Source organism: Dendrobates tinctorius, unplaced genomic scaffold, assembly GCF_039654945.1.
Source record: "Dendrobates tinctorius isolate UK_male_01 unplaced genomic scaffold, ASM3965494v1 ptg000070l, whole genome shotgun sequence".
In the NCBI taxonomy this organism is placed as follows: domain Eukaryota; kingdom Metazoa; phylum Chordata; class Amphibia; order Anura; family Dendrobatidae; genus Dendrobates; species Dendrobates tinctorius.
The window spans coordinates 72978139-73122317 of record NW_027361738.1 but is presented as its reverse complement, the minus strand read 5'-3'; the positions used below and the strand labels follow the sequence as shown (position 1 = coordinate 73122317).

The 144179-nt window shown below is 44.6% G+C and overlaps 2 protein-coding genes across 3 annotated transcripts; one reads left to right on the top strand and one right to left on the bottom strand.

The window, feature by feature from the left end:
• The first annotated feature begins 32573 nt into the window (after window positions 1–32573).
• On the top strand, window positions 32574–62712 carry PTER (phosphotriesterase related). Of its 2 annotated transcripts, XM_073581887.1 has the most exons (6): window positions 32574–32655; window positions 35863–35993; window positions 45692–46143; window positions 52010–52275; window positions 54664–54804; window positions 60241–62712. In XM_073581887.1, the coding sequence occupies exons 3-6, from the start codon at window positions 45712–45714 to the stop codon at window positions 60449–60451; spliced, it is 1050 nt and encodes a 349-aa protein (XP_073437988.1). In that variant the 5' UTR covers window positions 32574–32655; window positions 35863–35993; window positions 45692–45711; the 3' UTR covers window positions 60452–62712. The 2 variants fall into 2 exon arrangements, with proteins under 2 accessions (XP_073437988.1, XP_073437989.1); XM_073581888.1 differs by lacking the exon at window positions 35863–35993 and having other exon boundaries at window positions 32576–32655.
• Window positions 62713–75636: 12924 nt separating this feature from the next.
• Window positions 75637–143123, bottom strand: C1QL3 (complement C1q like 3). The gene is made up of 2 exons (XM_073581885.1): window positions 141595–143123; window positions 75637–76448 (listed from the first exon to the last, which is right to left on the bottom strand). The coding sequence occupies exons 1-2, from the start codon at window positions 142186–142188 to the stop codon at window positions 76269–76271; spliced, it is 774 nt and encodes a 257-aa protein (XP_073437986.1). The 5' UTR covers window positions 142189–143123; the 3' UTR covers window positions 75637–76268.
• Between the last annotated feature and the right edge of the window lie 1056 nt (window positions 143124–144179).

Genomic DNA, 144179 nt, shown 5'->3' with positions numbered 1-144179 from the left:
CGCGTGCTCCGGCGCTCTGATGACACTGAAACCTCACAGGCCCCGGCGGAGTCCTTGGATGGAAGGGCCGCAGCCCCCGGACTGGGGCAAGCGGCAGCGATGTGGGGTGGCAAAGGATAGGCCACCTGCGCAGCTAACGGCTGCGACGGGGAATCCACTGCAAGCAGAGGCTCGGCCCCTGCTGCAGACCGGAGCGGGACAGTGGTGGCCGCCGACGGCACTGGGCTTGCCGTGACCACGGGTGAGGCCAGAGCGGCTGCGGGCAGCGGGAGACAGGCTGCAGCCGCAGGTTGGAGTGAGGCGGCAGCGGCCTCTGGTGTCCGCGGGCAGGCCGCAGCCACAGGCAGAAGCGAGGCGGCAACGGCCACTGGTGGCCATGGGCAGGCCGCAGCTGCGGGCAGGAGCGAGGCGACAACGGCTGCGAATGACCGCGGGCAGGCCGCAGCCGCGGGCTGGAAGAAGGCGGTGGCGGCCGCTGGTTGACGCGGAGCAGCGGTTCTCAGACGGTCGTCTCGGCGCCGTCCCACTGATGCCCAGGGGAAGTGTCTCTCCTGTCTCTGGCCTCCTTCCTGGCTCTGATGAGTCGCTCTGGCTCTCAGTTGCTCCCACGATCTCCTGCTCCTTCTGTTTCGTTCTGCTGACTCATCGTTCCGGGATTTCCCCACCTCCTTTATACTGGTCCCTCCCCCAGCCCATCTGTCTGTCACAACGGTCCGTCCCAGAACTCTGCCCCCCGGAAACAGTTTCCCCCGAACCCAGGTCACGATCCCCTTGGTTCCTACCCGGACACTCGACGGGGACCCTCTCTCCCACACATTCAACACTACAGATTTGCAACACAAATTAACGAAACGATTACCCAAGTATTGATATTCAACTCACTCAAGAGCCTTTTGATAAACAACATGCTTGGTTTTTCCTTTCGTTGCAAAGATGAACAGATTTTTGGCAGTTCCAACTCTTGAACAGATCACATAAAGTTGACCATGAGAAAAGCATGGAGATTGCAAATCGATCCCTACTACTTAAATCGATCCCTACTACTTTCAAGGACTGTCTCTGAGCATTGTTAATGGACATTGCAAATAGCAGTTGAACTGGAAACTGGAGGTGTTTAAAATCAAAAAACAAATCAGATGGAATGAGTGGAATTCTTGGAATGAAAATGTCCTCTCCTTTGGCACATCCTGTTTCTGAGCTGTGTATCTAACCCTATCCTGTGTGATAACGTCTGCAGAGCTGTGTACCTAATCCTCTCCTGTGTGATACTTTCTGCTGCGCTGTGTATCTAATCCTATCGTGTGTTACTGACTGCTCAGCCGTGGATCTAATCCTATACTGTGTGATACAGACTGCTGAGCCGTGTATCTAATCCTATCCTGTGTGATACTGTCTGCTGAGCCGTGTATCTATTCCTATCCTGTGTGATACTGACTGCTGAGCTGTGCATCTAATCCTATCCTGTGTGATACTAACTGCTGAGCTGTGTATCTAGTCCTATCCTGTGTGATACTGACTGATGAGCTTTGTATCTAATCCTATCCTGTGTGATACTGACTGCTGAGCCCTGTATCTAATCCTATCCTGTGTGATACTGACTGCTGAACTGTGTATCTAATCCTATCCTGTGTGATACTGACTGCTGAGCCCTGTATCTAATACTATCCTGTGTGATACTGACTAATGAGCTGTGTATCTAATCCTATCCTGTGTGATACTGCCTGCTGAGCCTTGTATCTAATCTTATCCTGTGTGATACTGGGCTCCCCCTGCAGTCTGTGTCAGAGGGTGGTCTGTGTTGGCACGGTAATAAATTGTGTTATTTCCAGCTTTACAGAAGGATTGATAACACCATAGAAATGATAAGAATAATAGGCCTCAGTTACCACAACTGTATACAAAGAAAACTGTTGCTGATAGCAACCAATCACAGCTCATTTTTCATCTTTTAAACAGCTCTGGGACAGCGTGGCGAGTTTTGAGTGGCGACTTCTGTGTTTCGACTTTTATGTGGCGAGGTTGGTGTATGTGTGGTGAAATGTGTGCTGAGGGTGGTTTATGTGTTGAAGCACGTGGTAGTGTGTGGCGCATTTTGTGTGTGTGTTCATATCCCCGTCTGTGGTGAGTATCCCATGTCAGGGCTCCACCTTAGCAACTGTACGGTATATATTTGGCGCCATCGCTCTCATTCTTTATGTCCCCCTTGTTCACATCTGGCAGCTGTCAATTTGCCTCCAACACTTTTCCTTTCACTTTTTCCCCATTATGTAGATAGGGGCAAAATTGTTTGGTGAATTGGAACACGCGGGGTTAAAATTTCACCTCACAACATAGCCTATGACGCTCTCGGGGTCCAGACGTGTGACTGTGCAAAATTTTGTGGCTGTAGCTGCAATGGTGCAGATGCCAATCCCGGACATACACACATACAGTGGGGAAAAAAAGTATTTAGTCAGTCAGCAATAGTGCAAGTTCCACCACTTAAAAAGATGAGAGGCGTCTGTAATTTACATCATAGGTAGACCTCAACTATGGGAGACAAACTGAGAAAAAAAAATCCAGAGAATCACATTGTCTGTTTTTTTTTTCATTTTATTTGCATATTATGGTGGAAAATAAGTATTTGGTCAGAAACAAAATTTCATCTCAATACTTTGTGATATATCCTTTGTTGGCAATGACAGAGGTCAAACGTTTTCTGTAAGTCTTCACAAGGTTGCCACACACTGTTGTTGGTATGTTGGCCCATTCCTCCATGCAGATCTCCTCTAGAGCAGTGATGTTTTTGGCTTTTCGCTTGGCAACACGGACTTTCAACTCCCTCCAAAGGTTTTCTATAGGGTTGAGATCTGGAGACTGGCTAGGCCACTCCAGGACCTTGAAATGCTTCTTACGAAGCCACTCCTTCGTTGCCCTGGCGGTGTGCTTTGGATCATTGTCATGTTGAAAGACCCAGCCACGTTTCATCTTCAATGCCCTTGCTGATGGAAGGAGGTTTGCACTCAAAATCTCACGATACATGGCCCCATTCATTCTTTCATGTACCCGGATCAGTCGTCCTGGCCCCTTTGCAGAGAAACAGCCCCAAAGCATGATGTTTCCACCACCATGCTTTACAGTAGGTATGGTGTTTGATGGATGCAACTCAGTATTCTTTTTCCTCCAAACACGACAAGTTGTGTTTCTACCAAACAGTTCCAGTTTGGTTTCATCAGACCATAGGACATTCTCCCAAAACTCCTCTGGATCATCCAAATTTCATGCAAACTTCAGACGGGCCCGGACATGTACAGGCTTAAGCAGTGGGACACGTCTGGCACTGCAGGATCTGAGTCCATGGTGGCGTAGTGTGTTACTTATGGTAGGCCTTGTTACATTGGTCCCAGCTCTCTGCAGTTCATTCACTAGGTCCCCCCGCGTGGTTCTGGGATTTTTGCTCACCGTTCTTGTGATCATTCTGACCCCACGGGGTGGGATTTTGCGTGGAGCACCAGATCGAGGGAGATTATCAGTGGTCTTGTATGTCTTCCATTTTCTAATTATTGCTCCCACAGTTGATTTCTTCACTCCAAGCTGGTTGGCTATTGCAGATTCAGTCTTCCCAGCCTGGTGCAGGGCTACAATTTTGTTTCTGGTGTCCTTTGACAGCTCTTTGGTCTTCACCATAGTGGAGTTTGGAGTCAGACTGTTTGAGGGTGTGCACAGGTGTCTTTTTATACTGATAACAAGTTTAAACAGATGCCATTACTACAGGTAATGAGTGGAGGAAAGAGGAGACTCTTAAAGAAGAAGTTACAGGTCTGTGAGAGCCAGAAATCTTGATTGCTTGTTTCTGACCAAATACTTATTTTCCACCATAATATGCAAATAAAATGAAAAAAAAACAGACAATGTGATTTTCTGGATTTTTTTTTCTCAGTTTGTCTCCCATAGTTGAGGTCTACCTATGATGTAAATTACAGACGCCTCTCATCTTTTTAAGTGGTGGAACTTGCACTATTGCTGACTGACTAAATACTTTTTTTCCCCACTGTACATACATACAAACATACACACATTCAGCTTTATATATTAGATACAGTCATATGTTAAAGTTTGGGCACCCCTATTAATGTTAACCTTTTTTCTTTATAACAATTTTGGTTTTTGCAACAGCTATTTCAGTTTCATATATCTAATAACTGATGGACTCAGTTATATTTCTGGATTCAAATGAGGTTTATTGTACTAACAGAAAATGTGCAATCTGCATTTAAACAAAATTTGACCGGTGCAAAAGTATGGGCACCTCAACATAAAAGTGACATTAATATTTCGTAGATCCTCCTTTTGCAAAAATAACAGCCTCTAGTCGCTTCCTGTAGCTATTAATGAGTTCCTGGATCCTGGATGAAGGTATTTGTGACCATTCCTGTTTGCAAAACAATTCCAGTTCAGTTAAGTTTGATGGTCGCCGAGCATGGACAGCCCGCTTCAAATCATCCCTCAGATGTTCAATGATATTCAGGTCTGGGGACTGGGATGGCCATTCCAGAACATTGTAATTGTTCCTCTGCATGAATGCCTGAGTAGATTTGGAGCGATGTTTTGGATCATTGTCTTGCTGAAATATCCATCCCCTGCGTAACTTCAACTTCGTCACTGATTCTTGCACATTATTGTCAATAATCTGCTGATACTGAGTTGAATCCATGCGACCCTCAACTTTAACAAGATTCCCGGTGCCAGCATTGGCCACACAGCCCCAAAGCATGATGGAACCTCCACCAAATTTTACTGTGGGTAGCAAGTGTTTTTCTTGGAATGCTGTGTTTTTTAGCCTCCATGCATAACGCCTTTTTGTATGACCAAACAACTCAATCGTTGTTTCATCAGTCCACAGGACCTTCTTCCAAAATGTAACTGGCTTGTCCAAATGTGCTTTTGCATACCTCAGGCGACTCTGTTTGTGGCGTGCTTGCAGAAACGGCTTCTTTCGCATCACTCTCCCATACAGCTTCTCCTTGTGCAAAGTGCACTGTATTGTTGACCGATGCACAGTGACACCATCTGCAGCAAGATGATGCTGCCGGTCTTTGGAGGTGGTCTGTGGATTGTCCTTGACTGTTCTCACCATTCTTCTTCTCTGCCTTTCTGATATTTTTCTTGGCCTGCCACTTCTGGGCTTAACAAGAACTGTACCTGTGTTCTTCCATTTCCTTACTATGTTCCTCACAGTGGAAACTGACAGGTTAAATCTCTGAGACAACTTTTTGTATCCTTCCCCTGAAAAGCTATGTTGAATAATCTTTGTTTTCAGATCATTTGAGAGTTGTTTTGAGGAGCCCATGATGCCATTCTTCATAGAAGAATCAAATAGGAGAACTACTTGCAAGTGGCCACCTTAAATAAATTTTCTCATGATTTGATACACCTGGCTATGAAGTTCAAAGCTCAATGAGGTTACAAAACCAATTTAGTGCTTCAGGAAGTCAGTAAAAAGTAGTTAGGAGTGTTCAAATCAAGAAAATGAAAAGGGTGCCCATACTTTTGCACCGGTCAAATTTTGTTTAAATGCAGATTGCACATTTTTTGTTAGTACAATAAACCTCATTTGAATCCAGAAATATAACTGAGTCCATCAGCTATTAGATATATGAAACTGAAATAGCTGTTGAAAAACCAAAATTGTTATAAAGAAAAAAGGGTAACATTAATAGGGGTGCCCAAACTTTAACATATGACTGTATATGATATGACTATAATGGAGTTAGACTATAATTTACAGTAATTGAGATACTGCTCAAAAGTCCTGAACCATGTAATGCATTCTCAATTTAACAAAACCCAGAAATGGATTCACAGATACACTCCTTAGTACTGCTGTATAATGTCCTCAATGCTTCTGCTGCTTCTAAACATGTGTTCCATATAGTTAGAAGAGTAGATATCTCTCTTGACTGTGTGTTCAATCTTCCTTATCTGTCCAAGTCATCAAAATGCCTTATCCCAGCCCGGCTATAGAATACGCTAAGGAGAATCACAGGAAAGGAATTAAACATAGATTCTGGAACAAATAAGCAGTATGTAATATTTTGTACTGTATATGCTGTGGCTGTAGTGGAGTTAGACTTGAATTATTATTTGTTAGATCTGTCAGTGGTATGGATGTGCAAATCCTTAATGACAACATTTGCACCAGTACAATCTGCTTGATCCTTGATACTAAGACTCTTGAGATGCTTCTCAGAAGTCCTGGAGCTTGTAATGCATTTTCAATAAGTCCACCCATCTTGGTCTGTTCTAAATCAGGAACCGGCGTCCCACTGAGGACAGCGGCGGCCACTATCCGCAGTAACAAAGAGCGAATGAGACAGACAGGACTGGATTGCATCTATTACTACTCGCCCTGTGATTTGATTTTAGAATCAGCCAGTGCGATACAATGCGGAGAGCACAAGTGCCTTTTGATGTATCATACATATCGGCTGCATCTCAGTAATAGATGACACGTCTCATCCCCGGTCTCCGCTATAAAGGAGCATTTGGTGCAGGAACAGACCAATAAAGTTGGAGGTGACAAGAGCATTCTTTTTATCAGATTACTCTGTAATAGGTCAATACAACAACTATTACACAAAGCTGCCGCCGGATAAATCAATAAAATTAGGACAGACAGGGACCAGCTTAAGCTACTTGGTGCAATTTACTTTGATTTAATAGGGTTTCTCAGAGGAAGTCTGCATGAGAAGCGGCACTCTTCACCATTCCACTCTCTGAAAATAAATTAAAGTTGTAAAGAAAAACACATAATTGCTCCAAAAAGTAAGAGAAAAAAAAATCAAAATGTTTTCCGCAAAATGACATTGCTCCTCGATGAAAGGGAGAGATAACAAAAAAATATCATTGTTTCTTGCTCAGCACAGAGAGAGGCTGTTTTATGGTCTCTAGATATTTGAGTGCCTTAAAGGAGTTGTCATTTTCTTTAAAAAATATGAGAGCATGAAAAGTAAAAACTATCAATATTCACCTCCACTGATCCTCCGCTGCTCTAGTTCCCATGCATTCTGCAAGTCTGCTTCAGGGTCCAGTCTGCACACACACAAAATGTAGCGGTGGGGGGCAGAGGTGTATCTTGGGGGGGCAGCTGGGGCATATGCCCCGGGTGCAGTCGTCAGGGGGGCGCAGTCAGGCCACCTAATGTGGCGGTCCACAGTGTCTCCCCCCGCAGCGGCATTCTGCTGTCCCCCGGACTGAGTAAGCTGTTCTCTGTGTCGACTGTCATGCTGACAGCCGGCACAGAGAATCTGTAGTGCGCCGGCTCCCAGGGATCAATTGTACTAGAGCGTTACAGATGCGAGTACAATTGAGGCTCTGACCACCAGGCGCAAAGAGCATCGGTGGTAAGTGCTACACTCTGGAGCAAAAGACACCGAAGATTAAGCGCACAGGGGAGGGGGTTATGTAAGGAGATTTGGAGTGGGGATGGGGGGATTTATTGTGTGTGGGGACAGGGGAGATTTGGAGTGAAGATGGGATTGTTTAATGTGTGTGGGGAGATTTGTAGTGGGGATGGGGTATTTAATGTTTGGGAGAGATTTGGAATGGCGATGGGAGATTTAAGGTGTGGGGGAGATTTGTATTGGGGATGGGCATTTAATGTATAGGGAGATTTGGAGTGGGGAAGGGGGATTAAATGTTTTGGAGAGATTTGGAGTGGGGATGGGGGATTTAGCGTGTGTGGGAGATTTGGAGTGGGGATGGGGGGATTTAATGTGTGGGGAGATTTGGAGTTGGGATGGGGGATTTAATGTGTGGGGGGATTTGGAGTGGGGATGGGGGGATTTAATGTGTGGGGGAGATTTGGAATGGGGATGGAGGATTTAATGTGTGGGGGGAGATTTGAGAACATAAAATGAGGAGTAAAGGGGAGATGCAGGCATGTATGAGGAAACAGAGTGGGGCATGTATGAGGAAAAAGTACAGGGGAATGGGGGGCATGTATGAGGAAACAGTACAAGGCAATGAGGGCATGTATGAGGAAACAGTACTGGGGAATGGGGGCATGTATGAGGAAACAGTATAGGGGGATAGGTGCAGACACAGTATGGTGAGGGGATGGGTGCAAACAGTATGGGGAGACAACGGGGGAACATATGCAGACAAAGTATGAGGAGCGATGTGAAAAATGTATGGACAAAGTACGGGGATTGAGGGTGATGGGATGTGTGCAGACACAGTATGTGGACTTGGGGTATGTATGAGCAGGCAGTATAGAAAGTGAGGGGGTAAATATATGAGGAGACAGTATGGTGAACAGGGGGGATGTGAGAGGAGACAGTATGAGGAGGGTGGAGAATAGTGTAAGGAGACAGTATGGGGGGAGAAAAGTGAGTGGGTATTGAATGGAAGCTGAGGAGTGGGGGTGTAGCATGGGGGGGAGAGTGTAAGTGTACAGTCAGGAGGGGACAGTATACCAAGGAGGTTGAGTGCGATGAAAGAGTACAGTATAAATACTGGGCCCTATAGGGGGGACACAGTGTGAGAGGACAGTGTGAAAAGGGGGGCCGGTATGGAAAGGAGAGATCCGTGTAAAGGGCATGTGCCATAAGAGGGACAGCGTGGGGTCATGTTTTGTGCAGACAACATAGTGAGGAGCAATTTTTTTTATTCAGGAGCATTATAATGACACTTCTATCTTTAAGGGCATCATGTGGAGATTTTCTGCAAAAGACCGGAGAAGATGGAAATCTGCAGAGACAAGCTGTGGATGAGAAAACTCATCATGGGGTCTGGACAAGATGAAGAAAAGAAGGAGAACAACTCCAGAGACGATGACATCTATAAGGTACCTGGATGTAAATATTATTTGTGATATTGACTAATTCTCATATTTTTATTTATGTTAGGAGCATTAAAGGGGTTGTCCAGGTTTGTGCTGAGTCTGCAGTGATTCTTTGTGACTGCAGACTTCTAAATTCTCAGAGTGCTCACTGAACGCTGTTAGGATTCTCTCGTGCCGGCGATTTATATACATGCAGTCACATGCTGACTAGACATGTGTGGACTCAAACAATGAAAATGAACTGAGCGAGGGTGGGCATGTCTAGTCGGAATGTGGCCAGAAGTTTACAAATCACATACTTGTGCTGACATGACCATCAAGGGAGAATCCTAAAAGTGTGCCAGTATTTTTCTATCTACTGGCTAACACGGTACAAAGATATACATCTTCCCTAGATAAAAGTGTGCCATGCATTCGTTGTGAGAATTCAGAAGCTGCAATGTCAGGATTCCAGTAGTCATCACATGGACTCTTCACTCAAATGCGATTTTCATACTTAGGCTATGTGCACACGTACCGGAACTCTCGCGGAAATTACCGCGAGAATTCCAGAATTCCATTCCGCGGGAAAATCGCATTTTAAATTCCCGCGATTTTCCCGTGGAAAAAATAGCATTTTGCAAGCATAATTAGTTTGCAAAATGCTAGCGTTTTCCAAGCAATCTGTAGCATTGCTTGGAGAACTGATTGACAGGTTGGTCACACTCGTCAAACATAGTGTTTGACAAGTGTGATTAACTTTTTACTACTGAGGCTGCCTATGCAGCATCAGTAGTAAAAGATAAAATGTAAAAAAAAATAAAAAATGGTGTTATTCTTAGGCCTCTTTCACACTTCAGTTTTTTGCATCAGTCAAAATCCGCCAAAAGGACGGATGCTGGATCCGTTTTAAAACTGATGACAACGGATGCAACCCATCCGTTTTTTTGACGGATCCGCAAAATGAAGAATTTTAAAGGAATCGTAGGAGAGAGAGAGAGAGAGAATTTTTTTTGTCCAGCACCCAAAAAGAATTTCGGGTTAAATGAGTGTCTGGAGGATCCGCCAGAGAAAAAAACGTTACAAGCTCCGTTTTGAAATCTTTGAGGATGGTGACGGACAGCAACTTTGGGCGGATCCTCAAAAAAAACGGATGCAACGGACAGCAATCCGTCACAATCCGCCATTAATGCAAGTCAATGGGGAAAAAAACGGATCCTCAAAAAAAATTGAGGATCCGTTTTTTTCAAAACCTGGCAGATTGTGACTGATTGTAAAAAACTGAAGTGTGACAGAGGCCTTACCTTCCGACGTCCCGCGCAGCCATTCCCAGTAATCCTTTGCGAAAATGCCCACGATGACGTCCGTTCTCGCGGGATCGCGATGTCTCGCGGTAATTTGCGATGACTTCGCGCGAATGACCGCGAGACTTCGCGATCCCGCGAGAACGGACGTCATCGAGGGCATTTTCGCAAAGGATTACTGGGAACAAGAGCGTGGAGAGAAGCGGGAAGGCTGCGCGGGACGCCGGAAGGTAAGAATAACAATATTTTTTATTTTAAATTCTATTTTTTACAGGGATATGGTACCCAAAGCCTGGAGGACAGTCTCCTCTCCTCCGGACCGTGGATACCATCCGCAAATGTTCTGCTTACTTTCCACATGGTGTGCACAGCCACATGCGGGAAGTAAGCGGAACAATGCATTCCTATGGGTGCGGGATCGCCGCGGTTCCACAAAATTAATGAGCATGCTGCGGTTTTTACCGCGAAGCGATTCCGCCGCGGTACAAAACCGCAGCATTAGCACAGCATTGCGGAATCCCATAGGAATGCATGGGATGCTTATTTTTCGCGGCAAAATCATGCGGTTAAAACCGCAGCGGAAACGCGAAAAAACGCCACGTGTGAACTCAGCCTTATAGTCCTGTGACAACGAGCTTCTCTTCTTGCTTCTCTCAGTTTTTCACTGAAAATTGAGAGCATTGCCCTGGGTGCCAGAAAACCTAGATACATCTCTGGGAGGGGGATCAGCAGAGTTGAGTATTGCCTTTTTTGTGTGCCAAGAGACTTTTTTTTTTTGTTAAGCCAGAAAACCCCTTTAAAATGATTTCTAAGGTTATTAAAAAAAAAAAAGATTGTTTCAAAAACAGCACCACCCCAACCACTGATTGTTTGCGGTAATACAGCTCAGCTCCAATCACTTCAATTGGAATGATTTGCAAAATCAGACACCAGCCATAGTCCAGGGTGGTTCTGTTTATAAAAAAAAAAGCAGCCATGTTTTTCAAATCCTGGACAACCTCATTAATTTTTAATTCAAATTTTTGTTAAAGCCTATAAACACCTTTGCAAAAATGTTTTCTTACTTTCTATTTGTTTTCTAAATGCAAAGACAAGAAATTTTCCATACAGTCTTCATTAGAAATGTTCTTCCATTTTGCTGCTGCAAAGTGTCTGCAAGTCTTTTATCTAGCTTAATGATCTGCAAAAAGGTTACAAATTCATCATAACTCTTGCTCTTTGGTTGCACAGAGATCTGAAGTGGATAGGGGAGAAAGTATATTGGAGGGCAGAGAAAACAGGCTAAAGACATGGAGGAAAGCACATTGAGACCAAGTTACAATACTGGAGCTGTGCAGATACATGAAATCAAGTATGTTGAAAGATATATTACAGCAAGTGCAGACAGCAGCACCCTGCATACACACAAAGCTCACATCCAGCCTGAATTGCAGGGAAGAACACTTGCTCACAGCCAGCCTGAATTGCAGGGAGAGACACTCCCACAAGAGAAAAATCTGAAACCTGGGTCTGAGAATGAAGATTGCAGCTTGAAACTTAATGCAATGTTATTAACTAAAGCTAACAATTACCATATAAAAATAATAATTTTCTTATCAAAGGTATTCAAAGTCTATCAGGCTCTTGCAGAGCAAAGCTATTTGACTCTGATTCGCCACACATCCATTCTTGCTGTGCATCATTTTGTATCTTCTTGAAAGGCCTACTATGCCGATCAAACAGTCATTTGACACATTGGTCATTCATTGGCAGCAAAAGGCACAAGCCAATCCCTCCCAAAAGATGAAGCTTGGTGTTACGCTCGCAATTGGCACATGTTGTTTCATGTGCCCACTGTGCCACAAGGCCAGGGTTAGCTAGGAGGGGCACAGCTAAGCAGCTACCAGATGTTCACTGGAGCTCCTAATGGTGGAGTCAGGCTTTGCTGCAGATAGCCCTAAGGTACCACCACAGGCAGTCACCGGTACTGCAGATGCTGACCCCAGGGGTCAGGTTCGCAGACACATGTTGGACTAGGGGTCCGTTCAGACTACTAAATTCTGGATCCTCTGTAGAATTGTTACGCACATGGCTTCAGGCTCCGTTCAGACTATTAGGTTAAGGATCCTCTGCCAAACGGGTTCTGGCATGGAGTCTCAGAACAGGCTCACATTCAGACACACAAGTCTCGGATACAGATTAAGCGACTGGCTGCACACAGACAGGGGGATGAGGTTCAGGAACTGGCCGCACTAGCACCAGGACCATTGGGTTCAGGACTGGTGAACCAGGACCAAGGACTTCGGGTTCAGGTCTGGCCACACAAGGATCAGGAATTTCCTGTCAGGTCTGGCCACACAAGAATCAGGGACTTTGGGTCAGGTCTGGCCACACAGGGGTCAGGGAATCTCACAACTCATTAGCAAACTACATACTACCTAATAATTAGCAAGGTTGCTTTGCACCTCCCTATTGGGGAGGGTGCCTTATATACAAGATGCCTCTCAGCTTTTGGCTGAGAGCCGTCCTGCAGGTGTACTCTGTTGCTAAATGCCTCCAAGCCATTGACTGGGGGCATTTTAATATGTGTGTGCTGCTGGGTCGCCCCTCACACCCAGGGCAGTGGGGTACTCGGTACCGGGCCAGTGCCAGGGGGAATGTGTGTCACAGCAGCGGTGACCCGGTCCGTGGCCTTGGGCGCCCAATATCAATGGCGGTGATGTTAATGGTGTAATAGTTTATTTGGATAGTTCGTGACACCACCCGTGGTGTTTGGCAAATGTGGTGTTAGGCCACCGCTGCATACAGATCCGCTGGGACTGATGGTATGTGCAGCTTAGATGGTAAAGCTCCCCACAGGTGGAGCTGTAGTCCCAGGGCAGTGTAGGTGCAATGGATGAGTAGAGGCACAGAATGGTGTAGAGGCTGGTACCCAGGTGTAGCGGTGCTGGAATAACTGGAGGACACCAGAGTATGCGGTTCCAAAGCTTTACTCACTGTTTGCAGTTCACACAACTGCCTGCCTCCGTACTGTGTTCTTCGGGTCAGGGCCCCAGCCAACCTCCAGGCAGGATAGGATTCTCCCCTCCACACTCCGCCAAAATGTACCTTACTGAACGACTCCTCCAATGCGCCTTTAGGTGCGAAGCACTCCAGTACTTAGATACCCTGGAATGCCTCTCTCTAGGTGTTCCTAGTCTCTACTTGTATGATAGACAGCTGTAGCCTGCTTCGGGGACTCCTCTCTGCGTCCCGGCTCACTATCCAGTTGCTGTTCTGTCCCAAGTCTATGATGGGAGCAAGGCGTTAGTGGCTCACTACTCCTCCGGTGTCTGTTGCCGGACATAAAGATCCAATCAACCTCGGGGACCAGGCCCCGGACTTTGCGCTCTGGACTGGAAGGGTTCTCTCTCTTTCTCAACCTGCTTCACACCGTCCTACTATTCTCCTTCGTTCCGATCTGTTCTATCTCTCTTATGGAATCTGTAGTCTCCAGTCTATGTCTCCTTCCTTCTGTTCCTTTCCCGTGCCAGCTGGCTCAGGTCACTGAGGCAGCTGCAGCACTCCTTCCGCCATCCCTCTTCCAGGGATCCTCACTCCTGTCTGAGTGACTTCCTTTCTCTCTCACCCTCTGTCAGACTGACCTGACCTGAAATCCTACACCTTCCCTCTCTTTTATATCTAAGGCTGGTTTCACATTAGCGTTAAAACAACGCTGCGCACTGCGTCGGTAAGCCCGGCCCCGATCCGGCTCCCTGTCCGCCCCACCTGGGATCACCGCCTACTATCGCATTTGCACGCATGCGATCGGCGCACCCTATCTTTAGCATAGGGTGCGCAGATCATGCGCTGCCAGTGTGAAAGTAGCGTGCTGTGCACTTTTGACGGTGCGCCGTGCGCGCCGAAATGCAACATGCTGCATTTCGGCACGCACGGCGCACCGTCAAAAGTGCGCAGCACGCTACTTTCACACTGGCAGCGCATGATCTGCGCACCCTATGCTAAAGATAGGGTGCGCCGATCGCATGCGTGCAAATGCAATAGTAGGCGGTGATCCTGGATGGGGCGGGCAGGGAGCCGGATCGGGGCGGAGCTTACCGACACAGTGCGCAGCGTTGTTTTAACGCTAATGTGAAACCAGCCTAACTCCACCCGCCTCCCCAGCACCTCCAGTGTTACAAAGTCAGGGACCACAAAAGGCATCCTATGACCTTTCCAGCATAAAGCATGGATGGGTCCCTGCTGAACTATCCTGTGTGTGGGGTGCAGGTGTTGGAATGTGAAAGGGAGTTCCCACCCTACCTGGATGGTGGGGTACCACACCTTAGGAGAAGGTGCAGTACCTCTCTGGCGACTGAAGCCTCAGGGGCGCCACACTGCACCTTTAAGATCAGGGGAGTACAGACTAGGCATGCCACCATGAAGGCAGGGAGCATGTCAGAGACCACACCATGCTGCCGGGGCGGTGAGTATGGTGGCATCCCTGCGTGGCATCTTCAGGGGAGATCGGAAGGACATCAAACTTATCAGATGTCAATTTTTCTCTTCCTTGACATCTTCACGGGAAATCTGGATGACCCCATACTTATCAGATGCCAAACCTTATCTTCCTCAACATAATCTTTGAGGGAGATCTGAAGGACGCAATACTTATCACATGCCAATCCTTCTCTTCCCCAACATTATGTATGGGAGAGATCTGAAGAACCCCGTACGTACCAGATTTCAATCCTTCTTTTCCCCGCCATCATCTTAAGGGAAGATCTGGGTGACCCCATATTTCTCAATGCCACTCCTTCTCTTCTCCAATATCATCTTCAGGGGAGATCGGGTGGATGCCACACTTATCTGATACCAATCATTCTCTTCCCTGACATCATCTTTAGGGGAGATCTGGAGGACCCCATATTTATCAGATACCAATCCTTCGCTTCCCCAACATCATCTACTGGAGAGATCTGGAGGACAACATACTTATTAGATGATTGGGGAAAGCAAAGCGTTTGGTCAACTTTCCATACTAATATCTTGTGATGGTCTTTACATTGTTTCTCTTTTATCTGTAAATAGGGGATTTTGGAATTTGAACTGCTAAATAAAATCCTTTTTTTGAGCCATTGTTTGGCCAATCTGGGGTTAAATTTGTACTTGATAATGAAATACTGCAGATACCTGGAATACAGCCGGCAATGTTTGGTCCCTGTGCAGTGTGGAAGATCACTGCTTGATGAATCCTGGTGATTGTCTCTTTTTCGGTACATTCTTCACAATTCCCAATCGCTCGACTGTCTGGTAAAACGTATTAACTAAATAAACAGCTGAATGATTCAATATAATCATTAGAGCAGGAGCGCTGGATGCCGGTAACCTATTCAATGCCGACGACATCATTAGGAAACTTCTCTAACTTGTCTCCTGTGACTTTTGGACCAACTTTGTTTAATATTAACCATGTACCGTAGTAAATGGGTCAGCTCATAGGGCAGGAGTCTTACTGCAGCCAGGGACATAAAAAAAAAACTGGTGAAGAAGGTAGTTATGATTTATCAATGCTTTCTACAACAAAATTCCTAAATATATTGGTCAGTTGTGTTCATTCACTAATGAGTCCCCCCATAATTTGCCTTCACCAACACCCAATAGGAGCTAAAGTCCAAAGCAATACTCACTCAAAACTCTGCAGCTCTAGAAGTCAAGAAATCAAGTGGCAGCCAAGACAAGAGTTTCTGAGGTCTGGGGCTTTCGATGGTGGTGTCCCAGAGTCTCAGCTTTGGTGAAGGAACCATGCTCATATCCACCTTAGATTTCTATGTCAGGTAGGATTAACCCACCAGATGATGGGTCAAGATGGACTCAATAATGGCTTAAGTCATCCAGAAGAAGAAGACAAGCCATTTTTGGAATCCATCACTTGTCCCCAGGTCTCTTTCCTATGGATTAAAAGGATGTGCCCACCATAAAAACTGGAATTATATTGACGATGTGTCCTGCGGGTGCCATGCAATGAAACCTACAAATAATATAATGCATAATATTATTAAACTAGATGTACTCATGTTAGATGCAGGGTAGTCCTTGAAATCATTTGTACGAGGCCACATCCAGTTTTGGGCTCCGCATTTTAAAAAGGATATTTGGAAGTTTGAGTAATTTCAAAGGCGACAACTAGATTATTACAAGGGATGGTGGCCGGTCATATGATGAGAGGTTGGAAAAGTTGCGCTTGTTTAGTGTGGTCAGTACAAAGGACTGACACATGACTTAATCCTTCCAAAGATCTTATAAAGGACTTGGGGGGCGGTGGAAGAAAGGTGATTCCGGCAGCTAAATAGGAAACGGTTCTTTACAGTCAGAGTAGTCAGACTGTGGGATGTCGAACTTTAAAAAAGTTCTAAATGCTTTTCTCAAAACAAATGGCATTGTGGGTTAAAAATCTAACAATAGAAAATGTGCAAGTAGTGGAGAAAGTTTGAACTTGATGTCACGACTGTCAGAGGTCACAGGCTCAAAAAAAGGCTGCCTTGTACAGATTTGGCACAAGCCACTCCGTCTGGCAGATTCCAGAGGAACCCTGACCTTCACCTTTTAAACCCTGTACAGGGATCTCGTCTTACAACAGGGTGTAGTGGATTGATTTCACAGAAGGACTGCCATCCAGAGGAACGAACCAGAGGCAGGAAGGGTCTTCAAACAGGGTGAAAGCCAAGAGATCACCTCAGGAACGGAAACGTAAGACAAGGGGATGGTCAAAATTCACGTCAAGATCAGAAAATAGGAGAAATCCTGAAAACACAATAAGCAAGAACAGGCACACAAATCAGATAGCAAAAGCTCAAAGACTGGCAGTGGAAGTCAGATACCCAGGGGTTTAAATAGCAGACAGCCCCACCCAGGGCTCTCCGAATGGAGCAATTGTGGTGCCCCTGAGGCTCGGTCGCCACAGAAGTACTGCACCTTCCTTTCTCTTTAAAGGTGTGGTACCCCACCTTCCAGGTAAGGTGGGAACTCCTTTCCACACTCCAACACTCGCACCCCACACAACAGGGTAGTTCTGCACAACCACATTGCGGCTCAGTGCTTAGAGAGTAGCAGAGCACCTTTGGTGGTTCCCGGCTTGGAACACTGGATGTGCTGGGAGGTGGGTGGAGTTTAGATACATAAAAGAGTGGGAAAGTGTAGGATGACAGGTCAGTCTGACAGAAGGTCAGTCGGGTAGGAAGTCACTCAGACAGGAGTGAGGATCCCTGGAAGAAGAGATGGAGGAAGGAGTGCTGCAGCTGCCTCAGTGATCTTAGCCAGCTGGCACGGGAAAGGAAAAGAAGGAGAAAGATGTAGAACTGAAACCTAAGCTTCCATAAGAGAGATAAATACAAGTACGGAACGAAGGAGTAGAGAGAACAGAGAGGACGTGGGTTGGAAGAGGAACCCTGCCTATAGGTTCTCAGCGCAAGGCCGGGGCCCGGTCCCCGAGATTGTATGGACACTTATGGTTCTGTAGAAGACATCGGTGGAGTAGTTGGCTGTAAATGCATTACTCCCATCTAAGACTTGGGGCACAACAGCAATCAGATAGAGAGCCGGGACTCAGGAGAAGAGAGTCCCCGAAGCAGGCTACAGCTGTCTGCCGTACAAGTAGAGTTCTTGGGGACATCTGACAGGAGGAACTCCAGAGTACCACGGTACTGGAGATCTTCACACTTAAAGGCGCTATAGAGGAGACGTTCAGGAAAGGCACATAAGTTGGCGGAGTGTTGGAGGGGAGCTTTCCATCTTGCCTGGGGGTTGACTGAGGACACGGCACAGAAGAGGGCATTACGGACTGTGAGTAAAGCGTTGGAACTACATGCCCTGGTGTCCTCCATTCCTTCCTGTGTCCGTCTGCCTGACACTGCTACATCTCCTGCGCCAGACACTGCACCACCTAGGTGTCCCTACATCTACACTGCCCTGGGACAACAGCCCTGCCTGTGGAGGGCTATACCATCCTCGCTGCACCACACCATCTGTCCCGGAGGATCTGTCTGCAGCGTCGGTTTAACACCTCCTTTGCCGAGCACCACAGGTGGCGTCACGAATTATTCCATTCCACATTAACTACATTACCCCATTCCTTGGGCGCCCAGGGCCACGGACCGGGTCACCGCTGCTGTGACACATTCCCCTGACGCCGGCCCGGTACCGAGTACCCCACAGCCCTGGGAGGGTGACCCACAATCAGAACCAGACAATTAACTCCATAGCTTCCTGATCTAGCAGCACCAAAAGTCTCTGGAATTTGAACAGGACTGATGATGTCACGCATCACCAGCAACAAAGTCGAGGTGTCACCTAGCAGCCGAAGCAGGAGCTCTTGGCGTGGACGGCACTGTAGGTTGCTAGCAGGTGTGTAGGACGCAGTGACGAGCAGGAGGCAGAGCAAGTTTTAACGGGTGTTTTTATATAACAAGAGAAAAAGATGACAATGCTTTCTCCATGCAGGGAGTTGATATATACAAGTTGCACAAAAGTATTGCGCGGGCAAGGATGTAGAAAAAAAACAGTATAATGCGGTGACAGCCTGACTTCTGTTGTCAGCAAAGGTAAAAAAAAGAAAATGGAGTTGCTACGGCAGGAGAGGAAAAACGTAAGGTTCAACTTATCAGACTCTGGCGTCCGGTGGGAGGTGGTTGGAAGATCCCACAATGACGTCTCAGACGGCGCGTCACATTGAGGAAGCGGTCCTGGATGTAACGGAGGCACTGTCTCTTAGCGGCGGTGAAGAGTCCGGGAGCTTTTGGTGGGCCGCTGTATGTCCGGGTACCAGTGGATGTTTCAGCGTATGAAGCGGAGGGATCTGGTATCAAGGCCGCAGACACAGCTGTAGAGTTGAAGTCTCTGATAGGGGCTGTGCACCCTACGCTGTCAGCGGTCAAGCGTTGCACAGTACGGTCAGCGTTTCCTGCCTGCGGTCGTGTAGGGTCAGTGTCGGCAGCAGTAAGCGGTCACTGGTGCTGTTGCTGGATGCTGGTAAGCATGCACTCAAGTGTAGTCTGCTGTCTGCAGGAGTATCGCAGGGAGGGAGCAAACCTTCACATGCCACACCTCCTGTCTTCTCGCCAAGAGCCCCGGGTTCCCGCATACAGCCCCTTTTATAACAGACCCGCCCTTGGCAACATGGGTCACAGGTCTGTCCCGGTCAGGTTCCCTGTCCCCCTGCAACACTATTGGCAGTCCCAATGGTTCCGGCCCAGAGACACCGCAGCCTCCATTGTTCCGGTCCTTCCTCCCACAGCACCAGAGTGTGCAGTGCGCACGATGTGAGGATACACAAGTCTGCAGTCACATAGACTGACGGTAAACTTGTATCCTGATGCTGGACAACCCCTTTAAAGCTCCCGAGTTCCAATACAAAATCTATGACAGGACCCTTCACTTACCATATGCTATTTATAATGAGGTCTGTTTATGAGCAGAAGGACCTAATGGCCACAAGGGTTTGTGTGCGACTTCTACCCTATAGCTGCAAAATGATATAAATTCTTTCCATAACAAAGATGGAAAATAAATGGGGAAAAAAAACTCAGCAAACGACCTCTCGGCCCTGATTGGGATAGAAAGAATAAGTCTTATCAACACGATCAATAATATCTAATGAAAGAGCTGGAGGATAAGTGAACATGATAGTGAGATTCTACGCAGTAATCTGATGGACGATGCGCGCCTAATAAACCAGAGAGAAGCAATTATGTCACGGCAGTCCCGCTATACGCTGAATTATCACTGTATACGAGCAGTAGGACCGCCGGCATTGTCATTATAATCTCACTGGAGGACAGAAGATAGACACAACAAGATCAGAGCTATTACAAAAACAGCAACATTTTGCAATAAACCATTACTGATTTGTGTCATGCAATTCCTGGCAGCACGGCAAAAAGTACTACAAGTACAGGCACCCTTAGAAAACCCATTTTGAAAAAAAAAACCTATTAGGTTGGGGTCATGGGTCGCCCTCCCAGGGCCGTGGGGTACTCGGTACCGGGCCGGTGTCAGCGGGATGTGTCACAGCAGCAGTGACCCGGTTCGTGGCCCTGGGCGCCCAAGTAATGGGGGAGTAGAAATGGTGGATTATAGTTCGTGATGCCACCTGTGGTGCTCGGCAAGGGAGTTGTTAAGCCGATGCTGCCTGCAGATCTGCTGGGACTGGTGGTATGGTGCAGCAAAGATGTAAAAGCTCCCCACAGGTGAAGCTGTAGTCCCAGGGCAGTGTAGATGCAGTTGGCACGGGGATGTAGCAGTGCCGGAAAGGTAGGAAGCAGACAAGACACAGCGGGGTGCAATTTCTGTACCTTTACTTGATAACTGCAGTCCAGGTCCTGATTACAGATGGTATTGGAGCAGACTAGCCTGGAAGCAATTTAGGGATTCTCTCTCAGCAGATGGGTTGTGCAGTCTCCTTACTAGCGCTTATTCGAATGAAGTACTCCCAGTACTGAGTTACACTGGAGTTCCTCCGGACAGATGTTCTCAAGAACCTCACTTGCACGGCAGACAGCTGTAGCCTATCTCGGGGACTCCTCTCTCCTGAGTCCTGGCTCACTATCCAAGCTGCTGTTGTGCCCTCAAGTCTTAGGTGGGAGTAGGGCATTTACAGCCTCCTACTCCTCTGGTGTCTGTTGCAGGACCGTTAGCATCTGTACAACCGTGGAGACCAAGCTCCAGTTCATGCGCTCTCCAGAGATGAGCTCGTCCTCCCAGCTCTATCTCAGCACTCCTTCCAGACGTCTGCACACTTCACCCTCCGCAGACTAACTCACTAACCACCCCTTCCTCTTGGCCCTCAGAGAGCACTCCTCCCCTTATTCCCAGTTCAGAGTTCCCCCTGCTGGCCTGGAGTGGAACTGTGTTGCATGCATAGATTGACTGTGAGAGAGACCCATCATTGCCTCCAAGCCTGGCATTACCCTCCCCTGGAGGAAGGCAAAGCCACTGTGGCGACCATACCCCTGGGGGCGCCACAGTCACACTTGCGAGAAACTCGCACGAGTCTCGCATCTCAATACCCGGCAGTAGAAATACATTCAGCAGCACACTCCAGTCCCGAGTGCCGGCGGCAGTGCCGGGTATTGAGATGTGAAACTCATGCGAGTTTCTCGCAAGTGTGACCCCGGCCTTAAGGTATGTTCGCACTGAGTTTTCCAACATGCATTTTGGAGCGGATTTCCATTCAAAATCCACATCAAAAACTCCTTCAAATATTCTGTAAATACTTTTTCTATTGATTCCAAAGGGAAATCCACATAGCTGTTCACACACCAAGTTTTTTGCAAGCTTTGAAAGTCTCTCCAGTCTCCACGAAAAAAAAGAAGCAACACATCGTTTCTTTGATGCAGCTTCCCTTGTTTCCAGCAGCACAACACACAGAGGTTGTGCAAAATAGTTTAACAGAAAAGGACTTTTTACCTGGTAAGGGTCACACGGGACGAGTTATTGTACTGCAACTTCAGACACTGGTAAATCGGGTCCCAGGATTTTTGCATGTGGCCAGGCCTATTTTAAAGAGAACCTAACTACTTCTATAGGCCCCCAAACCACTATATGTTTATTGGTACCGTTATATCCTTCCTATCAAGGCTATTTAGTAGTATTTCTGATTAATACACATGCCATGAAAATCGCTTCTATACCTACGGCGACGATATCCTAATTACTGGGTATGACTACTCGTGGGGACGTTGTTTTCCCAGATTAGACATCCCACTAATCACGTTATCACACCCCTGCAGGCATGAGTTATATGATTTGCAAGAGAGGAGTCACCATCGACTCTTTGTAAGGCCCGGGTCACACTTGCATCAATACCCGGCAAAGCCGCCGCCACTCGGACCGGAGTGTGTGGCTGCATGTATTTCTAAGCAGCCACACACTTCGGTCCGAGTGCCGGTGGTAGTGCCGGGTTTTGATGCGCGAGTTTCTCGCATTGCACACGCAAATGGAGCGCCCCCTAGGGCCGTGGGTTCCTCGGTACTGGGTCAGTGTCTTAAAGGGATGTGTCACAGTGGCAGCAGTGACCCGGTCCGTGGCCCTGGGCGTCCAATGGCAGGAGAAATATTTACAAGGGAGATAAGAGTTTGTAATAAAGTGTTCGTGACACCACCTGTGGTTTCTGGTCAGAGGTGACCAGCGCTGCAGTACAGATCCTCTGGGACCCACGGTGTGATGCAGTAGAGTTGGAATAGCTCTCCACAGGCAGAGCTTTTGTCCCAGGGTAGTGGTGATAGCAAAGATGTTGTGTTAGATGATGATAGATGTAGCAGAGTTAAGTAGGTGACACAGGAAGAATTAGAGGACACCCCTGGGTGCAGTTCCAAAGCTTTACTCACAGTTCTTGTGTACACGGATACCTGCTTGGCGCTGCGTCCTCCAGGTGAGGGGTCCAGCAAACTTCCAGGCACATGGAGAACACCTTTCCAGAACTCCTTTCAGTGTGTTCCTTTCCTGGCCGTCTCCTTGTACTGATTTCCTCCCTCCTGTCCAGCACCTTCACAAACAGTGTCCCAAGCCAGCAGACTCAGATCTTGGCAGAAATAACCTCTAGGTCCCTGTATCCGATGTCTCTGCCTTTTCAGCTATGTATTTGTGGATTTGGCTGCAGCACTTGCAACCCTCGGACTCTCTGGTTTATCTAACGGAGTCCGTTGTCCCATCCATTAGTTTTAGGACCAGTCCCTATACTGCAACCTGATTCCTCCACCCAACGTCAGCCGGCGTGGAATGAACCCCACAGACAGTATGGTCGCTGTACCATGCTTCAAGGATCCCTTCCCTCTTCAGCGAGCTTCCTTCAGTCTCTTTCCCTCCAAGCAGTTCCTCCTGACAGGGAGCTGCTTCAGCACACTTCTGTTACTTTCACTTTCTCCTCACATTCTCATCCTACTAGCTCCACCCACCCCCCAACACCCTTTACAACCCAGGCAGAGTTGAGATCATCCGCCTGTATGGTACATCCAGATGCCCTGCTGCTATAGGGTGTGTGTGTGTTGGGTGCAGGTGTGAAGATTCCTGTCGGGTGCCTCCACCTTACATGGGAAGTGGGATACCACTGTGGCGACTGAATCCTCAGGGGCACCACACAAGTATGACCCCGGCCTAAATGTGTCCCAGCGGCACTCCAGCTTCATCTGCGCCCTGTCCATGCCTAGAGAAGCAGTGGTTACCGCCAATTCTGTGAATTTCACAGCTGGCAGTGTCTTACATCACCACTGGCACTCGGGCATTCACAGTGCAACAATGAAGTCACGGTGCATGCTCCCAGCTTCAGTTTGCATTTTCAGGGAGGCAGAGATTTGAAAAGAGCTGACGATTACACTGCTTTTTGAAAATCATTTTACTTACACCCATAGAAGCTTGATATAATTAATGGGATGATCAGTCTGGGGAAAAGAGGAAAAGATCTCCCCCATGACTTGTCGCCCACTATTTAGCATAGCTATCTAAAAACTATTTTTAGCAATAAGCCAATAAAATGGGTATAATGGTACTGTCACGATTCCTTCACTTAGTGTGTCTTCAATGCAGTAACTGACAGCTCAGTCATCCAATCTAGTGCAGGGGCATGCTGTGGTGTCGGTATTTTGATTGACAGCTCATCCATCCAGTCTGAGACTGGGAGTTGCTGAGCTTCCGTCAACTGTTCCCTATTCCAAGTGATTACCCAGCTACTTAGGTAAGCTGTTAGTCCTAGATTTCTGCCAGATGTAGCATTTTCTCGATGCTTTGCCTTGTATTTCTGTGCTCTGTTTGTTTGCTGATCTATGGTTGCCGGACCTTGGACCTCGTTCTGACCATCCATTTGCCTTCTATGGTCTTCTTCCTTAGGCTATGTTCACATTATCAGTATTTGGTCAGAATTTTACATCAGTATTTGTAATCCAAAACCAGGAGCGGGTGATAAATACCGAAGTGGTGACATGTTTCTATTATACTTTTCCTCTGAATGTTCAATTTCTGGTTTTAGCTTACAAATACTGATGTAAATACTGAACGTGTGAATATGGCCTTACACACACATTATCTTTGGCCTCATCGGTCACACCTTTGCCTTTCTTCACTCCTCACTGAACTGAACTCTGTCTAGAACTTACTAGCCAACTCTTCTTTTCTCTCCTAAAACGATTTCCAGTTGTAAGGCTTGACTAAGTATTGAAAAGTTACAAAGAATGCATTGGAATAACACATTGCAGCAGAAGCCACATCTTCAAGGAGTTACACTCATTTTACAACCTATATATATATATATACTCTCTCTCTCTCTCTCTATATATATATATATATACAGGGTCGGACTGAGGCACCGGGACACCGGAGAATCCTCCGGTGGGCCCTGCCCCCAGCTCCTGCCTCCTACTTTAGTTCCTGCCCTGTGAAGTGTGCACCGAGAGGTGCACACTCTATTCTATAGCCGGCAGCAGTGAGAAAGCTATGCAAATGATGTGAACAGTGCAGCCACGCGGCAGCTCTTTCCCATCACCTGCTGCTACTGCCGGCTTCTAAGCGGTGAGCTGTGCACAGCGTGCCTGTTTGTGCACTGCAGTCTGCAGATGAGAGTGCCGTCCTCCACCTCACCTGCTTCCTGCCCGGTGCTTCCTGTCTGAGACAGCCCAGCTGGATGACCTCATCATCCAGCGCACTGTCTCAGACAGAAAGCTGCAGGCGAGGAAGAGGCTGCCGGGATGTGCTGCTGCTGCAGGAAGGTGAGCTGTGCTGTGTGTCTGTGTGCATGTGGTGCGGTGCTTTGTGTGTGAGTGTGAGAGAGTGATGCGATGCTGTGTGTGTGTGTGTGTGTGTGTGTGTGTGTGTGTGTGAGAGAGAGAGAGGGGTGGTGGGGAAGGACAATTATATTGGTGGGGGGAGGCAATGATAGAGGTGATGGGCAATGATGGTCGTGGAGGGAGGAAATGATGGAGGTGATGGGCAATGATGGTGGTGGGGGAGGCAATGATGGAGGTGATGAAATGGACAATGATGGTGGTGGGGGAGGAGGCAATGATTGAGGTGGTGGAATGGGCAGTGATGGGGTTGGTGGGGAGAATGATTAGGGGTGGTGGGGGAAAAGGCAATGATGGAGGTGGTGATGAGGACAATGATGGGGTGGAGAGGGGCTGCATTATACTTTATGAGGGGGTTACATTATATTCTGTGAGGGGACTACATTATTCTCAGGGGACTACATTATATTCTGGGGGGCTACATCATTCTTATGAGGTGGCTAAAGTATACTCTATGGGGGGTGAATTATATTCTATGGTGGGGCTGCATTATTTTCTCACGGGGCTACATTATAATCTGGGGGGGCTACATCATACTATATGAGGGGGGCAGCATTATGCCCTATGAGGGGGCTACAGTATACTCTATGGGGGGGCTGATTTATATTCTGTGGTGGGGCTGCATTATACTATATGAGGGGGGCAGTATTATACCCTAGGAGGGTGCTACATTATATTCTATGGTGGGGACTGTGTTATACCTTATGAGGGGGTTGCATTATATTCTGTGGGGTGTTGCATTATATTGTATGTGAGGGGCTACATTATATTCTATGAGGGGGCTTCATTATATTCTATGAGGGGGCTACCCATCTATGATTTTACCCCAACCCCTGCTACATAATTAAGACGTGTACTACCTTATGTTATACCCTGATATTAGCGTTTTTTTTACCACACAATTGGTGGTCTTGTATTTATTTCTATGTAGCTACATAGTGGGCCCCAAGAATGATTTTCTCTGGTGGGCCCAAGGTGCTCCAGTCCGACGCTGTGTATATATATATATATATATATATATATATATATATATTGACAGGGTATGAATAGGATCACATACACAGTGAATTTAAGAAAAGCCTGACACAAGTCTGGCCCACGCTGGGTACGGTGGCAGCATATATTTGGAGGAGAACTGTTATTTATAGCCATTAAGTCTCAGGCTGAGAGATTAGCATGGGTGAGGATCTTGCAGGCGGTGCACTCAGATGTTACATCTCTTTAATGCGGCTTCATGCTGTTCCTGATTTATTGTTAACTAATTTATCCACATAGGATCTTTTATCACTGTTGCTGCAAACTGTGTGATTGAGAAGATATACGTCTCCCTGTAAATGCACTGTGCCATTTCAACGTAATTTTAACTAAGTGAGAGTGAATTATAAAACGTGGACTTGGTTTTATTGGGACTGTGTAAACCGCAGAGGGTGAAAATCCGAGGCTATTTTATCAAGGAAGGACTAGAAGTACCGTACTTCTTAAATGATGGATTTAGGAAGAAACCCTACAAAGAGTCACGGGAGTTTCTCAAATGAAAGTTGGTATAACATTGGTGCCAAGTACGGTATTGTCAAGTTGCTCCCAGCAGGGGGAGACGGGACCCACCCACAACCCCGCACCCCCCACCCCGACACAAATTAACCCCATACGCCGCAACATAAAACCAAAGACCAAAGGTTTCTTTTTGGAATTTATATGGCCACAGCAGCCTTTTATTAAACAACAAACAACAATAATAATAAAGTATTATAAATAACATAGATACAGTAAACTTGAACCCGGAGGAGGAGTCCTTGAAGCCACAAGATCTAGGTGAATCGACCCCAAAATGCTGTGGACAGAACCCCACACCAACCACCGACATGTCTGTCCACTAGGCAACTAGGGGATCCGCACTCTTTACGGAACTCCCCATCCACCTTTCACCAGATCACCACCACCAACTTATAAACGGAGGAGACCCTATACAGTGAATCTCCAAAAACCAAATTTCCAAACGACTCCAAGGACTCCCCCCCCTTCCAAACCGCCACAGCGAGGGACCTTGAACACCTCAAGGGCCCGAGACCCCCCGAACATGCCATGCAATGGCCCGCTCAATGCCTTCCTGAAGACCAAGAGTCCAAATATCGGAGCCGACCCCGTTCAAATGGACCCCATCCGCCAACCAAAAATCTCCTTCAACCCTTTTGAGATCAAAATGACGCACAGCCACACCCCCGTTTCTTACCACAAAGGAAGACACCGCCCTGTTAACTTTAATCCTGGCCTTGTTGACCTTCACCAGGGACCTCATGGAACGCCACCGCCTGCGTGGAACTATTTCGGACCACACAATGGTGACCACCCGATATAACAACCACAACCGCAAACAATCCTGCTTGATGTCCTTTATAAGTTCCCGAAAAGGCCTAACCGCCAAATCATTACCCCCCACATGAAGAACAAGAATGTCCGGTGCGCGATCCAACTGGGCACACACATGAATTTCCTGTAAAACCCTCCGCCATTCCATCCCCCGGAAGCCGAGCCACCGTACCACCGCCGTGTTCCTGGGGAAGCCCAGTTGTCTGCCTTCATGTCGGACATCAGCTCTCAAAGCTCCCCAATGAACGAAGGAGTGCCCAAAAATCCAAACCAGCAAAGGTTCGACACCTGCAACAAAAAAGGATGAGTGCTAACAACACAAATGACGACTAAGGCCTAACATAACTCCGATATCGGTTAGACTTCCAACCACCAATGTGCCGTATAGAAGCCGGATCCAAACCCCCCACTGCCGCTTCCGTCGCCGCCCCTATCCTGAAAGAATGAGGAGCAAAGAGAGAGTCATCCAGGCCCAGCCACCGAACGGACTTCTTAAAAACGGCACCAAACTGATATCTGGACAAACTGCCGCCGTCAAGATGACACAACAGAGACCCAGTCAAGCTGGGATGCAAGTCCCAAAAATTCCTCAAGCACTGAGCAGGGCACATTGCAGAACCAGGCACCTTGCCCAACACCACCCGGCGACCTCTTCCCGACTGATCCGTCTTGGAACGTCGCAACCAAAATTCGACCCCGCCCAAAGTCAATACAACATCCCTGGCCAATAACCCCCCCGCCAATTTCTTACTGGAAGAAACAAGTTCACCAACACGTAAAGCCCCAAAAAATGCGAACGAAAAAGCCAAACGAAGCAACAAGACCTCGTAACGCGTAGAACACACAGACTCCAGTGTCAGACCCAATTGCTCCAATAAATTGAAGGATACCGGCCTCCTCAAATCCCCCTTGCTTCGGCCCCGACGAAAACCCTTCGCCGCCTGTTTGACTAGAAACGTCTTTGTCAAATCTCGACTGCCACGCAAGTGAAAGCCAAAGGACAAGCCGGCCAAAATGCGAGAAACTTTTGCACACGACCAACCCTCGACGGAGCCGCGCCCCAACCAGGCCAACAACATCCCTTCCTGATCTTGCCCGAAACCATCGACCAGTCCAGCTGCAACAACTTCCTCCCACATCCGCCACACTGCCCAGTAAGTCTCCCAAGTTTTAGGCGCCAAGGAAGCTTCGATCAGTGACTCTGCGGCCCGTAAGCCAGGTTCCACAATTCCTCGGGACAAGCTAAACCCTCGACCTCTGCTTCTGGCGCCAACGAGCGGAAACGATCCCACTGCGAACGAGAGAGAGAGTCAGCTATGTCATTCTTGGCTCCAGGAACATGAGACGCAGTCACATGTGCATTCAAGGACAAGCATAGCAAAACCAACTGTTGCAACACTCGAACGACTGGAGGGGACGACGCGGTAAGACCATTAATCGCACCCACAATGCCCATGTTGTCACAATTGAAACGAACTCAGACCCCCACAAATGAACGGCCACAAGGATCGGAAAAATCTCCAACAACGTAATGTTATGCACCAAACCGATCGCGAACCACTCATCGGGCCAACGAGACGCGCACCACTGTCCTCTGAAGTAAGCACCGAAGCCTATACCGCCAGCAGCATCCGTGAACAATTCCAAGACATCATTCCCAACGACGTCTGACATCACCAAAGAGCGGCCATTGTAGCCGACCAAAAAAGACTCCCATACCGCCAAAACAGCCCTGAGATCCGACGACAATCTGATGAAATGATGGGGGGCCTGAATACCTGCAGTAGCGCTGGCCAGCCTACGTGAGAAAACTCGCCCCATCGGCATCACCCGACACGCAAAATTCAACTTCCCCAACACTGACTGGAGGTCACGCAACGATATCTTCTTCAAACGACGCGCCCGTACCACTTCCGCCCGCAAATCCACCAACTTATCCTCAGGTAGCCTGAACTCCCACGCAACAGTATCAATTACAATCCCCAGAAAACGCAGACACGTACTGGGGCCCTTCGTTTTACCGGGCGCCAACGGCACGCCAAATCGCTCAGCAACCCATTCAATAGCCTGGAGAATTCTCTGACAACGCAACGAATCTGCGGGACCGACGCACAGAAAATCATCCAAATAATGGATAACTGAGTCCCAACCGGAAACCTCCCAAATGACCCACTCCAGAAAAGAACTAAATGCCTCAAAATATGCACAGGACAATGAGCAACCCATTGGTAAGCACCTGTCCATGAAAAACTTGCCGTCCCAAAAACAACCCAGCAGCCTCATGCTGTCTGGATGAACCGGTAATAACGCAGCTTCAATGTCGGTCTTAGCCAGAAGCGCCCCCCGACCACAGCTCCCCACCCACCGAGCAGCCTCATCAAACGACGAGTAGACCACTGAACAAATCTCCGGATCAATCCCATCGTTGACCGACCTCCCTCGAGGAAACGACAAGTGCTGAATAAGCCAAAATTTATTAGGCTCCTTCTTCGGAACCACGCCCAGAGGGGAAACCACCAGATCCGGAAACGGGGGAGCCTCGAAAGGGCCCGCCATGCGGCCCAAAGAAACCTCCTTTTCAATTTTTTCTGAAACAACTGAAGCATGAACCAGAGCAGAACGTAAATTTTTTAGAACTAGCGGAATAACGAAAGGGGGCTGAGGAATAACGAACCCATCCTTAAAACCTGCATGTAACAATGCAGCTTTCTCTCTGTCCGTGTATCTATTTAGATAAGGGACCATCCTTTCCAGATTCACCGGAGTCTCCCCCTTTTGAATTACCGCCCCCAGCTCCTGACTTTCCTTTCTTAAAACACTTAGATGCTCCGTGTGACGCCCCGTTGCAGGTGGAGCAGAGATGTTTGAATTTGCAGTTCGCCCCAAACTTGCACTGCCCGTCATTGAACTGCCAGCAAACCCCCACCTTGTGATTTCCGGACTGCCCCTGCCCGCTTCCACTCGTGGCACTGGCGTTTCCACTACTCTGGCTGGTGCTGCCAGCCCCCCCATGAAAGGAGCTCCCAAACTTGTTTTGCGCTATGACCCGCATCCACAACCCAATATCCTTCTGATCCCAATGAATTGCTGGCCGAACGGTCTTCCTCTGCCGGAATTGCTTGTCGTACCGAAGCCACGCCTGACCCCCATAAACTCTGTAAGCTTCCCCGATCGCATCCAGGTAGCAAAACAATGCCGAGCAATTGTCCGGGGCCTTTTCTCCAATGACGCTCGCAAAAATGGCAAACGCCTGCTGCCAATTCACGAACGTCTGAGGAATGAGTCGCCACCTACGCTTCTCCTCCTCCTCCTTCTTGCTGTCCTCTTTCTTACTCTTGTCCAAGTTAAATTTCTCGAGAGGCAATAATGAAAAAATTTCCACGTATTCGTCCTTCCAAATACGCTCCTTTACCTCCTTCTTTAAATGAGCCCCCAGAGGGCCTTCAAAACAAACGTATACTTCCCCATGAGCCCTGTCATCTAAGTGCACCCGACCCTCCGTCTCCTTTTTCGTTTGCACAGACACTGACACCGGGTCTCGTGCACGCCCAGTCGGCTTCAGCCCGCTCGGCCACACCTGCCCCCCGGCCTGTGACCCCACCCAAGCCGCCAACGGAGATGTCGCAAGAAAACCCCGTTCCAAGCGTGACAACAAATTCCGCACGTCCCCTAACATGTTAACTACACCCCCTCCAACCCCAGTACCATCCGCCGGGGAACCCACACCCGCCGAAGGGGAAGACAAAACAGTAGACACAGAGGCATACTCACCGGGCTGCAAGGGGGCTGTGGGCCCTCCAGCCGAACGACCAGGATCCACGGATGAATGTCCACCTGTTCTTGTAGCGAAGCTGGCACCGCTGGACTGGCGCTGACGCAGAGGACTCTCTCCCGGAGGATCCGGGGTGCAGGACCCGAAACCCGGGGTGGATCCCGATGGCCGATGTCCTGGCGACCATGCTACGTGGGTGGCAGCGTCGTGGGTCCTGGATCCCCCAAAATCTGACCCCGCTGAAACGGCCCCCGGTGATGATGCATGTGCCCCGGAGCGCGCCACCTGCCGCCGTCTGAGGGGGTGGAAGCCACAGGCCCTGCCGCTCTGCAGGCCGCTGGATCCCTGCTGCAGGACCTCCTGCCATGCCGCCCGGCGTGAGAGGCAGACCACGGTGCGGGCACCCCCCCGCCACAGTCCCCCGACCCCCCCGAAGTCCCCCTCCCGGTGAGAGGTGAAGTGCTGGGCTCTGCCGCCTGGCAGGCCGCTGTCCCGGGGCTGCCCGACCGCGAACCGGAGGAGAAAGCAGGCTGTGAAGCTGGAGCGCCGTCACCACAGCCCCCCGATGCCTGTGTGGAGCTGCGCCGCCTTGCGCGTGTCCGCCCCGCCCCCTGAAGAGAGTGAGCCGTCGGGCTGGACACCGCCGCAGGGCCTCGCCGGGCTTGCGGATTCCTCCCAAGCCGGGGCCCGCTATTACGGGGAGCGCGCGGCACCTGGCTTGGAGGGTCCCGGGAGGGGCTCCTGCACCGTCGGGAGGCCCGGGGAGCCGATTCAGGGGAGAGCCGCTCGGGAGGCCTCACCCTTCTGGTCCGTAGCTCTCTCCTCCCCGGCTGTGTCGCCTGCACGGTGGTCCCAGGCGTGATAGAGGCCAGCTGCGCCGCTAACCAGCCCAGCGGCTGCGACATGGACGCCTGCCGGAGGCATTCCAAGGCCCGATCCAAGGCCGACATGATGGCTGGTGACAAGCTGCGGGTAAGAGCGGGAACAGAGAGGGAGGAAGGCCCACTGCACCCCCTTTTAAATGTGCAACGCCCCTCATTCCCCAAAGACGCTCCCCCCACCCTCACCTTCCAACCCCCCGTCATGTTGGCCTCCGCCCACGCCTCTTCTTTGCTATCCCAAAAAAATGAGTCGTGCACATTACAGAAATCATCATCACATCAGTCTCGGTTCCTCACAATATCATTTTTCTATCCCATTCATCAAAGCCAATATAATTCGCTTCCAACTTTGAGATTTTCAAAAAAAATTTTCAAAATTGTTTTGGGTTTTTTTTTTGCAATCTAAAATATCAAATGCAACTTAGCGGTAAATGTGAAACATCGGGCAGCAATCTACCACGATCAGTGCTGTATTAATAAGTCTAATATGGAGCATTTTGCTTGCAGCTGGGTTAGTAGAAGAAAGTGTAGCAGGCTCCTTCCTACTGATTGTCACATGAGCCGTGCGCACATGTTAAACCATAATCCTATCAGGGTCCAAGTACAAGCTGCAGGGACAACACTGACCAATCCTCACTGACAGTATATCCACCAATCACTCTGGGATTTACATTATGGATCTCAGACTTTGCACAGAATAGAATCTTCTCTGATCCTTCACTTTCCAAGCAGCAAACATTCAGTAAGTGCAGAAACTTGTGGAGCAGCTGACAACTGTTGTTTGTCCTGTTCCTGGGGAAGGGGGGGTATAAGGAGCGACTGCGTAGATTGTTATCAGGGGAAAATTTCACACTCTGTATTTCCTTACTGAAATTTCTGCAGCTGAAAATCGGTTGGATTCATATGTATGAGGTTGTTTTAGAGGAACGGGAAAGTGGCAGCACTTTCTGCAATGTGTGAACATATCGGAAAAACGCATGCAGTTTTTTTGAGCCTCAGCCAGAAGTTCATCCTACAGGAAGGATTTAAAATTATATCTTATATTTCCCATTTTGATCATATTTCACTCCAGGCTTTTTCTCAGAAATCTGGAGAAAAAATGTCTAGGTCTATGTGCACACAGCAACTATTTTTCAGGAGAATTCCGTCAAGAATCTGCCTGAAAAAGCGCCGGGTAAAATGAGCAGCAATGTCAAACAAAATGTTCTGTCTTTAGTCGCTTCAGGGTTCGGAAACCTTACGAAAAGATGTGACATACTCATTCTTCGGGCGTCTTCCGAGCAGAAACCTGTCGGCTCTCTGTACTTCACAGGGTAGATGAAAGCTACGTGCGAAGCCTCCGCAAAAAAAAGAACCGCCGGCTTTTCCTGAAGTGGCTTCGCCTGGGAAAACTCATAGTAACATAGTTATTAAGGTTGAAGGGAGACTTTAAGTCCATCTAGTTCAACCCATATCCTATCCTAACTTGCCCTAACATGTTGATCCAGAGGAAGGCAAAAAAAAACCATGTGGCAAACAGTAAGCTTCACATTGGGGAAAAAAATTCCTTCCCGACTCCACATACGGCAATCAGACTAGCTCCCTGGATCAACGCAATATTAAGGAGACTAGTGTATATACCCTGTAATATTATACTTTTCAAGAAAGGCATCCATTCCCTTCTTAAATTTTAGTAGTGAATCACTCATTACAACTCAGATGGCGAGTGCACGTAGCCTAAGGGAATGTTCATATGGAGTCTTTTTTTTTTTTTAAGCGGATTCCACATGGAACGCACACCTTGAAAAAAAAGTCCCATTGATGTTCATTGTTTTATTACTACTTTAACGGCTTCAGGGCAAAACTTAACCGCTAGCGCTAAGAAAAACATTGGCAGTTTCGCCGTCCAAATTCAGACACTGTGTGCACAAAAGAAAAATTCATGAAAATTTTTTTGCCAGATTTCTGGAGAAAAAAAACTGAGAAATTACAATTTATTTTTTTTTGCACAACTCGAGGCTGTGCAAAAGAAAAATGCAACATCTGGTATTTTTGCTTTTTTTTTTTTTTAGTCCAGATTCAACAAAGTGGACATAATTGGGCACCGAAAACCCCAATCCTCAAATTCAGGTGCACACCACTACGCACCTCACCTGATTCGTCAAGAGGCATGCACGCAGCCAGTGGCGTATCTAGGGGGGGGCAGGCGGGGCAGTTGCCCCGGGCGCAGCCAGCAGGGGGGCGCAGTCGGGCCGCCTAATGCAGCGGTCCGCAGTGTCCTCCCTGGCGGCTGCGTTCTGCCGCCCCCCGCCTGAGAGTCGGCGGTTCTCTGTGTCAGCTGTCAAGCTGACAGCCGGCGCAGAGAAGGAGCGCGTGCCGGCTCCCAGGGAGCAATTGTACTGGCGTCTATACAGACGCCTGTACAATTGAAGCTCTGACCGCCGGGCCAGAGCGACGTCAGCAGCGTGATCATGTCATGTGATCACGCTGCTGACGTCACTCCCCGGCGCCCAAAGCAAACGCTGGTGGTAAGTGTGCTCCACTGTGGAGCTGAAGAACCACCGAAGATGGGATATGAGGGGGAGTTAATGAGTGGAGATGGGGGGGGATTTGTAGAGGGGATGGCGGTTAATGTGTGGGGATGCCATGGGGTTAATGTGTGGGGGTATTTAGAGTGGGGATGGGGGTTAATGAGTGGGGATGCCATGGGGGTTAATGTGTGGGGGTATTTAGAGTGGGGATGGGGGTTAATGAGTGGGGATGCCATGGGGTTAATGTGTGGGGGTATTTAGAGTGGGGATGGGGGTTAATGAGTGGGGATGCCATGGGGTTAATGTGTGGGGGTATTTAGAGTGGGGATGGGGGTTAATGAGTGGGGATGCCATGGGGTTAATGTGTGGGGGGATTTGGAGTGGAGATGGGGGTTATTTAATGTTATGGGGGTTAATGAGTGGGGATTGGGTTAATGTGTGCAGGGGTTAATGAGTGGGGATTGGGTTAATGTGTGCGGGGGTTAATGAGTGGGGATTGGGTTAATGTGTGCGGGGTTTAATGAGTGGGGATTGGGTTAATGTGTGCGGGGGTTAATGAATGGGGATGGGGATTAATGTGTGGGGGCGTTAATGAGTGGGGATGGGGGTTAATGTGTGTGGGGGTTAATGAATGGGGATGGGGGTTAATGTGTGGGGGTATTTGGAGTGCAGATTGTTATTTAATGTGTGGGGGGATTTGGAGTGGGGATTGGGTTAATGTGTGCGGGGGTTAATGAGTGGGGATGGGGGTTAATGTGTGCGGGGGTTAATGAATGGGGATGGGGATTAATGTGTGGGGGCGTTAATGAGTGGGGATGGGGGTTAATGTGTGTGGGGGTTAATGAATGGGGATGGGGGTTAATGTGTGGGGGTCTTTGGAGTGCAGATGGTTATTTAATGTGTGGGGGGATTTGGAGTGGGGATTGGGTTAATGTGTGCAGGGGTTAATGAGTGGGGATTGGGTTAATGTGTGCGGGGGTTAATGAGTGGGGATTGGGTTGTGTGCGGGGGTTAATGAATGGGGATGGGGTTAATGTATGGGGGCGTTAATGAGTGGAGTTGGGGTTAATGTGTGGGGGTATTTGGAATGGGGATGGGGGTACTTAATGTATGTGGGGGATTGGGGATGGGGGGATTTAATGTGTGGGGAGATTTGAGGACACAAAATAAAGAGTATGTATGAGGAAACAGTATGGGGGATTGGTGCAGACAGTATGGGGAGCGAATGGGTTAATGTAAGTGGACACAGTATGGGGAGTCGGGGATATGTGTGAGCAGACAGTATAGAGAGTGAGGGGGTAAATATATGAGGAGACAATATGGTGAACAGGTGGGATGTTAGAGGAGACAGTATGAGGAGGGAGGGGATAGTGTGAGGGGACAGTATATTGCAGACATTTTTTATTTAGGAGCATTATAATGACACTTCTATCTTTAAGGGCGTCGTGTGGACATTTGCTGCAGAAGACCGGAGAAGATGGAAGTCTACAGAGACAGCTGTGGATGAGAAAACTCATCATGGGGTCTAGAAGAAAAGGAGACTGACTGCAGAGACGACGTCATCTATAAGGTACTTGGATGTAAATGTTATTTGTGCTACTGACTAATTCTCATGTTTTTATTTGTTAGGAGCATTAAAGGGGTTGTCCAGGTTTGTGCGGAGTCTGCAGTCATTCTATGTGACTGCAGACTTCTGAATTCTCTCAGTGCTCACTGCACGCTGTTAGGATTCTCTCATGCCGGTAATTTACATCCATGCGGTCACATGCTGACTAGACATGTGTGGCCTCACTCAATGAAAGTGAACGGAGCGAGGCCGGGCACGTCTAGTCGGAATGTGGCCAGAAGTATATAAATCACATACTTGTGCTGACATGCCTGTACATCGGCAAGGGAGAATCCTAAATGTGTGCAGTGCATTCTTTGTGAGAATTCAGAAGCTGCAATGTCAGGATTCAGCGCTGCAGGTTCCAGTAGTCATCACATGGACACTTCACTCATGTGCGATTTTCATACTTGACAACGAGCTTCTCTTCCTGCTTCTCTCAGTTTTTTACTGAACATTGAGAGCATTAGGAGGAGCAGCTCGTGGGTACATGGCTAAGTGTGCAAGTCGCATATGTACTTGTGGGGGGGGGGGCGCCGAACCGAATTCTTGCCCCGGGTGCCAGAGAGCCTAGATACGCCTCTGCACGCAGCCCCAAAAATGCCCCCTCAACATGAGCGGCAAAAGGATCGCAGGTAAAGATGAATCCCTTGTAGTTTTTTGAGGATTTTTTTTTTATGAGTTTTTGAAGCTGAAACTGGTTGGAAATTCTCCAAATCCTTCTAAAAAAAACCCCTCAAATCTCCTCGAAATCTTGGAGCTCCAAAAACACTACAAGAAGACTCAATATACACATAGCCACATGGACCATTTCTATGAGGTTTTGGAGCAGAAACTGAGTGGAGACTGTCCAAACCTTATAACACCTCCTCCTCCCATTCTTACCCGGCGCGAAGAAAAACACACATTTACCCTTCGCCACGACAGCACCCACTGGAGGTATCGGATCAGCCCCATTTGGAACAGGAAACCCTACAGGAAAGATAAAAGGGGCGGTCCGCCTTTCCTCCTCAGTTTTGGTTTCCTGTTCCAAACGGAGCCACGATATCCTTCAGGAAAAGAATACCTGGGCCAGGCATGCCGCCTGTGCAGTCTCCTTGGGAACGGCAGGGGCTGCGGTCCAGAGGCAGCGTCGGGGGGGATTCCGTTAGACGGCTCCCCCCTCGTCTGGTGAGCGAAGGGTGATGACGGGGTCCGGGGATGGCCGCCCCGTCTCACCCAGGAGAGCGCCGGCAGGCACCGGGACGCACCGCTGCTGGGAGTGGTAAGAGCGCCAGTGGCGCAGAAGAAAAAAAAAAAAAAAGGGAGTATGGAGGTCTCCTTTTGAATGGAGGCGCCAGCGGCGGTGGCGGTGCATGGAGGAGGCCGCACGGTAAAGCGGCGCGGTAGCCGGCCGGCGCACAGTCTCCTGACCCCCCCGGAAGTAATGGTTGAACTTCCGGGGCGGGATGGCTGAGAGAGCGTCGGGCACGCGCGCGGTGATCCCTGGGAGGAGGAGCAACTTCCGGGGAGACGGCAAAGAAAAAAAAAAAAAAAAGAGAGGAGCAGGTTATATAAACAGCGGCGCAGCTGAGCGGCGATGCAGCAATGTTGTCCCCAACGGAAGCACACGCTCCAGCGGGGGATTCTGCAGGAGGTAGCTCCACCAGGGACCGCAACACCGGCCGCAGGAATGAAGCAGGAGAATCAAGTCCTAGGACGTCTCAGCCATCTGATCCGGTAATATAAGGCTTCACTGGGTGAGTGTGCAAAGTATATACTCTGCCTACTAAGCTGACCTCTCCTACCCCCCCCCCGCCTTGGTGTCCCCTTCTAGACCAAGAAAAAGGATAAATCCAAGCATAAAGAATGTGCGCTATGCTCGGAACCTCTCCCTGACTCCTACCCTAAGAAGCTCTGTAAACAGTGCACCAAAGAGACAAAGCAAGGGACCGCATTGTCGACAAAGGACATTAGAGCTATAATCAGGGAGGAGATACAGGCTATTAACCACGCCAAAACTCCCTCAGAGACTGGCAGCAAGAAGCAGTTAACCCTCAACTCAAAGTTAGAAGAAGAAGGGGGGTTAATCTCTGACTCCTCACTAACATCCTCGTCATCATCAGACATGGAGGGACAGTCATGTTTCCCCCTAGATAGTGTGGACAACCTAGTCAAGTCGGTGAGAAGCACTATGGGGTGTGAGGAACCAAGGGGTGCCCAAACCGCACAGGACATAATGTTTGCGGGATTGGCTGAAAAGAAAAGGAGAGCGTTCCCGGTAATACCGGCAATTAAGGCCCTAATAAAGAGGGAATGGGAAAAAAATGACCAAAGAAGTTTTCTCCCATCAGCCTCAAAAAGAAAGTATCCTTTCAGCGATGAGGAGCTATTAAAATGGACCAAAGTGCCAAAAGTGGATGCCGTTATATCCTCTACTTCGAGACAATCGGCTATTCCAGTAGAGGACGCAGGCTTGTTGGCAGACCCGTTAGACCGCAAGGCGGAATCATCATTGAAGAGGTCTTGGGAGTCTACCACGGGTATATTTAAGCCAGCGGTAGCCACCACATGCACCACTAGATCCATGCTCGTGTGGTTGGACCAGCTGGATCAACAAATCGAGCAAAAGGTGTCCAGAGAAAAATTAAGGGCCGCTATCCCATTGATAAGGGGGGCAGCTGCCTTTATGGCTGATGCGTCGGCAGACACTCTACGGCTGGCAGCAAGATCAGCAGCTCTAGTGAACAACGCCAGAAGGGCGTTGTGGATGAAGAGCTGGAAGGGGGACGCGCAATCAAAGGCTAAGATCTGTGCATCCCCGTGTGAGGGTGAGTTTCTCTTCGGGAAAGCCCTAGACGAGATACTCGCCAAAGCAAAGGAAAGGAAGAAGGCGTTCCCTGACTCTTCTATCCCTTTCTATAGGAGAACCTTTAAGAGGCGACCGTTTGGAAGAAGGAGGCAAACGGAAAGACCAAATAGATGGGCCACAAAAGAAGAGAAACAAAAGGGTACCATGTTCAGGGGTCCAACGTTCCGAAGGGAAAATAGAAATTAAAGAATCAGACCCACCTGTAGGGGGTAGATTACGGTTCTTTTATCCAAAATGGGAACAAATATCCTCAAACCCATGGATCTTGAGTATTATTAAAGAAGGAATGAAAATAGAATTCCTTCAAAATCCTTATGATTTCTTTGTCCTAACCCGCCTTAACTCTATGACCCAACAAAAGGCCCTCGAAGAAGAGATTCGGAGCCTACTATGCAAAGGGGTTTTAGTAGAGGTCCCAGAGGGACAGGAAGGTAGAGGCTTCTACTCTCCCTTATTTTTAATTTCCAAACCAGATGGTACATTTAGAACAATTATTAATTTAAGGAAGCTTAATACGTTTATTCAAAATTATAAGTTTAAGATGGAATCAATCAGATCCACCATAAAGCTTCTCTTTCCAAATTGTGTGATGGCGGGGATTGACTTAAAAGATGCTTATTATCATCTTCCTATCCATAATAGATACCAAAAATATCTAAGGGTCGCAGTGGTATTCGATGGCAAGGTCCGTCATTTTCAATACACAGCCATGCCTTTCGGCCTCTCAACAGCACCAAGAATCTTCACCAAGGTGATGGCAGAGGTGATGGCCTATGTTCGTCAAAAAGATACTTTAATTGTACCTTACTTAGACGACTTCCTAATAATCGGGAACTCAGATACCCAATGTACCGAAAGAGTGGCTGATGCAATCTCGTCTTTACAGGACCTAGGCTGGATCATCAATATACAGAAGTCCAGGCTCGTTCCGCAATCCCTCCAGATGTTTTTGGGGTTCCAATTGAACTCCATAACCCAGAAATGTCTACTTCCGCAGGTAAAGATTGCACTAACAAAAGAGAAAGTAGAGGCAGCCATAGATAGACCACGCATGTCTCTGAGAGGGGCAATGTCGCTATTGGGGTCGCTAGATTCCTGTGCCCCTTCAGTCCGGTGGGCCCATTATCATGTCCGCACACTCCAGCATCAGATCCTCCAGGAGGAGAGGCGACATGGTGGTCACCTCGAGAGCAAGATAACTCTAACGCAGGAGGTCTTGACTTCTCTGTAATGGTGGTTAGAGGATGACCATCTATCCTCGGGAGTCCCATGGGTCATAGTACCATCTAGTATCCTAACCACCGACGCTAGCCCCCAAGGCTGGGGAGCCCATATGGGGAATAGCTTTTGTCAAGGAAGATGGAATAGAGAGGAAAGAGAATACTCGTCTAATTTAAAATAACTGACAGCAGTATACTATGCTCTACATTATTTCCTTCCACAGCTCCAACAGAAACATGTCAGGATCCTGTCGGACAACACCACCACAGTGGCCTACATAAACAGACAAGGAGGTACTCGATCAGAGACTCTAATAATCTTTATTAATAATCTTTATTTTTATATAGCGCTAACATATTCCGCAGCGCTTTACAGTTTGCACACATTTTCATCACTGTCCCTGATGGGGCTCACAATCTAAATTCCCTATCAGTATGTCTTTGGAGTGTGGGAGGAAACCGGAGTGCCCGGAGGAAACCCACGCAAACACGGGGAGAACATACAAACTCCTTGCAGATGTTGTCCTTGGTGGGAATCGAACCCAGGACTCCAGCGCTGCAAGGCTGCAGCGCTAACCACTGTGCCACCGTGCTGCCCGATGACTCTGATGTCTTCTGCGGCAAGAATCTTAGACTTAGCCGAAAGCAATTTGTTGTCCCTCTCAGCTCTTCATATCAGAGGAGAGGACAATCAAGAAGCAGATTTCTTAAGCCGACACACACTTCGGCAAGGGGAGTGGTGCCTCAATCACCAGATCTTCCAGAACATAGTGGCTCTATGGGGGCATCCTCAAGTGGACCTCTTTGCCACAAGGGAAAACAGACAAACAAAGACCTTTGCTTCCCTGTCTCCAGCAGATCACCCAGACATACTGGATGCCCTCCAGGCCCCATGGAGATTCAAGCTGGCATACGCCTTCCCTCCATTGATTCTCCTGCCACAAGTGATTCAGAAAATCAGAGAGGAAAAGGTGAGAGTAATCCTGATAGCACCATTCTGGCCCAAGAGACCGTGGTTCTCGTGGCTACGAATTATGTCAGTGACAGATCCTTGGGTTCTCCCCTCAAACCCCAACCTACTCTCCCAAGGCCCTTTTTTCCACCCTCAAGTGGACAACTTACACTTGACGGCGTGGAACTTGAAAGGCACCTATTAAGATCAAGAGGGTTTTCGCAATCATTAATTACTACGCTCCTGCAGAGCAGGAAGCAGTCCACAACCCAAATTTATAAAAGAATATGGAAGAAATTCCTAGAGTTTCATACAGCATCTCATACAGCAGAAGTCCCGATAGTCCCTATCTTAGAGTTCCTACAAAAGGGAAAGGAATTGGGCTTGTCAGTAAACACACTGAAAGTACAGGTGTCTGCGTTGGGGGCGCTGTATGGCCATAATATAGCAGGGAATAAGTGGATATCACGATTCATTACGGCATGTGAAAGAATAACTCCGGTTCACATACCCATAATCCCTACATGGGACTTAAACTTGGTGTTAGACGCCCTTACAGAAGAACCTTTTGAACCGATAGATACGATATCCCTTAAATATTTATCATTTAAGACGGCCCTCTTGGTAGCACTGACATGCGCTAGGAGAGTGGGTGATATCCAGGCCCTGTCCATAGATCCACCCTTTTTGCAGGTATATCGGGATAGATTAATATTGAAGCCAGACCCCTCATACCTGCCTAAGGTATCAACAAGGTACCATAGGTCTCAGGAGATACTCCTCCCAACCTTCTTTGAAGATCCCTCCACTCCGGAAGAGCAGAAATTCCACACTTTGGACGTCAGAAGAACTGTCCTAAAGTATATTGAAAGGTCCGAGAGCTGGAGGCAGTGTAGGGCTCTCTTCATTTCTTTTCAGGGCCGTAAAAAAGCACCATTTCCCGATGGATCAGGGATGCCATTCCTTTAGCCTACTCTGCAAAAAATGAAGAACCTCCGGGAAACATCAGAGCACATTCCACCAGAGCAATGGCGGCTTCCTTGGCGGAGAGGGGAGACGTTCCAATTGAAACCATATGTAAGGCGGCAATTTGGTCATCCCCTTCTACCTTCTATAGACACTATAGACTTGATCTTTCGTCTACCTCTGACCTAAGCTTTGGCAGGACTGTCCTTGGCACGGTGGTCCCACCCAGGTGATGGTCTCTGGAATCTCTCTAGTGGGTGCTGTCGTGGCGAAGGGTAAAAAGCCAGATTACTTACCGGTAATGCTCTTTTAATGAGTCCACGACAGCACCTGCTCACTTCCCTCCCTGCTACAAATATCAATGTTAAAAGTATATCTGCTAAAGTTGGATAAGTAAAGATATAAGTACAAGACATTGCCTAATCCTTGGCGGTCCTCCTGGTACTCTGAAATGCAAAACTGAGGAGGAAAGGCGGACCGCCCCTTTTATCTTTCCTGTAGGGTTTCCTGTTCCAAATGGGGCGGATCCGATACCTCCAGTGGGTGCTGTCGTGGACTCATTAAAAGAGCATTACCGGTAAGTAATCCGGCTTTTCACAACAATCCACAAGAAAAACATCTTTTATTGGAGAGTAATCTTCATTTTCTCCAGAACTCTCATCTTTTAAATAACACCCATTGTTGGAGGGGTATGGTCGCAGCTCTCACATTAACCCTCGGAAGATTGTGGGGTTATGTGACCGGACTCCCGGCACATGTTACCCAGTCTTGCTCCTCCGCCAATGCTGCGACTTTCAACCTTTACTGAAACGGAAAAAAACACACAAAATATCCATCAAATAATTCAAACAATAGGGAGGGAGGGTGGGCTGCTCCTGAGTCCCGGGTCAAAGAGGCTGGAGTACATCCGGCTCCACAATTTATACCCCCACTGGGCCAGCCCACAAAACTGGACGCAGCATCCAGGACCAATGACGAACAACTTCTCTTTCAGGTAAGGGGAACTATTAACCCCTCATATACCCGCCAGGCAAAAATGAGGAGGAAAGAACCGCCAGCTCAACAAAGTTGCTCAGTCAGTGGCCCCCCGCAAATAATGCCGGGTTCCTTCAAACTCTTCAAATCCTCCTGAAAAATGCAAAATTCTTCAGCTCCAAAACCTCAGTAAAAAGACTCGGTATGAACACATTCTAAAGTTATGAACACAAGACCTCTTTGTTAATTAAGTCCCTGGTATTTCAAGGCCAAGACTCTTCAGGAAAATGCTGGCAGTGTTTTCCATGAAGGGTCTTCTCCAGCATCTTGTCTATCGTTGTCGCATCGGTTCCGCCGGCGGCTTCTTTTATTCTTACTTGAACATTGCTGCATATTATGATCATTCTCTGCAACTTTTTTTTATCGAGTAAAAGCATGTTCAAACTGTGCTTTTTAAGAATTAGAGCGATTTAAAAAAAAAAGTGACGAACGGTGCACAGTAAAGTCATTCTCATCTTGCTGTGCATTATGTAAATTATTTGCAGGGCATTTCAGGTGGATTTAAGGCACAATCTGCCTGAAAAAAAAGTCATGTCACATACCCCAACTCCCCAATCAAAATTTGTGGTTTTTGGAGTTCCTGCTCCAAAAACCATTCTTCTAAAAACTTAGTAAAGAAAAACCCTCAATGTGAACACACCAAAAAGATTTGTTGACATAGATTTTTTTTTTTTTATATATATGTGGATATTGGAGAAGATTCTGCTCCAAAATCCACATAAAAAAAAAACTTTAGCTGCTTCCCACAACAGCTAGTTTTGACCATTCTGACATTTCATAGCCCCAATAAGAATATTTTAGTGCATGATGTTTGATCCTTTTTATTATTCATTTTTTTGTGCATTAATATGATGAAAAAAAATCAACTTTTGGCATGTTTATATACATATACGATGTTATATTATATCGTACATTATTTCTTAGCCATTCAATGTGACCATTTTATAGTTTTTCCAGACACAGCGATACCAACCGTTTATTTTTATTTTTACAAAAGCTGCAGATATATTGTAGCAATCTATAAATTTTTTCATATTTTTATTTTTTTTTATACAATATTGGGACTTTGAACTGTTATGAATTTACTAGAAGCCCCATACAAAAAAAAACAGCATCAGAAAAGCATGAAAAGTTTCACGTTTTCTAGTCCGATTTTTATTGCAGAAAAATACTCATCAGAAAAACTTTCTGTTTTGAAATAATGGAGATTTTACATTCTAAATCTTAAAAAATCTACGAGAATCTACAGCATAACAGTTTTTTGAGTTGCTATGTTGCGTGCCTGTAAAGAAAGTTTCTTGAAACTTTGCAAAAATCTGAGATTGCAACTTTCCCATATAGTATAGCACAACAAGGGTTCCTGACTTTACTGCCCTAATGCAAACTCTAAAATGGGGCCAAATTACGACTCGGGTGAATCTTGAGTACATTTTTCTAAATTTACTGAAACGTAAAAGCAGTTTGTGGTTATTTTTCAGCTTCCTGGACATTTATCATCATCCCTGTTCTGTTGGTTCCTAATGGAAAATGTAAAGTTACGGTACCTGTATTAAAACTTGTCGAAAAAGTTTGGCTTCTTTCTTGCGGAGAGTTTCAGATACATTCCATCTATAGACCTGGTTATAAACACATTCATCTCAGGCTGTAAAATGTTCAGCTCCCAGAATGAAGTCCTCTGGCTCGGTTATAAAACCTTATTCGGCATCGTAAACATTGATGGCATGAAGGAGTAGTGCAATATTCTCCGGGAAAAAAAAATTCAACTTTTCCGTTTCTTTTTGACATTTACAGATTGCAGAATTCGCTAAATTTATCAAAACTGCAAGTGCGGCCCGGTGGATGTATTTTAGAGAGGATACAATAAATGGAATATTCTCTTTTAATCTAGTTTTTTTTTTTATTACCAGTAGCAAGCATCGTTTTGTTTTGTTTTTTGGAAGCTGGTGGTGAATTTTTCGGAAATCTCAAGGGCATGAAGAAATACTGTACATAGCCGGATTAAATGGAACCTCTATGTAGTTGGTGTCTAAGATTAACAGCATGATAGTGAATTTTCAACTTCGGGCAAAAGAATCGACTTGTGGTGCCGACGGGATGATGGCTTTACGACCGATCCATCTTTGAGAGTGGACAATTGGTAGTAGGCTCATAGTAGGTAGGCTTCCCGGAGCACCTTTTTGGTTTCCTGTCTGGTGTCAAGTCGTGTATGTAAAAGTCTCTACATTCTACTATATTTCCTCCTGTGTAATGAATGAACAATCTATATTTTTACATTTCTTGAAATATCTCTTTACTGAGAGAAAAAAACTCATTTTTTTTATAGATTTTTCTATCCATTGGTATTTATATTTCAAGCCTTTGTGGTGGTAATGGTATCCCGATATGCCAAATCCCCAATATATATTTTGTACTTCTTTCCCAAAATCTCTTGGCATTCCCATGGACTTATTTTAGTTCATTCACTTCTTGTCCTCCTGAAAAAATAATACCTAATAATTCTTCAAGGCAAATATGCTTAAAATGAGAAAAAGCTCTTCAAAATAAAAATAATAAATAAATCAGTCATTCAGCCTTAGTTATAGAGTTACGGTATTAGATACATGTCTCTTTTCTCATTAATTTTTTTGTTTTCTCATAGTATTTTTTGGGGCATAGAAAATGTCATCTCTAAGCGGCCAAATACAGACTGTTTTGGGGTCCATCCCCCCGGACCAGCTTGGATGCACCCTAACCCATGAGCACTTGACAATGACTTTTGAATGTTGTTATTGTCCACCACCCGCATTTCAAGCTAACTTGGCTGATGGACCCATCGTTATGAAGAACCTGTTCTGGCTAAAGCAAAATCCATACAGTCATAGAGAAAACCTTCTCCTGAATCAGGAGGTGGATGCAGTAAAAGAAGAACTCATTGCCTTTAAGGCAGCAGGTGGAGGCTGCATCGTGGAAAACACAACTACTGGAATCAGTAGAGACGTAAAGATGCTTAAATGGCTTTCACAGGAAGCTGGTGTCCATATTATTTCAGGTGCTGGTTTCTACGTGGATGCGACCCATAGTCCTGAAACTCGGGCGAAGTCTGTCGAGCAGGTAGCCAATAATTATAATTTTTCCGAATGGGCTTTTGGGATATTTAGTTGCATAGTTTAAAAATTGTAAAAAATATGACTTCTAGTGGCTATATCGTACTTTCACATATAATATAATCTCTGACCTGACCGTCTTCCAGTAGTGTTTACAGTTGACCATACAGTAGAGATTTTGGATGAGGCAAAGGGCAATTTAGACCATTATCTGACGACCATGGGTGCTTTTTCGTGACAATGTCCAATTGGTAGTCAATAAAATATTTGCCATTAATCTGCCGTATTGGAATATTTTTGTTCTGGAGTTCATGCCAAATAAAAATAATCTGTATCCCAATGGAAGTCCAGACCAGGTCATAGGCCATAGTAGACATTGATCTCTAATTTAGAACCAAAAACTTCACAGATTCCCAGAGACCTCTAATTTATGGAAAGCTAAATGGCTGATATACATACTATAACTGTCTTACAAATGTAGATTGTAAATCTTCATAATACAACATTTCTGTGCTCGTTCTTTCTGATTCTGTCCCTGGATTGCGTCGCACCTTCATAATGGGGCGACAGTGCAGCAGTTTGGGTTGATATTCCCAGACGAGTGATGCTATTCATACAGGGAGCTTGGGTGTTAATTTCAAACTTGGTCATCGAATTGACTTCCATCTATTAACCTTGGACTGGGTTCACATGATTTAGACCCCGAACTTCCTACCTTTTAGTTGCCAGTTATAAGTTCCCTTACTCTGGTTCACTCATGCTTCTTTGATTCTGCCACAGCCCTGCACCTTGATCCTGACATTGGCCCTTGTTTAGACTATTCTTTTGCCTGATCTTCCTATTCCTGACCTCCTTGTATTGATGCAGTTTTCTGACTATCCTCTGCAAACCCTCTTCATTGGCCAGCAGCGACTCCATGGACCCCACCCAGAGGCCCTTTTGTAAGTCCAGATCTCTGTATAGGGGTTAAAAGGTGAAGGCCATGGCACCCCCTGGGATCTGTAAGATGGAGTAACCCTCCGTAAGACTGTCTGTGGAAGTGCTATAAAAATTTGCAGGCTACCACGCACAGAACCCCCGTGGCAGGTTAATACTGTCCCTCCAAGTTCTCACATGTTTGTTTATTTTATAAGTACTACTCACCTCACCGATCACCTCCGCTGCTCAATGTCCCCTTTAGGTCGTCAGCACATCTTCTTGCTGCCGCATCATGCATCTTCATACGGGTATGCGCACTGTCGTCCTTGGCTTAGCTGCAGCCGAATGTTCGGGCCTAGAGTGCACATCGTAAGGCTGCAGCGTATATTGTGGCAACATCGCCACGACCTTGTAATACACATAGATGTCGCAGCAGGAGTCCCTGCCTAGAGTGTACGAATAGGCCTGAGACATCTCTGCACTTAAGTGTTGCAATGTTGTTGTGACAGCACGACCTTATTGCAGCACTCTAGGCCAGGACTTCCAATCACTTCTAGGCCCGAGACGGCCCTGTGTATGTGTAGGGTTGTCCTGGGCCTAGTTGCAGCTGGAAGTCCTAGTCTGAAGATGCAGTGCGTAAGTAGAAGCTCCGAGGACCATAAGGGGATAAGTGAGCAGCAGAAATGTCAGGAGACGTTAATAGTGAGGTTTTTTATTTTATTTTTCATCCTTTTCATCCTTTTGACAGCCCTGTATAATTCAGCAAAAAGAGAGCGAATTGCAAAAAAAATCCGCAATCTGGAGAAAACAGATTTTTATAGAATTCAATTCCACTCATTCTAAATTCTTCCATCTCTATTAGCATTAAGATGTGTATATGCTAAAGATCCATTCTAATCTAACACATTGACTAAAATATGGATTGTCTACTATATAAACTGAATTTTCTGGGCTGAGGATGACAGGATCCTCCTTGTTCTTCTTTTCAGTCTGTTAGACAATGAGTTTCCTATTAGTAGGTAACATAATGTCACTCGGAGAGGACATTTTCCAATCACTCCTCTCCCCGCCATTAAGATTTAAAGGGAATGTGTCTTTCAAGTGACCGAGGGAGGTAGCCGTGGACGAGCTGTTGGTCCATAACGCCCTGGCACTTCACAGGAAAATCGTGTCCCTGTCCCAATGGGCTACCAGTTATGGGATGAAGTACACTCACTTGTAGGCCACAGGCCTCTGCTTTCTCCAGGCCTTCATCTTCTGGAGCCATCGTACATAACTCAGGGGACACCAAGTTCATTGCAACAAGCAAAGCTTTACCGGACAGTTCAAGTTCATCAGATTGTAACACGCAGTATCGGACGCAACACTTCTTAGTTCTTGTTTTCTTAGTATAGTATGTCTTCAGCATTACTGTCTGTTCCTTCTGGACAATCCCTATATTTACTGGCTCTGTCAGCCCCAGGGATTTCCCGTCCAGTCCAGCAGTTTACCCAGGATTCGTTAACTTCCCTTCACGTAGCTCCACATCCATCGTCCCCTGTACGACAGAGGATAAGGCACTTTTCATAGTACGTGTACCAATTCTTGAGCCCAGGACAATGCAGGAATATCCACAATGGATCCAGTAAGACCTTCCACTGCCACGAACACTAGATGGTTGCCCACTGCAACATGACCTTGGTTACTGTGCGTCCCTATTTAATCCACTATCAGGAACCAGTCCCTTTTTACTGGAGCTTGCAGCCTCACAATAAGGACTAGTCCAAAACCTAAACTATTTCTATCACTATGTCTGTAGCAGACATATATACTTTTATCTACACTATGCACTGTATTTTCATACATTAAACATATAACATTTTATACTGCTTACCAAAGTCTATCACTACTTTATGTACTAAAATTTATCTAACCTATATATTATATCAGTTATCTTATACTTTACACTTCTTGTATTCCTACTGCACCCTATGGCTATTATACTAACAATGCTTGTTCCTCAGGATAAATTGTAGGGGTACCCTGGGGAATGCTTAACACATTCTATACATTACTGAATATATCTAAAACCGCATGACACTATTCACATTTCACAGCACGATCGGTGTCTTCAGGAGTAGGAGCAAAATGACCTAGTGTTAAAATCAGACATATATATATATATATATAAGTGCCTTGGGAAAGTATTCGGCCCCCTGGAACTTTTCAACCTTTTCCCTCATGTCATGCTTCAAACATAAAGATACCAAATGTAAATTTTTGGTGAAGAATCAGCAACAAGTGGGACACAATTGTGAAGTTGAATGAAATTTATTGGTTATTTGAAATTTTTGTGGAAATTCAAAAACTGAAAAGTGGGGCGTGCAATATTATTCGGCCCCTTTACTTTCAGTGCAGCAAACTCGCTCCAGAAGTTCATTGTGGATCTCTGAATGCTCCAATGTTGTCCTAAATGACCAATGATGATAAATATAATCCACCTGTGTGTAATCAAGTCTCCGTATAAATGCACCTGCTCTGTGATAGTCTCAGGGTTCTGTTTGATGCACAGAAAGCAAGGAGCACAACAGGCAGGTCCGTGATACTGTTGTGGAGAAATTTAAAGCCGGATTTGGATACAAAATGATTTCCAAAACATTAAACATCCCAAGGAGCACTGTGCAAGCGATCATATTGAAATGGAAGGAGTATCATACCAGTGCAAATCTACCAAGACCCTGCCATCCCTCTAAACTTTCATCTCAAACAAGGAGAACACTGATCAGAGATGCAGCCAAGAGGCCCATGATCACTCTGGATGAACTGCAGAGATCTACAGCTGAGGTGGGACAGTCTGTCCATAGGACAACAATCAGTCGTACACTGCACAAATCTGGCCTTTATGGAAGAGTGGCAGGAAGAAAGCCATTTCTCAAAGATATCCATAAAAAGTGTTGTTTAAAGTTTGCAAAAAGCCACCTGGGAGACCCACCAAACATGTGGAAGAAGGTGCGCTGGTCAGATGAAACCAAAATTGCACTTTTTGGCAACAATACCAAACGATATGTTTGTCGTAAAGGCAACACAGCTCATCACCCTGAACATACCATCCCCACTGTCAAACATGGTGGTGGCAGCATCATGGTTTGGGCCTGATTTTCTTCAGCAGGGACAGGGAAGATGGATAAAATTGATGAGAAGATGGATGGAGCCAAATACAGGACCATTCTTGAAGAAAACCTGTTGGAGTCTGCAAAAGACCTGAGACTGGGATGGAGATTTGTCTTCCAACAAGACAATGATCCCAAACATAAAGCAAAATCTACAATGGAATGGTTCACAAATAAACGTATCCAGGTGTTAGAATGGCCAAGTCAAAGTCCAGCCCTGAACCCAATTGAGAATCTGTGGAAAGATCTGAAAACTGCTGTTCACAAACGATCTCCATCCAACCTCACTGAGCTCGAGCTGTTTGCCAAGGAAGAATGGGCAAGAATTTCAGTCTCTCGATGTGCAAAACTGATAGAGACATACTCCAAGCGACTTGCAGCTGTAATCGCAGCAAAAGGTGGCGCAACAAAGTATTAAGTTAAAGGGGCCGAATAATATTGCACGCCCCACTTTTCAGTTTTTGAATCTCCAAAAAAATTTAAAATAACCAATACATTTCGTTCAACTTCACAGTTGTGTTCCACTTGTTGTTGTTTCCTCACCAAAAATTTACATTTGGTATCTTTATGTTTGAAGCATGATATGTTATATATATTATACTGTATATACGTACTGTAAATATAAAGAATTTTAATTTTTCACACTGGCCACTTGACGTGACTTAAGACTCACTCTTAGGCCTGATTCACACTTCAGTTTTTTTGTGTCAGTTAAAATCTGCCAAAATGGCGGAAAGCGGATCCGCTGCTAACTGATGTCAACGGATGCCACCGGACCGTTTTTTTTGACGGATCCACCGAATGAATAATTTTAAAGGAACCGCTGTCCGGGAAAAGGGGAGAGAGAGAGAAATTTTTTCTGTTGCCAGAAATGATTTCAGGGTTAAATTTCCGGCTGACTTCTTTCCTCCGGGCATGCGCACTATAAAAATGCGGATCCTTCAGCACAAAAAACATTCCATGGTCGGTCCAGGCATCTCGGCTGACGCAAAAAAATTGACGGATCCGCAAAAAAACGGATGCAACGGATGGCCATCCGTCAAGATCCGCCGGTAATACAAATCAATGGGGAAAAAAAGGATCCGACAAAAAAAATGGCGGATCCATTTTTTTGCAAAAACGGCGGATTTTGACTGATGGTCAAAAACAGAAGTGTGAAACAGACCTTACTTAGGGCGCAGTCAGGGATTGCTTCATAATGCTTTAACTGGTCTTACACTCCACAGAACAGCTATATAGAAATACATGCTGTCACGCTTGGCTCAAGAGAGCCGACCACCAGTCCGACCATTGTGATGCGATCCTCGGCCGAGTTATACTGCCGCCTGGCTGCGCTCTAAGAGGAGTTGTCAAGTTATTATCCCTTATCCACAGTATAGGTGATACATTGTTTTTTGGTGGGGTCCAGCTGCTCAGATCTGCACTGATCGACAGAACAGGGTACTTTACAGTACAGTGATCCCTGCACTACGTTCTTTTGCTATGGAGTTGCGGAACACTGTACTCGGCTTTTTCAGTGGGACACCCACTGATAACTTGTTTTTCCTGGACAATCCCTTGTTTCTAAAAAAAAAAAAAATGCATGTAACCCCCAAATGCAACACATGTTTATGCCACAACCTAGAATGTTTATTGCTAGAATCAAGGTAATCAATGAAAAAAAGATATGTACTATTGGAAGCATCATTAAAATTCTATAAATATTTTGTCGCTGTGATTACTTATTGCTGCAGTTTGGAACTTTGATTTTTGCTTTTTTTTTCTAAAATCCCTTTTCTCTATATTTATACGACGTTTTCTTATTAGCTGACCGAGGTTTTAGTTGAAGAAGTTCTCCGAGGAGCAGATGGAACAGATATAAAATGTGGAATAATCGGAGAGATTGGATGCTCATGGCCACTCACTGACAGTGAAAAGAAAATTCTCCGGGCGACTGCTGAGGCTCAGACACAGCTTGGATGTCCTGTGAATATTCATCCTGGCAGAAACAGCGAGGCTCCCTTCCAGATTGTGCGCATGCTGCAGGAGGCCGGGGCTGATGTCTCCAAGACTGTGATGTCTCATCTTGATAGGTACTGTAGTATAAGCTGTGTGGTCATTTTGTATTTATTTTTTTAATGCACTTCTTGTCTATGTACGGTACTTGTTTATGAGAAGAATAATCACTGTAACTGCTAAATTACCCAAATCGGATCCAGAACAAAATAGTACAAATTTAAATCATACATTTGCAATATTTATTCGCTTTTGAGCCATCTTCATCACCAAGAAATAATAAAGTTTAAAAACCTTTTAAACCAATTAAGTGCAAAGTGTTAAAAATGATGTACAAAAGGTATCAACATACAGACATAGAAATAAAATAGTGATAGAGCGACTGCAGGAACATCAGTAGTAAAAGATGATGCGCGTTTCACAAATGCTTCTTCAGGGGTGGTGTAAATTTTACGTTTCCTTCTCCTGAATTTCATTCACTGTGTTCTCCTATGAAAAATTCTGTGACCAAATAGTAAATCAAGAGTAAGAGACAGGAAAAGCACGATGTATAGGACAGTGATCACTTGATAAAAAGAAAATCATTTTGTTAACGATAAAAAAAAAAAACCACATTAAAAAACACTTAAAAAACATTGTACATAGCAACTGGGGACTTGAGTGTTGTGTCCAAAGTCACACCCTTATAAAAGGTCACTCAAACAATATATATCGATATGGTAGTTGAACACCACCTAGACACCAAATGAATTAAAGTAGGTATGGCCTCAGGTATGATAATGTGTTCAAAGAGATGCTAAAGATCAATGAGCGAATGAGCAAAGAAGTGCAAACTGCAAATATAAGCAAGCAACGGCAATGGAATGTACAGATGTGTATGCAATGGAATACAACACATATCCAGGATCAATATGCAAATCGGCAAAAAAAATGTGCAAATTGCAAACATAAGCAGAGAAGATGGTAAGATGCACAGGTTTATGTGCTATGAAGTATAACAGATGTGTAAATCGACCATAGGCGTAACACAGAGAGTATGATAATTACATATCTTGTCTATGCTGCTGGAGAGATGGAAGTATGATGTAAGAACCAACATAAAAGACTAAATATAAATATATATATATATATATATATCACCCATGCTTGTGACCAGTAGAAGGGAGGATAAGCCAAGAGCCCCTTGTGTATTGCCTCTTCAAAGTGGTGGTTTCATTAGGGGTGGTATACTTGTGTAGGGGCTTGTTGAAGCATTTATAAAGGCATGATGGACACCATATAAGTTACATCCCAAACTCCCGGAATTGTTTAGAAACAAATCAAATCTGTTTCAAATTTCACAAAAAAAGCTGGATTTATGAACAATGTTTGCAATTAATTTTTCTTGTCCTTGGCTGGCATTTTTCTGGATTCCTTTTAAGGAGCACAAAATAATAAATATAATACTCACCTCTCCCCTGTTGCGACACATAGATCACTTTTCAGGGAGGTTTAGTGCTGATTAGACCTCATGCAACATCATGACATGCGTTGCCTCACAATGTCATGATGTGCGTTGGCCCGTGATTTGAGTTGACCTGCGTCATCATGATGTACCTTGACTATTGATATGAATTGTCCTGTGTTGTCATGATATGCGTTGACCCGAGATGTCGGTTGACCTGCAACGTCATGATGTACAGTAGGTTGACTAATGATGTGAGTTAGCCTGCGTTGTCATGATGTGCGTTGACCCGGGATGTCGGTTGACCTGCATCATCATGATGTACGTTGACCAGTGATGTGTTCCAACCTGCGTTGAGATTATTTGCGTTGACTCAAGTGATTGGAGTTCAAGGAAGCTGTCCAGTGAGACAAGTGATGCCCACGGAGAGGTAAGTATTACATATATGTATGTATGTGTGTGTGTATGTATATGTATATGTATGTGTGTATATATATATATATATATATATATATATATATAAAATTTATTTATTTTTTTTTTTTGCTTACTCAAACATTTATCTCCAGGGAAAAACATCAGGGTATGATAAAAGTCTTTAGATGCCAAATCTGATTCATATTGAATAGTCTTGATGCAAAAAAAAATTTCTGGACAAAGTAAATTTGGCGAATTCGATTGTCGGCGGATTGATTATCGTTAGCGGTCACAGTATTTAGCTCACTATCTGCTGCATACACCTTTACTGACCTGTAAATTTACAGACAGCTATGGATAAAATTAGCAGGGGAAATTAAATATTCTGTATGTCCAGTGAGAATATTCCCACAGAGAAAGTTCACATGAGCCGCGACCAGCCTGATGAAAAATTTCTATGTAATTAATCTGGGTGCGTGGAAAGTGACCACATTATGGAATCACTGCCCGTCTGTTTGTACAGAGAGATTTAATCCTTCTTAATAGAAAGTAACTAATGTCAACATAGAAATAATAAAACCACGGCCTCTTCTCTTTGTCCTAGGACGATATTTGATGAGAAAACACTGCTGGAGTTTGCCGAACTCGGGTCGTACCTGGAATATGATTTGTTTGGGACGGAAATGCTGAATTACCAGTTTAATACAGCAGTGGATATGCCCAGTGATAACGACAGGATCAGAGCGTAAGTGTTGGCGCTTAGACGGGCCTAGTTATTTTCTAAAACTAAACAAACTGAATCTTTTTATGAGTTTTTTTAACCACTTAAAAGAGATTATGTCATTACAGTTCAACAAGCGGCTTTATTGCCAAGCGGCAGGTTCTATGTGCTGTGGGCACTTCAAGGAAGTGATCTTACGCGGCAATCCTTTAGCTTCTTGTTGGAACCTCGGTGATGGGTGCTGTCGAAGTGACATCACTGCATGAGCCAAAACAGCCCCAGCAATTATTATTATTTATTTATTTATATAGCACCATTGGTTCCATGGTGCTGTACATGAGAAGGGGTTACATACAAATTACAGATATCACTTACCGTAAACAAACTTACAATGACAGACTGATACAGAGGGGAGATGACCCTGCCCTTGTGGGCTTACATTCTACAGGATGGTGGGGAAGGAGACAGTAGGTTGGGGGGTTGTGGTAGCTCCGGTATTGGTGAGGCGGTAGCTCCAGTAGTGGTGAGGAGGCAGCGGGGATCATTGCAGGCTGTAAGCTTTCTTGAAGAGGTGGGTTTTCAGGTTCCGTGTGAAGGATCTGAATGTGGTTGATAGTCGGACATGTTGGGGCCAAGAATTCCAGAAGATGGGGATATTCGGGAGAAGTCTCGGAGGCAATTAGGTGAGGAGCGAATAAGTATGGAGGAGAGAAGGAGGTCTTGGGAGGACCGGAGATTACGTGAGGGAAGATATCGCGAGATTAGTTCAGAGACATATGGAGGAGACAGGTTATGGATGGCCTTGTAGGTCAGTATTAGTAATCTGAACTGGATACGCTGAGGGAATAGGAGCCAGTGAAGAGATTTCCAGAAGGGAGAAGTGGAGGAGTAGCGAAGAGAGAGATGAATTAGTCAGGCAGTATAGTTAAGGATGTACTGGAGTAGTGCGAGAGTGTTAGCAGGGAGGCCACAGAAAAGGATGTTGCAGTAGTTGAGGCGGGAGATGATGAGGGCGTGCACAAGCATTTTAGTAGATTGAGGGTTGAGGAAGGGATGGATTCTGGAGATATTTTTGAGCTGGAGGCGGCAGGAGGTGGCAAGAGCTTGGATGTGCGGTTTGAAGGACAGGGCAGAGTCAAGGGTTTCTCCGAGGCAGCATACTTCCGGTACAGGGGAAAGCGTGATGTCATTAATTGTGAGAGATCAGGTAAGGAAGATCTGTGAGATGGAAGAAAGTTGATAAGTTCAGATTTGTCCACATTGAGTTGGAGGAAGTGAGAGAAGAAGAAGGAGTGGTCTTTATAATTGTACTAAACTGGATCGCCATATATTTTTGAAGATCAGCAAAATTGCAGCTGTAATAGGGACCTTCAAAAGACTTTGTATCATGGACGTGGAAATCCGGCCTTGGACAATGTTGTGTGGTTTATATCTTTCTTTAAAATGAGTAAGTCTTAAAACGGTGTTCCAAAACTAAAATTTATTTTAATCTCAAATTGCATAGTGACAGTTCCTTCGCTGGCTCTGCTCATGAGTAATGAGAAGGCAAGAGAGCGCAATGCCAGTTTGCTTTGTAAGAAGAAGAATACCCAGGGTGCAGGAAAAGCAGAGACCAGTGCCGCCCCAGCAAGTGATGTCACTGGGGCAGTACTGGTCTCTGCTCGATAATTCTTTATTTACAATTTGCAGCGACGTGTGCGCTCCATTGCCGACTCTTTACTCCTTATCAGAGCTGGAGAGAGAGCGCACTGTCACTGTGCATTGAGAAGAACAGTGCAGAGTGACAAAAACTTACTGAGCATGCATTGGGATTGACAACGTGGACTAATCCAGCCACTGATGATGCTTTGTTTCAGGGAAGGGGTAGAGGATGTGCCAGTGACCCCCGATGACGGCTAGTTTTTCTATCCTAGCATACATCATGGATTCTCAAACGTAGGCTCATCAAAGAGGAAGTAGTAAAAAAATATAAAGCAGCTAGAGTAGTGAGTAAATGGTAGGGAATTTGTAATTAAAGTAGATTAGAAAGCAGATTGAATTATGACATTACATAGATAGGCATTTAGGATTAAAATAAATTTTAGTTTCGGACCACCCCTTTAGATGGAAGTGTACTTCACGTGTTTCCATTTTAGATTTTAAGCGCTTTTTATAAAAGAGCTCCTTCTGCCTTACTATTGGTTTTATTTCTCTTTTATCACTTATCCTTTTGCATGTTTCTGCCTCCCTTAATTACACAGCTCTGCAAAATTTAAGAATTTTTAAATTTATATTATTATTATTATTTATTTTTCCTATACAGTCAGACTGATTGGCTGTTTATTAAAACATTTACTACCCCGGACTCTTGTCTATAATTTAACTGCATTGAGCGCTGTGGCTAATTGAAGGGTTTAGAGGATGTTCACCCATCACAGCGTCTCTGGCAGTCAATTCCAGCACTTATTCTTGCTAATTAACTTGATTAATGGCGAGATTCTTCTTTTATTGACTTGTTGGTATCTTTCAGCACAGCTACCGACTGTATATTTATCAATGGCTGCCACTTAGTCGCTAAACAGTCAGTAATCCACCTAGTTAGTGAGGCACATTCATATAATATGTCATTGTACTGACAGTTTCCCACATTTCCATTTGCGAGCTATAATAAACCGCCGTAAAATATATATGTGCAAAATATAAATATGTATTTTACAAAAAGTTTTGTGTCTAACTTTGTGAACATCACAATAAGACAGATGTGGTCAGTTGCAATAGGAGATGAGATTTTTCAAAAATTCACATTCGCCATTTTTCTGACTGATTATCTTTACGGCTCCTTACCGTCACCCGTTCGGTCCTCATCGCATTTTCTAATCCCCATCGCTCGCACTGAAATAATAGTGAGCCAAGCCTTCTGAATGTGATGAAGCCGGGGCAATTCTGTCATGACGTCTTGACATATCACGCTTTCCCTAACCCTCCTCATATTATGTTCTTGGGTCTATATAAATGCAGAAATAGACAAATTTGAATTTGTGGTACTGTAGTAAGTTGCTTGTGACTTTTTTCCGTAGTGTGATTTACAGAAGGCTTTGTGATGCCCTATTAACGGAGACCCTAATAACAGCACCCTAATGAGTATCCGGAGCTCCAGTAACAGCGACAACCTCCAAAATCTCCCGGTGGAGCATAGACGAGGTGTTGGTGTGTTATGTGTGTTGTAGTCATCATGTCGCAGCTCCCTTGATAAGAAGATTTTCCGATATGTCCAAAGTGGCATGCATGGCATGAGTTCTTCATCTGATGCCTACTGTTTGATCGTACCAGTTTCCACCTTGATACACCTGCATGAATTCCACTTTTCTTTCTTCTTGTAGAATCTCTAGCATTCACCTTGGCTGAAGAAATTCGTAATCTTTTATTGTGTTTTCTACTAAAAACATATTGAATTTTTTTTGTTATTAAATTTACTGTTCCATCTCTGTTTTCCACCCTACCTGTGCTCTCCATTCTACTAACAATGTAAGATTACCCTTGTCCATTATTTTGACTTAGACTCCGCCTCCACAGAGTATTTTAAATGAAAGGAGGCGTTACCAGTGTGAGACATGTAGTGACTGACAGTCTGCTCTTCTGATCTACATGTCTCACACTGGTAACGCCTCCTTTCCTTTAAAACAATCTCTGGAGGCAGATTCTCCGGGAGATGTATCTCTGACCCACAGATCTTAATGCCTCATTTACATGTTAAAAATAATGTGGATCTCTTGAGAATAAGACATCGGATGGCAGATATCAAGGTATCATTATATTTAACTTTCTATTACCTGCGTGCCCATATAGACGGTTTAGAAGTTTTGATCCTACTGACAGATTCTCTTTTAATGATGAAAAAATTGTACAAACTGCACATTTCCACAATTTTTTTTGTGTGCAAAATTTTTAGCTTTTTGCTCAAGTTTGGACTTTTAAGTATGCTAATTATAACAGTACCTAATGTTAGAAAATAGCTCTAGACCAGTGTGTCAACTATCACACGTTAATTTAAAATTCTGTGCAAATTGTGACCTTTTAATACATTTTAAAATGATTGCACTGTAAGTCGGCCAGGGTGGTAGTCGTGGCAATGGGCTGTATGGTTCCCACGCCCTGGCGCCCCACAGATAAAATACAATGTCCCTTCTGCTGCGTGTGCAGCGTGTGCAGCAGTACACTTACATTCACTGCTAGGATCCTCTCAGGTTTTGTCACTCTGGCTTCATGTTCCCAAGCTCCACAAAACATCTCAGAGTCAAAGTTCTTTTCCAACAGATTAACTTTACTATTCAGCAAGGCATTCATCACACTGGCAGCACAGGTTAAACAAAGAGACATCTTCTCTTTCCCTGCTGCTGAGGAAGCCTTTATCTTCTCTATCAGCTCTGTCTCCCTTCTCCCGACAATCCCTGCTAAATCTTTAGACAGCCCATGTCCCATCCGTGCCTTCAGTGTCACCAGCTCCTTGTCAACCCCTCGTCCGATACCAATAGGGAAAGGTGCCAGGAACGCCATCTCAGCTACTCCCGCCCCCGGTCGTAGACCCTGGATCCTTCTTGGGGATGGTCCTTTTGAGCTGGTGCCCGACTGCACAATCCTCCGCCTGGGGCCCCTTACTGTCGTAGCAACTTTATCCCCATGGCCACCCATCTGCTTCGCTACTCCTCACACTTTGCCCTGAGCAAGACTGCCCAGGCTTCTGCTCCCTAATCAGGAAGTGTCTTGACTATATCCCTTGCTCTGCACTTGACTGCCCTATAGCTCCTCCCAACGGCTACACCCCTACGCTAACTGTACCTAACTAACACTCCTAATCTATTCTACTCCCTATCTATGATGTCCCCACTATTCTAATCCCCCTACAGTCCTATACTGCCTAAGATCCTATCCTAACCCTAACTCTATGCAGAACACATATTAAAGACATCCACATTACAGTACATGACAAATGCATCACATTACAGTACACAACAAGTATAATAACATTAGTGAGGTGCCACATGCAATCATATGAACAGCGTCCAGGGGAGAGGAGGCATGTGAGGGTCCCCGCCACCTCCTTACAGCAGTATAAATGTATTTGCTCCATGCCATTTTTTAAGACCTCTATGACCAGTCTAGAATATGCAAAATCTATGTAGTTTTGCTAAGCTACTCCTCTTCGTTGAGTAAAGCGCAAAAAGTCTCCAAAACAGAAAATAAAAGTGGTGCAAGGAATGTAAGATTTTTTTTTTTTTGCTTGGTAAATGTTCACCAGCGGCTCTTGATGCAAAGTAATGGAGGGCAGAATGCTGGACATAACTTTTTGTAACTTTTTCCAAACTATTATGCTATAACTTTTTCCTCAGGGTCCCCCTTTGATCATGACATACTATTCTTCACGATGACTAAATTTATAGGTTCCAAGGTTATATGACTGCTAAAAGTCTTTATGTTTCGCAGGATCGGCTCTTTGATCAACGAGGGCTATGACGAACGTATAGTCGTTTCCCATGATATACACACCAAGAACAGGCTGGTAAAGTACGGAGGACACGGATACTCGCACATCCTCAACAATATCGTACCCAAAATGCTCTTGAGAGGCATATCCCAGCAGAACATCGATAAAATACTCTTGGAGAACCCCAAGAGGTGGCTGACGTTTAAGTAAAGGATGCAAGTAATTGTCAGAAAATGTATTTTATTTGGGCTATATATCATTTTTGATCAAGCTTATAAATCCGGAGGCTTAACTACAAATGAAAGCCTAACCAGCGGAGAGATAAAAATAGCTGAAGAAAACCAAAATAGAAATTAAGCTCTTCTAGGCAAGAAACAAAAACTAATAAAAACAATTAAGATAAAGTTAAAATAACTATTGAAAGATTGTAGAAATCGGTAATTACAATAAAAAATAAAGGGGGATATTAGGAGCCTGGAAGTGGTATATCCTGTGATTTTCAGTAATTTGATATTGTCTATTTTTTTCATATATATTTATTGCCTGATTAAAATTACAAATATTATTTTTATAGCATTGATTGAGATTATGCACAAATTATTATTATTTTTTTTTTTTTTAAAAGTTCTCTACTTTTAGCATTTTTACCTGTATTTTGATTTAAAAAAACAAACAGTTTCTGGGTAGATGTTGTCTGGCAAAGTATGTACGGTATTGCCAGCAGCCAGTCCGACTCAATGGAGTGGCTTGATGTAGTGGAGAAGCAAGTCGGCAGCGGTCATACAACGCCTGTAGTGTTGCCCGTTATGATGGTTGGTTGGTCTGGACAGACATCTGACTGGGATGATTTAGCGAATCCTGCTTTGAGCAGGGGGTTGGACCAGATGGCCCAGGAGGTCCCTTCCAACTCTACGATTCTATGATTCTATGAAATCTGCAATTTGCCAGATTTAGTGTGAAATATACCGTCACTGATGGGAAGGGCATTCACGAGAATTTTTAAGCTCCATTGAAGGTTTGTCTTGGCTGCCAGTCCCAAGATGTCTAATCTGCCCAAAGACCAATTTGTAAAGAAGACCCATTGGCATCTGCTGGACGTTGTCATGCCTCGTTTTTTGGTTCTGTCGTACAGGTCTTGTTCTTCATAGATGAATATTATCACACACCCATGATAATTTAGGGACCTTTTGGAGATTTTGTGCTCGGGGCCCAACAGCTTCTATTTAGGCCATTGCACATTGCAGATGATGGTATCGGTTACAGAAGACCAACATGACCTCAGGAACGACCACACAAGCTTCATGATGCCTCGCTGCCATCACGTCACGTGGGATAGCACAAACAATTAGTAGCGACTATAGTAGCCTGTATAAAAGCAGAGGCAGGGAATGCAGCAGCCGTTTTAGGGTGAATCTGGATAGTGAGAGGAAAGTTACAACTTAACCACAGAGAAAGCCATAAAACTCTGAAGAAAATGGACAGATGGTGTGTTTACAGCAATGAGGAAAAAGCGACTAGGGTCATCTACAACTATTCAGGGCAGCTGGAGGTTTGCTGTATTTTTGATTCACTGCAAATAGATTTTTTTGGAAAAATTAAGCGAAGCTGCTAAATTCAAATTTCAATGATTCTCTCATTTCTTCTGCACCTATTTAGTGGACCTATGCAATGGTATACAGCTTCATGTATATTTTGGTACATTCTGTATTTGCTGAAGACACATGAAACGAGAATAGCTGACCTATCAATTGCTCAAAAAATAGAGTTGAATACCTTGTAAAAGCCCCCAAGCTCCTCTGATTCTGCTGCTATTTTCTGTTTTGTGCTACCTTTTTCCATTGCAGAGATATTCACATTTGTTATTTTTGGAGCGCAGCATGTGAAATCTCTGATTGTAAAGCAACTGGACTTTTCATAATGCTACCCATCACAGCTAGTCAGACGATTTAGTAGTCTCCCTGTCTCAGATGCTGCAAGCTGTGATTGGCAACATCTGGGAGACAGGATTGATTGGGTACACCCCCAGAGAAGACTCTGAAGAAACGCCCAGTTTCTCTACCAGCAGAGATTTCTCATACTGCGCTCCAAAAGCAACAAAAGTGAATATTTCTGTGATGGAATGCGGCAGCGCAAAAATGGAAAAAGCAGCAGAATCGGGGCAGCTCAGGGATTTTTACAAAGCATTTAATTTTTTGAGGAAGTGACAGGTCGTCTTTAAAAATTAGAGAAAAGAGCAAGAGTCGGTGATTTCTAAACATCTGAGTCTTGGTTTTGTAACATTTTATGAATGCATTCTATAGTTTTTGAATGATGCCAAGACCCTACCTGTACTCAATATCAAGTTTTTTTCTTGTCCTTGGGATGATTATTTATTGTTGTGCTTTCAAAATTCTTTTTGCTCTTTTCTTTCCACTCCACAATTGTTAGATAAATCCTTTTTAATAAAAAATATTAACACACACGCAAAAATATATAGTTTCTGATTTTTTTTTTCTGTGTGTAAATGTAGAATCGGTAATGTCTGGATTTCTTTCCAGCCCAGTAATAAACACTTAAACAGTTGTCTCTGAAAAGAATGAATTGAATTCCTACAAGCGGCGCTAATCACGACTACTCTGAAGCAAGTAATAATAATAATGCACAAGTTGTAGAAAAGTAAAGTGATTCCAATTAAATGACTCCCCTCTGGAACAATTTGATGTTCCTTGTAATATTGATGATGCTTGTAATTATCCCGCTGTTCTTTAATTAATGCTTGATATGGAACATAGCCATTTAAATTACTTTCTGGTAAAACCTTAGGACGCTACCTTTTAATTAAAGACTGTGGACAAGTCTATATAAGATATGTGTATATAAACTGGGGCACACGTAGAGCAATGGCAGAGAAGGACGAGGTGCATTCATTGTGCTAACAGAGGATTACTACCAACCTGCTTCGCCCATTCTCTATCACTACTCACACTTACCATTTTCTAAGTCCACAGCTATATCACTAGCCTATATTTTCTGTGATTGGCTGACAGGCGATGATTTTGGGAGGAAGGAGCAAGGAAACGGCTGTAACCTGTGCATTCTGCATCCTTCATCATAAGTGCTGCTGGGGTTTAATCACTTCACTACTCTAGCCCACCAGGGATATTCTAAAAAAAAAATTACTCTAGCCCACCTGGGATATTATAAAAAAATTACTCTAGCCCACCTGGGATATTATAAAAAATTACTCTAGCCCACCTGGGATATTATATAAAAAATTCTCTTGCCCACCAGGGTTAGGGATATTATACCAAAAAAATCTAACCCACCAGGGATATTATAAAAAAAATACTGTAGCCCACCACGGATATTATAAAGCAAAATACTCTAGCCCACCAAGTATATTACAAAAAAAATTACTCTAGCCCACCAGGGATGATATAAAAAAATTCCTTACTGATCTAGACCACCAGGGATACCAACTGTATCATTACCTTACACCCATGACTATCCTAGACTATCAAGGATATTATAAAAAGACAACCTTACTGCCATAGACTAATAGAGATATAATAGTAACCCCCCTACTACTCTAGACCACCAGGGATATCAATGTTAGATCACTAAAGATACAGTATTATAATCAACCCCAGGACTGCCCTAGACCACCAGGCATATAATACATCCTTACTACTCTAGACCACCATCGCTACCCTAGACCATGACAGATTGTACTCAACTCTTTCACTACTGTAGAAATTAGATATTTTCTATGATTGGCAGACAGGTGATGATCTTGGGGGGCATGAGCAATAAGAGGGCTGTATTTTGTACCTCCTGCAGTCATCATCATAAGTGATACTGGAATTTAATACTTTTGCTACTCTAGACTACCAGGAATACCAACCACATCATTACCCTAGACAACTAGAGATATTATAGCCAACCTCATGACTACTCTAGACCATCAAGATTATATAATAAAAAGACTCTTGTCACTCTAGACACAACAGAGATTTAAGAAACCCCTTAATACTCTAGACCACCAGGGATATCAACCTTATCAGTACTTTAGACCAATAGAGATTAAATATTATAATCAACTCAATGATTTCCCTGCATCGCCAGGGTTATAATAGTATATGCTTACTACCCTAGACCTCAAGGGATATCGGCCCCATCACTACCATAGACCACTAAGGATATTATATTCAACCCTTTCAATACTCTAAACCACCAGGGTTATTATAACAACCCCCTTTACTACTCTACATCACCAAGGATATAACAAACCCTCCACTACTCTAGACCACCAGGGGTTTATTTCTACAGTACACTAGACCGCTAGTGGTATTATAATCAACCTTATAAGTACCCTAGACAATGAGGGGTATTATAATCAATCCTATCACTACCTTAGAAATTTAGTGATGGTATTGGACATTTAACCCTTTTACTTCCCTAGGCCACCAGGGATTTTGCCATTACCAGATCATCAGTGATTTTTTTTTCAGTAAGCTAGTTCAGGGCTTCTACATCTTTTTTCTACTTTGACTCTCTAGCCAGCATATGGTGATGCCACGGCTGTACCATGAGTCAATATCTAGAATTGCTAAAATATACAGATATTGCCTCAGTTTATATTTTTGTTGTGTTCTACTGTATCCTTTAAAATGGGCACATAAAGGCAATTGTGCTGGTATGTTGTGCTGCAAGAGAAAGGACTGTGCAACAGATGATCATCTCTGTCACAAGTGCCTCCCCCCCGCGGAGCCTCAACAACAAGTCCTGCCTCAATGTACACCACCACATTTGTTGGTTTTGGTATTACACTGTGTGCAGAGTTATTAGGCAAATGAGTATTTTGATCACATCATCCTTTTTACACATGTTGTCCTACTCCAAGCTGTATAGGCTTGAAAGCCAACTGCCAATTATGTAAATCAGGTGATTTGCATCTCTGTAATGAGGAGGGGTGTGGTCTAATGACATCAACACCCTTAATTATGCTTAATTATTAGGCAACTTCCTTTCCTTTGGCAAAATGGGTCCGAAGAAAGATTTGACGGACTCTGAAAAGTCAAAAATTGTGAGATGTCTTGCAGAGGGATGCAGCAGTCTTGAAATTGCCAAACTTTTGAAGCGTGATCACCGAACAATCAAGCGTTTCATGGCAAATATCCAACAGGGTCGCAAGAAGCGTGTTGATAAAAAAAGGCGCAAAATAACTGCCCATGAATTGAGGAAAATCAAGCGTGAAGCTGCCAAGATGCCATTTGCCACCAGTTTTGCCATATTTTAGAGCTGAAACGTTACTGGAGTATCAAAAAGCACAAGGTGTGCCATACTCAGGGACATGGCCAAGGTAAGGAAGGCTGGAAAACGACCACCTTTCAACAAGAAACATAAGATAAAACGTCAAGACTGGGCCAAGGAATATCTTAAGACTGATTTTTCTAAGGTTTTATGGACTGATGAAATGAGAGCGACTCTTGATGGGCCAGATGGATGGGCCCGAGGCTGGATCAGTAAAGGGCAGAGAGCTCCACTCCGACTCAGACGCCAGCAAGGTGGAGGTGGGGTACTGGTATGGGCTGGTATCATCAAAGATGAACTTGTGGGACCTTTTCGGGTTGAGGATGGAGTGAAGCTCAACTCCCAGACCTACTGGCAGTTTCTGGAAGACACCTTCTTCAAGCAGTGGTACAGGAAGAAGTCGGTATCGTTCAAGAAAAACATGATTTTCATGCAGGACAATGCTCCATCACATGCATCCAAATACTCCACAGCGTGGCTGCCCAGTAAAGGTCTAAAAGAAGAAAAAATAATGACATGGCCCCCTTGTTCACCTGATCTGAACCCCATAGAGAACCTGTGGTCCCTCATAAAATGTGAGATCTACAGGGAGGGAAAACAGTACACCTCCCGGAACAGTGTCTGGGAGGCTGTGGTGGCTGCGGCACGCAATGTTGATCATAAACAGATCAAGCAACTGACAGAATCTATGGATGGAAGGAAGGTGAGTGTCATTGTTAAGAAAGGTGGCTGTATTGGACACTAATTTTTTTTTTTTGAATGTCAGAAATGTTTATTTCTACATTTTGTGTTGTTATATTGGTTTACCTGGTGAAAATAAACAAGTGAGATGGGTATATATTGGGTTTTTATTAAGTTGCCTAATAATTCTGCACAGTAATAGTTACCTGAAAAAACAGAGATCCTCCTAAGATAGCCAAATCTAAAAAAAACCACTCCAACGTCCAAAATATTAAGCTTTGATATCTATGAGTCTTTTGGGATGATTGAGAACATAGTTGATGTTCAATAATAAAAAGAATCCTCTCAAATACAACTTGCCTAATAATTCTGCACGCAGTGTAAACCCTAATTATGGGAAGCTGTTACCACTTGGGTATATCCAGTATACTGGAGGGAATGTACAAATCCATGACATCTTTCCAGACTTATCTATGCTGGCAATTTCATTTGGGATGTGGCTCCATCTTGGTCGTGGTGGTCTCCTCCTATCTAGGTATCCATTTCTAAGCGAAGATTTTGTAGTCAAGGATGCCGTATGACCTTAAGTGCCTTTTTTTTCTATGTATTTCCCCCTGCGAGGGGATCCTTGTACTTTAATATGAATGTATCTCATGTTAAATGATGCTTTCATTTCAATAAAACTGTTGAAACTAGGTATCCATGACCTTGGAGGTTGACTATGAGCAGAGCTACCTCAACACAGGAGATTGCAGAAGTGCAGGGAAAGATGCAAGAGCAACATGAAAAGGGCGCTGAAATGGTCAATTCCTTGAAATAAGACCTAGTGCTCATCAGTCGGCAATGCTGTGTCTCGCTGCTGTCTGTGGGGGGCTTCTGAAATAGCACTTGGTCCAATGGGAATTTAAAAAACGGCAAGTTGTAAATTAAATCCTATTTATAGTCACGGCGACAACAATTATCAATTATTTAATCATCTTAATCTTAAAACTTATCTAGCACATGATTTGTCTCATATTTATTAAGACTTAGGGAGAGTAAGAGACCAAATTATTCAGGGCAGAGGCGTAGCTAGGGGTTCAGCTCAGAGAAGGGAGGACATCTGAGTGACCCCTAACCAGGTAACCCCGATTACAACTACGGTGGTGCAAGGGGAAAATCAGCAGATGGCCGCGCTGTTACTTAAAATCTCTATACAAAGATATTACCACCATATACGGTAGTTGTAGATATCGGTCCTGCAGAAAGAGATTACAGCGCAATTAAAGGTGGTGACTCACAGTCGACGATCTTATGGAGTCTTTTTCATCTGGCCCAGACCGACATGACAACTTCTCCAGCCAGAACTTGTCTACAGAGAATACAACAAAGACACATCTGACTTCTCACATTTCCAGCCCCGTCCCCATCTATTCCCAACCTGCACAAACTCCTCATCCTGATACCCCAATACTGAGCCGCTGCTGCCGTATGTGTCCCTATTACTGATCGTCTTAGTGCCCCACATAATAATACCTACCACTGTGCCCCTTACCTGTTAAAAATCGCTCCTTTGTGCCTTTTAGATGGTAAAATTGTGCCCTAGAAAGTATTAATGCTCTGTGCAAGTGCCCTAGAGTACAGTGCCCACATTTTGCCCCTAGAAAGTAAGAATGACTCAAGATGAGTCACAACACCCCTTGTGCCCTATAACAATTATGCTTCTTAAGTGCCCACTTAACATTTAATAATCTCCCAAGTCCCCCATATATAGTTCCCCTCCGCACAGCATGATGCCCCCCACAGCTCCCACATACACAGCATGATGGGCCCGACAGTAGCCTTCTCCAACTGTATGACAGCACCAAGTAGCTCCACCCACTGCATGATGGCCCCCAGTAGTCCACCCCACTATATGATGGGCCCCTGTAGTCCCCCTCACTGTATAATTGCCCCCTGTAGTCTCCCCATAGTGACCCCCGTAGTCCCTCAACACTGTATGCTTGGTCCCAGTAGTACTCCACACTGAATGCTTGTCTCCTAGTAGTCGCCCCACACTGTATATCACCCAGTAGTCCACCTAAACTGTATGCATATCCCCAAGTTGCCCCCCCACTGTATGCTGTGCCCGCAGTAGCTTCCCTGATATTGTATGCATGGCCTCCAATAGACCCCCCCATATTGTATGCATAGCCCCACAGTAGCCCCCTCACACTGTACGCATGGCTCCACAGTAGCCGGCTCACACTGTATGCATGGCCCCAGTAGCTCCTCACACTGTATGCATGGCCCCACAGTAGCCCCCTCACACTGGTATGCATGTCCCCACAGTAGCCCCCTCACACTGTACGCATGGCCCCAGTAGCTCCTCACACTGTACGCATGGCCGCACAGTAGCCCTCTCACACGGTATGCATGGCCCCACATTAGCCGACTCACACTGTATGCATGGCCCCACAGTAGCCCCCTCACACTGTATGCATGGCCCCACAGTAGCCCCCTCACACTGGTATGCATGTCCCCACAGTAGCCCCCTCACACTGTGTGCATGGCCACACAGTAGCCCTCTCACACGGTATGCATGGCCCCACATTAGCTGACTCACACTGTATGCATAGCCCCACAGTAGCCACCTCACACTGTATGCATGGCCCCACAGTAGCCGACTCACACTGTATCCATGGCCCCACAGTAGCCCCCTCACTCTGTATGCATGGCCCCACAGTAGCCCCCTCACACTGTATGCATGGCCCCAGTAGCCGACTCACACTGTATGCATGGCCCGAGTAACCCCCTCACACGGTATGCATGGCCCCACATTAGCCGACTCACACTGTATGCATGGCCCCACAGTAGCCCCCTCACACTGTATGCATGGCCCCAGTAGCTCCTCACACTGTACGCATGGCCACACAGTAGCCCCCTCACACTGTACGCATGGCCCCAGTAGCCGACTCACACTGTATGCATGGCCTGAGTAGCCCCCTCACACTGTATGCATGGCCCCAGAGTAGCCCCCTCACACTGTATGCATAGCCCCACAGTAGCCCCCTCACACGGTATGCATGGCCCCACAGTAGCCCCCTCACACTGTATGCATGGCCCCACTGTAGCCCCCTCACACTGTATGCATGACCCCAGTAGCCCCCTCACACGATATGCATGCCCCCAAAAGCCCCCTCACACGGTATGCATGGCCACACAGTAGCCCCCTCACACGGTATGCATGGCCCCAGTAGCCCCCTCACACGGTATGCATGGCCCCACAGTAGCCCCCTCACACGGTATGCATGGCCCCACAGTAGCCCCCTCACACGGTATGCATGGCCCCAGTAGCCCCCTCACACGGTATGCATGGCCCCACAGTAGCCCCCTCACTCTGTATGCATGGCCCCACAGTAGCCCCCTCACACTGTATGCATGGCCCCAGTAGCCGACTCACACTGTATGCATGGCCCGAGTAGCCCCCTCACACTGTATGCATGGCCCCAGAGTAGCCCCCTCACACTGTATGCATGGCCCCACAGTAGACCCCTCACACGGTATGCATGGCCCCACAGTAGCCCCCTCACACTGTATGCATGGCCCCACAGTAGCCCCCTCACACTGTATGCATGACCCCAGTAGCCCCCTCACACGGTATGCATGCCCCCAAAAGCCCCCTCAAACGGTATGCATTGCCACACAGTAGCCCCCTCACACTGTATGCATGGCCCCAGTAGCCGACTCACACTGTATGCATGGCCCGAGTAGCCCCCTCACACTGTATGCATGGCCCCAGAGTAGCCCCCTCACACTGTATGCATGGCCCCACAGTAGCCCCCTCACACGGTATGCATGGCCCCACAGTAGCCCCCTCACACGGTATGCATGGCCCCACAGTAGCCCCCTCACACTGTATGCATGGCCCCACAGTAGCCCCCTCACACTGTATGCGTGGCCCCCAGCAGCCCCCCACAAGCACTATTAAAATAAAATAAAAACCTCTTATATTCCCCTAACCATGGATCCTGAGTAGGGATAAGCGAAGAGCTTTGGATAAGTCCTTATCCGAATACCTATAACGCTTACCGAACAAGCTGCATCGGGAACCGGGATACCTGGAGCGCTCCCGATAATCAGCTGTTCGGCGCTGCAGTTGCAGGTGTTGCTGCTGTGTGACAGTCACAACACATGCATGGAGCGCCTGTTTGTTATGACAGTCACACAGCTGTGACATGTTCAGCTGCAGCGCCGAACAGCTGATTATCGGGAGCGCTCCAGGTATCCGGGTTCCCGATGCAGCTTGTTATTACCTGTTTTTTTCACCAAACCAAGAAGTGCACTGTCAAACTCTTCACTAGCCCATCGTTATTTCTATTCATTTCTTGCACTACACCACTAAAATGATAACCAGCAATGCCAGGCCGCCCGGGTGGTTAATATTAATATCTTCACTTCCCTATTCACCCTCCAGATAATACCAGAACTATTAATATTCTTCTTTAAACCACTTCCATTACTATACATTTACAGTGGAACCTGCAAACCACAAAAGAACATTATTTTATCATAAATAGAACATTTATCACCTAAGAACCTAGAGGTGCAATTTCTTTTCACCCAAAAACTTACATAGACCCCCAAAAACCTTTAGGACCTTTTATTTTATTTTATTTTTTTTTTAGAATACCATATTGATTTTTTTTGTTTGCACCTTTCTTTAAAGTCATTTTTTTATTTGTCTGCTTTTGTGTCTTTTTCGATTTTTTTTTACTTCACCATTGAGAGCGAGATTTTTGGTTTTACAGGTGTTTTTTGCCTGATTGATTTCAATTTCAGCAATTTTTTGCAGTAATGCACTCTGGTGCCCCTCTTGAGTGATTGTATGTATGACCGAAATTTTTAATTATTTTTCTTGCAAAAAAATACAATGTTTTACTTGATGCAAAATGGCAACAACAAACATTAAGGCAACAAAAAAAAGTTCTCTCCTAATTAAATGAAGTTGGGCTGATAGATTTACTATACATATTGAGCCCACCTTCAATATTGGAGGGGAGCAGTGCTAAAACCGAGCACTTCAGCTCCTTCATTCTTGCAATCGATGGGCATCTTAGCACCCAGACATCCATTAATCAAAACTTCTAAAAAGTCTCTATTCCATTTTAAAATGGTTGACTGGCCTGAAAATAGAGTGGCCCAACGGTCATGTGCTGTAGCCGGAGCAGCGGAGAGGTGACGTTGGATTGGTAATAGAAGTAATGCTGATTTTAGATATTTTCAAGCAGATCAAACCTTAAGGCCATTTTATTTTCAAACTAACAATTTGCAGTAATTACATTTTTGCTGCTGCTGGTCATCACTAGAGGGAGCTCAGGAGCACATGTATGCATTAAGTTCCTTGGCTCCCTCTAGTGGTGGCTACAAGGAGATAGTTTTATTTCACTCTATATATACACAGGTTCTGTATATAAAAAAACAGCTCTTCTTGCATAATGATATCATGCAATAATGCGTATTTTTAAGTTTTCCCTCTTTTCTCAAAGTTAACAATCATTTACAGCAGTTTCTTAGCCACATCTGGCTGCCATTTCGAAACTTTTCTCCCCCTACTTTGCACCTCTTAGCAGCAGATGCATCCTATCCACCCACCTGACATTTCGCCATTCAGAACCCTAGAAAAGCTGGATAGTATGGAGGCTCCTATTCCATCAGATATTTTATGTGCATCTGGAAAAGAATAACTAAAATGGATAAACAAATCTCGATAAAATGAATGGGCAAGATGCTGCGTACAAGGCAACCTACTTCTTGCCCTCATTAAAACATTGAAAATAATATTAGACTATCTCCTCTGTCGGCTCAGAAGAGTAATTTTCAGCTGCTCTTCTGTATCCGCATTATAACCTCGCAGCGTCTCCTTCCAGGACAGTGGGATATCGATCAAAGTTCTGTACAGACATGAAAAATTCACCAAAGCCTTTGTTTCTGAGGCTTCTTTTCCAGACCTTCCTTTACAGGGTTTCACTCAGTGCTATACAGTATTTTAGCAAAAATAAAGAAAAATCCAGAGTCGTCCGAGTTTGTCCTATATGTTGGATATCCGATACTGGATGACGTATAATAATGGACGCAATTACAGTGTCCAGAGAGTTATCACCCAGCAACAAAAAGTCGTTCCCACAGATCTTTGCTTTATTTCTTATGTACCTTATTGCATCTTATTTGTGAGAATGGTGGCCCTCCAAATAAAACAATTCAGTTTTTTCGTTAAGTGTTAGTTTTTATCCTTATTGCTAAGGGGGAGGCGTGGCTCACAGGATCCTCAGGGGCGTGACTTTAGGCTGCGCTGCATTATTATTACCCGGTGAGCCACACTTCCTTGGAAAAAGCAACAAAATGAGCCCTGAATGAAAAGACCCATATTTCTGGAACCGTATTTCAGGGCTGGAAAAAACAAAAGCTGAAATACTCAGGAGAGCTGCGAAAATAAAATTAGAACGAAAACTGGACACTTTCAACCTGGGGACAGGTCCTCTTTAATTCCTAAAATGGATGGCCTGAAACTAATATTGATTTTCATCCTTAATATCTATATTTATTTTAACAATAGTTTTCTAATATGGTTTAATTAAAAAGTCCCTACCCTTCCCTCTCTAATCTAACAGATTTATTTTATTATTTATTTTCCTGCTTCCGTTTTGAGGACGCCTTGTTCTAGAATTCCCAAGTGCATTCTTGGATACTCAAACAAGATGTCATCAGGTCTCAGGCGCTGTGGACATTATCACATCCCCTTCCCTCTTCCACCAGCGTCATCAGTGAAGTCTGTTGCCAGGGCTGGGCTAGTCCCTGCTCTACTAAGCATGCATTGGTTGTCAATTCCGATGTATGCTCAGTATCGCCTCTTCTTACTGTATGATATTCTTCTTAGTGCACAATGACAGTGCGCACCTTCGTCAGCTCTAAATAGAAGTGACGAGTCAGTAAGAAAGCACACTGTCAGTGTACATTGTTAGGAGAGAATATGCGGCAAGCATAGACCAGCCCCGCCCCTGAAACAGATGGCATTTTTAGGGTCAGGGCTAGTCTTTACTTGGTTCTATCCTTACAATGCTCACTGGCAGTGCATTCTCTTACCTTCTCGTCACTTTTCATCAGAGCCAGTCAAGGGAGTGCGCTGTCACTGTGCACTAAGAAGGAAGCTTGTACTGAGCTTGACAACTGATGCATGCTCAGCAGAGCAGGGGCTAGCCCAGCCACAGGAACAGATGTCACTGGTGATGCTTTGTTTCAGTGTGGGGACAGCGGCTTCGGCACTGACCGCCAGCCTCTGCCGCCATATGACATCTCGTTTGCATATCCCAGAAATAGGTAAAAAATAAATAAAATGATTAAAAAAATAAAACAGAGAGGGAAGGGTATGGACTTTTTAATCAAACCATATTTTTAAAATAAATAATGAGACAATTAGAATGAAAATCAATATTAATCTTGGACCACTCCTTTGAGTTGAGTCACTGGACTCAAGTGGTGGCTTACACATGTAGCAGCACTAAGCTGAACTTGCATGGCACGCTGCGCCAATATCTTAGCGCAATTCAGATTTCACTATAGTGGCCACATTGTGCAGCATAAATTGGAGCAAAAAAAAAACAATGATTTTGTGTCTTCTACAGTTTGGAAAAAAAATATTTATTCAGCCACCAATTGTGCAAGTTCTCCCAATTAAAAAGATGAGAGCGGCCTGTAATTGACATCATAGACCACAACTATGAGAGTCAAAATGAGAAAACAAATCCCGAATATCACCTTGTCTGATTTGGATAGATTTATTTAGCAAATTATGGTGGAAAATAAGTATTTGATCATTAACAAAAGTTCATCTCTATATTTTGTTATATATCCTTTATTGGCAATGACAGAGGTCAAATGTTTTCTGTAAGTCTTCACAAGGTTGGAACACACTGTTGGTGGTATGTTGGCCCATTCCTCCATGCAGATCTCTTCTAGAGCAGTGATGTTTTGGGCCTGTCGCTGGCCAACACGGACTTTCAAATCTCTCCAAACGTTTTCTATGGGGTTGAGATCTGGAGACTGGCTAGGCCACTCCAGGACCGTCATATGCTTCTTACCAAGCCACTCCTTCATTGCCCTGGCGGTGTGCTTGGGATTATTATCATGCTGAAAGACCTAACCATGTTTCATCTTCAATGCCCTTACAGATGGAGGGAGGTTTGCACTCAAAATCTCACGATACATGGCCCCATTCATTCTTTCATGTACATGGATCAGTCATCCTGGTCCCTTTGCAGAGAAACAGCCCCTAAGCATGATGTTGCCACCCACATTCTTCACTGTAGGTATGGTGTTCTTTGGATGCAACTCAGCATTCTGTCTCCTTCAAGCACGACAAGTTCTGTTTCTACCAAACAGTTCTACTTTGGTTTCATCAGACCATATCACATTCTCCCAATACTCTTCTGAATAATCCAAATGCTCTCTAGCAAACTTCAGACGTGCCCGGACATGTACTGGGTTAAGCAGGGGGACATGTCTGACACTGCAGGACCTAATCCCTGGCGGCGTAGTGTGTTACTGATGGTAGCCTTTGTTACGGTGGTCCCAGCTCTATGCAGGTCATTCACTAGGTCCCCCCGTGTGGCTCTGAGATTTTTGCTCACTGTTCTTGTGATCATTTTGACCCCACAGGGTGAGATATTGCAGGGAGCCCCAGATCGAGGAAGATTATCAGTGGTCCAGTATGTCTTCCATTTTCTTATTATTGCTCCCACAGTTGATTTCATCCCACCAAGCTGCTTGCCTATTGCAGATTCAGTCTTCCCAGCCTGGTGCAGGGCTACAATTTTGTTTCTGGTGTCCTTCAACAGCTCTTTGGTCTTCACCATAGTGGAGTTTGGAGTGTGACTGCTTGAGGTTGTGGACAGGTGTGTTTTATACTGATAACAAGTTCAAACAGGTGCCATTACTACAAGTAATGAGTGGAGGACAGAGGAGCCTCTTAAAGAAGAAGTTACAGGTCTGTGAGAGCCAGAAATCTTGCTTTTTTTTAGGTGACCAAATACTTATTTTCCACCATAATTTGCTAAATAAATCTTGCCAAATCAGACAAGGTGATTTTCTGGATTTGTTTTCTCATTTTGACTCTCATACTTGTGGTCTACCTATGATGTCAATTACTGGCCTTTCTCATATTTTTAAGTGGGAGAACTTGCACAATTGGTGGCTGACTAAATACTTTTTTTCCCCACTGTACATCTGTAGGATGGTCCCCTTGGGGGTCTCATAGCAGTAAAGATACGTGATAAATGATGGAAGGAGCTATTATAAATTTTGCATTATGGCCCAGCAACTTCAATTACCACCCACTGGCCTCCAGGACATTTATCACATAAGTTATTACTATATGCATTGGCTATAGAATAAAACAAGGCACTTCCTGTGTATTAAATATAAACTTTATATGAACGGGTGTAGACGCTTCTCATTTTTTTCAATATATGCATTTAAAATGTGATTAACAGAATATATAGGAGCTTCACAGTTTTATCATCTTTCCTCCCGTCGGTCTCTCTCCGGCTCTTCCGCCTTTTTCCCCCCATACTTGGCCCTCTCGTAAGTAAACGAAGACGACCCACTGCTCGCCATAGCACTAATGAAGTCCAAGCGTAACACCGGCAGGCAACTCACAAAGTCCAAGGCGGACACATGGGTATAACAGCAAGGATATAGGATACTGATACCATATATTTAGGGATGTTTTTTATCTTTTTTTTTGTATATAAAATTGGCATTGTATAGGATTTCATTCACACAGGCACAGACAGGGAATTTCGGCTTTGGTGGTAAGGGGTGTCACATCTGTGTAACTTGTACGACATATATGTATATATGTATAATGTATAGGTTGTTAAGGTGTACAGAGGTTAATTAGGTAGCGGTGGATCTCCATACTGTATAGGGTCCATAGGAAGAAGTGTCTTTCCAGCACTTTAGAGTCCATAGCCCAAAGAATCTGTCACGACGAGGCTCCATATGGGAAGCTACGAGTCTCTCCATCGGCGCGGTATCCTCAGTCAGCGTAGATGATAAATCCCGAGAATGTGCTGTATTTGTTATTGTTACCGCCATGGGCTTTACCACCATCCAGTTTTATATATACTTCATCGCCAGGCTCTAGGTGTAGGACCACACTGTTACTGGCATAGTCATAGTTCTGGTCAGCATCCTGTGCGATGGCGCTAGCCCGGACCTGCGTGAGAGAAGGACAAGAATGAATCTTGCAGCACATGTACAGAAATCCAATGCAACATCAGCGTTTATCGGTATAGAATGACATGGATGCCGTGTTTTCAGTTTTTGCACAATAAAAAATACTAAAATAGTAACTGAACTTTTTATTATTTATTTTTAAATCATTTTGTCCAACTTTGCAAATCACTTTATTGGAGGATTTGTTTTCTGTCCTGTAAAAAAAAAAAAAAAAAAAAAAATTGCATGTAAGCAGTTTCCAAACCCCGGCTTTTCCCCAGTCTATTTCCCTGCCTTCAGCTGTACTGATATCATGACATGCTCAATAGGAGTACAGATCTTGGCAGTGATGGATCAGTACCTGTCTTCTCCTCTGAGCGTTGGGCTCATCAGAACAATCTCCAGCGGCAGCTTATCCCCGGAGTTAGTGAGACACCGGTGCTGAGCTGACCCATCACTGCCATGATCTGTACTCCAAATCAGTACACCCAGTTAGTGGGTGGTGTGAGCATTGTCTGATCGACGTGTTCACATTTGTGCATGTCACATGTGTGTTTTTAATCTGTTTTTTTTCCTAGCTTAGCATGGTTTGGGAGACCCCACCCCTCTCTTGTGTGACGTGCACATAAGAGCTGTCTCAGACCACAAGCCCATACTAGGGAGCGGCCTGTTTGAATCCTGTTCATATTAGACATTGTTCACATGTTCAGGTTTTTAATACATTAGATAGGGACTGCTTCAATAGGGGTTACCTTGACGTGGTGGAGCAGCTTGGTGTACATTTTTTGGCGCAAAAAAACGTATCGACTAAATACCCTGTATTTGTTATCCAGCACTTGCTGATTACTGCCATTTTTTATTGCAGAGTATTTTTGCAACTTTGTCATTCTGTGTTTTCTTGTTGTATCTCAGTTAGTGGGTGGTGTGAGCATTGTCTGATCGACGTGTTCACATTTGTGCATGTCACATGTGTGTTTTTAATACTGATATCAATGTAGATAAAGGCGGGAAAATTGTATTTATTTTTTTATCGGCCTTCTTTGGCTCGTTCTTGAGTCATGGTGACTTGTCTAAGCCTAGATAGGGCTACCAGGGTCTTCTCCACCATTTTCTTCATTGTATGAAGCCATTGGTTGCTGGTCTTCCTCTTCGCCTTGTTCCTTCTATTTTTCCGACCATGATGCCCTTCTCTGGTGATTGCTCTCTTAGCATGCTGTGTCCAAAGTTGGTTATCTTTGCTTCGAGTGACATGTCTTGCTTGACTTGTTCCAAAATTGATTTGTTTGTTCTTCGTCCCATCCATGGTATTGATAACATCCTTCTCCAGCATCACTTTTTGAAGGCATAGATTCTTCTTCTTTCATGTTTCTTTATCATCCTGGATTCGCATTGACATAGCTTAAAGGCAAGGCCAATAGACTGGGGATACGCCGGGGTTTTGGAAGCAATTTTTTGTAGGAATAAAGACAAATCCTCTGATTAAGTGATTTGAAAAGTTTCCTAACTTTCCATACAGAACAAAATGTCTAAAGCAAATAAAAAAATAAAAGTTTAGTTACTTATTAAAGAGGTTTTCCAGCACCACAGATTCTGCATCTGGAGGTGAGCAGAACTGGGGATGTCTTCCTGGTTGGCAAGTATCATGCGCCTCTCCTATACAGCAGGACCAATGCATGATACTTGCCGATCACACACACAACGTGACATTACTAGTCTAGGTCGTCTACCAAAGGCTGTGGAGCGAGAATATTCCTTTTAAAAGGGAAAGACATTAATTGCACATACACTGCCTGCCTTTGGGTGCTGGCAAAGAGCCCATCACAGTCCCCCCAAGTCCTGACCACCTGGAATTTCCTGCACCCCGATCCCACCATTGTTACTTGTCCACCATACAGCATGCCAAAAGCTGGAGGGGGGATAAATAGAAGGGTCTGCACAGGACATTATTCAGCCTGAGGGTGACTCTGACTATATTTAGAGGCGCTATCCAAAAATATCCTTGATAGTATAAGAAGTAAATGTATTATCAGTGGGAGACCCAAAGTCCTGTGCACATCCATGACGACCTGACTCCATTCACTTCTATGGGTTTATGGGAATGGTAGTGCGCATGTGTTACTGGAGTGAATGCAGTGGAATTCAGCATGAGCACCACAGCTCCATTTTTGTGGGTGACAGAGGATACCAGTGGGTCCGTGGAAAGAAGATACGGTAAGTGTTAATTTTGGGATAAAGTCTTTATAACTTAAAATCCTTGAATAAAAAAAAAGCTAAATTTATAGAGACCAAGTGGGGAAAAAAGTACAAATGTTAAAAAGAATAAATATTTGACAAACATATATTCAGTATTTATGAGAACTGATACGAAAAAAATAATGGAAAAAAGTGATGGAGGAAAGCAAAAAGAAAACAATTTTTGGAATTATATTCAATTTCAGTAACTATAAATTACTTTATTAACGTTAGAGCTAAACAATCAGAACTGTAAATACTTTATTTGCTTTATTTCTGGTGATTTAATAGAAACCAACATATTCTGTCGCCGGGGACAGAAGTTGTCATTGGTCACTGTTCTTACTAGCCGTAAGAATCATCATCAAGATCACGGAATCATCATGTTACCAGCATCAATATTAGGAGCACGACCCCTGATGGGCTGACATACTCTTAGTTATTATTAAAAGTTAGTTGTAACTTTTATGGTTTAAAGTTTTGCTTGTTTTTTACATTTTTCATATCACTATTTTTATTAAAAAAAATCTGAAATCTTAAAAATTTCACCAAGGCCACTAAGCTTAATACTAGACTCAAACTTCCTGTTCTGCAAAAAAAAAACTTTTCAGCAGTCTCGTTATCATTAAAGACAGGATGACAATGACTGATAAATGACTGATAAAAAGTAGACAATATAAAATCCAACATTCACAACTGGTGATGTCACAGCTCACCACCTCCTCCTCCTGTACAATGACTGCTAACACCTGTATATACAGTAGATAACATGGGATCCACCATTTTCAAAAGGTGATATCACAGCTCACCTCCTCCTCCTGTACAATGACTGCTAACACCTGTATATACAGTAGATAACATGAGATCCACCATTCCCAATAGATGATGTCACAGCTCACCTTCTCTCCTTCCCTTCATAATGACCTTTGCATTGATGAGAGCATGCCCAGATAATAATTCTATGCAAATATATAGAGTATCAGTCAGTATAATGCTGCTAATATCCATGTGACCAACAGGAAGTACAGTAAGCAGCTCCGTGTGTGTAAAGTATATGAGTCTGTGTGTTGAAATCAGAGAAGGAACTACACAACAAAAAAGTGCACATCCAAATATATACAGTATATTGTTATATTTTATTGTAAGCACGAAACAAACAAATCATGGATGAAAGCAATTAATAAGAGGCGTAGAAAGCTTAGAAATAGGGTACAATAACCCAAATAGACACCAATACCAGCAACAATATACAGGTGCTTCTCACATAATTAGAATATCATCAAAAAGTGAATTTATTTCAGTTCTTCAATATAAAAAGTGAAACTCCTATATTCTATAGAGTCATTCACACAGAGTGATCTATTTCACGTGTTTATTTCTGTTAATGTTGATGATTATGACTTACAGCCAATGAAAACCCAAAAGTCATTATCTCAGGAAATTAGAATACTTTATAACACTGATTGTGGAAACTTCACACTAGACTTTGGAAATCAAGGTCCCAGAGTCTGGGATTTTTTGATGATATTCTAATTGTGTGAGAAGCACCTGTATAAATATCGATGGACAAATGATCACAGCAAATAACAGTCACATTATCCACAGAAAGCAGAATGATTGTGCCGTCCTGGAAACTACACCACTAAGCAAATACCATGAAATATGAAGTACAAAGTGCAACTTTTTTTTCCCCACAATTAGTTGCACTCTCTATTGTATAGACTGTGCCCAAAATTGTTGATAGTACTGCAAGCCTAAGGCTGGTTTCACATTAGCGTTTTTTTAGCGCAGCGCATCCTGCGCGTCCATTCGCATGAGCCATGCACCACTATGTTTAACATGGCGGGCGCATGGTCTAGCGTTGGCATGCATTCGTATGCGTTTTCATGCGCATGCGTTTTTTGTAGTGTGCGCCTAGGCGCGCCCGACACAACCTGTTGCATTTTTGGTCCGCCCAACCTGTGTCAAAAAAACGCATGTGCACGAAATGCGCCAAAATAACACATTCCAGTCTATGGGACATGCGCACGCCTGCGTTTAAAATCGCATGCGTTTTAAGAGTTAACATGGCTAGAAACTGGTTAAAGCGCATGCGCCAAAAAAGCAAAGGCATGCAAAACGCATGATGCGTTTTTTGCTTGCGTTTCTATTGCGCACGAAGCGCAGCGCTAAAAAACGCTAATGTGAAAGTAGCCTTAGGCTGGTTTCACATTTGCGTTATAACAACGCTGCGCATTGCGTTGGTAAGCCCCGCCCCGATCCGGCTCCCTGCCCGCCCCATCCGGGATCACCGCCTACTTTCGCTTTTGCACGCATGCGATCGGCGCACCCTATCTTTAGCATAGGGTGCGCAGATCATGCGCTGCCAGTGTGAAAGTAGCGTGCTGCGCACTTTTGACGGTGCGCCGTGCGCGCCGAAATGCAGCATGTTGCATTTCGGCGCGCACAGCGCACCGTCAAAAGTGCGCAGCACGCTACTTTCACACTGGCAGCGCATGATCTGCGCACCCTAGGCTAAAGATAGGGTGCGCCAATCGCATGCGTGCAAAAGCGAAAGTAGGCGGTGATCCCGGATGGGGCGGGCAGGGAGCCGGATCGGGGCGGGGCTTACCAACGCAATGCGCAGCGTTGTTATAACGCAAATGTGAAACCAGCCTTAGTGTGTGTGTTTATGTGTTTAAGTTTGTTTGTGTCTTTAGGTGTATAGGTATGTGTAAGTGTGTGTGTAAGTGTAGGTGTGTATGTATAAGTGTGTGTAGATGTGTGTGGGTATCCGTGTCTGTGGTGTGGTGGGGGGAGATGACTAATGGTGCGCTTTGCTTTACCTGCGGTGTGATATTCTCCCTGTAGACTATGTCCCCTATAAGTCTTCTTGGCGTGAGTGTGAAATCAGCCATTTTATAGTATTTACGCCAATATCACTGTTGTGTCAGAATAGTAAAGGGCTTGATGGCCAGAGTTCTGGTGCTTCGGGGCAGAGAAGACGTTTATGGCTGAATCTCCTGTGGTCTAGCCTAGTAAATGTTTTAATATCAGCAACATCCCTGGTGGTCAAGGGAAGCTAACATAAAAGTCACTATATGAAATGTTTTACTCCCAAAAAAAAAGAGCAAATACTGATGAATTGATGGTTCCTAAGTTCTCTTTGTGTGATCGCTCACAGGTGAGAGCGGAGGATCAGACGTCCCCTGTGTGGGGTAGTGGTGGGGGATATACTGTGCCGGCCATTCAGCTTTAAGGGATCACTGTCTATAGCAGCTAAAACGGCAAGTATATCGCAGCTGAAAAAGACTTGGGTGTACGGGTGGATGGTAAAATCTACTTTAGTGACCAGTGTCAGGCAGCAGCTGCCAAGGCAAATAAAATAATGGGATGTATAAAAAGAGGCATAGATGCTCATGGAAGAACATAGCTTTCCTCTATACAAGTCACTAGTGCGGCCACACTTGGAATACTGGTACAATATTGGTCTCCAGTGTATAAGAAGGACAGAGCGGGCGCAGAGAAGAGCGACTAAGGTTATTAAGGAACGGGTGAACTGCAGAGGACAGGTTATCAAACTTGAGGTTATCCAGTTTGGAAAAACAAAGACTTAGCGACGATCTTATTACAATGTACAAATTTATGATGGGACAGTACAGAAATCTGTATAACGATCACTTTAGACCTAGGGATGAGGCGATGACAAGGGGGCATCCTCTCCATCTAGACGAAAGGCTGACAGATTCTTTATAATATAAGCAGTGAGACTTGATTATTTACTGTGCAAGCAATGTATTTTCTATGTATTTTTTTACTGTAAAAGATGTGATATTATAGATTCTTTACTATAAAAATAGTGAAACTATGAATTCTTTACTGTTGAAGCAGTGGAACTATGGATTCTTTACTGTACAAGCTGTGGAACTATTGATTCTTTACTGTACAGGCATTGAGACTATGGATTTTTTACTGTACAGGCATTGAGACCATGGATTCTTTACTGTACGAGCAGTGGAACTATGGATTCTTTACTGAGATTATGGATTCTTTACTGTAAGAGCAGTTAAAATATGAATTATTTACTGTATAAGCATTGGAACTATGGATTCTTTACTGTAGAAGCCATGGAACTATGGATTCATTATTATACAAGGAGTGAGAGTATGGATTCTTTGCTGTAAGAGCAGTGAAATTATGAATTCTTCACTGTATGAGCAGTGATGCTAATTATTCTTTACGAGTAGTGAGACTATGAAACTCTCTGCCGTATGTTGAGACGCTGATCCAAGGAACCAGTCTGATTACCTTGTGGAGTCAAGAAGGAAATTTCCCCTAATATAAAGCTGTAAGCCTCTGCCCCATGGGGGATTTATCTTCCTCTGGATCAATGTGGAGGGTTTATAGGTTGAACCTGGTGGAATTGTTTCTCGTTTCAACCTTAAGACACTATATTGGTCGTCCGCCTCCTTCTTTAAAAACTAAGAAGCAACTTGGAACATCTTTGCTTTATCTATGATCATCGCTTGATACTTTGTTAAGGGGGAAAGAAACTGAAGAAAAGAGTCCGATGGGACCTTTGGAGAAATCCATCTATTCCTAAACAAGGCCAAATTCGGCCAAAGCGGCTGGAGCACATTACATTTACTATAGTAATTAGGTTTGCTGAACAAAAAAAGGGATTGAGAAAAAAATCCAAACAACGTGCCCCCCTTTAATACTAAACTTAGAAAGTCTGATAAAAGTATCTGGATTCTGAGGCATTTTCAAAAAATATCTCACGTTGTGCGCACACTTCAACTTTCCTGCCAGCGCGCAAGTCAAAGTAATAGGAGACGAGTTCAGAACACACTCGGCGAAGATGCATCGCTGTCTCTGGCTTTCATCCCTCTCCATGTATCTGGTGTTCCCACACTGCAGATGGAAGGCTGTGCCTGGAACTAGGTCACATATCAGACATGTGCCTTTCATTGCTTCTGTCCGATATCAACGGCTGTGATCAATATTAAAGGGAATTTACTGTAACACTGCAGGTGAGCTGCCATGGTGCGCCAAAGGTTTGTGCATGATCCATGGCTCCACATTGTACATCCGAGAATAAGAACAACTGTGCCTTCATTTATTACATCCTATGCCATTCGTAGGTACCATGGTTGTCCATGGCTAAATTATGCTACACTTGTGCCATCCCCGATGCCTCTCCTGATTAGTCAACTGAATGTGCCGCAATGCAAAATAATGGCGTCAAAGGGGCCAAAAATCAGAAAAGGCGCCAGGGATTTTGCAGGCAAGTTCGCAGGCCTCTAGTTTGATGGTGGCTGGACTAGGATGTCTGCAAATCATTTAGCTCAACCTTAGTACCATATAAAAGGACCATAGAGAGCACAAATACAGATGTCAATATAATAAATGAGGGGCTATCAATGTGTCCCTCGGCCCAATTCAAGCTATATTGGAGAGGAAGCAGGGCATGCACACTACCCATCTATTACAGTCAGGGGCGGACATACAGTATCATTGGTGCAACCGAACAGTGTCCCCCGAGTTAGGGGGTCACTGATACCTCCAAATCAGGGAACATTGGGCATTAAGATGAGATATTGGACTGCAAAGGGTGCATATACTGTTCTAGCACAGGGACCCTCTTCTGTCTCTGTCCGCCAGTGATTATTGTCTACGGAGTCAGACTGGGGTTCCTACAGCCCAACAGATGAGGTTATTTTGAGGCTCTATCCATACAAAACATGTACGCGTCCACTATTCATTACATCATAATTTAAAAAAAAAAATAAGAATAGGCTCAAGTGGACCCAAAATCTGCTCCAAACCATCTGCTAGACCTTTGTAACCCTATTGTTTTAGAGTTCTAATATTGTGTGAACCTGATCACAGAGCAAGAATCAAGTAATGGGCCGGCGGCCATCAAAATACAGCTTCCGGTCCAAGCACTTCGGTCCCCGGGAATCTATCCCGTGCCGGATAAAAGGTCATTGAGGGCCGTAAATGGCAATGGGTCTGAGGTTCCCCATCGATGATGTAGAAGGTTGGTCAGGCCAATCTGAGACGTGGTCCTATCTCTCCAGGGACCCAAGGGTCATGATCAACGTTGCCTCTGTTGCATATACGATTTTGTCAGACATCTAATTCAATAGTCAATATTCTTGACTCACAAGCCACTTTTTATTTAGTTTGTGCTGAAGGTGTCATGGAGTGGCCCTTGGTGTATTTTTGACCATTTTTGATGCCAATCTTTGCAAATATTGTGATGTCTGGAGTCAAGGGTTTACTTCCGGAAAAAGGTTTGTAGAGAGGAGGACTGGCTTTCCTTAAAGGGAATCTGTAACCAGGTGTTTGCCCCCTAATCTATGAGCATCATGATGTAGAGGTAGAGATCCTGATTCCAGTGATGTGTCACTTACTGGGCTGCCTGCTGTAACTTTGATAAAATCACAGTTTTATTAGCAGGAGATTATCACCAGTAAACCTGCTGCTGTGTGGTCTCATGAGATGCACATAACCCCGCCTCCACCACTGATTGGCAGCTTTCTGCCTATGCACAGTGTACACAGAAAGCTGCTAATCAGTTATGGATTAGCATTCACACAGAACATTGCTAGATCTGAAGAAGATAAATTATAAATTGTATCAAAACTGCAGGTAGCAGCCCAGTAAGTGATACATCTCTGGAATCAGGGTTTCTACCCCCACATCATGCTGAGATCGGGTAGCAAAAAGCTTTAAGGAGAGGAGTTGAATTTGATAATTGGCAATGCTTCATGGGAAAACAGTATGCAAATTAGCTATCTCCAGAAGTAAATATTGACTTGCAAAAGTTTTTCTTCTAGGCCGGGGTCACACTTACGAGTGTGATGCGAGAAACGCGCGCGAGTCTCTCGCATCAATACCTGGTGCTGCCGCTAGCACTCAGGACCGGAGTGTGCGGCTGCATAAAAATACACGCAAGCACACACTCCGGTCCCGAGTGCCGGCGGCAGTGCCGGGTATTGATACGAGAGACTCACGCGGGTTTCTCACATCACACGCGCAAGTGTGACCCCGACCCTAGAGAGATAATTTGCATATCGGCAACATTTAATAGCACAAACCTTTGAATTCTGCAGGGAATTTGTAAATACTTTACTTTTTAGAATTTTGCAGGATTCCTGTTGCCAAAGAGCAGTGCATTATGGGAGCTCAGATGCCATTGATAAAGTTGGAGCTCAGCTGTTATGTCATATGTCTGACAACAGGGGGAAATAAACAGATGGTTCCAAATATGATCAGCAGAATTTTTCATAAAGTGTCATAGGACATGGAACAAAACAGTAAAACATTGAACCTCCAAAAATTACGAATGGAAAAAACTCCAAATTTGGATTTAGATTAAAATTTTGGAAAATTACATTTTAAACATTGATAAAGCTTCACATCTGACAATTCTCTTGTAAATGGGGGGAACTGCTACGATCTGACGATGGACCAAAGTGGTACTAATTCTGGAACAAAATAAATTCTCATAACTTTTATGTCAAAAATATTTTGAATAAGTTCTCATGATGCTTTTCGCAATTTTCCAAATGGTTATGTAAAACAAATGTTAATTTTAATTCAAGTACACTTTATAGGTGGCTATTTCCTTTTCTGAAGAGATCACAATAGGTGATGTCACAGCTCACCTCCCCCCTGTAAAATGACTGATAGCAACCTATATACAGAAAATAACACAAGATCCTCCATTCACTATAAGCGATGTCACAGCTCACCTCCTCCCCTGTACAATAACTGATAGCAACCTATATACAGAAAATAACACAAGATCCACCATTCACTATAAGCAATGTCACAGATCACCTCCTCCTCCTGTACAATGACTGGTAACACCTCTATATGCAGTAGGTAACACAGGATCCACCATTCACAATAGATGATGTCACAGCACACCTCCTCCTCCTGTACAATGACTGATAACACCTCTATATACAGTACAGTAGATAACACAGGATCCACTATTTACAATAGAGAATGTCACAGCCCACCTCATCCTCCTCCTGTACCACGACTGATAACACCTCTATACACAGTAGATAACACAGGTTCCACTATTTCCAATAGATGATGTCACAGCTCACCTCCTCTGCCTGTACAATGACTGATAAAACCTCTATATACAGTAGATAACAGGACTCATCATTCACATTAGGTGATTTCACAGCTCACCTCCTCCTGTACAATGACTGATAACACCTCCATATACAGAAGATAACAGGATTCATCATTCACATTAGATGATGTCACAGCTCACCTCCTCCTCCTGTACAATGACTGATAAATCATCTATATACCGTAGATAACAGGATCCACCATTCACAATAAGTGATGTGACAGCTCACCTCATCCTCCTCCCTTCACAGTGAGCTCTGTACAGGTTATAAAGTATGGCCATAACCCTCTCCCATAAAAGCCAATTACAAGCTACAAACACCTGGTTCCTATAGTCCTTCTGACTGATTTAAAACATGTATCTGAATGTTATTATCAGAAGCTAAGGAAAGATAGCCATCCACATAATCATCAGCAGAAAATGGAATAAAACCATCCACCATCAGAAAAAAAGAAAAAATATATGTTTAGGCGATGTCACAGCTCACCTCCTTCTCCTCTCTGCTCAGTGAGCTCTGCGCAGGTCATAGAGCATGTCCACAACTGTTTCCTATAGAAGTCGATGTATGTATCCAGATACTCATTACTTTGGTCCATCTGGCTGCTATTAAGGATTTCAGTCATTCATGTTATCGGATTCAGAGCGATTCCCTATGGACCTGGGCTACATGACGACTTTATTTGAACGTCACACATTTCTTGTGACCGGACGGATTCATCTCTTCTTTTCCCTATTCTAAGTTTATCTTCTAATAGTAAAGTATTGGTGACCTGTGCCGCAGAATAGTCCCATGTCTCCTAAAGAAAGGACTCAGATGTGACTAGTGCGAGTCTAATTGCATGGACCTCTGTCCAGCTGCAGCCATTTGTCTTATGTCATTGTTTTTCTCTTCTTACTCCGTCTTCTAAGAACCATAATTGTCTTATTCTTCTGTCAATACAACCATAGAAGGACTTTTTTTTTTTTTGGACGATTTTAGTTCTTTAATGGCCTCCTTTCATTTTACCATATAATCTATTTTTAAAAAAAAGTTCTTTGTGGGTTAAAGTAGGAAAGTAACAGCAAATTACTGTATTTCTGCTGAGGTTTCATTACATAGAGTTCAATGTGCAGTTGTCTGAGTCCCTTATGGGTCTGAGCACATGACGTCTTCAGGAGACCAGTCTTAGGAGAAACCGCTCAAGGAAAATGCCGGCGGTGAAGCAGTTTTGCTCTTTTTTGCTACTACCACTAGCTACTAGCTGATTGTACATACTTCTTCTAACCGCTTCACCTTTACCAAACTCTGAAGTAGTTAACCCCATACAGACATATGACGTACGTCATGTGATTGTTCACTGAGCCTGAACTGGCAACACATGCCAAGACCGTGTGGTCATGGCAGGTACGCGGGATGCAGTGACGAGACGCGAGACGGATTGAACTTTAGGTAATAACTTTTATAGATAGATGCCAGTAGGGCTATCCTAAGCAACCACACAAAATAACAGAAATTGTCCTCACAGGGACCCAATACAAGCAAACACTGGTTATGAGAACACGACTACTCCGGCAAAGGCCGGTCACTATAGGGCCGTGGTATGGCCAACTACGGGTCCTTAGTTATACAATGTCACTTATCCATCCTGACGTTCCTCGGCGTCCTGGACGATGGTCCTTTTGCGTCGCAGCCGCTGGGCCCAGCGGCTGAGGACCTGGCGTAGTCTTCGGGCAGGCCCTAGAAGAGTTCTTTGGCGGAGTGTCCCCAAGAGGAGGCAGTGGGACACCGCCTGGGAGTGGGAGAGTCAAGGCCGCAGCCCCCGAACAGGGGCAGGCAGTGGTGGTGCTGAGTGGCGGTTAGTAGGCCACCGGCACAGCCAGCGGCTGCACTAGGGAACCCGCGGCGGGTGACGGCCCGGCCCTTGCCATGGACTGGAGCGGGGCGGTGGCGGCTGCGGGCGGCAATCGACAAGTCGCAGCCGCGGTCAAGAGTGGAGTCGCAGTGGCTGCGGGCAGCAGCGGGCAGGCCGCAGCCGCGGGCTGGAGTGAGGTGGCAACGGCCGTGGGTGGCTGCGGGCAGGCTGCAGCCGCGAGCTGGAGTGAGGCGGCAATGGCCGCGGGTGGCTGCAGGCGGGCCACAGACGCGAGCAGGAGTGAGGCGGCAACGGCCGCGGGCTGGAGTGAAGCGGCGGTCTTCTGTCGGTCCGCTCGGCGCCGTCTCTCTGCAGTCCACCGTGAGTCTCCCTCCTGTCGCTGTCCTCCTTTCTGGTTACTGCTCGTGGTTCTGGCTCCCTGACACTCCCACGGTCTCCTGCTCCTCCTCTCCCGTTCTGCTGACTCACTCTGACTGGCGCCCTCCGCCCCTTTTATATAGGCTCCTCCCCCAACTATCCTGTCAGTCTCGGCGGTCCGTCACCTAACTCTGCTCCCCGGAAACAGACCCCCTAGGAACCTAGATGACGGTCCCCTTGGTTCCGACCCGGACACTCGGCGGGGGCCCTTCCTCTTACAACCGCATCGTTACCGGCACATGATGGCTATAATAATCAACCAACATGTGCCTCTATCCGCTGCGGGTGGAGTGGAGCTGCTCCGGCGGTTGTTAACCTGTTAAATCCTGCTGACAATCTCTTACAGCGGTATTTAACATGACGTGATTACGGTGCACCGATGGGTTGGAATGAGAGTTGGGGGTCTGCTGAAGATCCCCGTACCTGTCATTATTATCCTCCTATGAAAGCCATTGCTTAGATGGCGTTCATAGGAGATTGTCATTTTCGCTCTATATAGCAGGGCTGACCAGTGGGGGGGCAGGAGAGGCATCTGCCCTGGGAGCAGCCGAAAGGGCGGCACAATCGGGATCCCTATTGCGGCAGTCCAAGGTGTAATCACATTTTGCTGCTCCTTGGACGGGGAATCGGCAGTTCTCTAAGCTGGCTGTGAAGCTGACAGCCATCTCACAGAAGGTGTAGTGTGTCGGCTTCCAGTAAACAATTGTACTTGCGTCTTTCAGATGTGATTACAACTGAAGCTTTGACCGTTGCGTCAGGGAGATGCCAGCAGCATGATCAGGTCACTCGCTGACATGGAGAACAATGTTGGTAAGTGCTCCAGACCAGTGGAGCTGAAGACACCGAAGATTAAGTGTGACGGGAAGAAATTTAGTGTGTTAGGGTATTTAGTGTGTGTGTATGTGTGTGTGGTAAATTTAGTGTGTGGGGGAGATTTAGTATGGGGAGAGGGGTGGGGAAGATTTAGTGTGATGGAGGAAGATTTGAGGACACAAGTTTGGGGAACAAGGAAGGGACAGATGCAGGCACAATATGGGGAGCAGAAGAAATTTGAAGATACAGTATGTAGAGCAAGGAGGAGATGGGGGTATATATAAGAAAGCAGTATTGGGGGATGGGTGCAGACACAGTATGGTGAGTTGGTGGATGGGTACGGATGTGGGGAGGACTCCCAGATAGTGACTGGGCCGGAACCCCAGGGACTGCCATCAGGGTTCCTGAAGGAACAACACCGGGGGGGCAACAAAGGGAGACACACGACTGAAGGTGTCAGGGCAACAGGGGGCGGGGTGAAGATAAAAGGAGCAGAGGGCGCGCTCAGGTGGCAGTTGGCAGAGAGTGTGACAGGAGGCAGGAAGCCGAGTGACATAGAGAGAAACGGGGTAACGGGCGGTGTGTTTTGGAGACACCGTCAGGAGTCTGTGAGGGGTAAGCGACTCACTCACCGACAAGTGAGACGTGAGAGACTTTCACCGGAGGCTGCTCCCGGCACACGGTCGCACACAGCCGCGCCCGCTGTTCCCCACCCTATTGAGACAGGTCCGTTACCTCAAGTCGCCGCTGCGACTCCACACCTAACTACTACAGCAGCCTGGACACTACCCCCTTGCCTTCTCCGACAGCTGCGGCCCTGTCATCACCGGCCTCAGTGGACGCCACCTCGCCATAGGCGACAATAGAGGCCCATGTCCCATCTACAGAGGGACCCTGAGCAGAGGCCGGCCAACTGTCATTTCGCAACTGCGTCATTACTGCGCTGTGAGACGGGAGCCGGTAAAGATGTCCTGAAAGGCCCACCAGCACAGATTCTTCAGGGCCTGTTGTGCCCCCACCAGCACAGATTCTTCAGGGCCTGTTGTGCCCCACCAGCTCAGTTTCTTCACGGCCTGTTGTGCCCCCACCAGCACAGATTCTTCAGGGCCTGTTGTGCCCCACCAGCACAGATTCTTCAGGGCCTGTTGTGCCCCACCAGCACAGATTCTTCAGGGCCTGTTTTGCCCCACTAGCACAGATTCTTCAGGGCCTGTTGTGCCCCTCCGGCACAGATTCTTCAGGGCCTGTTGTGCCCCACCAGCACAGATCCTTCAGGGCCTGTCGAGCCCAAATCATCCCAGAATATCGAGGCGTCAAGGCAGCCGCATCAGCAACCTCTAAGCGGCCGTGTCTACGATCCTGAACGACGCCTGGAAGGATAAGTCGACTATAGGAAATAAGGACCCATAGTTTGGCCATACGTGGCCTTCAACACCTGGACTAGCCGGATTAGTCGCATTTAATATAAGAAAAATTATTGTTTATGTTGTTGAGTCCCTGCGAGGACAGATTGTTGTTACCCCTTTTATTTGCTCAGCATAGCCCCAGCTATAAACGTTGATTTCACAAATCATATTCTGTCTCGTGTCTCGTCACTGCATCCTGAGAACCTGCTCAACCCTACATGGACACAGTATGAGGAGCTAGAGCAAGAATGTATGAAGACACAGTATGAGAAGCGAGGGTGATCGGATGTGTACGGACACAGAATGGGGAGTGAGGGAGATGGGATGTGTGCAGACACAGTATGGGGAGTCGGGGGATTGTGTGATGAGGCAGTATGGAGAGTTAGGGAGTAAATATAAGTGGAGAAAATATACTTAGCAGGGGGGATGTGAGAGGAGACAGTATAAGGAGAGGGGGGCTGTAAGAATTCAGAAGTCTGTAGTCACATAGAATGACTGCAGACTTTCATCTCAAACCTGAATGATCACTTTAATTATAAAATGAAGCCCTGTAGCCAATCCTAACAGCGTGAAATATCTTCACTGTCATGATTCAGCTCTGGTTGTTGCGTCCAGCTGTCCTCACAAGAATTAGGGCGAGCAGCTCGTCCACACCTGACTATGTGTGCAAATCGCATAAGTGCTTGTGGGTGGCGGGGGGGTCACCAGACGTAATTCTTGTGCCAGGTGCCAAAAAAACTAGATACACCTTTGTTGCTGACACACTGCTATGTACAGCACAAGCAATCACACAATCACAGCTTCAAATCCCCTAGGGCACTGATGGCGAACCTATGGCACACAGAGCCCTCTCAGCTGGCACGCGGCTTCGCCTCATCTTTGTTCCAGACTGCAGCTTCCTGCCTCACACATTGAGCGGCACGGCCGCAGAGCTGAATGATGATGTCATCCAGCTGTGGCCGCGCCACTCAATGTGTGCGAGGAAGTGAGAGGAAGGAAGCTGCCGGCGCATGGAGTGGTGAGTGTGGCCCGCTGTGGTGTATGGGTGTGTGTGTGTTTGTGGTGAGTGTGGCCGCGGTGGTGTGTGGGTGTGTGTGTGTGTCAATGATGGGGAAAGGGCCAATGAAGGGAGTGATGGGGAGAGGGCCAGTGATGGCGAGAGGGCCAATGATGGAAGTGATGGGGAGAGGGCCAATGGTGGAGGTGATGGGGATAGGGATAGGGCCAATGATGGCGGTGATGGGGAGAGGGCCAATGATGGGAGTGATGGGGAGAGGGCCAATGATGGCAGTGATGGGGAGAGGGCAACGGTGGTAGGGGAGAGGGCAATGATGGGGTGATGGGGAGGAGGAAATGATGGAGGTAGTGGAATAGGCAGTTTCTACATTTCAACATGAAGGGGATCATGATGGGGCATATTTCTACATGAATGGGATAATGGAAAATCAAACAAAGAAAAAGCACAGCTCATGCAAAATTACAAAATTTATTAAAAAATCAACAAAACAGAGGGCCAATGATGTGAGTGAAGGGGAGAGGGCCAATGAAGGGAGTGATGGGGAGAGGGCCTGTGATGGGGAGAGGGCCAATGATGGCGGTGATGGGGAGAGGGTCAGTGAAGGGGAGAGGGCCAATGATGGGAGTGATGGGGAGAAGGCCAATGATGGGAGTGATGGGGAAAGGGACAATGATGGCAGTGATGGGGAGAGGACCAATGATGGGGAGAGGGCCAATGATGGGAGTGATGGTGAGAGGGCAAATGAAGGGAATGATGGGGAGAGGGCCAGTGAAGGGGAGAGGGCCAATGATGGGAGTGATGGGGAATGGGACAATGATGGCAGTGATGGGGAGAGGGCCAGTGATGGGGAGAGGGCCAATGATGGGAGTGATGGTGAGAGGGCCAATGAAGGGAGTGATGGGGAGAGGGCCAGTGATGGCGGTCATGGGGAGAGGGTCAGTGAAGGGGAGAGGGCCAATGATGGGAGTGATGGGGAGAGGGCCAATGATGGGAGTGATGGGGAAAGGGACAATGATGGCAGAGATGGGGAGAGGGCCAATGATGGGGAGAGGGCCAATGATGGGAGTGATGGTGAGAGGGCCAATGAAGGGAGTGGTAGGGAGACGGCCAGTGAAGGGGAGAGGGCCAATGATGGGAGTGATGGGGAAAGGGACAATGATGGCAGTGATGGGGAGAGGGCCAATGATGGGAGTGATGGTGAGAGGGCCAATGAAGGGAGTGATGGGGAGAGGGCCAGTGATGGGGAGAGGGCCAATGATGGCGGTGATGGGGAGAGGGTCAGTGAAGGGGAGAGGGCCAATGATGGGAGTGATGGGGAGAGGGCCAATGATGGGAGTGATGGGGAAAGGGCAAATGATGGGAGCGATGGGGAGAGGGCCAATGATGGGAGTGATGGGGAGAGGGCAACGATGGTGGTAGGGGAGAGGGCAATGATGGGGTGATGGGGAGGAGGAAATGATGGAGGTAGTGGGATGGGCAGTTTCTACATTTCAACATGAAGGGGATCATGATGGGGCATATTTCTACATGAATGGGATAATGGAAAATCAAACAAAGAAAAAGCACAGCTCATGCAAAATTACAAAATTTATTAAAAAATCAACAAAACATGCAGATACATGATAAAAACAAGGGTGACAGTGGTACAGACAACTGAAGGGGCCTGGTAGAAAAGAAAAGGCAAACCAGTCAGGACAAGTACATAATATTTTAGTAAAGTCTGCTAAAGAAAGTGCAAGTGCATTGTGCTAACCTAAAGATCCAAAAATAAGTAGTAAAGCTATGGTATATTAAAAATAACAACAGGATCGTAAGAATACAGTATTACCCATATAGGCCAGCACTGAGATGGTTATAGAAAACACTTGGGGGTGAAACATCACAAAAGTAAAAAAGCAGAGCAATTGTACAATATAGAGGAAAGGTGCCTGAGGGGTTTACCTTAAGAGACCGTGGCTCCTCCCACCACAACGCACGTTTCGGCGCAGTGCCTTCTTCCAGGGGCAAGGTGTCTCTGAAAGGTGGCACTATATATATGGGGAAGGAGCCAATTACAGCGTGGGCAAGAGAAATGCAACTCATGTGTGGAGCATGTGTTAATGATGATACCCTGGAAGTTATCAACCCAGAGGGCGTCAATAGATAGACAAGAGCACGTCACTGAGGGATCATGATGGGGCATATTTCTGCATGAAGGAGAACATGCTGGGGCATATTTCTACATGAATGGGATCATGATGGGGCATATTTCTACATGATGAGGATCATGATGGGGCATTTCTGCATGAAGGGGATCATGATGGGGCATATTTCTACATGAATGGGATCATGATGGGGCATATTTCTACATGATGAGGATCATGATGGGGCATTTCTGCATGATGAGGATCATGATGGGGCATATTTCTACATGAAGGGGATCATGATGGGGCATATTTCTACATGAAGGGGATCATGATGGGACATATTTCTACATGAAGGGGATCATGATGGGACATATTTCTACATGAAGGGGATCATGATGGGACATATTTCTGCATGAAGGGGATCATGATGGGACATATTTCTGCATGAAGGGGATCATGATGGGGCATATTACTACAAAAAGGGATCACGATGGGGCATATTACTACATGAAGGGGATCATGATAGGACATATTTCTGCATGATGGGGATCATGATGGGGCATATTAGTACAAAAAGGGGATCACGATGGGGCATATTACTACATGAAGGGGATCATGATGGGGCATATTTCTACATGAATGGGATCATGATGGGGCATATTTCTGCATGAAGGGGATCATGATGGGGCACATTTCTACATGAATGGGATCATGATGGGGCATATTTCTGCATGAAGGGGATCATGACGGGGCATATTACTACATGAAGGGGAACATGATGGGGCACATTTCTACATGAATGGGATCATGATGGGGCATATTTCTGCATGAAGGGGATCATGGCGGGGTATATTACTACATGAAGGGGATCATGATGAGGCATATTCCTGCATGAAGGGGATCATGATGGGGCATATTTCTACATGAAGGGGATCATGATGGGGCATATTTCTGCATGAAGGGGATCATGACGGGGCATATTACTACATGAAGGGGAACATGATGGGGCATATTTCTACATGAAGGGGATCATGATGAGGCATATTTCTGCATGAAGGGGATCATGACGGGGCATATTACTACAAGAAGGGGATCATGATGGGGCATATTTCTGCATGAAGGGGATCATGATGGGGCATATTTCTGCATGAAGGGGATCATGACGGGGCATATTACTACATGAAGGGGAACATGATGGGGCATATTTCTACATGAAGGGGATCATGATGAGGCATATTTCTGCATGAAGGGGATCATGACGGGGCATATTACTACAAGAAGGGGATCATGATGGGGCATATTTCTGCATGAAGGGGATCATGATGGGGCATATTAGTACAAAAAGGGGATCACAATGGGGCATATTACTACATGAAGGGGATCATGATGGGGCATATTTCTACATGAATGAGATCATGATGGGGCATATTCCTGCATGAAGGGGATCATGATGGGGCACATTTCTACATGAATGGGATCATGATGGGGCATATTCCTGCATGAAGGGGATCATGATGGGGCATATTCCTGCATGAAGGGGATCATGCTGGGGCATATTTCTACATGAAGGGGATCATGATGGGGCATATTTCTGCATGAAGGGGATCATGACGGGGCATATTACTACATGAAGGGGAACATGATGGGGCATATTTCTACATGAAGGGGATCATGATGAGGCATATTTCTGCATGAAGGGGATCATGACGGGGCATATTACTACAAGAAGGGGATCATGACGGGGCATATTACTACAAGAAGGGGATCATGATGGGGCATATTTCTGCATGAAGGGGATCATGATGGGGCATATTAGTACAAAAAGGGGATCACAATGGGGCATATTACTACATGAAGGGGATCATGATGGGGCATATTTCTACATGAATGGGATCATGATGGGGCATATTCCTGCATGAAGGGGATCATGATGGGGAACATTTTTACATGAATGGGATCATGATGGGGCATATTCCTGCATGAAGGGGATCATGATGGGGCATATTTCTACATGAAGGGGATCATGATGGGGCATATTTCTGCATGAAGGGGATTATGACGGGGCATATTACTACATGAAGGGGAACATGATGGGGCATATTTCTACATGAAGGGGATCATGATGAGGCATATTTCTGCATGAAGGGGATCATGACGGGGCATATTTCTACATGAAGGGGATCATGACGGGGCATATTTCTGCATGAAGGGGATCATGACGGGGCATATTAATACAAGAAGGGGATCATGACGGGGCATATTACTACAAGAAGGGGATCATGACGGGGCATATTACTACAAGAAGGGGATCATGATGGGGCATATTTCTACATGAAGGGGATCATGATGGGGCATATTTCTACATGAAGGGGATCATGATGGGGCATATTTCTGCATGAAGGGGATCATGATGGGGCATATTTCTGCATGAAGGGGATCATGACGGGGCATATTACTACAAGAAGGGGATCATGATGGGGCATATTTCTACATGAAGGGGATCATGATGGGGCATATTTCTGCATGAAGGGGATCATGATGGGGCATATTTCTGCATGAAGGGGATCATGACGGGGCATATTACAAGAAGGGGATCATGACGGGGCATATTACTACATGAAGGGGATCATGATGGGGCATATTTCTATATGAAGGGGATCATGATGAGGCATATTTCTGCATGAAGGGGATCATGATGGGGCATATTACTACAAGAAGGGGATCATGACGGGGCATATTTCTGCATGAAGGGGATCATGATGGGGCATATTTCTGCATGAAGGGGATCATGACGGGGCATATTACAACAAGAAGGGGATCATGATGGGGCATATTTCTGCATGAAGGGGATCATGATGGGGCATATTTCTGCATGAAGGGGATCATGACGGGGCATATTACTACAAGAAGGGGATCATGACGGGGCATATTTCTACATGAAAGGGATCATGATGGGGCATATTTCTACATGAAAGGGATCATGATGGGGCATATTTCTGCATGAAGGTGATCATGACGGGGCATATTACTACATGAAGGGGATCATGATGGGGCATATTTCTACATGAAGGGGATCATGATGGGGCATATTTCTGCATGAAGGGGATCATGATGGGGCATATTTCTATATGAAGGGGATCACGATGAGGCATATTTCTGCATGAAGGGGATTATGATGGGACATATTTCTACATGAAGGGCATCATGATGGGGCATATTACTACAAGAAGGGGATCATGATGGGGCATATTTCTGCATGAAGGGGATCATGATGGGGCATATTTCTGCATGAAGGGGATCATGATGGGGCACATTTCTACATGAATGGGATCATGATGGGGCATATTTCTACATGAAGGGGATCATGATGGGGCATATTTCTACATGAAGGGGATCATGATGGGGCATATTTCTGCATGAAGGGGATCATGATGGGGCATATTTCTGCATGAAGGGGATCATGACGGGGCATATTACTACATGAAGGGGAACATGATGGGGCATATTTCTACATGAAGGGGATCATGATGAGGCATATTTCTGCATGAAGGGGATCATGACGGGGCATATTACTACAAGAAGGGGATCATGATGGGGCATATTTCTGCATGAAGGGGATCATGATGGGGCATATTAGTACAAAAAGGGGATCACAATGGGGCATATTACTACATGAAGGGGATCATGATGGGGCATATTTCTACATGAATGAGATCATGATGGGGCATATTCCTGCATGAAGGGGATCATGATGGGGCACATTTCTACATGAATGGGATCATGATGGGGCATATTCCTGCATGAAGGGGATCATGATGGGGCATATTTCTACATGAAGGGGATCATGATGGGGCATATTTCTACATGAAGGGGATCATGATGAGGCATATTTCTGCATGAAGGGGATCATGACGGGGCATATTACTACAAGAAGGGGATCATGATGGGGCATATTACTACATGAAGGGGATCATGATGGGGCATATTTCTACATGAATGGGATCATGATGGGGCATATTTCTGCATGAAGGGGATCATGATGGGGCACATTTCTACATGAATGGGATCATGATGGGGCATATTCCTGCATGAAGGGGATCATGATGGGGCATATTTCTACATGAAGGGGATCATGATGGGGCATATTTCTGCATGAAGGGGATCATGACGGGGCATATTACTACATGAAGGGGAACATGATGGGGCATATTTCTACATGAAGGGGATCATGATGAGGCATATTTCTGCATGAAGGGGATCATGACGGGGCATATTACTACAAGAAGGGGATCATGACGGGGCATATTACTACAAGAAGGGGATCATGATGGGGCATATTTCTGCATGAGGGGGATCATGATGGGGCATATTAGTACAAAAAGGGGATCACAATGGGGCATATTACTACATGAAGGGGATCATGATGGGGCATATTTCTACATGAATGGGATCATGATGGGGCATATTCCTGCATGAAGGGGATCATGATGGGGAACATTTTTACATGAATGGGATCATGATGGGGCATATTCCTGCATGAAGGGGATCATGATGGGGCATATTTCTACATGAAGGGGATCATGATGGGGCATATTTCTGCATGAAGGGGATCATGACGGGGCATATTACTACATGAAGGGGAACATCATGGGGCATATTTCTACATGAAGGGGATCATGATGAGGCATATTTCTGCATGAAGGGGATCATGACGGGGCATATTACTACAAGAAGGGGATCATGACGGGGCATATTACTACAAGAAGGGGATCATGATGGGGCATATTTCTGCATGAAGGGGATCATGATGGGGCATATTAGTACAAAAAGGGGATCACAATGGGGCATATTACTACATGAAGGGGATCATGATGGGGCATATTTCTACATGAATGGGATCATGATGGGGCATATTCCTGCATGAAGGGGATCATGATGGGGCACATTTCTACATGAATGGGATCATGATGGGGCATATTCCTGCTTGAAGGGGATCATGATGGGGCATATTTCTACATGAAGGGGATCATGACGGGGCATATTTCTGCATGAAGGGGATCATGACGGGGCATATTACTACATGAAGGGGAACATGATGGGGCATATTTCTACATGAAGGGGATCATGATGAGGCATATTTCTGCATGAAGGGGATCATGACGGGGCATATTACTACAAGAAGGGGATCATGACGGGGCATATTACTACAAGAAGGGGATCATGATGGGGCATATTAATACAAGAAGGGGATCATGACGGGGCATATTACTACAAGAAGGGGATCATGATGGGGCATATTTCTACATGAAGGGGATCATGATGGGGCATATTTCTACATGAAGGGGATCATGATGGGGCATATTTCTGCATGAAGGGGATCATGATGGGGCATATTTCTGCATGAAGGGGATCATGACGGGGCATATTACTACAAGAAGGGGATCATGATGGGGCATATTTCTACATGAAGGGGATCATGATGGGGCATATTTCTGCATAAAGGGGATCATGATGGGGCATATTTCTGCATGAAGGGGATCATGACGGGGCATATTACAAGAAGGGGATCATGACGGGGCATATTACTACATGAAGGGGATCATGATGGGGCATATTTCTATATGAAGGGGATCATGATGAGGCATATTTCTGCATGAAGGGGATCATGATGGGGCATATTACTACAAGAAGGGGATCATGACGGGGCATATTTCTGCATGAAGGGGATCATGATGGGGCATATTTCTGCATGAAGGGGATCATGACGGGGCATATTACTACAAGAAGGGGATCATGATGGGGCATATTTCTGCATGAAGGGGATCATGATGGGGCATATTTCTGCATGAATGGGATCATGACGGGGCATATTACTACAAGAAGGGGATCATGACGGGGCATATTTCTACATGAAAGGGATCATGATGGGGCATATTTCTACATGAAAGGGATCATGATGGGGCATATTTCTGCATGAAGGTGATCATGACGGGGCATATTACTACATGAAGGGGATCATGATGGGGCATATTTCTACATGAAGGGGATCATGATGGGGCATATTTCTGCATGAAGGGGATCATGATGGGGCATATTTCTATATGAAGGGGATCACGATGAGGCATATTTCTGCATGAAGGGGATTATGATGGGACATATTTCTACATGAAGGGCATCATGATGGGGCATATTACTACAAGAAGGGGATCATGATGGGGCATATTTCTGCATGAAGGGGATCATGATGGGGCATATTTCTGCATGAAGGGGATCATGATGGGGCACATTTCTACATGAATGGGATCATGATGGGGCATATTCCTGCATGAAGGGGATCATGATGGGGCATATTTCTACATGAAGGGGATCATGATGGGGCATATTTCTGCATGAAGGGGATCATGACGGGGCATATTACTACATGAAGGGGAACATGATGGGGCATATTTCTACATGAAGGGGATCATGATGAGGCATATTTCTGCATGAAGGGGATCATGACGGGGCATATTACTACAAGAAGGGGATCATGACGGGGCATATTACTACAAGAAGGGGATCATGATGGGGCATATTTCTGCATGAAGGGGATCATGATGGGGCATATTAGTACAAAAAGGGGATCACAATGGGGCATATTACTACATGAAGGGGATCATGATGGGGCATATTTCTACATGAATGGGATCATGATGGGGCATATTCCTGCATGAAGGGGATCATGATGGGGAACATTTTTACATGAATGGGATCATGATGGGGCATATTCCTGCATGAAGGGGATCATGATGGGGCATATTTCTACATGAAGGGGATCATGATGGGGCATATTTCTGCATGAAGGGGATCATGACGGGGCATATTACTACATGAAGGGGAACATGATGGGGCATATTTCTACATGAAGGGGATCATGATGAGGCATATTTCTGCATGAAGGGGATCATGACGGGGCATATTACTACAAGAAGGGGATCATGACGGGGCATATTACTACAAGAAGGGGATCATGATGGGGCATATTTCTGCATGAAGGGGATCATGATGGGGCATATTAGTACAAAAAGGGGATCACAATGGGGCATATTACTACATGAAGGGGATCATGATGGGGCATATTTCTACATGAATGGGATCATGATGGGGCATATTCCTGCATGAAGGGGATCATGATGGGGCACATTTCTACATGAATGGGATCATGATGGGGCATATTCCTGCATGAAGGGGATCATGATGGGGCATATTTCTACATGAAGGGGATCATGACGGGGCATATTTCTGCATGAAGGGGATCATGACGGGGCATATTACTACATGAAGGGGAACATGATGGGGCATATTTCTACATGAAGGGGATCATGATGAGGCATATTTCTGCATGAAGGGGATCATGACGGGGCATATTACTACAAGAAGGGGATCATGACGGGGCATATTACTACAAGAAGGGGATCATGATGGGGCATATTAATACAAGAAGGGGATCATGACGGGGCATATTACTACAAGAAGGGGATCATGATGGGGCATATTTCTACATGAAGGGGATCATGATGGGGCATATTTCTACATGAAGGGGATCATGATGGGGCATATTTCTGCATGAAGGGGATCATGATGGGGCATATTTCTGCATGAAGGGGATCATGACGGGGCATATTACTACAAGAAGGGGATCATGATGGGGCATATTTCTACATGAAGGGGATCATGATGGGGCATATTTCTGCATGAAGGGGATCATGATGGGGCATATTTCTGCATGAAGGGGATCATGACGGGGCATATTACAAGAAGGGGATCATGACGGGGCATATTACTACATGAAGGGGATCATGATGGGGCATATTTCTATATGAAGGGGATCATGATGAGGCATATTTCTGCATGAAGGGGATCATGATGGGGCATATTACTACAAGAAGGGGATCATGACGGGGCATATTTCTGCATGAAGGGGATCATGATGGAGCATATTTCTGCATGAAGGGGATCATGACGGGGCATATTACTACAAGAAGGGGATCATGATGGGGCATATTTCTGCATGAAGGGGATCATGATGGGGCATATTTCTGCATGAAGGGGATCATGACGGGGCATATTACTACAAGAAGGGGATCATGACGGGGCATATTTCTACATGAAAGGGATCATGATGGGGCATATTTCTACATGAAAGGGATCATGATGGGGCATATTTCTGCATGAAGGTGATCATGACGGGGCATATTACTACATGAAGGGGATCATGATGGGGCATATTTCTACATGAAGGGGATCATGATGGGGCATATTTCTGCATGAAGGGGATCATGATGGGGCATATTTCTATATGAAGGGGATCACGATGAGGCATATTTCTGCATGAAGGGGATTATGATGGGACATATTTCTACATGAAGGGCATCATGATGGGGCATATTACTACAAGAAGGGGATCATGATGGGGCATATTTCTACATGAAAGGGATCATGATGGGGCATATTTATACATGAAAGGGATCATGATGAGGCATATTTCTGCATGAAGGGGATCATGATGGGGCATATTTCTACATGAAGGGGATCATGATGGGGCATATTTCTACATGAAGGGGATCATGACGGGGCATATTACTACATGAAGGGGAACATGATGGGGCATAATTCTACATGATGGGGATCATGATGGGGCATATTTCTACATGAAGGGGATCATGATGGGGCATATTTCTACATGAAGGGGATCATGATGGGGCATATTTCTACATGAAGGGGATCATGATGGGACATTTCTGCATGAAGGGGATCATGACGGGGCATATTACTACATGAAGGGGATCATGATGGGGCATATTTCTATATGAAGGGGATCATGATGAGGCATATTTCTGCATGAAGGGGATCATGATGGGGCATATTTCTACATGAAGGGGATCATGATGGGGCATATTTCTGCATGAAGGGGATCATGACGGGGCATATTACTACATGAAGGGGATCATGATGGGGCATATTTCTATATGAAGGGGATCATGATGAGGCATATTTCTGCATGAAGGGGATCATGACGGGGCATATTACTACATGAAGGGGATCATGACGGGGCATATTTCTGCATGAAGGGGATTATGATGGGGCATATTTCTACATGAAGGGGATCATGATGGGGCATATTTCTACATGAAGGGGATCATGATAGGACATATTTCTACATGAAGGGGATCATGATGGGGCATATTTCTACATGTAGGGGATCATGATGGGGAATATTACTACAAGAAGGGGATCATGATGGGGCATATTTCTGCATGAAGGGGATTATGATGGGGCATATTTCTGCATGAAGGTGATCATGACGGGGCATATTACTACATGAAGGGGATCATGATGGGGCATATTTCTACATGAAGGGGATCATGATGGGGCATATTTCTGCATGAAGGGGATCATGATGGGGCATATTTCTATATGAAGGGGATCACGATGAGGCATATTTCTGCATGAAGGGGATTATGATGGGACATATTTCTACATGAAGGGCATCATGATGGGGCATATTACTACAAGAAGGGGATCATGATGGGGCATATTTCTGCATGAAGGGGATCATGATGGGGCATATTTCTGCATGAAGGGGATCATGATGGGGCACATTTCTACATGAATGGGATCATGATGGGGCATATTTCTACATGAAGGGGATCATGATGGGGCATATTTCTACATGAAGGGGATCATGATGGGGCATATTTCTGCATGAAGGGGATCATGATGGGGCATATTTCTGCATGAAGGGGATCATGACGGGGCATATTACTACATGAAGGGGAACATGATGGGGCATATTTCTACATGAAGGGGATCATGATGAGGCATATTTCTGCATGAAGGGGATCATGACGGGGCATATTACTACAAGAAGGGGATCATGATGGGGCATATTTCTGCATGAAGGGGATCATGATGGGGCATATTAGTACAAAAAGGGGATCACAATGGGGCATATTACTACATGAAGGGGATCATGATGGGGCATATTTCTACATGAATGAGATCATGATGGGGCATATTCCTGCATGAAGGGGATCATGATGGGGCACATTTCTACATGAATGGGATCATGATGGGGCATATTCCTGCATGAAGGGGATCATGATGGGGCATATTTCTACATGAAGGGGATCATGATGGGGCATATTTCTACATGAAGGGGATCATGATGAGGCATATTTCTGCATGAAGGGGATCATGACGGGGCATATTACTACAAGAAGGGGATCATGATGGGGCATATTACTACATGAAGGGGATCATGATGGGGCATATTTCTACATGAATGGGATCATGATGGGGCATATTTCTGCATGAAGGGAATCATGATGGGGCACATTTCTACATGAATGGGATCATGATGGGGCATATTCCTGCATGAAGGGGATCATGATGGGGCATATTTCTACATGAAATATAGGGGGAAGAGTCTTGAGGAGATCATTTGCATATTCCCAGTGCCTTCTGGGATAAGTGAAGAGTCTCCGCGAGCTCAACGATCACTGGGTTTTGGCCGTTGCAGCTGAAAAGAGGAAATCGGAAAACCAGGGGAAGAGTCTTGAGGAGATCATTTGCATATTCCCAGTGCCTTCTGGGATAAGTGAAGAGTCTCCGCGAGCTCAACGATCACTGGGTTTTGGCCGTTGCAGCTGAAAAGAGGAAATCGGAAAACCAGGGGAAGAGTCTTGAGGAGATCATTTGCATATTCCCAGTGCCTTCTGGGATAAGTGAAGAGTCTCCGCGAGCTCAACGATCACTGGGTTTTGGCCGTTGCAGCTGAAAAGAGGAAATCGGAAAACCAGGGGAAGAGTCTTGAGGAGATCATTTGCATATTCCCAGTGCCTTCTGGGATAAGTGAAGAGTCTCCGCGAGCTCAACGATCACTGGGTTTTGGCCGTTGCAGCTGAAAAGAGGAAATCGGAAAACCAGGGGAAGAGTCTTGAGGAGATCATTTGCATATTCCCAGTGCCTTCTGGGATAAGTGAAGAGTCTCCGCGAGCTCAATGATCACTGGGTTTTGGCCGTTGCGGCTGAAAAGAGGAAATCGGAAAACCAGGGGAAGAGTCTTGAGGAGATCATTTGCATATTCCCAGTGCCTTCTGGGATAAGTGAAGAGTCTCCGCGAGCTCAACGATCACTGGGTTTTGGCCGTTGCAGCTGAAAAGAGGAAATCGGAAAACCAGGGGAAGAGTCTTGAGGAGACCATTTGCATATTCCCAGTGCCTTCTGGGATAAGTGAAGAGTCTCCGCGAGCTCAACGATCACTGGGTTTTGGCCGTTGCAGCTGAAAAGAGGAAATCGGAAAACCAGGGGAAGAGTCTTGAGGAGATCATTTGCATATTCCCAGTGCCTTCTGGGATAAGTGAAGAGTCTCCGCGAGCTCAACGATCACTGGGTTTTGGCCGTTGCAGCTGAAAAGAGGAAATCGGAAAACCAGGGGAAGAGTCTTGAGGAGACCATTTGCATATTCCCAGTGCCTTCTGGGATAAGTGAAGAGTCTCCGCGAGCTCAACGATCACTGGGTTTTGGCCGTTGCAGCTGAAAAGAGGAAATCGGAAAACCAGGGGAAGAGTCTTGAGGAGATCATTTGCATATTCCCAGTGCCTTCTGGGATAAGTGAAGAGTCTCCGCGAGCTCAACGATCACTGGGTTTTGGCCGTTGCAGCTGAAAAGAGGAAATCGGAAAACCAGGGGAAGAGTCTTGAGGAGACCATTTGCATATTCCCAGTGCCTTCTGGGATAAGTGAAGAGTCTCCGCGAGCTCAACGATCACTGGGTTTTGGCCGTTGCAGCTGAAAAGAGGAAATCGGAAAACCAGGGGAAGAGTCTTGAGGAGATCATTTGCATATTCCCAGTGCCTTCTGGGATAAGTGAAGAGTCTCCGCGAGCTCAACGATCACTGGGTTTTGGCCGTTGCAGCTGAAAAGAGGAAATCGGAAAAACCGCGCGCCTATAGGCGCGCGAATTTGGGCTCATCTTTCATCGTTTTTAAGAAATCTCAAGATGGAAGAGGCCAGGAGCCATTTGGTGAGCTGCATTTCTTGCTACATGTTCACAGACTTACCAGTGGAAAAGCCAAACTTCACATGCCACAAATGCAAGCTTGTGTCCCTGTTGGAGGAAAAGTTGCAAAATCTCGAAGAGAGGATAGCTACGTTGAAGATCATTAAGGAAGGTGAAGAGTTCTTGGACAGAGCAGAATTATCTCTTCATGTTACAGAAAGAGAAGAAATTCGAAGTGCACCTGAAGAAACAGAGGAATGGAGACATGTGACCCAGAGAAGCAAGAGGATCGGGAGACAGTCAGCACCCATACTGCTCAGAAACCAGTACCAGGCTCTCACGCAGGAAAACAATGAAGAAATACATCAGGATAAGACTTTGCCAACAAGCAGCAACCTTGTACGCCTTCAGAGTCCTCCTGGATGGAGAAAGAAAAATGTTGTGAAGAAGAAACGGAGAGTGGTGGTCATGGGGGATTCCCTGTTGAGAGGAACTGAGGCCGCTATCTGCAGACCGGATATAACTTCAAGAGAAATGTGTTGTCTTCCAGGTGCAAAAATTAAAGATGTGTCTGACAGGATATCAGGACTCTTCAGACCTACAGATGACTACCCATTCCTGCTACTACATGTGGGGACAAATGACACTGCAAGAAACGACCTGGAAACCATCTGCAGAGACTTTGAAGACTTAGGCAAGAAAGTGAAAGAACTGGGAGCGCAGGTGGTCTTCTCTTCCATCCTCCCAGTGGATGGCCATGGAACAAGGAGGTGGAATAAGATTCTGCAGGTGAACAACTGGCTACGTCGATGGTGCCGTCAGCAACGATTTGGATTTCTGGATCACGGAGTGAACTACTTACACGATGGACTACTTGCTAGAGATGGTGTGCACCTTACGAAGACTGGTAAGCATGTATTTGGAAGTCGCCTTGCTACACTTGTAAGGAGAGCTTTAAACTAGAACAACATGGGAAGGGAAGCAAAAGACCAGAAAAAGCCATACACCTGACAAATGCTATTGAGAACTCTGCTATTAGAAGTGGAAAGGAAGAACAAAGACGAAAGAATCTAATTAATAAAAATATTGGAGAAAGAGAAACCAATCACAAACTAAAATGTTTCTATACTAATGCACAAAGCATGGGCAACAAACAAGGAGAATTGGAACTACTAACACAGGAAAAGAAATATGATGTCATTGGAATCACTGAAACTTGGTGGGACAATACACATGATTGGAATACAAGACTAGAAGGATACAACTTATTTGCAAGAAACAGACTTGATAAACGAGGAGGGGGTGTCGCATTGTATGTTAGAAACGCGTATATCTGCACAGAGATTGAAGCTTCAGAGACTGGGAGTTCTGTGGAAACTGTTTGGGTAAGAATACAAGGACAGAACAATGGAAAGGACACCATTGTAGGCATTTACTACAGGCCGCCTGTGCAAGCTGAAGCTATGGATGAACTCTTTATGCATCAAATGGCCAAGTTCTCCAAAAAATATGACATAGTTGTCATGGGAGATTTCAACTATCCAGACATTTGTTGGGAATCTCTCTCAGGCAAAACTAACAGGTCAAGGAAATTCTTATCCTCTCTTGCTGACAACTTTATCTTCCAAAAGGTAAGGGAGAAAACAAGGGGAACTGCTACCTTGGATCTAATCCTTATAAACAGGGAGGAAATGGTTGAGGAGGTAAAAGTGGCTGGGACCCTAGGAGGTAGCGACCATGCTATTTTAGAATTTTGGATAACTAGAGGCGGAAGACCTGTGAAGACTCAGACGTCAAGGTTAGATTTCAGAAAGGCAGATTTTAAGGGATTCAGAAAGAGAATTGGAGGGATCCAATGGCTGGATATCCTTAAAGACAAAAATGTCCAGGAAGGATGGGAAATCTTGAAAAATGAAATTCTCAAAGCACAGTTGTTAACAATTCCGAAAAGAGGGAAGAATAGGAAGCAGTTAAGGAAACCAGGATGGATGAACACAGAACTTAAGCACATGCTAAAAAGGAAGAAAAAAATGTTTATAAAATGGAAAGAGGGAGGCATATCTAAAGAAGAATATAATGCTGTCTGCAGAACCTGCAGGGCACAAATCAGATTAACTAAAGCTGAAAATGAATTGAGGCTTGCAAGAGATGTCAAAAGCAATAATAAAGGATTTTGGGGATATGTCAAAAGTAAAAGAAAAGTCAAAGATGCTATAGGATTTTTACAGGATGAAAATGATGAAATGGTAAGACAGGATGTTGAGAAGGCTGAACTTTTAAATTCCTATTTTGCATCTGTTTTCTCTCAGAAAGGAAATGTAACATCAACTGTTATTCACTGTCCTATTAAGGGAATAGAAGAATCCAGGATATCTATAAACAGAAAGATAGTGAGGAAACACTTAGCTAGCCTAAATGAATTCAAGTCTCCAGGTCCAGATGAATTACACCCCAGAGTACTGAAGGAGATAGCAGAAGAAATTTTTGAACCCCTCTCTATAATCTTTGAAAATTCTTGGAGAACAGGAGAAGTGCCAGAAGACTGGAGAAGAGCAAATGTTGTTCCTATCTTCAAAAAGGGGAAGAAGGTGGACCCAGGTAACTATAGGCCGGTGAGTCTGACTTCTATACCAGGAAAGATCTTTGAACAAATTATTAAACAACATGTATGTCAATACCTGGATAAGAATGAAGTGATTAAACAGAGTCAGCATGGGTTTGTAACTAATAAGTCATGTCAGACTAACTTAATTTCCTTCTATGACGGTATCACTGATTGGGTGGATCAAGGAAATGCTGTAGATATAGTATATCTTGACTTCAGCAAAGCATTTGACAAAGTCTCTCATACAATCCTTATTGAAAAAATGATTAAGTATGGAATGGACAAGGCAACTGTTAGGTGGATTCATAACTGGCTTAGTGATCGGACCCAAAGAGTGGTCGTAAATGGCTGCACATCCAGTTGGAAGAATGTCTCAAGTGGGGTACCACAGGGCTCTGTCCTGGGCCCTGTATTGTTCAACATCTTTATCAACGATTTAGATGAAGGAATTGAGGGTAAACTGATTAAATTTGCTGATGACACAAAGCTAGGAGGGATAGCTAATACTAGAGAAGAGAGAGAGAGGATTCAAAAAGATTTAAATAAACTGGAGAAGTGGGCAGCAACTAACAGAATGGTTTTTAACAGGGAGAAATGCAAAGTATTACATCTGGGCAATAAAAATGGAAAAAGCATATATAGAATGGGAGGAATAGGGCTAAGTGACAGCACATGTGAAAAAGACTTGGGTATACTAATAGATCACAGACTGAATATGAGTCAACAGTGTGATGCAGCAGCAAAAAAGGCAAATGCAATTCTAGGATGTATTAACAGAAGCATACAGTCTAGATCACGTGAAGTCATTATTTCCCTCTACTCCTCTTTGGTCAGACCTCATCTGGAATATTGTGTCCAGTTTTGGGCACCACATTTTAAAAAAGACATAAAAAAACTGGAGCAAGTTCAGAAAAGAGCGACCAGAATGGTGACCGGTCTGCAAACCCTGTCTTATGAGGAAAGGTTGCAGGATTTGGGAATGTTTAGTTTGCAAAAGAGAAGACTGAGAGGAGACTTAATAGCTCTCTACAAATATCTAAAGGGCTGTCACATTGTAGAAGGATCAACTTTATTCTCATTTGCACAAGGAAAGACTAGAAGCAATGGGATGAAACTGAATGGGAGGAGACACAGATTAGATATTAGAAAAAACTTTTTGACAGTTAGAGTGATCAATGAGTGGAACAGGCTGCCACGAGTAGTGGTGAGTTCTCCTTCAATGGAAGTCTTCAAACAGAGGCTGGACAGACATCTGACTGGGATGATTTAGCGAATCCTGCTTTGAGCAGGGGGTTGGACCAGATGGCCCAGGAGGTCCCTTCCAACTCTACGATTCTATGATTCTATATGATTCTATGATGGGGCATATTTCTGCATGAAGGGGATCATGACGGGGCATATTACTACATGAAGGGGAACATGATGGGGCATATTTCTACATGAAGGGGATCATGATGAGGCATATTTCTGCATGAAGGGGATCATGACGGGGCATATTACTACAAGAAGGGGATCATGACGGGGCATATTACTACAAGAAGGGGATCATGATGGGGCATATTTCTGCATGAAGGGGATCATGATGGGGCATATTAGTACAAAAAGAGGATCACAATGGGGCATATTACTACATGAAGGGGATCATGATGGGGCATATTTCTACATGAATGGGATCATGATGGGGCATATTCCTGCATGAAGGGGATCATGATGGGGAACATTTTTACATGAATGGGATCATGATGGGGCATATTCCTGCATGAAGGGGATCATGATGGGGCATATTTCTACATGAAGGGGATCATGATGGGGCATATTTCTGCATGAAGGGGATCATGACGGGGCATATTACTACATGAAGGGGAACATGATGGGGCATATTTCTACATGAAGGGGATCATGATGAGGCATATTTCTGCATGAAGGGGATCATGACGGGGCATATTACTACAAGAAGGGGATCATGACGGGGCATATTACTACAAGAAGGGGATCATGATGGGGCATATTTCTGCATGAAGGGGATCATGATGGGGCATATTAGTACAAAAAGGGGATCACAATGGGGCATATTACTACATGAAGGGGATCATGATGGGGCATATTTCTACATGAATGGGATCATGATGGGGCATATTCCTGCATGAAGGGGATCATGATGGGGCACATTTCTACATGAATGGGATCATGATGGGGCATATTCCTGCATGAAGGGGATCATGATGGGGCATATATCTACATGAAGGGGATCATGACGGGGCATATTTCTGCATGAAGGGGATCATGACGGGGCATATTACTACATGAAGGGGAACATGATGGGGCATATTTCTACATGAAGGGGATCATGATGAGGCATATTTCTGCATGAAGGGGATCATGACGGGGCATATTACTACAAGAAGGGGATCATGACGGGGCATATTACTACAAGAAGGGGATCATGATGGGGCATATTAATACAAGAAGGGGATCATGACGGGGCATATTACTACAAGAAGGGGATCATGATGGGGCATATTTCTACATGAAGGGGATCATGATGGGGCATATTTCTACATGAAGGGGATCGTGATGGGGCATATTTCTGCATGAAGGGGATCATGATGGGGCATATTTCTGCATGAAGGGGATCATGACGGGGCATATTACTACAAGAAGGGGATCATGATGGGGCATATTTCTACATGAAGGGGATCATGATGGGGCATATTTCTGCATGAAGGGGATCATGATGGGGCATATTTCTGCATGAAGGGGATCATGACGGGGCATATTACAAGAAGGGGATCATGATGGGGCATATTTCTATATGAAGGGGATCATGATGAGGCATATTTCTGCATGAAGGGGATCATGATGGGGCATATTACTACAAGAAGGGGATCATGACGGGGCATATTTCTGCATGAAGGGGATCATGATGGGGCATATTTCTGCATGAAGGGGATCATGACGGGGCATATTACTACAAGAAGGGGATCATGATGGGGCATATTTCTGCATGAAGGGGATCATGATGGGGCATATTTCTGCATGAAGGGGATCATGACGGGGCATATTACTACAAGAAGGGGATCATGACGGGGCATATTTCTACATGAAAGGGATCATGATGGGGCATATTTCTACATGAAAGGGATCATGATGGGGCATATTTCTGCATGAAGGTGATCATGACGGGGCATATTACTACATGAAGGGGATCATGATGGGGCATATTTCTACATGAAGGGGATCATGATGGGGCATATTTCTGCATGAAGGGGATCATGATGGGGCATATTTCTATATGAAGGGGATCACGATGAGGCATATTTCTGCATGAAGGGGATTATGATGGGACATATTTCTACATGAAGGGCATCATGATGGGGCATATTACTACAAGAAGGGGATCATGATGGGGCATATTTCTGCATGAAGGGGATCATGATGGGGCATATTTCTGCATGAAGGGGATCATGATGGGGCACATTTCTACATGAATGGGATCATGATGGGGCATATTTCTACATGAAGGGGATCATGATGGGGCATATTTCTACATGAAGGGGATCATGATGGGGCATATTTCTGCATGAAGGGGATCATGATGGGGCATATTACTACATGAAGGGGAACATGATGGGGCATATTTCTACATGAAGGGGATCATGATGAGGCATATTTCTACATGAAGGGGATCATGATGAGGCATATTTCTGCATGAAGGGGATCATGACGGGGCATATTACTACAAGAAGGGGATCATGATGGGGCATATTTCTGCATGAAGGGGATCATGATGGGGCATATTAGTACAAAAAGGGGATCACAATGGGGCATATTACTACATGAAGGGGATCATGATGGGGCATATTTCTACATGAATGGGATCATGATGGGGCATATTCCTGCATGGAGGGGATCATGATGGGGAACATTTTTACATGAATGGGATCATGATGGGGCATATTCCTGCATGAAGGGGATCATGATGGGGCATATTTCTACATGAAGGGGATCATGATGGGGCATATTTCTGCATGAAGGGGATCATGACGGGGCATATTACTACATGAAGGGGAACATGATGGGGCATATTTCTACATGAAGGGGATCATGATGAGGCATATTTCTGCATGAAGGGGATCATGACGGGGCATATTACTACAAGAAGGGGATCATGACGGGGCATATTACTACAAGAAGGGGATCATGATGGGGCATATTTCTGCATGAAGGGGATCATGATGGGGCATATTAGTACAAAAAGGGGATCACAATGGGGCATATTACTACATGAAGGGGATCATGATGGGGCATATTTCTACATGAATGGGATCATGATGGGGCATATTCCTGCATGAAGGGGATCATGATGGGGCACATTTCTACATGAATGGGATCATGATGGGGCATATTCCTGCATGAAGGGGATCATGATGGGGCATATTTCTACATGAAGGGGATCATGACGGGGCATATTTCTGCATGAAGGGGATCATGACGGGGCATATTACTACATGAAGGGGAACATGATGGGGCATATTTCTACATGAAGGGGATCATGATGAGGCATATTTCTGCATGAAGGGGATCATGACGGGGCATATTACTACAAGAAGGGGATCATGACGGGGCATATTACTACAAGAAGGGGATCATGATGGGGCATATTAATACAAGAAGGGGATCATGACGGGGCATATTACTACAAGAAGGGGATCATGATGGGGCATATTTCTACATGAAGGGGATCATGATGGGGCATATTTCTACATGAAGGGGATCATGATGGGGCATATTTCTGCATGAAGGGGATCATGATGGGGCATATTTCTGCATGAAGGGGATCATGACGGGGCATATTACTACAAGAAGGGGATCATGATGGGGCATATTTCTACATGAAGGGGATCATGATGGGGCATATTTCTGCATGAAGGGGATCATGATGGGGCATATTTCTGCATGAAGGGGATCATGACGGGGCATATTACAAGAAGGGGATCATGACGGGGCATATTACTACATGAAGGGGATCATGATGGGGCATATTTCTATATGAAGGGGATCATGATGAGGCATATTTCTGCATGAAGGGGATCATGATGGGGCATATTACTACAAGAAGGGGATCATGACGGGGCATATTTCTGCATGAAGGGGATCATGATGGAGCATATTTCTGCATGAAGGGGATCATGACGGGGCATATTACTACAAGAAGGGGATCATGATGGGGCATATTTCTGCATGAAGGGGATCATGATGGGGCATATTTCTGCATGAAGGGGATCATGACGGGGCATATTACTACAAGAAGGGGATCATGACGGGGCATATTTCTACATGAAAGGGATCATGATGGGGCATATTTCTACATGAAAGGGATCATGATGGGGCATATTTCTGCATGAAGGTGATCATGACGGGGCATATTACTACATGAAGGGGATCATGATGGGGCATATTTCTACATGAAGGGGATCATGATGGGGCATATTTCTGCATGAAGGGGATCATGATGGGGCATATTTCTATATGAAGGGGATCACGATGAGGCATATTTCTGCATGAAGGGGATTATGATGGGACATATTTCTACATGAAGGGCATCATGATGGGGCATATTACTACAAGAAGGGGATCATGATGGGGCATATTGCTACATGAAAGGGATCATGATGGGGCATATTTATACATGAAAGGGATCATGATGAGGCATATTTCTGCATGAAGGGGATCATGATGGGGCATATTTCTACATGAAGGGGATCATGATGGGGCATATTTCTACATGAAGGGGATCATGACGGGGCATATTACTACATGAAGGGGAACATGATGGGGCATAATTCTACATGATGGGGATCATGATGGGGCATATTTCTACATGAAGGGGATCATGATGGGGCATATTTCTACATGAAGGGGATCATGATGGGACATTTCTGCATGAAGGGGATCATGACGGGGCATATTACTACATGAAGGGGATCATGATGGGGCATATTTCTATATGAAGGGGATCATGATGAGGCATATTTCTGCATGAAGGGGATCATGATGGGGCATATTTCTACATGAAGGGGATCATGATGGGGCATATTTCTGCATGAAGGGGATCATGACGGGGCATATTACTACATGAAGGGGATCATGATGGGGCATATTTCTATATGAAGGGGATCATGATGAGGCATATTTCTGCATGAAGGGGATCATGACGGGGCATATTACTACAAGAAGGGGATCATGACGGGGCATATTTCTGCATGAAGGGGATTATGATGGGGCATATTTCTACATGAAGGGGATCATGATGGGGCATATTTCTACATGAAGGGGATCATGATAGGACATATTTCTACATGAAGGGGATCATGATGGGGCATATTTCTACATGTAGGGGATCATGATGGGGAATATTTCTACAAGAAGGGGATCATGATGGGGCATATTTCTGCATGAAGGGGATTATGATGGGGCATATTTCTACATGAAGGGGATCATGATGGGGCATATTTCTACATGAAGGGGATCATGATGGGACATATGTCTACATGAAGGGGATCATGACGGGGCATATTACTACATGAAGGGGAACATGATGGGGCATAATTCTACATGAAGGGGATCATGATGGGGCATATTTCTGCATGAAGGGGATCATGACGGGGCATATTACTACATGAAGGGGATCATGATGGGGCATATTTCTGCATGAAGGGGATCATGATGGGGCATATTTCTACATGAAGGGGATCATGATAAACATTTCTACATGAAGAGAATCATGATGGGGCATATTTCTACATGAAGGGGATCATGATGGCGCATATTTCTACATGAAGGGGATCATGATGGGGCATATTTCTACATGAAGGGGATCATGATGGGGCATATTTCTACATGAAGGGGATCATGATGGGGCATATTTCTACATGAAGGGGATCATGATGGGGCATATTTCTACATGAAGGGGATCATGATGGGGCATATTTCTACATGAAGGGGATCATGATGAGGCATATTTCTACATGAAGGGGATCATGATGGGGCATATTTCTGCATGAAGGGGATCATGATGGGACATTTCTACATGAAGGGGATCATGATGAGGCATATTTCTGCACGAAGGGGATCATGATGGGGCATATTTCTACATGAAGAGGATCATGATGGGGCATATTTCTGCATGAAGGGGATCATGATGGGACATTTCTACATGAAGGGGATCATGATGAGGCATATTTCTGCACGAAGGGGATCATGATTGGGCATATTTCTGCACGAAGAGGATCATGATGGGGCATATTTCTACATGAAGGGGATCATGATGGGGCATATTACTACAAGAAGGGAATCATGAAGGGTCATATTTCTGCATGAAGGGGATCATGATGGGGCATATTTCTGCACGAAGGGGATCATGATGGGGCATATTTCTACACGAAGGGGATCATGATGGGGCATATTTCTACATGAAGAGAATCATGATGGGGCATATTTCTACATGAAGGGGATCATGATGGGGCATATTTCTGCATGATGGGGATCATGATGGGACATTTCTACATAAAGGGGATCATGAAGGGTCATATTTCTACATGAAGGGGATCATGATGGGGCATATTTCTACATGAAGGAGATCATGATGGGGCATATTTCTGCATGAAGGGGATCATGATGGGACATTTCTACGTGAAGGGGATCATGATGAGGCATATTTCTGCACGAAGGGGATCATGATGGGGCATATTTCTACATGAAGGGGATCATGAAGGGTCATATTTCTGCATGAAGGGGATCATGATGGGGCATATTTCTACATGAAGGGGATCATGATGGGGCATATTTCTACATGAAGGGGATCATGATGGGGCATATTTCTACATGAAGGGGATCATGATGGGGCATATTTCTACATGAAGGGGATCATGATGGGGCATATTTCTGCATGAAGTGGATCATGATGCGACATTTCTACATGAAGGGGATCATGATGGGGCATATTTCTGCACGAAGGGGATCATGATGGGGCATATTACTACAAGAAGGGAATCATGATTGGGCATTTGGCACGTGTTGGCACTTCGTCATAAATAATTGGGTTTTAGTTTGCAGTTTGGACACTCGGTCTCAGAAAGGCTCGCCGTCGCTGCCCTAGGGTAACTAGTAAGTGAATAATAATAATAATAATAATTATAATACATTTTATTTCTATAGCGCCGACATATTCTGCAGCACTTTACATTTCAGAGGGGACTTGTACAGACGATAGACATTACAGCATAACAATAATCACATAGATCATAACAGATACCAAGAGGAATGAGGGCCCTGCTCACAAGCTTACAGTCTATGAAGAAAGAGGGGAGACACGAAAGGTGGGTGGTAACAATTGCCCTGATTGTATGGACCAGCCATAATGTTAAGTGTGTAACAGTACAGAAACAGAGGGCTAATGGATGCATAAAGCATGTGGGAACATGATGCGGGGAACCTGGTTATGGTAAAACTTTTGGCTGTGCCACACAGGGATAGATTAGGTTAATGTGTTGAGGCGGTATCCAGTCTGAATAAATGCGTTTTCAGGGCACGCTTAAAATTGTGGGGATTGGGGATTAATCGTATTGACCTGGGAAGTGCATTCCAAAGAATTGGCGCAGCACGTGTAAAGTCTTGGAGACGGGAGTGGGAGATTCTGACTATTGAGGATGCTAAGCTCAGGTCATCAGCAGAACGGAGGGCGCGGGTAGGATGGTATACTGAAACAAGGGAGGAGATGTAGGGTGGTGCTGAGCCATGAAGAGCTTTGTGGGTGAGGGTAATAAGTTTGTACTGGATTCTAGAGTGGATGGGTAGCCAGTGTAATGACTGGCACAAGGTAGAGACATCGGTGTAACGATAGGCGAGGAATATGATCATGGCAGCTGCATTCAAGACAGATTGGAGGGGGGAGAGTTTGGTAAGAGGAGACCGATTAGAAGAGAGTTACAATAGTCGAGACGAGAATGAATAAGAGAAACAGTAAGAGTTTTTGCAGAGTCAAAAGTAAGAAAAGGTCAAATTCTGAAATGTTTTTGAGGTGCAGATAACAAGAGCGAGCCAGTGATTGGATGTGGGGGGCAAAGGAAAGCTCGGAGTCAAGTATGACCCCAAGACAGCGGGCATGTTGCTGGGGAGTAATAGTAGAATCACACGCGAAAATGGCAATGTCGGGTATAGGTACATTAGTAGCGGGAGGAAACACAAGGAGTTCAGTCTTTGACAGGTTCAGTTTCAGATATAGTGAAGACATGATGTTAGACACAGCGTTTAGACAATCGCCGGTGTTTTCTAGAAAGGCTGGCGTGATGTCAGGAGAAGAAGCGTATAATTGGGTGTCATCAGCATAGAGATGGTACTGGAAACCAAATCTACTGATTGTTTGACCTATAGGGACAGTGTACAAGGAGAAGAGGAGGGGGCCTAGAACCGATCCTTGAGGAACCCCAACAGTAAGGGGAAGATGAGAGGAGGAGGAACCGGCAAAAGATACAGTAAAGGAGCGGTCAGAGAGATAGGAGGAGAACCAGGAGAGAACGGTGTCCTTGAGGCCAATGGAACGGAGCATAGTGAGGAGGAGCTGATGATCCAAAGTGTCGAATGCTGCAGAGAGATCCAAGAGGATTAGCATGGAGTAATGACCATTTGATTTAGCTGTTAGTAGATCATTAGAGACTTTAGTGAGGGCAGTTTCAGTAGAGTGTAAAGAGCGGAAATCGGATTGTAGACGGTTGAGAAGAGAGTTATCTGAGAGATAGTGGATATGTCGGGCATGAACCAGGCATTCCAGGAGTTTAGAGATGAAGGGAAGATTAGAGACAGGTCTATAGTTAGTGGCACAGTGAAAAAAAATTACATTAAAAAAACCTTATACATGTTTGGTACTCATAGTGACCTGGGGAATCATATTGACAGGTCAGTTTTAATTTATAGTGAACATAGTAAATAAATTACAAAAACAATTAGTGAAATTGCACTATATTTGCAATTTTCGACCGACTTGGAATTTTTTTTCTCCTGCTTTCCAATGCATTACATGATAAAATTAATGATGTCTTTCAACTTACCAGCAAAAAAACAAGCCCTCATACGGCCATATTAACAGGGAAAAAAAAGTAATGGCTCTTGGACAAAGGGGAGGAAAAAACAAAAACGATAAATTGGAAACTCACAAGGTGGTGAAAAGGAGCTACAAAAGACTGAACATGTGACAGTAATGTAGTTTTTACAGCGCAATAGATTGTTAATTTTTTGTCATGGTTTTATAGTGTCTCATGCAGGTTCTAAGTGGAATTCACCTGAAAAAAGCATTGTGTGCGCATACCCTTACAGTGCTCTTTCATTGAAATATCTAAGGGTGATCGCATGTAGGAATTTTTGATTGCTTTTTGTAACATTTTTTGAGGGGAGGAAGGAAAGTTGACCATAAAATGGCAATTCTGACATTACTATTTACTTATGGCAGCATTTATTCCTTATGCTAATTACTTTTAATTTTTAAAACAAAATCGGACTTTTGGTGTATGTTCACACTGCATCTTTTTCCGCCATTGTTTATACAGAAATGCAGGGAAAAGCATTGGCCAAATATTAAAAAGAATGGACATATTCATTTCTACATGAAAACAACTTGCTGTTCACATGTTCAGGCTTTTCGGAATCTTTTAAGGCTATGTGCACACGCTGCGGATTCTGCTGCGGATTTGGCCCTGCAGATCCGCAGCAGTTCTGCAGACAGTGTACAGTACAATGCAAGTCAATAGGTTTTCAAAACTGCAGTGCCCACGGTGCGTTTTTTTCCGCGCGGATTTGCTGCGGTTTTAAATCCGCAGCATGTCAATTCTTTCTGCGGATTCCGCAGCGGTTTGCCACCTGTTCCATTGTCCAGGTGTCAAACCGCAGGGGAAAACCGCTGGCCAATCCGCAGATAAACCGCAGGTCACTTTACCTGCGGATCCGCGTGGAAAAATCCGCAGGTGAATCTGCAGCGTGTGCACATAGCCTAACAATTGAGACATTTTAAAAGACGCCAAGTGCTTAATATAAGTAACGTCCATTCTTCCGCCGTTTTCCTCTAGGAATACACTGGAAGTCAAGACGCTGGGGCATCTTCTTGAGCATTTTCTCAGTGTTTATTCTTTAAAAAAAAAACTCTGTCTACTTCATTGCTTAATGGAATAAAAAAAAATTTTGGAACGCAACAGTGATAAGACGCCAAATTTTTGCAAAAAGAAAAAGCTAAAAAAAATTGTTTTTTTAAAAAAGAGCAATTCCTGAATTGTCTTTTCCCTTGAAAATGGTCATTTTGACAACCTGAAAAAGACACAGTGTGAATACACCCTTATTCGGTGGTTGATAGCTCATGGATGAATACTAAAGGCTCACTCAGACATCTGTGAATTTCGGTCCGATCTCGGACCACCATACATGGAGTGGCCGCCGCCGGGTCTCCTGTTGTGACAGTCTCATAGAAATTACATGAAGCTGCTCTGGTCAGGAAAGCCGCGGCCAGTCCGTGCTGCAGTGCTCCGTGCTCGGACTGATTGTGTCAGACATCTGAATGAACCCTTACTCTGGAAAAAAGCTGTCAATCATTATCTACGACCACCAACTGAATGCAAACTCAAAAAATGGATATAACCTCTTCCTAATATCCGCTGCACATGTATGGGAGCATGTAGAAGGCTCAAGATCTTTGTAGGCTATATGCACGGTGGTGTGCAGATTTGGTGACCACTGCCCCCCGCCCCCACGTTGTGATCATGGGGTACTGATGGGTTGCAATAGCAACCAGGGCCCTATTGAAATACCCTGACTTTGCCATATTTGTGCCCCTATGAAGCTCAATCCATGGGTGGGTTTCAAAGAAGACTAATAAATTCACAATATACTGTGGTTTTTCAGTATATAGTAGAATCAATCAAATGATCATGTTCCAAAGGGGGACTAAAAAAAAACTAAAAGTGAAAAAAAAATAAAATACTGTAATTAAAAAATGAAATAAACAAGCTTAAAATCTTGAAATGCCTCTTATTCCCAATACAAAAAATAAATGAACAAAAAGAAATACCGTATTTGGCATCAAAATATAAAATAGTTTCACCTGTACAATGAATGCTATAAGAGTTTTAAAAAAATGTAAGGATTGCAATTTAGATTTTAGCATCTCAAAAAATGTAATAAAAAAGCAATTAAAACATCATATGTTCCCCAAAATAGTTAATAACATTTCCCAAATGTCTACTTTATATCAGCATCATTTTGGAAACTTCTTTTTAGCAAGTTAGAAGGGTTAAAGATTTATCAGCAATTTCTCAATTTTCCCAAATTTTTTTTTCCAATTTTACAAAATTTACAATACCACATTTTTTATGGATCACATTACATTTGAAGTGACTTTGAAACGCCTACAGTATATGACAGAAAATATCCAAAAGTGACATCATTTTAAAAACTGCACCCCTCAAAGTGCTCAAAACCACATTTAAGAAGTTTATTAATCCTTCAAGTGCTGCACAGGAATTGAAGCAATGAGGAAGGAAAAAAATGAAAATTTTACTTTTTCCCACAAAAATGTTGATTTAGTCCCAAATTTTCCATTTTTGCAAGGGTAATAGGAGAAAATGGACTGTACAATGTGTTGTGTAATTTCTACTGTGTACAGAAATACCCCATATGTGGTGGTAAATTACTATTTGGGCACACACCAGGGCTCGGAAGGGAAGAAGCGCCAATTGACTTTTGAAGTGAAAAATTGGCAGAAATAGATAGCGGACGGTATGTTGTGTTTGTAGAGCCCCTGATATGCTTAAACAGTTGAAACACCCCACTTTGGAAACTACACAACTCAATTAACTTATCTAGAGGTGTGGTCAGCACCTTAAACCCACAGGGTTTCACGGAATTTTTAAAAGTTCAGCCATAAAATTGGAAAAAATTTTGCTTCAGCAGCAAATTTTTCATTTTCACAAGGGTAATAGAAGAAAATGGATCATACAGTTTGTTGTTCAATTTCTCATGAGTACACTGATAACTCATATGTGGGGGAAAACTACTGTTTGGGCGCACAGAAGGGCTTGGAAGAGAATGAGCACCAATTGAATTTTAGAGCACAATTTTGGCTGGAATAGATTGAGGATGCCACATCACATTTGAAAAGGCCTTGACATGTCAAAACAGCAGAAACCTCAACACATGGCCTCAATTTGAAAACTATACTTCTTGTGGAATTCTTCTATGACTGTAGTGAAAAAACCTCAAAAAATATATAAAATGGATCAAATACTCTAAAAAAACACCAAGATAGCAGCAAAAAAATTTGATCCTAAAAATTAACTTTTATTCCAATATTTAAAACCTGGATGATACCAGTATAGGGAACAGGGTACAGGGTATTTTTAACATACAAAATATGCAATGTATCAGGGCACTACACTCGCCCTAATAGGCCCTAGTGCGTCCCTTCCTTGCCGCGGAGGTTGGCACCCTAATATATGCGATGTGGCGCCCCCGCTCAACGTCGGTGACCCTAATAACACCCTAAAAAACCCTAATCCACGACGAGGATACACAAAAAAACACAAACACACAAAATTCCCGAAAAAATGAATCCTCGTCGTGGATTAGGGTTTTTTAGGGAGTTATTAGGGTCACCGACGTTGAGCGGGGGCGCCACATCGCATATATTAGGGTGCCAACCTCCGCGGCAAGGAAGGGATGCACTAGGGCCTATTAGGGCGAGTGTAGTGCCCTGATACATTGCATATTTTGTATGTTAAAAATACCCTGTACCCTGTTCCCTATACTGGTATCATCCAGGTTTTAAATATTGGAATAAAAGTTAATTTTTAGGATCAAATTTTTTTGCTGCTATCTTGGTTTTTTTTATGACTGTAGTGAGCATTTTTAAGCCTCAGGTGATTCACAGAATTGTATAACATTGGGCTGAATCAATGGAAAATTACCATTTTTTCCACTAAAATGTTGCGTTGGCCCAAAGTTTTTAATTTTTAAAATGATAATAGGAGAAAATGAATAGTACAATTTTCTACGCAATTTCTCCTGAGTACGCCAATACCCCATATGTGTTCGAAAATTATTCTAGAGGCACAATGCCAAGCTCAGAAGGGAAGGAGCACCTTATTGGAGCTCAGAAGTGGCTGGAATGGTTTGAGGGTGCCATGTCACATTGGTAGTCCCTGAGGTGCCAGAACAGCATTAACCCCCCATAAGTGACCCCCAATGAACTTATCTAGGGGTGCAGTGAGCATGTTGACACCACATGTGCCTCACAGAATTGTATTCCATTGGGCAGAGAAGTTAGAATAATTAATTTTTTATGACTAAAATGTTTTAGCCACAAGTTTTTATTTATTGTAAGGGCTCTCAGTTTGTTGTGCAATTTCTCCTGAGTGCGCCAATACCCTACATGTAATTGGGAAATACTGTCAGGCACAGTGGAAAGCTCAGAAGGGAAGAAGCCCCATATTGTAGTGCACATTTTGTTTTCATGGTTTGTGGGTGCCATGACAGACTGGAAGAGGCCCTGAGTTGCCAGAACAACAGAATCCCCATAAGTGACCCCATTTTACAAACTACACCTCCCAATGAATTCATCCAAGGGTATAGTGATCATATTCACACCATGCGTGTGTCAGAGAATTGTATACCTTTGGGCAGTGAGGAAAAAATAATTACATTCTTATAACAAAAATTTAATTTCAGCTCCAAATTTTACATTTTAACATGGGGAAATGGGGAAAAATGGCCCCAAAATATGTCACACAATTTCTGCTAAACGTGGCAATACTTCTGATGTGGCTGTACAGCACTGCTTAGCTACATAGCAAGACCGGGAGGGAAGGAGCGCTATTTGACTCATGGAGAACAAATAGTAGAATAGTTTGCAGACTCCACATACAGAGCCTTTAAGTATCAAAAGAACAGAATTCCCCCTTAAGTGACTCCACTTTGGAAATTACACCCCTCTGGGAATCTATTTACAGGTGTAGTGATGATTTTAATTCAATGGGTGTTTTCCAGAAATAAGCAGCAATGCATGTTACTGAGTGAAATTTGTAAATCTAACATCATAGTGCCCAGTACGTTGTAGTGCCCATACATTGTGCCGAGCTCATGCTTCTGAACACATGCACATGTAATTTAAGTGAGCGCTTGTTACTACAGAAATGTCAAACATGTGGACGCTAAAGGTGGTTTAGGAACACAGGGGCTCAGGAGGGAGGGGGCATTTGGATTTGGGAGTACAGAGTTTGCTGAATGTTTTGAGGACAAAGAGCCATTTTCCTTTTCCAATTAAAAATATATTTTTATATTTATTTTTTAAAAAAGCACACATACTTGATATCGCCACATCTGGACCTTCCCAACCTATTCAACTGTCCCACCAGTTAGCCACTTTAGTGAACCACTTTAGTGAAAGCCGGAAAAAAAAATAAAAAAAGATGTTTTTTTCAACATACCGAAGAACAAAAAGTGGAATAAAACGTAATCAAAAAGATGAATGTAAATAAAAATGGTATCTCTGAAAATGTCATCTTGTCCTGTAAAAAAACAAGCCGCCATACAGCTCCATCAGCGGAAGAATAACAAAGATATAGTTCTCAGAATAAAGCGATACAATAATAATCATTTTTTTCTATAAAATAGTCTTTTGTGTAAAAGCGCCAAAATATATGAAAATAGGGATATAAATGTGGTATCACTGTAATCGTACTGACCCAAAGAATAAAGCTGCCTTATTAATTTTACCACACGCGGAACAGCATAAAAAAAAAACAATTTCTGAATTGCTGCTTTTTGTTCATTATGCCTCCCAAAAATCGAAATAGAAAAAGATCAAAATAGTCATGAGTTCAAAAATGGTATTAATAAAAACATCAACTCGTCCTGTTAAAAACAAGCAGTCACAAGACTCAGTGGGCAAAATATGGAAAATTATACCTATCTTAATATGGGGATACACAAACTAGTTTTTGAAAAAAAGCATCTTTTAGTGTGTAATACCAGCCAAGCATAAAAAAACAATATAAATCTGGTACTGTTGGAATTGCACTGTCCCAAAGAATAAAGTTGTCTAATCGCTTATACCGCATGAGGAACGGTGTGAAAAAATATAAAACCAATACTTCAACTGCTGTTGATTTGTTCATTGTGCTTCCCAAAGATAGCAGTTAGGCTTGGCTCACATTTATCCTGAGCTCTGTGCTGAGCGCTTACACCGCGGTTTCAGTGTATATCTCTGAAATACGTGATTAAACTGGAACCCCCGGTGGAAGATTCCCTATAATGAGGCAGATGGAGGCACTGTGATCTGACCTGTGATCCAGTGGTGTCTGTCTTTTTAGACGTGCATAAAAGCACGGTCCGCCACAGTTTTGTGTACTTTTAAAAAAAAAAAAAAAAAAAAAAAACACTGCTGAAGAGAGGCCAAACAGAGTAGCTCTGCTGCCTCATTACAGTGAATGGATCCATTGGGGTTTCATTTTAATTACGTCACTTGGAAATTTAGATGGAAACTCCAATGTAAGTGCTCAGTTGGGAGCACAAGATAAATGTGATTTTTTTTATTTTCACGACTCTACGTTATAAACTTCTGTGAAGCACCTGAGGGTTCAAGGTGCTCAGCACACATCTGGATAAGTTCCCTGAGGGGTCCAGCTTCCAAAATGGTGTCACTTTTGGGTGGTTTCCACTGTTTAGGCACATCAGGCACATTCTACTGTTTAGGCAAACGAGACATGGCGAGCGCTAATTATTCCAGCAAATTTTGCTTTCAAAAAGTCAATTGGTAATCGTTGCCTTCCAAGCCCTGTTGTGCACCCAAACAGTAGTTTTGCTCCCACATATTGGGTATCTGTGTACTCAGGATAAATTGCACAACAAATTGTATGGTGCAATTTCTCCTGTTATCCTTGTAAAAATGCAAAATTCGGGGTTAAAAAACATTTTTGTGGGAAAAATATTGATTTTTTTTATTTTCATTACTCAATGTTATAAATTTCTGGACACACCTGGGGGTTAAAGGTGCTCACCACACATCTAGATACATTCCTTGAGGAGTGTAGGTTTCAAAATGGGGTCATTTGTTGGGGGTTTCAACTGTTTAGGCACATCAGGGGCTCTCCAAACGCGACATGATGTCCGCTCATTATTCCAGCAAATTTTGCACTCAAAAAGTCAAATGGCGCTCCTTCCCTTCCGAGCCCTGCCATGCAGCCAAACAGCAGTTTTCCCCACATATGAGGTATCTTCATGTTCAGGAGAAATTGCACAACAAATTTTGGGGTCCATTTTTTCCTGTAATTGCTTGTGAAAATAAAAAAAATGTAAGTCTAAAGTAAAATTTTTGTGAAAAAAAGGTAAATGTTAATTTTTTCCTTCCACATTATAACAATTCCTGTGAAGCACCTGAAGGCTTAATCAACTAATTGAATGTGGTTTTGAGCACCATGAGGTGTGCATTTTTTGGATTGCTGTCACTTTTGGGTATTTTCTGTCATATAGACCCCTCAAAGTAAATGTGATGTGGTCCCTAAAAAAATGGTTTCGTAATTTTGTACAAAAAAATGAGAAATCGCCGGTTTACTTTTAACCCTTATAACAAGTTATGTTCCAAAATTTGTGCTGATGTAAAGTAGACATGTGGGAAATTTTATTCATTAACTATTTTGTGTGACACCACTCTCTGATTTAAGGGCATAAAAATTAAAATTTGAAAAGTTTTTGACAAATTTCCATTTTATTATGGCCATGGTGACGTTGCATTGCGGTCGAGCGCTCAGTTTATTCTATAAATTGACCAGTGTGTGATCCCCAGCATGCACTGCCGTCCTTTTTCTCAGATATTTCCCCGTGTTCCCAGACATCCATAATTTAGCTTTTCTTTCTACGTGCCGCATTAGCATAAGTGTAGGCTCATCACTTGCACTGCGCCGCCCGGTTCTGTCCTCCTGTAATGATCATGAAACATCTGAAATGCGGCAGCGCTGTGCACTACACGGAGAACATGAAGCTTTGGGAAAGTTATTTTATATTTTAGCTTTCTTTTTTTTTTTTTCCAGCATAATAATGGAAATTTGGAGAAGCGACTTCATTTTTTTTTCCGTGGAGCCTATTTACTCTCACACTAAGAAAACAAAAGTTGTAATTTTGCAGCTTATAAGGTCATTACGTCGCCCGGCAAAGGCTGCAGATATCAGCAAAAAGCTTTGTGCCCCTTCCAAGAAAAATGCCAGAAAATGATTATTTTTTTATTGCTTAGGATATAAATATTATAAAGGAACGCAAAGAACGAATTTACCAGCAGCTGTCAGTTGTGTAGGTAAAAAAAAGTCCTTAAGGGTAAAGCTCTATGTTAAAGGGAATGCTATGATGAGAAATGACCTCTACAGAAATCATCTCATTATCATCACAGGCAGGATTTAAGTGACAGGTAGCACCTCTACCACAAGATTAACAATTCAGTATAGATGATGTCACAACTCACCTCCACCCCTTCCTGTACAATGACTGATAACACCTCTATATACAGTAGATAACACAGGATCCACCATCCACAATAGGTGATATCACAGCTCACCTTCTCCTCCTGTACAATGACTGATAACACCTCTATATATAGTAGATAACACAGGATCCACCATCCACAATAGGTGATATCACAGCTCACCTCCTCCTGTACAATGACTGATAACAGCTCTTTATACAGGAGATAACGCAGGATCCACCGTTAACAATAGATGTTGTCACAGTTCACCTCCCCCTACTACGATGATTGATACCACCTCTATATACAGGAGATAACTCAAGATCCACCATTTACAATAGGTGATGTCACAGCTCACTTCCTTCTCCTGTATAATGACTGAAAACACCTCTATATACAGTAAGGCTAGGTTCACATAGCATTATGGCCAATTATGACATGCATTAGCGATGTCTATGGGTGCGTTAACGGATGCGTTACATCGCGGTAATGCAGCTTTTTAATGCAATCAGTTAAACGGACTGCCATAATGCAATGTGAACCCAGCCTTAATAACACAGGAATCTCCACTCACACTAGGTGGTCACAGCTCACTTCCTCCTCCTGTACAATGAAAGATGACACCTCTATATACAGTATATAACACAGGATTCCCCATACACAATAGGTGATGTCACAGCTCACTTCCTCCTATACAATAACTGATAACACCTCTGTATACAATAGATAACACAAGATCCACCATTCACAATAGGTGATGTCACAGCTCACCTCCTCCTCCTGTAGTATGACTGACAACACCTCTATATACAGTTAATTACACATGATCCACCATTCACAATAGGTGATGTCACAGCTCACCTCCTCCTCCTGTACTATGACAGGTAGTTTTAATTAACAAACCAGTAAAGTGCTATGGAATAAATGGCGCTAGAATAATAAATAACAATAATAATAACAATATTGGTGATAAATTGTCTTAAAGGAAATTTTAAGTTCTCATCTTCAGATAGGCCATCAGAGTTTGATTTGTGAGGTCCCTCATCCAGGTCCCGTGCTGTGTCCTGGGCACTGCAGTAAGGGTGCGTGCACACGCTGCGGATTCTACAGTACCATTATTCCCTATGGGAATAAAAAACCGCAGTGTAGACGGTGCAGATTTTTCCGCGCGGTTTTCCTGCGGTTTTGAAACCGCAGAAAGAATTGACATGTCAATTCTTTCAGCAGATTCCGCTGCGGTTTCCTATCTCCTCCATTGTGGAGATGAAAAACCGCAGAGCAATCCGCAGGTAGAACCGCAGGTCTTTTGACCTACAGATTTACCTGCGGATTTTACAAAATCCGCGTGACCAAATCCGCACCCCAATCCGCAGTGTGTGCACGTAGCCTAAGGCTCCTTGGACGCCGTCCTTTCCGGTTGTACCAGTTGTTGGACAGGTCACACATTGATGTCCTACTGGAAGAAGAAGCCATCAATCTGCAGCGCGAGGAGGAAACTGCTGATTCTCATTGCTCTAGTGAAGACAACTGGGAAAATCTCCAGTAAATCCTTGTTTGATTCGTAGCAGAAATTGGCATGCCGCAAAAATTCAAGCAGTATGAGTATAAGATTTATTCAGATCTCATCCATTGCACTGATACTTTATTCCACCGTAGATTCTTGGGCCACAAATCCAATTGTCAAATCTGCAGCATTTCCGTCTTGTGTGAACAGAGCCTGATCCTCCTAGTTGTAAAGTGCGCTAAACCACATTCCAAAGTGGCGGAACGCACCGATCAGCGGTGGTTTAAGAGCCAGGCCGACCACAATTCTATTCACACAGAACAATCGGTAACCCAATTATACCATTGTTCTCGGCAGCACAGGCCCAGGATATACAGGACGATGTGCTGCCGAGAACAATGAATTTTACGCATGCGTTTCACTCGTTCAGCAGGTGATCAAACAGGTTGATTATAAAGAAATGACCTTTCCTAGGAAGGCTTGTTAATTATAAATGCACCCTAAAACTCCGACCCAAGAATTCCTTTAAGGGTTTGTCCACTATTTTTTATGATGATCTTAAAAAAAACAACAAGCAAATCATATACTCGCCCACTAAATCTCTCCATTCCTCATAGCTGCTGCCCATGTGCTCTGCTGGTCTCTTCTCTTGTTTGACTGCTGCAGTCAATCAGAGGCCGCTGGTTGGCTGCAGTGGTCACTCGACCTAGAAGCGGAAACGAGGAGGTCGGCAGGAAATATGGGCAGCTAAATAAAAGGCACTCTTAATGGTGTGGTTTAGAGAACAAGAACATTTGCAGTGTCCCTCTTTTGTATTACAAGCCTCAGCTGCTGCGGAACATCGCAACTCACGTCTCAGCTCATTGTAACACGCTTCATAGTAACGCACTTCTCAATCTTACTAATGAAATAAGGAAACCTCATACCAATACAGAGCAGGACTGTTTGTCTTACTCTTCAAAAAGAGGTTCAGCAGCAGCGGCGGTGGCGGCGGTGTGTAGTACATATAAACAGTGCTTGGTATCACAATTACATCTCAGGAGCCTGTCAGCATGGGCTGTCCGGTGTCTAAACTGCACGTAGAATTGGACCGTAGACAGGAATTGATCGGAGATGACTCACTGGATTCTATGGAAGAGTGTTGTGGGCTTGCTCTGCGACCTGTGCAGAGGTCACTGTGCAGAGAGGGGGAGGAGATGAGCTGTGACCACCTACTGTGAATGGTGGATCCTGTGTTATTTATACATAGGTGTTACTTTTCTCTACATTCCAGCCTGTGATGATAAGGAATTGCTTAGAGATTATATATATATATATATGTATATATATTGGAGTGCTGCCTTCGTTCTTTTGGACTATAGCATGAGGTTTGGTACATACCTGGAAGGATTTTTTGCACCCTTTAATAATAATATTTATTTTTTCATAGCGCTAACATATTCCGCAGCGCTTTACAATTTGCACACATTTTCTTCACTGTCCCTGATGGGGCTCACAATCTAAATTCCCTATCAGTATGTATTTGGAATGTGGGAGGAAACTGGAGAACCCGGAGAAAACCCACGCAAACACGGGGAGAACATACAAACTCCTTGCAGATGTTGTCCTTGGTGGGATTTCTCTTGATGCTGCTTTTTGTTATATATATATATATATATATATATATGTAGAAGTTTCTGCTGACAGCTCTTAGGCCCATGTAATGATCAGGAATTGTCTATTTAAAGGCTCAGTGGTCAATGTGAAAAATGCAAGATTTTATGTATTTTTATGTCTATCCTGTAAATGGTCATATATATAAAAAAAAACAAATCACCAACATTTTTTTTAAATACACTTAACATGAATCTTTATGTAATCAATAGCCATTTTTTAATTTATTTATTGCACTTACTTATTTTTATTTTTTCATGATACACTAAATATCTTGAATTGTTAGGTGTGAAATGAAAAAAGAAAGGTAGAGCACATAAAAGATGCTATAAGTCTACTGTACATATTTAACATTCCAGCCCGTAGCTGTGATCTACGTGTATCTATTCCCACTAATACAAGTATCATCTAAGGTCTGAGATCTCGGTCGCGGCGCTGACTACAAAGTCGCTTGTATCCACCAGATCACATTAATATTTATATAACTTGGTTGCCAGGTGCAGGACTATCTCTTTGCCCTTGATGCCAGCGGCTCTGATGGAAACACAGATGTGCATATTTATAAAGATAAATATATATATATATAATGTACCACATCTTGCAGTATATGGGGCTCTGTAGCCACAGACTGGTCGGAGAGCCAATGCTGGCCCCTTTCCACAGTGAAACCACCTACAATGGGCACCTAGAGACAACAGCACAACAAACAGCAACAGCACAACAAACAGCAACAGCACAACAAGCAGCAAAGGGACAACAAACAGCAACGGGACAACAAACAGCAACAGCACAACAAACAGCAACGGGACAACATAGCGATGGAAGAAGCCGGCCTGTTCTGATAAATACTTTTTTTTTACACCATGTAGACTGCTGGCTTGGGGGGGAAGAGACAACACCAGGATGCACTATGGGAAGGAGACAAGCCGCGGCGGACGCAATGTGATGGGGCAATACTCTGCGGGGAAACCTTAGGTGCTGGCATCATGTGGATGTGACACATCACCTACCTAACATTGTACTAACATACAACTACCTCCATAGCAGCAGGATTTCTTAATGGCTGTGGCCCTGTACAGCAGATATTACCCCTGCCACATTGCAAATATTGCCCAGAACATGACAAGAAGATCAAAGTGATCATCTGTCTCCAATTTCCCCAAGATCTCAACCGATTACTGCTCCTCATAGCTACGACACATACGTAATTCTACCTAGCAATGACAAATAGCAATGGTTATTATTCTACATAGCAACGACATAGCAACAATTATCATTCTACTTAGTGAAGTCATTTAGCAACAACGATTATTATTATTATACATAGCAACGACATATAGCAACGATTATTATTCTACCTAGCGACGATATATAGTGATGATTGCTATTCTATATGGCGACGGCATATAACAGCAATTATCATTTTACATAGCAACAAAACTGCAACTATTCTCTATAGCAATAAAGTATACGGAATAACACAAAGGATTATTCTACGTATTGACAACATCTAGTGATTATTATTCCTCATAGCAACATTTAGCGACACTTATTATTCTACATAGCAGCAATTGCTCTATACAGCGACCATTATTCAACATAGCGACGCCTTACAGCAAGGATTCTTTTTCTATGTTCTGTATCTATGGCATAACACTAAGATTCATTTACATGGCAAAAACATGGTGTAAGGGGAAGAACATTATTCTAGAGATGACAACATATAACATTATATGAAGTCTGACGTCAGGTTTTCTCCGGGTTCCGTCTACAACCCACTGGGAACCAATGAGCCGGCTTCTCTGTAGGGAGCGGTGGAACGTGGCGTTACCATATGTTGATACATAGCGATATTATTATTATTCTTGATTACTTCTATCTTACTTATTCTACAATGCGGCGACATACGGTAATGTACAGAGAAGCATTCCTAATTCTGTCATTGCCTCTTTCTATAAAGAAGTAGCAGAGCTGGAGTTGCCTGGTGAAGGAATCCTGAGTTTGTCAGATGAGGTGGTGCAGAATTGATCTATTATGAGAGTTCTGAATTTTACAGATGTAGCAGTGCTGAGTTTATTTAGTGTACGAGTGCTGGGTATGTTAAAGGGAATCTGTCTGCAGGTTTTTGATATTTAATCTGAGAGCAGTATTATGTAGGGACAGAGAGCCTGATTCTAGCTATGTGTCAATTATTAGGCTGTGTGCAGCAATGAGTGTTTTATCAGCAGGAGATTATCACTGCAGGACTAGGTGTCACATGCAGGAAAGTCAAGCTAACTTATACAACTCCACCCCCATCACTGATTGGTAGCTTGCTGACGATGCATAGTGTACACACAAAACGGCCAATCGGTGATGTGGGCGGGGTTATACACAGCTCAACATTTGGAGCTCTGCTACATCTACAGCAGAGAAAATGGGGATCCTATCAAAACTGCACCAAGCAGTCCCGTAAGCGACACATCGCTGGAATTAGGGTTTCTGCCCCTACATTATGCTGCTGTCAGATTACATAACACAAACCTGCTGACAGATTCCCTTTACGTAGAACAATCCCAGTTTGTAGCACTCATGAGTTTGTCATTTAGTGCAGTTCATCAGATTGGAATGTATTATTTGTGGTTTTACATAGGTCTTTAGAGAAATCTGCTGAGTTATGATACTAATGACACGAACCATATGGGGGACATTTTTCATAGCTTTTGTGCTGTTTTGGAATTTTTTATTATTATTTTTCTTGCGTTTGTGTAACATGTGCTACATAGTGTATAATATTTCATTAAATATGGTACATGTGTCACCGGCATCACAGCAAACCAACTTTAACAAAACGTAAAAATAATTAAATTAGCTAAGTGATTAAAAAAGCTCCTGGAAATGACAAACTCAGGTCTGTTACATCTGTAGGGACCATGTAGGGGGAACCGGCTAAGAGACCTTTACATTGCTTATTAATAAGGATTTAAAGAGAGACCGCCGTTTACATCTTTATTTCAGAAATCAACAGTCCACATGAAAATAAGACACTTTGTAATATATCTCATCAGAGAAATTCACTTCTTTCTCCTCCTGGACTCTTTATTCAGTCTCAAAATTGTCAGTCCACAGGTAAAATGTGTATTCAATGAAGACAGATTATTACATTACTGAGATAGAAGATGGCAGTTGGTGCTGATATGATTCTATGCAGAGGGGAGGAGCTCTGCCTCTAGCTCCTCCCACCTCCTCCCCACTACATAGAATCTTAATAAAAGCAATATATGAAAAGCTAAGCCTTCAGATTTGCCTCCATGTTTCCTCCATTGACTTATATGGCGGTGTCTGATCCGGAAACACAGATCAGATCTAGCACTCTGGCTCCGCTCCAGTCCATCCTACACTCTGCTGCCCGACTAATCCACCTGTCTCCCCGCTATTCCCCAGCCTCCCCCCATGCCAGGCCCTTCACTGGCTTCCTATCGCCCAGAGGCTCCAATTCAAAACCCTAACCATGACATACAAAGCCATCCACAACCTGTCTCCTCCATACATCTGTGACATGGTCTCTAGGTACCTACCCGCACGCAACCTTCGATCATATCAAGATCTCCTTCTCTACTCCCCCCTTATCTCTTCTTCCCACAACCGCATACAAGACTTCTCCCGTGCTTCCCCCATACTCTGGAACCCTCTGCCGCAACACATCAGACTCTCACCATCAACGGAAACCTTCAAGAAGAACCTGAAGACCCACCTGTTCCGACAAGCCTACAGCCTGCAATGATCCTCGGTCTACTGAACCACAGCATGACCTGCACTACCCTCTCCTACTGTATCCTCACCCATCCCTGTAGACTGTGAGCCCTCGCGGGCAGGGTCCCCTCTCCTTATGTACTTGTGTGTCCCTTGTCTTACACATGTTTATTATACTTGTCTATATTTCTCCTTTTCACATGTAAAGCGCCATGGAATAAATGGCGCTATATAAATGCATAATAATAATAATAATAATAATAATCAGATTAGGACCTGCTCTGAGTCCCACACTCGGATCCATGATTTTCACGGATGCGTCTATTTCCATGAAACTCTATGAATCTGTGTGGTAAGAAAAAGAAATTGGTCAGCAGGCGGACATTTCACAGGGATGGAGGCAAACATTGTAAATGTGAAGTGTAAACGGCATTGCAGCCATTATACACTAGACTTCTACCACTGAGGTATATAGGGAACAGAATGGCCAATTATTGTGTGGCCACCAGCCACATTGGTGCGCTGTCACACAGCAACTGTTCTGAACGACTCCCGCCTGCGTCCCTGAGTTCTGCGTCACCAACGAGGTCACTCGTCAGCGTCAAACACAGCGATGTGCGCTGGTCAGCGGGACGCCAACGATGGAAAAATGACCCAGGGCATTCGAGCATGATCAGCGATATCCAGAGGGGGGGCGGTCGCCGCTATGTGTCACATGTAGCGAGATCGCTGTTGCGTCACAAAATTGGTGACGCATCAGCAATCTCGCTAGTGATCTCGCTATGTGAGACGGGGCCTTTAGACTGAAGTCTATATCTCTGTGGAGGGTTGGTGACCCTGCTTTGATTAAAAACACCTGCGGCTAACAGGTGGAGCGCTCAGTCACATCCAAGTATAAACAGTGTGAACAGGTGCTTAACCTAGAGTCACCAACTCATGTACATTCAAACAAAAAAAATGAAGCACACTGCAGCGCCATAACATGCAAACATGAAATATGAAATATGAATTGCATTACTGCATTAGAAATATGAAAAATTGAGAAAGCTTAGAGCATAAAATGGCCAATTTATGTGTACCTGGAAGCCACTGTAAGGCGTTTCTCGTTTTCCAGGACCCTAACCTAATGCCAATCCTCACTTAGACTGCAGTCTTCATCTGAATGGGAATCTATGTAAATCCTCTCCTTAGGCCATGTGCATACGCTGCGGTTTTTGCTGTGGTTCCGCTGCGGTTTTGGCCCTGCGGAATCGCAGCAGTTCCGCAGACATGGTACTTTACCATGTTAGCCTATGGGTTTTCAAAACCGCTGTGCTCACGCTGCGTTTTTTTCCGCTCGGTTTTGCTGCGGTTTTTTTTCCGCAGCATGTCAAATGTTTATGCGGTTTCCGCAGCGGTTTCACACCTTTAACATAGTAGAGGTGTGAAACCGCAGGGCAAAACCGCAGGCCAAAACGCAGCAAAACCGCAGGTCACTTTACCTGCGGTTTTACCTGCGTTTCCACGCGGAAAAAACCGCAGCGGAATCCGCAACGTGTGCACATAGCCTTAGACTTAAAGCACCTGTTCACACTATGTTTATGCTTGGATGTGATGGTCAGTTTTTGAAATTTAAATTCAATCAGAGGCTGGACAGACATCTGTCTGAGATGGTTTAGTTTAGTGAATCCTGCATTGAGCAGGGAGTAGGACCAGATGACCAAGGCGATCCCTTCCAGTGCTAACATTCTATGATTCTATGAGATAGATAGAAGATAGATTGGATAGATGATAAATTAGACAGATAATAGATAAATAATATATATAGCTAGATTAGCTAGATAGATAGATAGATAGATAGATAGATAGATAGATAGATAGACAGACAGGCAGGCACTCACACCTGTTCAAAGCAGTTAAAACTGGTTTGAATCACTGACTGGTAACCAATTTATGATTTTACTTAAAAAAATGCTTTGTCCCAATTAATTTGCACAACACTGTAGATAGTCGATAGATAGATAGATAATAGCTAAGTAATATATAGATGGATGGATAGACAGATAGATAGATAGATAGATAGATAAATAGATAGATTATTGATAGATATCTGCTGGTATACCCGGCCCCTCTTTTGATTACTAGGCCTGGTATGACGTCACTGTTACGGCATAGCGCACATGACATCACTAGAGGCCGGCTAAGCAAAGAGAAGCCACCAATGCCGGCGCGGCTTGTGACCAGGGTCCGGAGATTTTATTGGCTCATCTCTAATAGATAAATCTGACATTGATGGAGGATAGATTTACAAATATTTCTATTCTCTGTCAGTATTTAATTAGTGAGTGTCTCCTTATCTAATATCGTATTACACAATATACTTGTAAGACATTTCTCCCACACAGACGAGGCCTCTGCACGCTGGGGATTGTTCATCATGAATATTACCAGGAGTGTAATATTGCTGCTATCACTGCACACACTCATTAACTGCGAGCAAACAATACTGACACAGCAGGTACAGAGAGGGGCGGCCAGGCAGTACAGGAGAGGAGCAGCCAGGCAGTACAGGAGAGGGGCAGCCAGGCAGTACAGGAGAGGAGCATCCGGGCAGTACAGGAGAGGAGCATCCGGGCAGTACAGGAGAGGAGCAGCCGGGCCATACAGAAGAGGAGCAGTCAGGCAGTACAGGAGAGGAGCAGTCAGGCAGTACAGGAGAGGAGCAGCCGGGCAGTACAGGAGAGGAGCAGCCGGGCAGTACAGGAGAGGAGCAGCCGGGCAGTACAGGAGAGAAGCAGCCAGGCAGTACAGGAGAGGAGCAGCCGGGCAGTACAGGAGAGGAGCAGCCGGGCAGTACAGGAGAGGAGCAGCCGGGCCATACAGGAGAGGAGCAGTCAGGTAGTGCAGGAGAGGAGTAGCCGGGCAGTACATGAGAGGAGCAGCCAGGCCGTACAGGAGAGGAGCAGCCAGGCAGTACAGGAGAGTGCAGCCAGGCAGTACAGGAGAGGAGCAACCGGGCCGTACAAGAGTAGAGCAGCCGGGCCGTACAGGAGAGGAGCAGCTGGGCAGTACAGGAGAGGAGAAGCCGGGACAGTACAGGATAGGAGCAGCCGGGGCAGTACAGGAGTGGAGTAGCCGGGCAGTGCAGGAAAGGAGCAGCCGGGAAGTACAGGAGAGGAGTAGCCAGGCCGTACAAGAGAGGATAAACCAGGCATTACAGGAGAGAAGCAACCGGGCTGTACAAGAGAGAAGACGGTCATTACACATTACAGGAGAGGAGAAGCTGGGCCATACAGAAAAGGAGAAACCAGGAAGCACAGAAGAGGAGCAGCCGGGCCCGTACAGAGGAGCAGCCGGGCATCATAGGAGAGGAGCAGCCGGGATATTTAAGTTCACGAAATTATTCTATTGTACACTTATGGAACACCATAAATAATACCATATGGTATGATATATAAATAGACAGATAATAGACAGATGATAGATATTTCATCTGGGCAGTACGGTGGCTCAGTGGTTAGCACCGCAGCCTTGCAGCGCTGGAGTCTTGCAACAACTGCAAGGAGTTTGTATGTTCTCCCTGTGTTTGCGTGGGTTTCCTCTGGGTACTCTAGTTTCCTCCCACATTCCAAAGACATACTGATAGGGAATCTAAAGTGTGAGCCCCATTGGGGACAGTGATGATAATGTGTGCAAATTGTGAAGTGCTGCAGAATATGTTAGCGCTATATAAAAATAAAGATTATTGTATAGATATGATAGAAATTCTCTTATAAACCAGCTGAGTTAGGATAGTTACTAGAATTACCAGCAATCACTAAAAAAGAACAAATAATACTTTGATGTCCAATTAAAAACTCATACCTTAACAAATCCGGCTCTGCTATGTTTGTGTGTAGCTAGACATAGGAATAAAGTTACAGGTAACTCCTACATGTGCTCGGGATATGAATAGCAGAGGGGAATTAGTTATTTGCTGGATTCTGGGGTGTCCTGTGAGGTGACATAACATTAGGATATAGTTCTGTGATACCAGGCATTATATCATATAGTGAAAAAATCTATTCAACTCAAAACATAAAAAGTCAGACTTGACCCTCACCCCAACATCCCTCCCCCCCCCCCCCCTCATCTCACACTGACAGAGGACCCAGGAAATGGTAACTGCAGGGTGAAGGGAGTGAAAGGATAGGAAGTCCCCAGAGACCACCTGCTCTCCAGGAACATCACCCTCACCAATGATCCTGGCCCCTTTTAAGTGTCTAAAAAGGAGGGGGATAAGAAATTAGGGCTAAGTGCATCAGCCAATGTCCAGGTTCTGAGCAGAGGTCCTTGTGCTAAGTGTAGATGAAGCAGAGCCCAATGTGCGCAGGATACTTATCCGCTTCATGTCTCAGGTCTAGTGAAATTCCATTTTTACTGTTAAAACACAATATCAATTTGTCTGACTATTCCACCTCTCAGGGAGACAAATTGCCCTTCTGTCTCTTCTGAAGAAGCTAAAGGGAGCTTATAAATGGGCGGCAGACATAGCAGATAGCAGAGATCAATCTTCTAACATGGAATTACTTACCCAAAACAAGGTGACCTCAAAGACAGAAGAGCCCATTTACAGATGATTTCACCCATCTTAACTCTTTTTCATAAAGTATTTTGTAACTTTTTCAAAAACGTTAAACAATAAGCCAAGAATCTTTGGTTACTGCAACATTGCTCGACACTTGTACTATTCTCTTAGAAACTGTGAAGTTAACAAGTCCCAGAAAAGTGCTACTGAGCTTGTGGGATGTCTTAAAACCTTATTTTAACTCCTTTACTTTTTGGAGTAAATGCCTTAGAGTATGTGCACACGTTGCAGATTTGGTCCTGCAGATCCGCAGCAGTTTTCCATGCGGTGTACAGTACCATGTTAACCTATGGAAAACCAAATCTGCGGTGCACATGCTGCGGAAAATTCAGCGCAGATTTGCTGCGGCTTATTTTCCAGAGCATGTCAATTCTTTGAGCGGAATCCGCAGCGTTTTTACACCTCTTCCATTATAGGAATCCGCAGGTGTAAAAACGCAGGTGAAATCTGCACAAAATCTGCAGAAAATCTGCACTAAATCTGCAGGTAAAACGCAGGTCATTTTATCTGCAGGTTTAGCAAAATCTGCGCTGAAAAATCTGCAGCCAAATCCGCAACGTGTGCACATACCCTAAGAGCAAACAGGTGCTGACTTGGTCTGTAGAGCTGTACAGAGAATGTACTTGCTCCAGTTGTTCTCTATGGGCTCATAAAAAAAATTCAACCTCTAACATTTGGAACACTACAACTCCCAACAGCTGTAGTAGGAGTTTTACTTCCACCACATTTGCAGATCTGCAGGATGGGATCATTGCTCTACACTATGACTTTTAACAATCAAGTTATTATAAACCACCTAAAAATCGCAGAAGACTGTAGAATTAGAATTACTAAAGTGATACTAGCAGACTATAGGATTGGGATCTATAGCTAAAAGATATCAGGGCATGTTGGGTGTTATTGTCTCATCACAGATGAAGAACCATTGATCATAAGAATCCTGGAGAACATGCAAGCTCTAAGGTGAAGTTACCTCTGGTCAGATATGCACTCATTACCTGCAGCAGTTGGGGTATGTCGAGGGTTGTAGTGGAAAAAACACTGATATAAAAGCCAATTATGGTCCTGAAATTGGTGTAGGACATATAAATCCCATGCAGAAGTTATTCTTCATTAGATAAGAATTCATGACCCCAAATATCATTGTCACAATGACTTCAATTGGAAAAAAAAACATTTTTAGAATGATGCCAGAACATGGTAATAAAAAAATGTCTTTGTGGACAATGTCTCATGAAACAACAGCAAGTTATATAAAGACCCAGATACAAATAATGATATAACCTGATAATTAGGTCTATTATATAAAGCTCATTATGGCAAAAGTGAATATGGATCAATCCCTCTAAGCCTCGGTTATGTCACAGGCTGAACACCTATCTCCATCGGATCCACTTGATAATGCCATAGACACAGATACAGCAGAGCTGACTTTGTTACTTAACCCTTTTATTGCTCAGTGGTCCTATAACACATAGTGATATCACCAAAACTTCTCAAACTTAGAGGCACTTATCCCTGCTAATTCTTTTTTTTATGAATGATTTCAAGTGCTGCTTGAGTTTCTCCTCTTCCTTGAGAGGTTACATTACATCCATGAGACTTTTTTCCTGCAGTGGCTTCTAAACAAACTAAAGACTGTAATCGTCGGAGAAGATTTTTGCTGCAGATATTCCTTCTGTCTGTTTTCCTTTCTATACATTTGACCTGCTTTCTTTGCTTACTCCTAAATGTATAAATGAATGACTTTCATTGATGGAGAAGACTTTGCTGCAGACATTGCTTTCATTGGTGCTGTATATTCACAGGTTACATTATATACCTTTGACCTGTTTCCTGCACTTACTCCTAAGCTTACAGATTAAAGACTTTAATTGTCGGATAACATTTTGTATTTTCCCTCAGGGCTATAAGGAAGCATTGAACATTGCAAACACAAAGCAGAACTAGTGATTATTTCTAGGTCAGTTTCTTCTGGAAGAGACATTTAGGAATAACCTACACTACTCCTCCTGACCCATCGTCAATCAGAATAAGGGACTAAAGAAGTGGTAATAACTGAAGCAATGAATCTCAATGGAGATAGTAGTAGTGAATGGAAGTTCAAGTCATACCCTGGAGTAGAGCAGTGGTCTCCAATCCTTGGTTTTCTATCTCTTGCAAAACTACAACAGATTCCAAAAGTCAGAGCATGCAGAGCCTTGTAGTTTTGCGACAGGTAGGAGACCACAGTATGACCTCAAACCAGAGATGGACCACCTAAAATCTAACGTGTTACTATCAGGTGAGTGACCCTGAGGTTCCATAACTGGTTATTGCCAAAACATAAATAGATCTATTGTATATATATATATATATATATATATATATATATATATATATATATATATTGCAAACTATCCCCCTGATCTTTAGAAAGAGCTAAATCCCACCCAAAGGTTCTCCTTGCTCACCTGGTTGTTCTTGCAGAGATCTGCCCACATGCTGGTGCCATCTCCACCTCTCATCAGGACATGGTAGGTGAAGAAATAAATGCCAGGGATGGAGCAGGTGAATTTGCCTGTAGTCGGGTCGTAATGGTTGCCCAAGTTGGTGACTACATCGTCAAACTTAAGCAGCTCATACCCCTCATGCTGCCTCTTGAGCCCAGCATAGAAAGCAATCTTAGGTACAGTGGTGTAGGTGGCAGCGCTAATAGCACCTGCAGCATTAAGCCCTGGAGCTCCAGGAGGTCCTGGAAGACCAGGTCTCCCCGGCTCCCCTTTTTCTCCAGGAGGTCCCATTGGTCCAGGAGGTCCTGGTTCTCCCGGAGGTCCTCTAGGACCAGCCTTTCCTGGTCGCCCAGATTCCCCTTTAGGTCCTTGTATGAAGGTGGGTAAGGACTGAAGAAGGCTATGTTCCCGCACCGTCTCTGCAGTAGCAGTACTGGGGGGTTTGGTGCCATAGGGGTCGCAGACCATGCGGCAGGTGCCCAGCATCTCGTAGTGGGCTGATGTGCCAGCTGAGTTCACAAGAACCGGGATAAGGATGACCAGCAGCAGCACCATGACCACCCCCAGGGCTCCTGCGGCCACCAGCCGCTTCCTGGCCACCAGCCGGCTCAGAGCTGGCCGTTCCTCCTGCCTGCTTTTCGACGAAATCTTGAAGCCTTTCTGGGCACCAACAATAAGTAAAAAATAAGATGGACCAAAAGAAGTGACCAAGGAAGTCAAGTGAGGACCACCAGCCTGTGCCTATGATGGTCCTGAACCTAGGAGCTCTCCAAGGTGCTGAACCTCCTCTGCCTCCTGGCACTGGACCTCCTCAGCTCTGGCGCTGGCCACCACGACTCCACTTCTCTTGTCCAACTTTGTGGTCTCTCCTCTGTGTAGTCTCAAGGGGCTTCCGACCAGAGCAGTCTCTTCTCTTCTCGTCTCCCTCCTCCCTAGGTGGTCTAAATCCTAATTAGAGTTAATGCACTCTGTTCAGCAATGTCTCATCCCTCACAGAAGAATGGGGAAAGGAGCTGATGTAAGCATCCAAGGCAATGGTGAGACCTCTCCCACCTCCCAGGACCAGAAGCCCACGTGTAGTCTTCACAGCTCTGCGCCTCCCAGCTCCTCACATCCCTAATTGTCATTGACTTTCCCCTCTTCTGCAAACTCTGCCAGTTGTCAGGAACTTTCCTGCTGCTCTTTGTGGTAGTTGTGGAGGGTGGAGGTGACCGCAGCTGCTGTGAGCTGGAGGGGGATCTCCTGCAGATTGATGGTGAGGGTGGTACCAGAGCTGATCGCCCACTCCAGCATGGAGCAGATCCCTGCCTCCCAGCCCAGCACAGGGCTTCCCTGCGATCCTCCCATTCACACTGAGCCCAGAGCTGGGAGCCGACACCTGTAGATCAAAAGCCCGGCAGCCCCTGTGCCCAGATCCAGGGAGATCTGCTTCCCTCATATCTGCTGGCATCATGGAAGAAGGAAAGCAGGGCTGGCATGTAGAGCTCCATTCACACAGAGCAGTCACAGCCCAGGGAGAAGCAGGCACAGAGCAGAGGAAGGCTGCAGAGTCTGCACCACTGGAGGGGGCAGCATTATCTCTCTATCTATCTATCTATCTATCTATCTATCTATCTATCTATCTATCATCTATTATCTATCTACTGTATCTATCTATCTATCTATCATCTATTTATCTACTGTATCTATCTATCTATCTATCTAGCTATCTATCATCTATCTATCTCTATTTATCTATCATCTATCAATCTATTATCTGTCTATCAATCTATTATCTATCATCTATCTATTATCTATCTATCTATTATCTATCTATCATCTATCTATTATCTATCTATCATCTATCTATCCATCTATTGCACATGTCTGCTATTAACATGGGGATATTTTTGCAAAATGTCAGTGATTATTATTATTATCATTTAGAGGATATTGCCTTGAATATCTGTAGAAACTAAGTTTTCCTTTGGAAAGTATACCAAGTTCTAAAATTTTAGTTAAATTGCTAACATCAGGTAGTGACGTTTCACCTTCTTAAATCTGTAAGCCCAATGACCTAAACAGAATACGCCCAGCTAAACCCGACAGCCACCACTAGAGGGAGTCTACAGTTGTGGCCAAAAGTATTGACACCCCTGCAATTCTGTCAGATAATACTCAGTTTCTTCCTGAAAATGATTGCAAACACAAATTCTTTGGTATTATTATCTTCATTTAATTTGTCTTAAATGAAAAAGCACAAAAAGAATTGTCCTAAAGCCAAATTGGATATAATTCCACACCAAACATAAAAAAGAGGGTGGACAAAAGTATTGGCACTGTTCAAAAAATCATGTGATGCTTCTCTAATTTGTGTAATTAACAGCACCTGTAACTTACCTGTGGCACCTAACAGGTGTTGGCAATAACTAAATCACACTTGCAGCCAGTTGACATGGAATAAAGTTGACTCAACCTCTGTCCTGTGTCCTTGTGTGTACCACATTGAGCATGGAGAAAAGAAAGAAGACCAAAGAACTGTCTGAGGACTTGAGAAACCAAATTGT

Excerpts from the sequence above, each read along its gene's own strand:
- PTER (XM_073581887.1), top strand. The coding sequence starts at position 45,712 with ATGTCATCTCTAAGCGGCCAAATACAGACTGTTTTGGGGTCCATCCCC. Across the intron at positions 52,276-54,663 it reads GTGATGTCTCATCTTGATAG|GACGATATTTGATGAGAAAA; the intron begins GTACTGTAGTAT and ends TCTTTGTCCTAG. Across the intron at positions 54,805-60,240 it reads GATAACGACAGGATCAGAGC|GATCGGCTCTTTGATCAACG; the intron begins GTAAGTGTTGGC and ends TATGTTTCGCAG.
- C1QL3 (XM_073581885.1), bottom strand. The coding sequence starts at position 142,188 with ATGGTGCTGCTGCTGGTCATCCTTATCCCGGTTCTTGTGAACTCAGCT. Across the intron at positions 76,449-141,594 it reads ATCTCTGCAAGAACAACCAG|GTCCGGGCTAGCGCCATCGC; the intron begins GTGAGCAAGGAG and ends TCTCTCACGCAG.